Source organism: Ochotona princeps, chromosome 5, assembly GCF_030435755.1.
Source record: "Ochotona princeps isolate mOchPri1 chromosome 5, mOchPri1.hap1, whole genome shotgun sequence".
In the NCBI taxonomy this organism is placed as follows: domain Eukaryota; kingdom Metazoa; phylum Chordata; class Mammalia; order Lagomorpha; family Ochotonidae; genus Ochotona; species Ochotona princeps.
The window spans coordinates 101,992,963-102,134,500 of NC_080836.1; the positions used below are offsets into that span (position 1 = coordinate 101,992,963).

Here is a 141,538-nt window from a genome sequence, read left to right on the forward strand (position 1 = left end):
GCACACGTGGGTACAGGAAGCCAAGCACCTGGACCATCTGCTCTCCCAGGCAAAATGGAACAGCCAGGACTCGAACCTGTGCCCATATGGGATTCCGTCATCGCAGGCAGTGGCTTAATTCACCACACCACAACGCTGCCCCCATTGATAGAAATATTTTGACTGAAATTCTCTGGTAGTTCCTAGATCTGTGCTTAGAGAACAAGCCAGTTGGGTTGTGAGTCTGCCAACGCTTCCATCCTCGTTTGTCCTGCCAGATGAACTGAGTCTGGTCCACTAGGATGATGTAAAATGAGTCAAAGCTGATCTCAAGGCTTTGTGTCACGGTTTTAGTCTCCAAACGTGTAACAGAAGTCGGTTGCTTTCAAACATGGCTGTACTCTATGCTACCTTGATTCTTTTCACTTCTAAATTTAGAATGTAGCCTCTGTGTCTGGCAAACAAATATCCATGCAGATCAGCCCTAATACTTTCATTAACCACAGCCATGTTAGGCCCCGGTCTGAAGTTTGCAGATCTCAAAGGATGGCTCCACTCACTGGTTAATTTCATTGTACCTCCTCTCCACTGTAAATTCCTTGTTTCCTCAATATCAGATGATTCTGTAAAAGCGATTATCTCATTTCCTAGCCTCTCATTAGCTATGTCCTTCCTGTTCAAGCTCATAACACTCCCTGTATTTGAGATAGTTAATCTCTTACATTTCCCTTAGTAGATGAAATGTTTAAAACATAGATGTCTCAATGAAGTCAGTGCCCAAAACTGAGCAGGCCTGGGGGAGGGGGGGGTCTGTTCCCTGGCCATCTGCCAGATGGACTGCATCCGCTCCAAAATGAAAGGTGAACTTCAGGCTGTGGTCTGGTCAGTGCGTTAGGCGGTGCGGGTCAGCGGTCCAGTCAGTGCGCTAGGTGTTGCGGGTCAGCGGTCTGGTCAGTGTAGGTCAGCGGTCCAGTCAGTGCGCTAGGCAGTGCGGGTCAGCGGTCTGGCCAGTGCTTTAGGTGGTGCGGGTCAGAATTTTAATCCTGGGGAGCTCACAACCGCAAGCAGTGTGAGCTCAAAAGTCAGACACCTGCTTGATTCAGATCCTGGCCCCATTTCTTTTTCTTCCAGAAGATTTTCTAGAAATGAGCCTCATATTGAGAAGTAACCAAGGAGCAAGGACATCAGGACGGAACAGAAGAGCATGGTCCTGGGGCTGGCCCGGCAGGGCATGTCCCAGGGTGAAGGCAGGTGGCGTGCGCAGCAGGGAGGGCCCCGCTGGGTTCTAAGCTTGGGCCTGACTCCTAGGATCCAGATGCTGCTGCCAGCCTGCGCCTTCTGAGGCAGCCTCCATGACCTGTGTTAGCTTGCGTTCTGCCTTGGCCTCCCCTTCGTTGGACAAATTGAGTATGCGAGCTTCTCTTAGTGTGGAATCTGCTTTTTCTTTAGGTAATCTCATCTGTCCCATACCTGTGCTCACCAGCTTTGTGCTTAAAAATTCCAAATTCTAGGGCCCGGAGCTCAATGGCTAAATCCTCACCTTGCAAGCACTGGGATCCCATATGGATGCTGGTTTATGTCCCAGCTGCTCCACTTCCCATCCAGCTCCCTACTTGTGGCCTGGGAAAGCAGGAAAAGACAGCCCAAAACCTTGGGCCCCTGCACCCACCTGGGAGACCTGGAAGAAGCTCCTGGATCCTGGCTTTGGATCACCTTAGTTCTGACCATTGTGGCATTTGGGGAGTGAACCAGCAGATAAACAGTCTCTCTCCCTGTCTCTCCTTCTCTCCATAAATCTCATCTGCCTTTCCGATAATAAAATTAATAAATCTTTAAAAAAGAAAAAACAAACTCCAAATCTACGCCTTTCCTCTGAGCCCCTGGCACGTGCGCAGGCACTCAGTGCAGCCAGTCTGTGCTGGTTGCCCTTAGGGACGCTTCCTGCCCACCCCCACCGCCTCTGGTCTAAAGCAAGCCCAACCAGAGCAATGGTGATCTCACATTCTCTCCAGCTCACCCATTCTCCACCCCATTACCCTCCTTCCCCACCTCAAAGCGCTTAACCTATCTCTCTGCCCTCAAACGGCCCAGATGGATCATGGCATGAATCATGGCAGTCCCCTGCTTAAAAGTCTCCATGCTTCCTTGCTGAATAAACCCAACTCTCCAGTGTGTGTTCCTGACTGCCCAAGGCCTTCACTCTTCTCGCTTCACACTTGCAGCTGCCCTCACTGCCACAGACCTCCAGGTTCCCTGTTGTCTCTGCACAAAGTGCCCCCTCCGCCTCTCTCCCAGTCACAAGCCAGGAAATCTGCAGGTGCTTCTTGACTAACGATGAGGTTGCCTCCCAACAAACAGCACAAGATGAAACTCTTCATCGGCTCTCCTTCGCCCCCAAAATATCACGGGTTAGCAGTCCAGCATCTTGGAGGCCAGGCAACAACAGTACTGTAGCCGCCACTGCCCAGCCGCAAGCGAGAAAGAGGCCCCTAATTGCCCAGGTTTTCAACTCAGTGCGTGTCACTTTAAGCCCCTTGTAAACACAGAAAATAAAACAAACCCTAACATGACTGATTGATCATGTAAGTCAGGGACCCCTCGTAATGACTAAGAGCTCAGCTTTTCTTCCAAGAAATCCTACCTGGTTATTCCCACCATGCTGGACCAAGTTCTGTGCTTCCTCAGGACCCAATATCGCCCCCTACTGTCTTCTCCTGGGATTCTCTATCTCCTGGTGTACCTGCTCACCCTGGACACTGCCCAGCTGTGTGCCTGAGTGCAGATGGGGCGAGCACTGCACACTAATGAGGTGGTCTGCAGGGTGTCCCCGGTTGCTGTGGCAGGTAACCAATCCATCCTTACGGACACCACCTTCTCCTAGAGCCTACCTGCCACATCTCTTTCTGCCATCACTAAATGCTCCTCCAGAGAACTCTTCGACAATTTTTTTCTCATGAAGAACCTGACTATGCTTTGCATGCACTGGCTGGAGTCTTGTGGAATCTGTAACTGGCATGGGAAGTAAGCACCTTCTTGTATCTTGTACATGAAACTGAGAGACCTTCCATCCGCCGTTCCACTCCTCAGATGGCCACAACGCCCCAGGCCAGGCCAGATTGAAGTAGGGAGCTTCTTCCAGGCCATTAACGGAATGGATCGGAAGTGGAGCTGCAGGGACAGGAATGCGTGCCCTTACGAGATGAATTTTACCCACTAGGTCACACACTGGCCCCAACACTTCTATTTTCAAGAGAATTCCTTAACAAGTGCTTTCTGCTGGTTTTAGGTTCCTTCTCTATGCCTGTTCTTTCCAGTTAAAGCTACAGGGGCCCTTGCAGGGCAAAGCACGCAATGGGACAGTCATGGACTTGGACCTCAGCCTCACATCCTGATTCTGCCTTGTAGTGGTTTCTGGAATGCTGAGGGGATGAAAGAGTGACATGCTGTCCGCTGGTAGCCACAGGTGGTGTTCCTCCTGGGTCCCACTGCCCTAAGAGGCAGATGCTGTTCTGCAGAGGCCCTCAATGTGGAAGAAACTGGGGTGGAATAGAACAGGGTAGCCTAACCTCTCACAGGAGGCCACCCAGAGCCAGGGTCTTGCTGAGGGTCCAGTTCACCTGCGACCAGCCCAGCCCCTGGCCCAAAGTTCTCCAGCATCGCTATCTGACAGAGCCGGAAACAGACATGCTTGGACGCCCTTCTCGGCAATGACACGGTCCCCTGCCTGCTTCATCCCTGACAATAGGGCCCTCAGGAAATGAGCGCCCCCCCCATCAGCTGCGGGCAGGGACCTGTGCACACACATGGACACACACACTCAGCATTTTCCTAAGCCTTGGGTCACGGATCTGCAGTGTAGTTGCATCTGGGAACTAATCACCATGAAAGGCCTTGGGGATCAGTGAGCAGCCGGCCAGGGATCCGGCATTTGCCACGGCATCCTCCCAATGACCCGGTGCGAGCCAGCAGCCTCTGAGCCCTGTGTGCCAGTCCTGTATGCGGTAGCCATGAGACATTCTCCGGGATGGCCCAGGAATGACCTGGGCAACACCAGGGCAGGAGCTGCAAGCCACGGCCCAGGCAAGTGCCAAAGGGATTCCCTCCCGCCTCACCGTCCCCCTGGTGACCTCGTCTGGGCCATCTGGACATTGTCAGACATTTAACTGTCTTCCGATGGCTTCCCCACCAACCCATAAGTAAGCTCCTAACAGGAAGCACCCTGCAGTGTGTTCACACGACCTTCATAGAACCACCCCCCCACATGCCCAGGCGTGCAGCCCCTCGGTGAGCTCTATGTTTTGGGGCGTGAAGAACAAACCAATACGAGATTAAATCAAGCACGAGACAAGGTAATGTGATCAAGTCACAGCAAGAACAAGATGAGTGAGTCTGAGGCCAGCAGTGGGGCAGAGGGTTAAACCACTGCCTGCAGTGCCAGCATTCCACGAGAATGCTGATTGGAGTCCCGACTACTCCACTTCTGAGCCTGCTAATGCACCTGAGAAGTGGGAGGATGGCTCAAGTCCTTGGGCCCCTGCTACTCACTGGCAGACATGAATGAATGAAGCCTCTGACTTCTGGCTCCAGCCTGGCCTGGTCCTAACTGTGTAACTCTGCCTTTCCAATTAAAAAAACAAAAACAAAACAGAGAGAGAGGGAGAGAGAAAGGCTTAGGAATGTAGAAATGTTAGGGAGAGGGCCCGGTATGCTAGCCTAGTGGCTAAAGTCCTCACTTTGCACATGCTGGGATCCCATATGGGTGCCAGTTCTAATCCTGGCTGCCCTGCTTCCCATCCAGCTCCCTGCTTGTGGCCTGGGAAAGCAGTCAAGGATGGCCCAAAGCCTTGAGACCCTATACCCATGTGGGAGACCCGGAAGAGGCTCCTGGCTTTGGACTGGCTGAGCTCTGGTCATTGTAGTCACTTGGGGAGTGAATCAGTGTACTGAAGATCTTCTTTGTCTCTCCTCCTCTCTGTAAATCTGCCTTTTCAGTAAAAATAATATTAAGAATACATAGATGTTATGGGTTTGGACTTCAAACCCTACTCTTACCACAAAACCTGTTTCTTTGCTTTTAAAAGTTTATTGTTTTAAGATTTATTTATTTTATTTGAAAAGCAGTTACAGAGAAGTAAAGAGAATGAGATCTTCCATCTGCTGGTTCACTCCCCAAATGACTTCAACCACCAGAGAGGAGATGGTCCGAAGACAAGAGCCAAGAGCTTCTTCTGGCTCTCCAACCTGGGTAGAGGGTTCTAAGCACCTGGGCCATCCTCTACATTAGCAGGGAGCTGGATTGAAAGTGGAGCAGTCGGGACTCGAACTGATAACCTTATAGGATGCCAGCATTGTAGATGGAGGATTAGGGATCTACACTACCACCCCAGCCTCATAAGATTGACATTTATGTGACAGGTAGAGCAACAGAGGTGGGGGAAGGGTGGAGAGACACATCTATGCACTGGTTCACTCCTTCCCGAAAGGCCTAACATCCATCCTTGGACCGGGCTGAATCAGGAGCCAGGAATTTCGTCTTTGTCTCCTACGTGGGTGGCAAGGGCCCAAACACTTGGACCACCATCCTCTACCTTCCCAGCCCTCCATCAGGAAGCTGGACTGGAAGCCGACTAACCAGAACTACACCCTCCCCCAGGTTTGGAGAAGTTTCTGGATCTTCCTGGAGCTGGTGCACAGTGGAGCCAAGAGGTCACATGAACCAGCAGGGGCAGCCACAAGCATCCTTGGGAAGTACCCCAGTCTGTGGCTTGGTAGCTTGCAGAAAGGTCTGGGTGCATCAAAATTACCAAGGCAAATGGTGCCATGCGGTCAGCCCTGGGCATGGTGGCCTGGGCATGGCCCTTCAGCCCCTCCTCTCCTCAGTGTTCCAAGAGGAACGGTGCCCAGCGACACCTGGAAGTCTGCAGAGTCATGTTCTGGGCTCAGACCAGACTAGCTGGGCCAAGTCCCCACGAGCAGGCAAAGCACAGGCTGGAGCCGGTGCCAGAGACCCAGGCCAAAAAGACTTTCATTTTTCTTCAAATAATTTGATCAACATATATTTGCAATTGAAATCATCTTCTTGGGAAAAACAAGCTGTTAGACTTCCTGACAAGGACTGTGTGGCTTGGGGATGTTTGTATTTTTAACAGGGACAAGAAGCAGCTGAATGGAAGACGCCACAGTGTCTCTAGCACTTAGGAACTGGGATTATGACGCAACAGGTCAAACGACAACACGTTCCAGCTCCAACACTGGCATCCCGTATGCGAGTACCAGTTTGAGAGGAGAGACAGATCTTCCATCTGCTGGCTCACCCACATGCTTGCAGCAGATAGATCTGGGCCAGGGAGAAGCCAGGAGTCAGGAACTTAGCCTGTAACCCCCATGTGAGTGACAGGGTCCCAGATGCCTGTCCCGTCCCCCACCACCTGCTGCGTGCTGGCATCAACAGTGGACCAGGAATATGAACCCAGGTACTTGGGCTGCGGGACACGGGTACAGACAGACACACTGGTGCCAGATGCCTGTGCCCTAATGGTCATTTCTCAGTCTCGTGGGCAAATAGGTTTCACGAGCTGGGGAATGCATTTGGGGATAGGAAAAGGCATGTTCTTCAAGGGAGAGTTGGAGAAGGGATATTTTCCATGAGACCTGTGCTTTCCCAGCAGGCCTGGCCTCCTGGCCCCTCTCCCAGCCTGAGCCTTACAAGGCCACAGGAGTCCCTGCAGGCACAGAAGATGAATGGGTTCCCCTGGCCAGCAGCTCGCACAGCCTCCTGGAGTGGAGGGCTGCAGAGAACAGGGCCATGTCGTCTCCCCAGAGAGGACCCCTTCTGGGGCTAAGTCTCCATTGCACCCCACCTCACCCTGGCCTTGGAGCCCCCAGCCAGAAGCCAGCTGAGGTCTGGTCCAGGACAAACCAGACCTTGAGGCCATGACACCTGTGACTTCCATCCAGCCTGACACATTAACATTTCTATGGGGTAGATGGTTCTAGAAAAGTGAGTAAGTGAGTCAGGACACAACCTAGGGAGGGAAACCCCTCCCTTGTCTTGGCTGCTTCTCCAGTCCCATGTTTTGGGTGAAGAAAGGCCGGCCTGGGTTGGTGGCAGGCCTGATCTGAAGGGCTCTGGGACACAGTCCAAAGCTTGGAGGTAGAGAGAGAGGATGAGGCCGCCCTGGTGTGCCTTGGAATCTGGGGCCCCGAAGGCGGCAGTGGTCCAGGGCCTTGCAGGTACCCAGAGGACAGGGCCCCTCGATCCTTTGGCATGTCCTAACTAGCTCCAGGGGGCAGGATGGGCAGAGCTGGCTCCACCCCTCCCGCCCCAGTTGTTCTTGGAACCAACTATGTTTTTTTCCCCAACTTTTGAATGTTATACCAGGGAGGAACCATTGTAGGTAGGCCAAGGGCAGAGAGGGGCACAGGGCAAGGTGTGAATTCATCCAGGTCATCCTGTGCCACCACACCCTCTTGCTGGGAGTGGACTCCGGGTCCAGATCACATCAGGACAGGCCAAGCTGGGTCCCTGCAGGCAGCTGAGCTGTGTTCTTGCTCTGCCTCCTGCTGCCCCACTCACTACCTGAGTCTCTATCCCGAGTCTGGCCCTGTGGCCACGAGAATCAGGGCCATGCAGGTCACTGTTGGGCTACCCCCTGGCACCACCTGCTTTGACTTCTGGGACCTCAGCCTTCAACTTAATGAAGACCAACAGAACAGGTGGGCCCAGGCTGCCAGATCTGTCAGCTCAGCACCATGCTCTGGCACCTGCTGTGGGGACAGACAGTACAGTGGCCAGGCTGCATGGCCTGGAGAGCCACTATATCCTGGAGTGCCTGGAACAAGGACAGGACCTAAGCACAGCTCGGCCCTGTCCTCCCTCCAGGGACAGCATGGGGCCTATGCCCATGTTGCTGCCACTACTACCTGGCAAAACTGACCTGCCACTGCCTCCTCTCCTCCCAGCCCCAGCTACCATAAAAGACTTCATTTGCCGCTGGGCCCAGTAAGAAGTGGTGGGCATCCCACAATGGCCCTCAGCCAGCTCAAGGGCCACTCCCTATAGATGGGCCTTTACCTATACCCCCAGTCAGGGATTCATCTTCTATTTATTTGAAAGGCAGAGTTACAGAGAAAATCTATCTGCTGGTTTACTCCCAGGCTGGGGCTGGACCAGGCTGAAGCCAGTAGCCTGGGGACTCCATCTGGGTCTCTCACATGGGAGGCAGGGAGGGGACCAAGCATTTAGACCATCTTGCATTGCCCTGCCAGATTGTACTACCAGGTGGTTGGATCAGAAGCAGAGGGGAACAGCCAGGAGGGGAACTGGCACTGGCAGACAGGGTGTGGGCATCACGGGAAGAGGTTAAGCCACTGCCGCACAGCACCAGCCCCAATCAATTGATCTGGTCACTGCTCAAGCCCCTGACCACTGCCCACATCCTCAATGTCCCTTTGTAAATGGGTTTAGAAATGAGTGCGGCTGGGGACTGACGCTGTGGTCTGACAGGCCAAGGAGCTTCCTGTTTCCGTGCCAGCATCCCATATGGATGCCAGTTTGAGTCTCGGCTACTCCTCTTCCGAGCCACCTTAGACATAATCTGCTCTACAAGAATAGTGGAAATCCACGCAATGTTGCACGATATACATTTTCTATGAACATTTTGCACATCTTCCCATATGCATGAATTTTTTTTAAAGTACACCAAAATAAACTTATGTTTTATATCCATGGCTGTTGTGAAATATCCTTACATGTCTGCAGTAGTCACACTTCTTTGGGTTGCATATGACGGAAGCAAGCTCAGCTTGATCCAGTTGCAGTAAAATAGATGGCTGACTGAGAGGAGGCTGGGGGAAGCAGTGGTGCTCAGGATGGACAGAGTTGCCACAAGCGTGAGCGTGGCTCCAGGGGGGCTCAGAGCCCAGAGCCAGAGCGCCCCAGCACATTTCCTTTCGTGTCGTTTGCTCAGGATTGTCTGCTTGGTGATAGTATGGCTGCAGGCCACTTCAGGGTTTCCTCTCTATGATGAACATGTGGAAAGGTCCCAGGGGTTATCACTGAATAGCACAGCCATCCTGGACCAGCCACTGTGGCCAGGGAGATGGGGTCAGATGCATGCCCATCCCTGACTGGCAGGTGTTAGCATCAGCAAGAGGGGGGCTGGTGCTGAGCTGCCAGCCACAGTTCCACCACAGGGACCCCCAACCCCAGCAGCGAGCAAATGTACTTGAGGCAAAGCCAACCAAGAGGGGTTTTCCTTGCGGATCAGGTACACCATGGCTGGGTTTACTCCTGGGATCCCCAGCTGTGGGGACTTTGAGAACTTTCTTAACCTCTCTGTGCCTCGCGTTTGTTGTTGTTGTTGTTTTTAAAGATTTATTTATTTTATTACAAAGTCAGATATACAGAGAGGAGAGACAGAGAGGAAGATCTTCCGTCCGATGATTCACTCCCCAAGTGAGCCACAACGGCCGGTACTGCGCCGATCCGAAGCCGGGAACCTGGAACCTCCTCCGGGTCTCCCACGCGGGTGCAGTGTCCCAATGCATTGGGCCGTCCTCGACTGCTTTCCCTGGCCACAAGCAGGGAGCTGGATGGGAAGTGGAGCTGCCAGGATTAGAACCGGCGCCCATATGGGATCCCGGGGCGTTCAAGGCGAGGACTTTAGCCGGTAGGCCACGCCACTGGGCCCTGTTGTTGTTGTTTTAAGGTTTTATTTTATTGCCTTTTATTCGAAAAGCAAAGTGGGGCGGGCCAGGCATGCGAAGCAGAACCTCTGCTTCATCAGTCATGCCTGCTGACAAGCTCTGGGGAGTGGCGACTTACTGCCTAGAGACACCCATGGATAAGACTACTGCACGCATAGGTGAGGAATGACTCCTGAGGGACCCCCAACAACAGGGCCACTGTACTTGCAGGTAAGCGCGGGGACTGAGACCTGGTGTTTTGGAGTGGAGAGACTGGAAGATCTGTATGGGTCAGACCGATTCACCAGCCCACATGGAGTCCTGAGGTGGGCTTGTTCGCACAGAGCATCGCTGACCACCACATGCTGCGGGCCTGTCTAACACAGCTAGATCCCAGGACCTGACTGAATGTTGCAACAGTGGACAGGTCACATTAGGCAAGACCATGACACTAACCAGCATGTGAGAAAACCAGGTCTGGGGGTAGATTCCGTGGGGGATAAGTGGGCCCAACCTTGTGGAAATACAAGTCCTGGTGGTTAGCTCAAGAGTTGGAGTGGTGATGGGCTGAACTAGGTTTGAACACGGAACCCACCAATACTCACGGGTACTGAGGCCGATAATAGGCTGGGCAGGTCCAAGCTGCCGCATCTCCATGCGCATCCTAAAACACGGTATGGGGTGGGCCAACCCACAACGTCCTCCAGCTCATATAAATGCAAAAATGGAGGGGCAGGCTATGCCGGGCAAGGGCCTAGCACCTGCTAGAGTACGTGAGATCTGGGTCTGGGAGTAGGTTGAGTGGGGGAACATGAGAAACTCCCCTACGGGGCCATAGCTCTCACTGATCAGCACGTGGTCCAGATTTAGCCATCGGACAAGCTGGGCAAGGTATTCCCATCCCTTGGCAAGTGTGTGGGTTTGTTTTGTAAGTGGGCGGACTGGGCAGGGCCGAGCAAACCTTAGCTCACTGGCAAGTACAGAAACCAGGCTGGAACACAGGTCATTCCGGGTAAAGGTATCACACATACTGGCTTACATGTGAGTTAGGGACGGTCACTCCTGGACAAGGAGACCGCCAGCGCTGGGCCTACCGGCGACCACCAGCGTGTCAAGCCCCCACTTCCGCCCCCGACTCTCCTCCCAGGCTGCTCCGCGCCCCCCGCGCACAGCGCGATTGGCTGCGCCGCCCCACGTGATGCCGGCTGGCGGCAGCGGTTGCCCGGGTGACGGCGGGAGAGGTGGCAGCCGGGCTGGCTAGGCTGAGTGGCAACGGGGCCAGCGGCAGGTAAGCGTGTCCTCCGCCCTCGCCTCGGGCCTCCGAAGAGTCGCCCTTGTGCACGACTCCGCTGGCCCCTCGGTGGGCGGAGTTCTTGTCGTGGGCGGTCATGGGCAAGGGCCCAAGGCGACCGCCTGGACGTCCCGGGAAAAGGCCGCGCTGCTCCGCGTCGCATGCAGTTCCTGATCTTTGTCACAGATGGCCAGGCTTGCAGGGGGGACGCGGAGGTCGTCCAGCTGGGTGGGGGCCTCAAGCTTTGAGATCCACCCGCTCAGCTACCCGGGGTCCCAGGCCAAGCTTCTCTCTAGTCTGTCCACCAGCGGAATGCTTGCTATGCAAATCCCTCAGTCCTCCCCTCACCCGGCTAGCTGTAGGCCCTTAACTTATTTCCTAAAGAAATGGAAGCTCGGCCCTGTGCTGTGGTGTAGTAAACTAAGCCTCCATATGCGGCATTGACATCCCACATCATCGTTGGTTCAAGCCCTGGCTGCTTCACTTCCTATCCAACTCGCTGCTAATGTGCCTGGGAAAGCCATGGAGAAGAAGCTCCCGGCTCCTGACTTTGGACTTCCCCAGCTCTGGCAGTTGGAGGCATTTGGAGAGTGAACCAGTAGACCAAAGATCTTCTTTCTGGGTCTCCCACATGAGCCATTCTCCACTGCTTTCCCAGGCACATTGCAGGGAGCTGGAAGTGGAGCAGCTGGGACACAAACCTGCTCCCTGTATGGGATGCTGTCTCTATATACGGAGGCTTAGGTTGTTATGCCATCACACCAGCCTTGTTGTTGTTTTTAAATCTGTATTCCAGAGCCTTCGAAAGTTCTGTTTCCTCCATCTGGGGTTAATTTTATCACCTGTTCTACTCAGCAGACCCTCTGGTAGGTTCAGATGATACAAAACGGGAGCACATCGCTGTGCCTTTGTAAGCAGCCAGGGGAAGTAGGTGTGGGTACAGTTGGTCCTGGAGGAGGCAACCTTGCCCCAGTGGGGAAGAAGAGGGAAGAGAAGGGTTCATGGGAGACTTCCTGAGGGTGGTCAGGTCGGAGCCAAGGTTTGCTGGAGAGGTGGGCTGAGAGAGCCTGGGGTGGTGGTCAGCAGATCGTCCTTGGGAGGCCTGTTGGGAGGGTACAGGGGCTGGTCTGGGCTGTGATTGGTCCAGAGGAAGGCTGGCGAGGTGAGTGGTCCTTAAGCAGTGGCTGGCTGACCCCTGCTTGCTATGTCCATTATGTCTGAGATGTTCTGTCTGAGTGTGTTTGAGCATCTGCTGCGTGCCAGACCCCGGGTGGAGAGCTGACAGGCTCAGGGAACGTGGCTTCACGTGGCGGGCACATCCTAGGGTGGAGCAGACCCATGACCGAGGGCACCTTTACACCAGCTGGAGTAGGCAGCCCAGGACTGGAGGGATAGGACTGAGCCATTAGGAAGGGTGGCCTGGGCAAGTCTCCCCAGGTGGGGGACTTTAAGCAAGGGCCTGAGTGAGATGAGGTGATGGCAGAAAGGGCCAGGATGGGGGCAGCTCCTCCAGGCCAGGAGTGAGCTCTAGGGGTCCAGCAGTCTTGGTGGCGAGTGGGGCTCCTTATGCAGAGCACATAGCAGATGGAAGCGGTCCAGGTGTATTGGGCTCTGAGCATTGGGCTGCAGGTGCCTGGAAGCAGGTGGAGCCCCCACAGGAAGGGTTAGGGGTCCCAGAAACATGTATACAGGGTGTGGCAGTGGAGGTGGGAGAGGAGGATTGTCTGTTCTGTTTCATAAATGAGGACAAGCTGTCTGTGCCAGTGCCTTGGCTCAGGAGCGAGAGAACGGGGTGTTGAGTGTCAGAGGCCCCATGTCTCGGCCCCTCGGCAGCTGAGGCCAGCCACTCTGAAGGACTGCCCAGGGAGGTGGGAGCCCAGGGGAGCAGGAAGGTGCTGTTGGAACCAGTGGCATGGCCCCGGGGGCTGTGTGCCACAGTGCGGAGGGCGGGAGTCCGGTCTCCCTCCTATCCCTCTGGGATTAGCGGGACCCTGAGGATAATCCAGGCCAGTGCCCCCATGGATGGGTCAGCAGAGGAACAGCTGTGGTGCTCCCAGGTGCCAGGGTCAGGGCTTGGGCCTTGCCGGGGGTGTCATGCTGCCCAGCGTGGCCTGCCGCCTGGCTGTAACTCCCACGTGTTGGGAATTGCAGCTTTGCTCTTCTGCGTTTGCCTTGCAGAGTTTCTGCTGTGAGAGTTCCGGGCAGTGGTTCACCATGGGCGACATTCTGGCTCACGAGTCGGAGTTACTGGGAATAGTCAGAGAGGTGAGTACGGGTACGGCACAGGTCTCAGGAAGGAGACCAAGTGCAGCAGATTCCTGGGTGCCTTGTGGGGCGGCCCTTCTGTCGGCACATCAGTACTGTCATTCGGTTTTCCATGTGTTTATAGATTGATTTTCTGAGCTGGAATCTTATTTTTTTTAAGACTTACTTATTTTTATTTGAAAGGCAGATTTACAGAGAGGAGAGATAATAGAGAGGAGAGAAAGAGAGATCTTTGGTTCACCCTCCAAATGACCACAATGGCCAGTATTGGGCCAGTCCAAAGCCAGGAGCTTCTTCCAGGTCTCCCACATGGGTGCAAGGTCTTCAACTGCTTTCCCAGAAGCATTAGCAGGCATTTGGGTGCTGGGACCAAACAGGTGCCCTCATGGGATGCTGCAAGTGGCAACTTTATCTACTGTGCCATGGCCCCACTGAAAGCTTTTAGAGTCGGACACACAGCTGAAGCAGTCTCCATCTTACTGCAGGGTTGAGCTGTCTGGCCTCCAGAGACGAGGCACCAGAGCAGGAGGAGGCCCCCTGCTGTGGAAATGCTCGAGGCTGTCACAGCAGAGGGCTGTGGACCAGGCCTAGGCACATGACCCCAGAGCAGAGGGAGACCAAGGGGTGCAGCCGGGTCAACGTGAGCCGAGGGGGCGGGTGTATAGAGCATAGGGCGGAGGGCCTGTGAGGGCCCTGCTGCCAGATCACTGGTGACATGGACCCTGGTGTGTGTCTGGCTTTGTTTTTTTTTTTTTTAATCTTCATTTTAAAAAAAAGATATATTTATTTTTATTATTGGAAAGTCAGATTTACAAAGAGAAGGAGGGACAAAAAAATCTTTCATTTGCTGGTTAACTCCCCAAATGCCTCCTGAAGCCAGGAGCCAGGAACTTCTTCCAGGTCTGCCATGTTGTTGCAGGGTCCCAAGGCATTGGGCCATCCTCTGCTGCTTTCCCAGGCCACTAGCAGGGAGCAGGAAGGCAAGTGGAGCAGCCGGGACATGAACTGGCAGCCACCTGGGATCCCAGGCACATTTAAGGCAAGGATTTAGCCACTGAACCATCCCAGTGGGCTTTGATTAGTGAGTTCTTAGCAGGATTCTAAACTACTCCAAAGATAACAGGTTCTCCCAGATGAGTGGCAGGGTTCCAAGTAAGATCGTTACTTGCTGACACTATTCAGCTGGTATAGTCACAGCGGAGGCAGGATGTGTGGATGCCAAAGCAGAGAAGTATGTATGTATTTCTGCACTGCTTCTAGTTTTATTTAGGTATAATTGAGCAAAAATATATTTAAGATGTAGAACTTGATGTTTTGATATAGGTAGATGAAATGATCACCACAGTCATCTCCTCCATCCATCACCTCACTTAACTGGGCAAACGGATTTTCCATCTGCAGTTTCATTCCCCGAATACTTACAGCAGCTAACGCTAGGCCAGGCAGAAGTCCAGAGGTCAGACAGTCTGGTTCCCTCATGTGGGTGGCAGGGACGGAGTGCTTGGACCATTGTGTGCCAGTGTGCCATCTGCCAGGGTGCGTGCGACGGGAAGCTGGACTGGAAGCATGGGCTGGGACTCGGCCATGTGCACCAACCAGTGGCTCAACAGCCGCACCAAACACGCACCACAGAGCAACCTTTCGGCTCTACTCTCTGCAGATTTTTTGAAATACCTTCATACACACCAGGCACACACACACACACACTCTGTCTGCTGGCTTGCTTTGTTCTGTTGACAGGCTTTCAGAGGGATTCCATAGCTTGGAAATGTTGAACGTGAGGGTTCAGAGAGCCCCTTGGAACACTGACTTTGCTTTCTGTGTCTGGGCTGCAGTGGCGTTGTTGGGCTGTGCAGGAGCTTTCTGCATGGAGCTTTCCGTGTTGACTGCCGTTTGCACTCCCACCAGCAGGGGCTGAGGCTCCCCTTTCCTGCATCTTGGCTGACCTTGTCGGCCTTTTGGTAACAGCTGTCCCAGCAGGTGCTAGGTGATCTCCGTTGGCATGACTGGGTGATTAGTGGTGTTTAGTGGTGATTAGTGAGTGCCTTTTCACATCCCTGTCGCCTTTTGTGTGTCTTTGACAAAATGTCTTCTCGGGTCATTTGCCCGTTTTTCAGTTGGACTCTTTATTTTGTTGATGTGGAGTTGTTTGATTGTGTTCTCTCGCTTTTTTTTTTTCCTTCTTGTGTGTTCTCTTTTATAGTATTTAGATTTTGCTGAATTTGAAGAGACTCTGAAGACGTTTTCAAAGGAATGCAAAATCAAGGGAAAACCATGTAAATCAATGGGTGGATCTTTAAGAGACTCCAAATCATTGATAATTCAGGTAATAGTTTCCTTATTTTTCCTCTTTTTAAAGCATTTTTAAATTTATTTTTTATTTTATTTGAAAAGCAGAGAGGAAGAACTTCTATTTGCCAGTTTACTTCCCAAATACCCTTGGCAACCAGGGCTGGGCCAGGCCGAAACTGGGGGTCCAGGGCTCCTCCGCATCTCCCTCCCGAGGGGCCCAGGGTCTTTAAGCCGCCGCCCCTCACCTCTCTGGGCGTGAGGAGCAGGAAGCTGGATTAGAGGTGGCCTCCCCGGCTCTGCCTCAGCTGGAATGAAAAGTAGATAGTAGTAGTTGTTACTAGCATGCACACAGATGCATCTTAAAAAGAATAAAAGTGTAGGTATTTATTTGAAAGGTAGGGATGGGAGTGGCACCTGGAGAGGGAGAGAGGTTCCAGCTGCTGGGTCACTCCTCAAGTGCTCAAAACAGCCAGCACTGGGCCAGGCTGACGTCATAGTGGACCTGTGTGTGGCTGGCAAGGACCCTGGTACTTGAGCCATCACCTACTGGGTCCTATCCCCCAACCCTCCTGGGTTGTATCTCCTACCCCCCACCCCCCATAGCCTGCACACCAGCAGGGAGCCGAGCCAGGACAGGAATCCATGCTCTTGAGAGTGGGATGGGGACACCCCAGCCAGGAAGGCTCACTGTGTGCAGGCAGGGCCTTAGCTGGTGGGGCGTCCTTCAGGGAAGCAGCCTTGCTCCCCAGCCCCGGTGTCTCAAGTTGCTTCTGCGTAGAGCTGAGCCCCTCGGAGCTGCACACAGCTGCGTGGGGACTACAGCAAGTCCCTCTGCCCCATGGAACTTGTTATGGGATGGAATGAGGACACAGCCTGCCAGCCCAAGTCCTGAAGCGTGTCCCCGAGTCGGCTTCCTCCAGACAAAGCGGCTGGGCACTTTACCACTGGTTTTCTCTCACATTCCAGCCCAGCTGCATTTGAAATGCTTACATGTCTCCTTAGGTCATGTTTTTGTAGTTGTGATTTTGAAAATAAATAAATAAAATTTACCATCTTCACCATTTCATTTTTATTTATTTTTTAAAGATTTATTTTATGTCTATTGGAAAGTCAGATATACAGAGAGGAGGAGAGACAGAAGAAGATCTTCCATCTGCTGATTCACTCCCCAAGCAGCTGCAATGACTAGAGCTTCACCAATCCAAAGCCAGGAGCTTCTTCTGGGTCTCCCACATGGGTGCAGGGTCCCAAGGCTTTGGGTCATCCCTGACCACCTTCCCAGGCCACAAGCAGGGAGCCAGATGGGAAGCAGGGCTGTTGGGATTAGAACTGGTGCCCACATGGGATCCTGGCATGTGCAAGGAAAGGACTTTAGCTACTAGGCTACTGTGCTGGGCCCCATCTTCGCCGTTTTAAAAAAATAAAAGGATTTAATTCTTTGACAGGCAGCCTGCACCTTCCTTTGCTGCTAGCCAGTGCTTGTGGGGTGCTGCACCTGCTGCCATGTGGGTGTTGGCTGTGACTGCCATGCAGGCCAGACACGCTTCCAGCCACAGGGCAATAGCAGTGCCCACCTCCCTGACCCCGGCATGTTGACGGTCAGAGTTCTCATCCCAGAGCCTTGAATGGCCTGTCCCACTTGCCCTACATAGGAGGGGTCTTCTGGTGAGGCCTGCCCTGTGGCCTGCTGTGGAACAGCAAGTGCAAAGGCAGCTGTGGGTATTGATCTACTTGGCCGTGAACCCCCTGGCATCCAGCCTTGGTCCCGTTTCGAAGGCTGTCCATGCTTTCTGCCTGCCACACTGTCCAGCCCTGACCCTGCAGAGGGTGGGTAAGGAGCAGGTCAGCAGTCTGCCTGAGTAGCTTGAAGCCCTGAGTGGTCTCTGACCCCTAAACGACAAGACAAGGACCATCTCCAGTGTTGGGGGCACTGTGAGAATTTGGGGTGTCAGCAGGAACGCCTCTAACCCCACTGGGGCCCCGGCTGTTTTCCTCTCGGCAGAAGGATCTCCTGGCGGCCTTTGACAGCGGTCACCAGAAGGCGTTCTTCCACCTGTGGGAGGAGCATGTGCCCAGCGCAGTCCGAGACGGCGACTGCACGGCCCAGAAGCTGGAATTCTACCTGCACATCCATTTCGCCATCTTCCTTCTGAAACACCGTGCGGGCAGGCCGGTAGGTTTGCCGTTGATGGGTCCACAAGCAGGGGGAGGTGCGCAGGGGAAGTAGTGGACTTGGGAGACCGCTGGGTTTCCCAGGGGAGCCCTGGGCGAGTTTGTTGGTGTTTATAACCATGTTGCTTACAAGATGCAGGCACATGGTGTCCTGATGGGTGACTTCCTACCTCCTTGCCAGCAATTGGTTGTTTAGCTTACAGGAAGATTAAAGAATTTCTGCAATCAAAACTGCATTGTTTTCCTAAAGCTTTTAAAAGACTCACCTCACCAACATAAAGTTTATTTGGCTACTTAATATTTATACAAAAGGGCGTCAGAAGGTTCATGGGATGAATGAATGAGAAGATAATAGTCATTCGACATGGGCTTTTTTTTTTGGTTTTGTTTTCAATTTAAAGAGAGGAGAGAAGAGATGGACAGAGCTCCTGTGTGTGCAGGGACTCAAGCGTTTGGACTTTCCCTTCTGATTCCCCAGGCACATCAGCAGGGAACTGAATTGGAAGTGGAACAGCTGAACTCAAACCAGTGTCCACATGGGATGCTGATGCTGTGGATGACAGCTATATCCACTGTGTCCCAGCGCCAGCCCATTTGTATGCCCATTTAAAAATTTGGTTTTAATTTTAAAATAATTAATAAACATGTTTTTGGAATTTTTTTTTAAATTTATTTATTTTATTACAAAGTCAGATATACAGAGAGGAGGAGTGACAGAGAGGAAGGTCGTCCATCCGATGATTCACTCCCCAAGTGACCGCAACAGCCGGTGCTGTGCCGATCTGTAGCCGGGAACCAGGAACCTCTTCCAGGTCTCCCACGCAGGTGCACGCTTTGGGCCGTCCTCGACTGCTTTCCCAGGCCACAAGCAGGGAGATGGATGGGAAGTGGAGCAGCCAGGATTAGAACTGGCGCCCATATGGGATCCCGGCACATTCAAGGCAAGGACTTTAGCCACTAGGCCACACTGCCAGGCCTGGAATTTATTTTTTTTTAGAGATTTATTTTTATTGAAAAGGCTGATATACAGAGAGGAGGAGAGACAGAGAGGAAAATCTTCCTTCTGATGGTTGACTCCACAAGCAACCGCAATGGCTGGAGCTGAGCCAATCGGAAGCCAGAAGCAGAATCATCTTCTGGGTCTCCCACACAGGTACAGAGTCCCAAGGCTTTGGGCCGTCCTCGACTGCTTTCCCAGGCCACATGCAGGGAGCTGTATGGGAAGTGGAACAGCCGGGATTAGAACTTGTGCCCATATGGGATCCTGGCACGTTCAAGGCGAGGACTTTAGCTGCTATGCTATCATGCTGGGCCCTGGAATTTTAATTTTTTTTTAAAGATTTATTTTTATTTTTATTGTAAAGGCAGATATACAGAGAGGTTGAGAGACAGAGAGGAAGCTCTTTCGTCCCATGGCTCACTCCCCAAGTGACCGCAACGGCCAGAGCTGAGCCAGTCCGAAGCCAGGAGCAAGGAGCTCTTCCAGGTCTTCCACAGGGATGCAGGGTCCCAAGGCTTTGGGCCGTCCTCGAATGCTTTCCCAGGCCACAAGCAGGGAGCTGGATGGGAAGCAGGGCTGCCGGGATTAGAACCAGCGCCCATAAGGGATTCAGTGCATTCAAGGCGACGACTTTAAGCACATCATGCCAGGCCCTGGAATTTAATTTTGAAGTGCATTGTTCAGAAGAGGAACTCTAACTCAAAAAATGTGTGTTCTCTTTTTCATATTTTAAAGATTTACTTATTTATTTGAAAGGCAGAGAAAGAAAGAGGTTTATCATGCTTGTTCATTCCCCAAAATCACTGCAACACCCTGAGCTGGGCCAGGGCAGTGCCAGGAGCCTGGAACTTTATCTGGGTTTCCCACGCGCGTGTCAATGCTGGTTCACTGTCCAGATGGTCACAACTACGGGAGCTGGGCCCAAGCTGAAGCCAGCAGCTAGGAGCTCATTCCAGGTTTTCCACATGGCTGCAGGGACCCAAGGACTTGGACCACCTTCTGCTCTTTTTCCCAGGCCACAAGCAGGGAACTGGATTGAAGGTGGAGCAGCCAGGACTTGGACCAGTGCCCATAGGGGATGCTTGGCCCTGTGTAGTTGTTTAACAACACTTTGTTAAGGGGGTGGCAGGTGGGAATTTGAGATGATGTTTGTTGAGTAGAGAAAGCACACCTGCTGGGACAGGTAGGGTTGATGGCTGTGACCTGGCTAAGCCCCAGGTGCATGTCCCCCGACCCCCTCCCCAGGACAAGCAGGAGCTGGACGACAGGATGTCATTCTTCAAGACCTACCTGGAGACCCGAGGGGCCGCGCTGAGCCAGACCACTGAGTTCCTTCCTTTCTACGCCCTGCCGTTTGTGCCCAACCCCGTGGTCCACCCGTCGTTTAAGGAGCTCTTTCAAGTGAGTGCCAGCCTTGACTACTCCGAGTTTCTGACTGGTAACTTCCAAAGCTGCAATTTGCATAGGTGATTGCTTTAAAACCTGCAGTCATCCAGTGGGACTGGGGGTCCGTGTCTGCACCATTAGCCATCCTACGCTAGCTGTCGTATGTTTCTTGTGCATAGCTGTGGACCTGGGTAAGGCGCAGTAATGCCCACAGGGTGATACTGTTTATAACAGCAAAAAGGCAAAACCCAGAAGCAACCCAGTCACACGGCAACAGGGGTACACCTGCTGACTCTGTTCCTCTGTGTTGTATTCGTAGTCTCATGGTCCAGTGCTGGACTGCGACGCATCTGTGAGAATGTAAGAGCTTAGCCACATATTGACTGACTTTTTTTTTTTAAGATTTATTTATTTATTTGAAAGTCAGTTATGGAGAGACAGTTCAGTCTTCCATCCACTGGTGCACTCTCCAAGATGGCCATAATGTCTGAAGCCGGAAGCCAGGAGCTTCTTCCAGGTTTTCCACGGGGGTACAGAGGCCCAGACACTGGGCCATCCTTTGCTGCTGTTCCCTGCACATTAACAAGGAGGTGGTTGGAAAGTGGAGCGTCTAAGTCTTGAACCAGCACCCATATTGGATACTGCCACTTTAGCACCTCAGGTAGAGGTGTAATGTACTACACCAAGGCTCCACGTCCCACCTCCCTCCCTGACAGTATGAAGTAAGCCAGGTAGAAGTGAAGACAGGTCATAGGAGTGCCTAGGGTTAGAGATCCAAGCAAACAAATTAAAACAAAAGGAGAGGCCCCCTCCCCTCCTCCTGCAGACACTGAAGGGGAAAAAACAAACTGAAACACTATCCCACCCACCTTCCTGGTGGGAACCTCCCCACCCCCCCACCATAATCAGAGGCCCACATGGGCTCCTGTCCCTCTCAGTCATGGAAACAATGTCAGAAGAAAGTTGTATAGAAGGCAGCGATTCTTTACCTGCTTCTGGGGCAGTTATTTTCTGTTTCCATGGCAAAAAATGACTTTTGGGTCTGGGATTTTTGCCTTATGTGTTGATGTGTGTAAGCAGTGCCTGCCCCAGAGGGTACAGCACCTGGTTCACGCCCTGGTGGACTGCATGGAGTTAAGCCTGGCTGATGTTTTCAGATTATTAGCATTAGCAGATTTTCTCATGCCCTGCGATGCAATCCTGTGGGCTGTTCTGTGAACGCAGACTGCCGTGGGTATTTTAGCATCCTGTCCCCAGTAAGGCCCGCTGCTTGTCCTGTCTCGGTATTGAGAGAACACTGCAGGGCTGCTGGCTGAGGCTGCCTGTCTGCCCACCCCTGTGGGGCCTTTCCCTTCAGGCCTTGGCTTTGTTCTCTGGTTTCTCTACGTTGTGTCCTGGGGAGAGCTGTGTGATCTCGCCCGGGAGCTGCTGGACCAGCTGCAGGAGTTCACTGCATCTCTTCCTGTATCCCCTTGGCCCTGTTCTCTCTCACACCTTCTCCAGGCACCATTGCATCTTCCAGGACTGTTTTCTCCCCCGATTGTGTTTGTGACAAAAATGTGTTGAACATGATGAGGCTTTGCATTGGTGCCGCTCAGTACTGTGAAGTGTATTCCTACAGTTATACATGCTACGTGTTTTCTTTATTTTTAATCATATAAATTATATTTTTGATAATTTTTACATATTTGATTAGCGTGTGAAGGGTCAAGGGCTGGAGGAAAGTTGGATAAGACCATTGTTTTCACATTCTCTTTTTTCTGGGGAAAGGGGAGAGATGAGGGGAGAAGCCACACCCAGCCTCCCAACCATCCCAGGGTCCTTGTTGTGGGGCATGCGCCGAGGGCATGTGTTTTATTGAAGTAAACTTATTTATTTTAAAGGCAGTTTGATTGAGTGAGGGGAGGGAGGAAAGGCAGAAGAGAGATAGACATGTGTTCTGTTTGCTGGTTCACTCCCCAGATGCCCACGTCAGCTGGGACCAGGCAAAGCAGGGAGCGCCCGCCTGCCCCTGGCCTGGTGCTGTTTGGTGCCATGTCTCCTGTGTCTGGGATTCTGGCAGGCCGCATGCGGGGTGACTTACTCATATCTGTTTTCTGGTTCTTGATCCACCACTCTGCCATGTTTAGTTTATCCTGCAGCTGTCTTATAGAATTTGTAATTTTTTTTTTTTTAAAGATTTTATTATTATTGGAAAGCCGGATATACAGAGAGGAGGAGAGACAGAGAGGAAGATCTTCCATCCGATGTTTCACTCCCCAAGTGAGCCGCAACGGGCCGGTGCGCGCCAATCCGATGCTGGGAACCAGGAACCTCTTCCGGGTCTCCCACGCGGGTGCAGGGTCCCAAAGCCTTGGGCCGTCCTCGACTGCTTTCCCAGGCCACAAGCAGAGAGCTGGATGGGAAGTGGAGCTGCCGGGATTAGAACCGGCGCCCATATGGGATCCCGGGGTTTTGAAGGCGAGGACTTGTGTCTTTATTCAGGCCTGCTGGGTGGTTTCTGCAGTACCTGCACTCACCACCTTGGACTTCACCCAGCCTGGATTTCGTGGCCTGCTCATTGCAGGATTTTTTTTTTTTTTTTTTTTTGGCTAGATTTTTGGTCCTGCTGTGTTTGGTTTCTTTTTTTTTTTTTTTTTTTTTAATTTCTTTTTTGTTTTGTTTCTTTTATTTGTTTGTTTTGTTCTTTGCTTTGATAGATGAGTTTATTTTACTGGGAACTTTAGGGGAATTTTTGGTGACCCAAGTACAGTTTGTTTCTCCTTTTTGGGTGACCTATAAGGAGTTTTCTTCTTATCTGGTAGTATTTTTTTCCCCCAAAAAAGTTGGGTGACAGACTGGATGGAATGATTGGGAGATGGTGGAGGCCTGGGGTGGGGGCAAAGCTGGAGAGGAAGAGAGAGCTTGGGGAGATGGGAGGTATGTGGGTGTGGGGGCGTGGCAACCCAGGGAGACAGTGGGGTGGATGCTTGGTGTGGGCTGCTGGCTGTGGCTGAGTGGCTTGCTGCCCAGAAGGACTTGTGGACGGAGCCTGAGTCCTTGGTGTCCTTCCCTGTAGAGTGTGCACTTGCTCCCAGCTCCGGCTCCTGACTGCAGCACCCGGCTAACGCAGACCCGTAACTCAGTGCCTGCTGTGCACGTGGGAAAGCCCGGTGGGCTTCCTGGCTCTCAGCTTCCCAGGTCCTGGGCCAGTCCTGGCCAGTTTCTCTCTCTTTCTCCCTGTGTCTCTGCCTCTCAAAAATATTTTTTTTTAAGATTTATTTGGTTTTTATTGCAAAGTCAGATATACAGAGGGGAGAAGAGACAGAGAGGAAGATCTTCCATCCAATGATTCACTCCCCAAGTGGCCACAACGGCCAGCGCTGCGCTGATCCAAAGCCAGGAGCGAGGAACTTCTTCCAGGTCTTCCACGGGGGTGCAGGGTGCCAAGGCTTTGGGCCCTCCTTGACTGCTTTCCCAGGCCACATGCAGGGAGCTGGAAGGGGAAGTGGAGCTGCCGGGATTAGAACCGGCGCCCATATGGGATCCCGGCACACCTGAGGTGAGGACTTTAACCGCTAAGCCACGCCACCGGGTCCTCAAAAATAAATTTTTAAAAAGGTGTAAAGCAAATTCTCTTGACAAAGTTTGTGACTTGACTTTCCTACATAAAGATCATTAGATACTTGTATGTAAGTAATTTTTTTTCCTTCTTAATAAGCACTATTTGAGACAGTTTCTGTGTAAGAGACTGTTCTCAGTGTGCTGGGCCGTCTGTAGCGGGGCGGCTGCTGGCCTTTGTCTTCTCTAGCTGAGGCTTGTGGCACCAGTCCTTTCCTTTGGGAACCTTTGGGTAACATGGTACTAATTGTTTGTGTTACGTGCGGTGCCACGCATGCCTAACTGTGCTGCTTATTCTTTGGTATTCAGCTAATAAGGTTATTATGGGTGTGTTTAAAGCACGTGAAATATTCAAATCATGTCCGGGATTATTTTTCCCCTGCTTACAAACTCCTCTCTTCCTTCACAGGATGGATATTTGAATCTTCAAGCTTTTTTGTGTTGTTTTTTCTCAGTTTCACATTGCTGGTGAATTTAGTTTTTGGTTTCAGTAATTTCTGCAGGGATATTTAACCTGAGGGCAGCAACTTGACAATACTGTCATCACTCGGCTATCTGGTGTTCTTATTGTTGTCTCTCTGTCTCTCTTATTTTTTCTTTTTTCCCTTCAGGATTCCTGGACTCCAGAGTTGAAGGTAAAATTGGAGAAGTTTCTAGCATTGATTTTCAAAGCCAGCAGCACACCCAAGCTCGTGACCATCTACGTATCCTTTACGAGCAACTGGGGAGCCCTTGGGGCGTTGGGGCAGGTATCTTCTGGGGAGCCTGCCCTCCCCCATACAGGCGAAGGCAGCATTAGCAGGGGGTTTGCCAGGGCCTGTCCGGGGTCTGTGTCCAGGATGCTGCTAGTCCTCAGGCTCGGCCAGGGCCTCTCCGGGGCCTGTGTCCAGGGCGCTGAGTCCTCAGGCTCGGCCAGGGCCTGTCCGGGGTCTGTATCCAGGGCGCTGCTAGTCCTCAGGCTCGGCCAGGGCCTGTCCGGGGTCTGTGTCCAGGGCGCTGAGTCCTCAGGCTCGGCCAGGGCCTATCCGGGGTCTGTATCCAGGGCGCTGCTAGTCCTCAGGCTCGGCCAGGGCCTGTCCGGGGTCTGTGTCCAGGGCGCTGAGTCCTCAGGCTCGGCCAGGGCCTATCCGGGGTCTGTGTCCAGGGCGCTGAGCCCTCAGGCTCAGCCAGGGCCTTGCTGTGACGCTGCAGCCTGCATGCTGACAGGATGGCAGGAAGCAGTCTGGAAGAGAAGTGTGTCATCGTAGGGCGGTTGGCCCCTACTTTCAAGGCTGGGTGCCTTGGCAGCCATCTAACTGGGCATTTGTGTTGTGACTTATTTTGAAACCACTTTACCTGATTGGCACACCATAAGATTTTCCCATCATGGGTGTCTAATCCAACCAATTTTAGCAAATGTGCAGAGTTGTACAATCATTACCATAATCCAGTTCAAATTAGGGCAGGCTAGAAAACTGTATTGCCATCTATTTAAAAGGACCAGAGGGAGGAAGAGGAAGGAGATCCCAATCTGCTGCTTCTCTCCCTGGGTGCTCACAGTGGTGGGTGGGTCACCCACACACCAGGAGCTCGGAGCTCAGGCCAGGGTCCCGTGTGGATGCCGAGAACCCAGCCACTTCAGCCACCAGCGGTATGGGAGAGCAGGTAGCTGGACCCAGAAACAGCCTGGACTTGAGCCCCAGGATGCAAGCCTCAGGTGGGACATTTGTTAGTAAACAGGCACACTGACTAGCCGCCCATAGGGAGCCGGTCCAGACACCCACCGGAAGCTCGGTAGTCTTCCCATGATACTTGTCTCTTTTATCTGAAGCAAGGCTGTGTCCATGGTTATTTCGTAACAGTGATGTGACATTCGGAATCATGGCATTGGTGCCTGCTTCGTGCAATGAAACACGCAGGCTCCTCCTTCCGCTGCCTGTCTAACTCCACAGTCCAGGGCTCCCTGTTCCTAGCCCGGCTCTTGTCCCTGGGGTCCTATGACCTCTGACTCGCCTCCCTCTGCTAACCTAGCCTGTGGGGTCCTCTGTCAGCCCCCCTAGGCTGCTGAGGAACTGTCCAGGTCAGATCCGAGACAAATCTTCTGTGTGCTGTACCTGAAGCCTTTGGTCAGATCCATCCCAGTACCCAACATTTACAGCCTTTGTAGATTGGCCCTGTTTGTCCTTTGTGTGGTTTCTAGTGAAATTTGAACTTTCCAACTTGGTTTCATACTCTAATACGCTTAAAACTTATGGGTGTCCATGCACCTGGTGCAACGGCTTAATGGCTAAATCCTTACTTTATAAACTCTGGGATCCCATAAAGGCTCCAGTTCATGTCCCAGCTTCTCCACTTCCCATTCAGTTCCCTGCCTGTGGCCTGGGAAAGCAGTGGAAGACGGCCCGAAGCCTGGGGACCCCATACCCACATGGGAAGCCTGGAAGAAGCTCCTAACTCCTGGCTTCAGATTGCCTCAGCTTTGGCCGATGCGGCCACTTGGGGAGTGAACCAGCAGATGGAAGATTTCTCCCTCTGTCTCCTTCTGTCTGTAAGTCTGGTCTGCCTTTCCAATATAAACACATAAATCTTAAAAACAAAACAAAATAAAAAACTTGTAGCTGCTCATCTGTTAGGGTTGTATTAGTGAGTTGGTAATGTACTAGTGTGTTAATATAGAACCCACTCGGGGCAGGCATGAGCAGCAAGACGAACCTGCGACTCACTCCCACTGTTTGGTTACTGTGAGCTGCTAATGTTAAAAGTCCTCAGGTCTGTGGCTGCTTAGGTCACATGCGTCTTGCTTTGAGGCTGATCCTGAAATCTAGCTGGTGACTGAGAGTAAGCATTAAATGGCTTCCATTACATGGCAGTATTGCAGTTCAGTTCACCACACTAAGCTTTTCTGTGACTGCTGTGGTGGGGAACCAGGGTTGTCAAGCCAAGACCAGACAGGCCCCGTCTTGCCGGGTTGGGGATGCAGGAGGCAGGCGGCATGAGGGCTGGGAACTCCTGGTGGGTGGAGCCTGTGCAGGTTGCTGAGACAGCGCTGAGGGAAGCTGCGTGGGATCCGGGCTCACTGGAGCTGAGGGATCGGCCTGGAGCCAGCTGGAGCCGAGGCAGATTGCCAGGGTCAAGGTCCATGTGGTGACCCTGGAGAGCTGAGGAGCCTGGAGAGCATTTTAAGCAGAAGGACCTGGTTGTATTTATTTTCCCCTCTCCCCTCCCCAGCAAAGTCTTTTATTCTTGACTCTAAGTTGATGAAACTTCTGGAAAATTTGGAAAGCAAAGAAATGTCTGTTTATACACACTACCCCCAAAATGTGCAGTGAGATGAGCACACACATGTACACATAAATGTGTATTTTAAAATATTTATCAAGAGAACATTTTCATATATCCTTACGTAGTCTTCAAAGACAGGTTAGGTTGTCTCAGAAGGTCACTCACCTTGTGTCCTGGCGGTTCTGCTCTTTGCTGCCTGTCCAAGAGAAATGACACAGGCTCACACACGGAAGGGTACAGTCCTCTTCCTAGCCCGGGACGATGGAGGTGGCAGCTGTGATCTTTCTGTGCCGTAGAGGCTTCAGCCACGGAGACATGACGGGCCTATTCCTGCTCAGCAGACGTGGACCTCACGCACGCTGTGCTGCCGAGTCCCAGGCGACACGCTGTCCAGTGCCGTCTGGGTGAAAGGCCCCAAAGAGGCAGAGCTGCTAGGTTTGTCAAAGCAGAGACAGAACCAGGCTAGCAGCTGCAGGGAGGAAGGGCCAGTGAAGGTGGAGGAAGTGCTCGTAGGGAGGAGGAGGACGATGTTATGGGATGGATGAGAGTGACGCCGCACAGCTCTGTACGTTGAGCACCACTGGGATGTATGCTCGCCATAAGTCACGTGGCTGAAGCTGCTCCCGGGCTAGAGAAGCTCGAGAAGCTGAAGGGGTGAGCTCTGAACCCAGGCAGCCTGGCCCAGGGGTGTTGCCCCCGCTGCCACACCAGGCTGTTGTGATCCCGTCTGTTTGCTTAGGATAACGTCTTAGTCATGAGGAATCCCGAAGTGCATTGTTAGAGCCTTTTGCGTCTAGAAGGGGGTCAGCAGGCCACTTGGGGGTCAGCACCACCTGGCAGTGGTGCTGAGCCTGGGCTTAACTCTGAGAAGTGAGGCGGAGAGGGTCTGCTTGGGCACCTAAAGCAGGTGCTATCCGTGGAGAGCAGTCCTCGGAAGTGGCCTGCACTGCCTCCAAGCCTCCTCTCCGATGACAAGGCCCAAGTTGTACTTCTGCAGCCGGCCACACGAGGTCAGACCCTTCCTGAAGCCTGCGTGCCTGTTTTCCTGAACTTTCCTCCTCATCCCAGCAGGAGAATGGGCAGAGTAACAAAGGTATCAGCCCTGGGTCAGAGGTCTTGTAAGAACAGCTTTGCCAGCTTGAGTTTGGGGGATGGGGTGGGGAGAGCCATGGGTTTCAAAGGCAGCGTACTTACGCCATGCTGTGCACTATACCTTGACAGGGTGCTTCTACGTTCCTGGAAATGGGACTAAAAGATAAGCTTATTTTGTGTAAAAAAAATGAGTTTCGTGCATAGTTTTCTCCTAATACACATTTTTCCATGATGTTTTTGAAAAAAAAGTCCTTGTATGCACAGATTTTTAAAAAATATTGTATCTAAATATGCATATCTTCTAATTCCATCCCATGGGCTTGTGGCACACCCTGGTGCTGCTGTTAGGATCATCTTGCATATTAGATAGCTAATCCAGGTAAAGCCTGAGGCGGCCGCTGTATGCGTGCCGTGGGAGACACCTGCAGTAGCATGGTGTCTTTAACATCCACCTTGAACTTGTCAAATTGGGTTTTCCCACAGTGACGATAAGAGGTACCCCTCTGTCTTAGTGCACTTTCTGTGCCTGTATATGACTGCCACCAGCCAAGACGGGTCTGAAGACTAAAGGTTTATTGGCTTAAAGTGCTTGAGGTCCAAGGTCAAAAGGCCACATTTGGTGAGGGTCTGTGGGGTCCTGTGGCAACATGGGGTATCCATGGCAGGGTTGAGTTGGCTTTTAGCATGGGACCCCCTGTCACATTGAACCAGTAAGCCATGATGGGCAGCAGGACTGTCCTGCCTCGGCCCCATCATGGAGGCCCCACATGCTCTCATCCTGTAGCACCTTGCACTGGGAATTCAGGCTCGCAGTGGTACTTGTGGGGCAGGGACGGAAGGGGAAGGTACTCTGGCAGAAGGAGAGATAGCTTCCATTCACTGATTCGTTCCCCAAGTAGCTGCACTGCCTGGGCTGGGCCAGCCAGGAGCCTGGAACTCCTGCCAGGTCCTTGTGGGTGTCAGAGGCTTGGGCACCAGGGTCGTCATCTGAGGCTTTCCCAGGTGCATTAGCAGGGAGCTGGGTCAGAAACAGAGCTGCTGAGACTCGCACCAGTGCTTGGAAGGAATACTGGCATCACGCAGTTTCACCTCCTGTGCCACAGTGCCGGCCCTGCAGACAATTTTGCACTGGGAGCTGGTTAAGTGGGTCAGTTTACAGGTACAGTCAACCCGAGTTGGGGAGCGCAGGGAAGAGCCCATGTTTCTAAACGTTCTGGCTGGATCTTTACTTAGGGATTTCAGCATGGGGCCAGAGTTTGGGCACCTTCTTTTGGGCCTGTTTTCACTGTGTTTCCCTGGGGCAGGCCAGCAGAACAGCTGTGACTTAGGCTGTAGGTCTGGCACACCTGGCCATGTTCACCTGCTGTGTGCTTTTTTCTTTTTTTTTTGTTTGTTTGTTTGTTTTTGCGTTGTCATGGAAGTCAGAAATCAGTGGTAGCACCTGTCTGCCAGTTAGCTGATCAGGTGTCAGCAGCTGGCCCCCTCTCCCACAGCTGTAGTCGTCACAGACCAGCAGTACCTAACAAGGCACACACAACAATAAACAGAGTCGAGAAGTTAAAAAGTAAGGTTAGGGCTGACACTGGCACAGCCTCCCGCCTTGGAGTGCTGGGTCTAGCCCCGGTTGCTGCACTTCTGATCCAGCTCCCTCTTGATGCTCTTGGGAAGGCAGCAGATGGCCCAAGTCCTTGGCGCCTGCACCCATGTGGGAGACCGGGATGGAATTCTTGGCTCCTGGTCTCAGACTTGCCCGGACCTATCTGTTGTGGTCTTACAGAGTAGGATGGGGAAGGTGAACCAATGGATGGAAGAATTCTCTCTCTCTGTGTATGTGTGTCTGTCACTGTGTCTTTTAAATAGATAAATAAAATGTTAAAAAGTAAAGAGAAAAGAATCCTGTTTGTAGCTGCCCAGGATACCAGCAAGGTGAGGTCTTCAAAAGCTGACCATCTGTGTAAGTGGTGTCTTTGGAAATGACCGTGAAACATTTCAGCCCACTCGCCACCTTCTCTCACTCCCATAAGCTGTGAGCAGGTGGTGTCTTTGTCCTGTCACTGTGCCACATATCATAGATTCTAATTCTCCTTTCCCACAGCAGAATTAATACAAATTGAGTAATTATGTTTGCTAAATTGCAGAATGAACTGCATTAGCTTGTTACTATAATGAAACACCTGAGACAACTAAATTATACAGAGAAGAGATTCAGTCATGGTTTTAAAGGTTCAGCTCTCACCTGAGGAGGCCCCATTGGCTTGGTCCCTGTGGAGAATGCCAGCACAGGCCCTAAAGGTAGGGAGAGGGTGAGGGTAGCCAAGTTCAGACCTTGTCACAGCCCTCCTTGAAGAGTCCCCAACTCCCATCCTGAGGACCAAAGACAAGTTCACTCATTGCTTGATGAGACACAGCTCCCATCCATTGGTTCATGCCCCTTGTGCGCAGGGCCTGGGCCTGGTGCCAGGCTAATGCTGGGATCTAGGATTGCCATCAAGGCCTCCCCTACAGGCGGGCGGCAGGAACAAGACAACTGTGGCTATCCCTGTTGCCCCCTGGGTGTGCATTGGCAGGAGGCTGGGACCAAGCCTTTAGCACACGGGGCTTTAGGGGATCCCCAAGCCATAGCCACATCACCCAGCTTCTGCGGGAAGAGCTCCTCCCTGCAGCCCTTAGAGCCCCAGGGTGCCTGGGGCAGTCGCACCGATGCTGGGCGGTCATTTGACCCAAGGAGGGGGTTTTGTGTTAAATTCCTCATACTGAAAAGGTTAGGACAGATGTTCTTAGTATTTATAACCCAAAGTAGGATTATCTTTGGATACTTTGGTTTTTCTCGTTCTGAATTTAACACTCATAGCCAACTTTGGTAATAGTGCACATTTAATCTATGCTGATAGGGTTGAAGAAGGAGCTTGAGAAGTCATTTCTGGGGGCATCCTCTAGGGCCTGCAGTCCTGAGTGTAAATGTTTAAGATTTATTTTATTTCTCTTGGAAAGTCAGATATACAGAGAGGAGGAGAGACAGAGAGGAAGATCTTCCGTCCCATGATTCACTCCCCAAGCTGCCGCAATGGCCAGAGCTGAGCCGATCAGAAGCAGGAGCCTCTTCCTGGTGCAGGTCCCAAGGCTTTGGGCCGTCCTTGACTGCTTTCGCAGGCCGCAAGCAGGGAGCTGGATGGGAAGCAAGATCGCCAGGATTAGAACTGGTGCAAGGCGAGGACTTTGGCCGCTAGGCTATTGGGCCTGGCCTAAATTTTTTTTTTAAAGACTTATTTACGGGCCCGGCGGCATGGCCTAGCGGCTAAAGTCCTCGCCTTGAACACCCCGAGATCCCATATGGGCGCCAGTTCTAATCCCAGCAGCTCCACTTCCCATCCAGCTCCCTGCTTGTGGCCTGGGAAAGCAGTTGAGGACGGCCCAATGCTTTGGGACCCTGCACCCGTGTGGGAGACCCGGAAGAGGTTCCTGGTTCCCGGCATCAGATCGGTGCGCACCGGCCCGTTGTGGCTCACTTGGGGAGTGAATCATCGGACGGAAGATCTTCCTCTCTGTCTCTCCTCCTCTCTGTATATCCAGCTTTCCAATAATAAAAAATCTTAAAAAAAAAAAATAAATAAAAATAAAGATTTATTTAAAGAGTGAGGAGATACAGAGACGGAGTCTTTCTATCTACTGTCTCACTCACAAGTGGCCGTGATGGCCAGAGCTATGCCAGACTGAATCCGGGAGCTTTTTCAGGGTCTGCATTGTGAGTGCCAGGGCCCAGGGACTCCGGCCATCCTCTGCTGCTTTCCCAGGCACATTGGCAGGGAGCTAGGTCAGCAGTGGAGCAGCCCGGACTCGAACCAGTGCCCCAGGAGACAGCTTAGCACAGGGAGCTTGACAGCATGCTCACAACACCCACAGAGTGTGACTGGGCGAGCGAGGCCCAGGCATCTCTAGTGCTGGTGGAGTTCACAGGCCTCAGCTTTCAGAGCGCCCTGCCTGCCGCTTGTCCAAGTCTGCTTGCTCCGAAAGGGCTCCAGGAGGCCTTAGGCACAGCAGCCTGTCAAGGAGGCAGTTAGCATGGTCCCTGTTTGAAGTTCAGTACTGGGAACAAGAGAAGTTCAGGGTTTTGTCGGCAGGGCTCCAGGAAGGCAGTGGTGGAGTTTGGGGTTAGCGCGTATGCTTATTAAATCTCTCCTAGTATTTATGACATCTACTGTCTAAAATGAAGACTGCTGTTGTCAGTTAGTCTGGCCTTGGGGCAGTGTTGCCTCCCTCTAGAGCAGGCCCAGAAGCATTGGCCTCTTGTAGCTGTGACCGTGGTGGCCCAGTCCCAGCCTTAGGAGGACCACCTGTCGGGGAGCTGACAGAGGAGCCCAGAGGCCTCCATGCTGCTTGTTCAGACCTGGTGGGAGTGGACTTGGGCTTTATCAAACTGGCAGAATATTCTATTCTCCTATTTATCTGCCAGCATTAGTCACATAGCCCTGATTCCATTTCAAGTAAGAACTGCCCTGCAGACAAACTCAGTGCAGAAACAGAAAAAGACATGGGTGTGTGTGGCCCAGCTGTTTTGGGAGCTGAGATTAGAAACAAATGAGTGCTGGTGATGTGGTCTGCCTGTGGTGCCAGCATCCCATATGGGCACCAATTTGGATATTGTCTGCTCCACTTTCAATCCAGGTTGCTGCTAGGAAAGCAGCAAAAGACGGCCCACGTGCTTAGACCCCTGTGCCCACGTGGGGGACCAGGGTGGAGTTGCTGGCTCCTGGTGTTAGCCTGGCTGTCTGTTGCAGGCACCTGTGAAGTGAATCAGTGGATGGATGATTCTCTCTCCTCACCCCCATCTCCCCTCTCCGTGTAACTCTGCCTTTCAAGTAAAATCTTAAAAAAAAAGAAGAAAAAAATGTTCATTTTGGTTCCTAGACAGAGAGGAGAGCTGCAAGTGACAGCTTGGGCTTCAGTCTGGAATGCTTAAGAAGCAGCTGTTTTGCACAGTCACAAGCGCGTTGTTCACGAATGTGGCTGGGACGGAAGCAAAGTGTGCCCCCGGGTAACATCCGCTTCCCTGTGCCAGCAGCTGCTCAGGCCGAGATGTGGCGAGCCTTGGGGCAGAGTGCGGGTCTGGCTGCTGCGTTTGGGCTGCTTTTGGGCTGACTCTGTGTAAACTGTCACCCTAGAAATGCTGCAGCAGCTGCACCAGCAGCTGGTGGAGGCGGAACGCCGCTCAATGACTTACCTGAAGCGCTACAACAAGATGCAAGCCGACTACCACAACCTCATCGGTGTCACTGCAGAGCTGGTGGACTCCCTGGAGGCCACCGTCAGTGGCAAGATGGTAAGAAAAACCCCCGAGTTGTGTCCATGTCCACTCTGAGATAGAGCGGTGGGGGTTGACCGTGTTCACAGCTGATTCCTGGGCACTCCAGGCTCCTCTGGTTCTCTCTTAATACTAAGGCTTTTCTTTTCACTTTTATTTATTTTAAAGACACAGAGACAGATAGAGACCAAGACCTTCCACCTGCTGATTCATACCCCAAATGCTTGCAACAGCCAAAAGTGGGCGTGAAGCCCAGAACTCAATCCAAGGCTCCCATGTGAGTGGCAGGAGCCCAGCAACTTGATCATTTGCCGCCTCCCTGGTGAACACGAGCGGGGAACCCGAGTTAGAAGCAGAGCCGGGGCTGGACCTGAGATGGCGTAGGGGCATCTGGGTGGCACAGTGTCTGAGCCACTGTGCGAGACATCCCTCGTGTCAGCCAAGAATCTGAAAGGAAGAAAAAAGCACGCTGTGGGGGAGGAAGGGGGGAAGCCCTTGTGAAGCGTAGGAACGACATGCTTTCCACAAAGGCCCTTCTGCAGTGCAGGGACAACCCTGCTTTTCACATACTGATTTTGTGTCTAGCTGCTTTGCTGAAGCCTGTTAATAACCAAGGTTTAATTAATTCTCCCGTATTCTAGATTGGCAGCCATATTTCCCTTAAACAACACTGTTGGTAGTGATAATTTTTGTCCATTTACCATACGTGGTTTTTTTCTTCACAATCCATTAGCCTAGACCCAGGGACATTGCTGAACCTTGTGATCACAAGCGTCTCTGTCTTGTTCCTGACTTTTCATGTGACCTTCATGTTTCCCTTCAAAAAGAATTAGGAAGTCCCATGGCATCTCTGTGGAGATGGAAATCTTTTCAGGGCGGGTGCCCTGGTGCAGCGCGTAAAGCCACAGCTGGGACACGTGCACATGCGTCCCAGGTGTTTCAGAGCAGCAGTTCCAATCCAAGCTGCTTGGCTGCCATGCCTGGAAAGCAGTGGTACAGACGGCCCGAGTGCGTGAGAGACCCCGAGGGAGCTCCTGGCTCCCGGCTTCAGCCTGGCCCCATCCCAGCAGTTGCATCCATTTGGGAAGTGAACCAGCAGGTTGCCTTCTTGTTCTCTGTCACTATTGCCTTTCAAGCAAATAGAATCCTTGAAAAATAAACCTTTACATACATTTTTAAAACAAGTAGCTGTAGGTTCCCGCTGCGCCCATGAAGAATAACGCAGAGACCCGTTGTCAGGTTGCCTGGTTCCCCCAGTTGGTAGTATTTTTTGAACCTGTAGTGTAAGGAACAGTGTAGTGGTGAGTTAGACTAATCCCATATGGGTGCTGGTTCTAGTCCCAGCTGCCCCACTTTGGATCCAGCTCCCTGCAAAAGGCCTAAGAAAGCAGTGGAGGATGGCCCAAGTGCCTGGGCCCATGCATCCTTGTCGGAAACCTGGAATCAACTCCTGGCTTCTGGCTTTGGACCAGCTCAGCTCTGGCCATTGTGGCCATTTGGGGAATGAACCAGTGAATGGAAGAGCTCTCTTCGCTTCTCTCTCAGTACTTCTGACTTCCAAATAAAATGAAGAAACCTAAAAAAACAAATGAAAAGGTGGTATATAGTGTCAACCACCAGGGTCTGCCACTGATATAACTGGTATGATCTGATGCTGCTCAGATTCTGCAGTTTTGCTTACACTCATGTGTGTGTGTGTTAAGTGCTAAATACCTTTATCACTGCTGTAAGTTAGCATATTGGAATTTTTAGTAGCTCTTAAATCTGATTATAAAATAATACACATAGAAAAATTGAAAAATGCAGACCAATGTGAAAATTAAAATGTTAAAGTTTCCTGTAATTGTGTCAATTAGAAATAATACTAGTTAGCAGTGCGCACTCTGCAGTGCCTAGCTGGGTCCATGCTGATGTCACCTGCTGTCTTCTGACTGCCCTGAGCATCCACGAGGAGCAGCTACAGAGTCTGTCATCACTTGGCATTGCCATACTTACGTAGTGTCAGCTCCACGTTCTTGTACCTTTATGCTATTTCCACATTTTCATTATCTTGTGATTTATGTTTATCTTCCATTCATCCTGCATGGAATTGGACATTTCTTTTTTACGGATTTTTAAAAACTTGCTTTCATCTACTTGAAAGGCAGAGTGGCAGAGGAGAGGCGAAGAGAGGGGAGGAGGGGAAGGGGCAGGCTGGGTCTTCCCTCTGTTAATTCACTCACCGAATGCCTGCCAACAGCCAGAATTGGGCCAGGCTGAGTGTAATAGCCCCAAATTCCAGCTGAGTCTCCTCTGTGGATATCAGGGATCCAAGTACTTGAGCCATCATCCACTGCCTCCCAGAATGACTGAATGTGAATCTAGATTGGAAGTGGAATACCTGGAACTCAAACTGGCACCCTGATTAGGGATGTGGGCTCAACCCACTGCAGCACAGAGCCACTCATGGGCATCTCTTCTTATTTTTTCTTTTATTATCATTTTAAGATTTATTCATGAGAGAGAGAGAGATTTCACCTGCTGGCTCACTCCCCAGGAGGCTGCAGCCAGCACTGCTAGGCCAGTCTGGGTTTCCCCTGTGAGTGCAGGCAGTTGAGTGAGCATTTGCTCCATCCAGGCACAGTAACAGAGAGCTGGATGGGAAGTAGAGCAGCAGGGACTCTAACAGGTGCCAATATGGGATGACAGCGTTAGAGCCAGCAGCTCAACGCACTGCAGCACTGGGCATTTTTATGTGCTGCTTTCATTCATCTGGCTATTAGAATTTGTTTGGGTGTTCCCCACGTGCCAGGAGCTAGTCTGAGTGTTTGGGACACAGCCGCTGTTCAGAGCATAGCGACCAGTAGAGGGCGACATTTGCAAACAGTAACCAGAGGAGACCACAAATCCTGTGGTGTATGGAGTCCAACTGCAAAGTGAAGGCAGATGAAGGGGCCACAGTCTGGGATGCATGTGTGTCTGGACAGGGGGCAGCCGTGGGCAGGCCTGTCCCTGGGCCCTGAGGAGAAGTGGGCTTGCTGTTGTCAGAGAGAAGACGTAGCGCCTTCACAGAGCTCCACGTGGACGGGATCCCCCGTGTGAGGGATGCAAGGAGCAGTGCGGATGGGGTGAGGCCAAGTGTGCCTCCTTGGGGGCTGTGGGAGGCTGGAGCCTGTGCAGGGTGACCGCAGGGTGACACCGTCAAGTACAAGATCTGACAGCTGTGTCGTGGAAGCATCTGCCAGCTCTATCCGGGGCCGGTCCTGCCGACCTGCCCCCTGCAGAGAGCAGCTCAGGGGCAGACAGTTGGGCGTGGTAGGAGATCTGCTGGTGGCAGGGTAAGAGGGGGCAGGTGGAGCTTGCAGCCGCTCCTGCTGGTTGGAACCCAGGAGAGCAGGGTGGGAGGGGGAGGCTGACCCAGAGGTGCTGGACAGATGGTGTCCTCACACCTGAGGCTGAAAGGCCTTGATGAAGGATGCTCGGGAGAAATTGAAGAGTCCACTTTATTGCATCATCAAATAAACTTACTTAAAAGGTAGATCGATAGAGACAAGGAAGAGGGTGAAGACGACATTGATTTTCCATCTCTTGGTTCCCTGCCCACATGGCCCCAACATCCAGGGCTGGGTCAGGGCCAAGGCAGGGGCCAGAAAGCCCAGCCAGGCCTGGGTCAAGGACTGGCTGGCAGGGGTCAAGGACTTGAGCCCTCATCCATGCCGCCCAGGCGCGCTGGCCAGGATCTGGACGGGGTGGGGTCCATCCCCGGCACCCCGAACATTGGCTATACCTTGACATCAAGCCCTGTGTTGCTATGAGCTGGACTGGCTTGCTTTTTTTAAAGATTTATTTATTTTTATTGCAAAATCAGATAGAAGGAGTGGAGAAGAAACAGAGAGGAAGATCTTCTGTCCACTGGTTCACTCCCCAAATGACCACAACAGCTGGTGCTCTGCCGATCCAAAGCCAGGATCCAGGAGCTTCCTCCAGGTCTCCCACGCAGGTGCAGGGTCCCAAGGCTTTGGGTCGTCCTTGACTGCTTTCCCAGGCCACAGGCAGGGAGCTGGATGGGAAGTGGAGCACCTGGGACTTGAACGGCATCCCATGAGCTGCTACCACCCAAAGCAGAGGCTTAAAAACAGCCCGTTAAAAAAAATAGCTTATGTTACCTTTTGTTTAATATAGAGAAGTACCAGAAATAAACCAATAATAACTCGGAAAGGCATTGTTGACCAAAAGAAGAAGCTAACATGCATAAAGTCAAAGAGTTCCAACGGAGGAGAAAGTGGAGGGCGCACACTGTCTTCCTGCCTTCTCTCCTATTGAGAGATAGCTGCCCAGGCCGGTGCTGGGGGGGAAGTAGGTGAAGTCTCTGCCAGAGGTGCCAGCATCTCATATAGGCGCTGGTTCAAGTCCTGGCTGCTCCACTTCTAGTTCAGCTGCCTGCTTGTGACCTGGGAAAGCAGCAAAATATGGCCTAAGTCCTTGGGACCCTGTGCTGGCATTGGGGACCCAGAGGAAGTTCTGAGACTCTGGTTTCAGACCGACCCAGCTCTGGCCGTTGTGGGCACCAAGGGAGTAAATAAGCAGATGAAAGAATTTTCTCTCCATCTCTCCTCTCTGTGAAAGCAAAACAAAAAGGGCCCGGTGCAGTAGCCTAGCAGCTGAAGTCCTCTCCCTGCACGTGCCGAGATCTCATATGGGTGCTGGTTTGTGTCCCGGTGGCCCTGCTTCTCATCTAGCTTCCTGCTTGTGGCCGGGAAAGCAGGAGAGGACAACCCAAAGCCCTGGGACCCTGCACCTGCGTGGGAGACCCAGAAGTTCCGGGCTCCTGGCTTTTCTCCTTCTCTCTATATATCTGACTTTCCAATAAAAATAAATAAATCTAGGGCCTGCTGTGGTAGGCTAGCAGCTAAAATCCTTGCCTTGAATGCAGCGGGATCCCATATGGGTGCTGGTTCTAATCCCGACGACCCTGCTTCCCATCCAGCTCCCTGCTTGTGGCCTGGGAAAGCAGTTGAGGACGGCCCAAAGCCTTGGGACCCTGCACCCACATAGGAGACCCTGAAGAGGCTCCTGGCTCCTGGCTCCAGATCGGCTCAGCTCCAGCCATTGCAGCCACTTGGGGAGTGAATCAACAGATGAAAGATATTCCTCTTTCCTCTTCTCTGTGTATCTGACTTTTCAATAAAAATAAAATAAATCTTTAAAAATTAATAAATAAATAAATCTTAACAAAACAAAGCACAAAAGGTCCCTCCAGGCTGGGTGTACCTCTGAGAGCTTGGCTGGTGTGACCCGGTCAGTGTGGCAGGTGCACACAGAGGAGCCCAGCAGCTGCCCCATTGTTGGCCGGGGAGGTTTGCCGGTTGTAAGGCAGGGTTGTGAGCACCTCCCTCCAAGGTCCCCCCTGACAGCGCCCTGAGGCTGGGCTCGTTGGGTTGACTGCAGGGCCACAGAAGCACGTGTCCACGTTAAGGAGGTCCAGACTGGGTGCCCTTCTCGCCACGTGTGGCCGCTGCTGTCTGGATGGACGGAGACGGGGTGGGATTGCGTCATTTGAAATGTGGTGGCTGGACAGCCGTTTGTCTTGGCGGGTCAGTGGTGCAGTCCCCCCCAGAGCTGCCTTCCACAGCAGCAGCAGCCAGGGAGACCTGGGTCAGGTCATGGTGAGGTCAGCCATGGTCACTGCAGCCTCCCCGTCTTTCGTGCAGATCACCCCTGAGTACCTGCAGAGCGTCTGCGTCCGCCTCTTCAGTAACCAGATGCGGCAGAGCCTGGCTCACAGCATGGACTTCACGAGGCCCGGGACGGTGAGGGGGCAGTGAGGGCATGCAAGAAAGAACAGTCCAGAAGCTGCTCAAGTTCTTGGGCCGCCATCTGCTGCCTTCCCAGATGGGTCCTGGGTAATCTGGGTAATGGGCTGGACGTGGAACAGCCAAATCGAAGTGGTGCTCATGTGATGCTCATGGGATGCCAGCACTGTAGGCGTGGCCTAGCACGCTGCACCTGCAGCTCATGGGAGGCCTGGTTCTGGTCATCCCTGCCCAGGTGTCCTGCAGCAGGTGCCACCAGCTGGGGATCCGCAGGAATCGGGGAGACGTGGATCTGTCCTGGAGTGGCTGCCGCGGTGGAAGTCGTGTGGGCTAAGGCCCATGCTGCTGCGTCTCTTGAACTTGTACCTGAAGTCATTGCAGAAGTGGCCGGAGGACCGTATTTTGCCCCTTTCCTACCTTTTGTTTTGCTCACGCTCTCCACACTGTAGACACACCACACGTACATGCCATGCACCATGGAAGGGTCGGTCGAACACAGTGCAACCCTTTGTTCGTAGTACTTCAACGTGCAGTTCTTGGGATTCAGAATATTCTGTTATGCAGCTGAGCAGTTACTAACTTCAGGACTCTTGCTGTCACTGCAGCCGTCTCCTCTGCTCTCCGCCAACCCCTTTTCCACCTCTGCTCAGCCACAGGACCACCTGCCTCATTCAACACCCGGTAGCAGAGAGCATTGGAATTGGCTCCCTGCGCCCATCCCAGGTCCTTCCACTAGGTGGTGCCTTTCCTCTCCCCTGCTTCTTCTCCTCCTAAAGTTTGGTGTTCTTTGTAGTTGTTATTTTTTTAAGATTTATTTATTTTTATTGGAAAGGCAGATTTACAGAGAGGAGGAGAGACAGAAAGGAAGATTTTCTGTCTGGTGATTCACTCCCCAAGTGGCTGCAATGGCTGGAGCTGTGCCAATCCAAAGCCAGGAGCCAGGAGCTTCTTCCTGGGCTTTGGGCTGCCTTTCCAGGCCATAAGCAGGGAGCTGGATGGAAAGCGGGGCTGCTGGATTTGAATTTGCACCCATATGGGAGCCCGGCATGTACAAGGCAAGGAATTTAGCTGCTAGAGTACCGTGCTGGGCCCCCCTCCTAAAGTTCTTTAAAGCCAGCTCCAAACAGGTCGCTTCACCTGCATATAATTCTGTCGTCACAGCAGCACGTAAGGACCTTAATAAAGCAAAAAAACATGGGACCACACACCTCCCAAAACCCTTCACACTCATTCCTTCCTGTCCATCCTACCAGTCCAGTCTGCATTCAGATTTTCCTTTATTTCCTCAAACTCTCTTCTCATGGTCGGCTTGAGGCAGGCCGGACAAGCATCGTCTGGTTGCATTGTTTCTCGCGTGTGTTTCGGCAAACGTCCGATAGAGTTGAAGCACCCTGTGATGGCGATGTCTGAGGGCACCTCAGAAACTCTATGGAAACAGTATAATCTGACAGACCGACATGGATTATGATTTTCTTAAATATTTTTGCTTGTGAAATGTATCCGTTGCGTAGCACTTTCGCTTTGGCTTGGGCTCACTTTGCCATCGTGTGTGACTGGTCGGTGAACGCCAGTGGATTGGTAGCCACGTGCTGCCGGAGACGGGGGACGAACGGGCAGCCGCTGCTGTTAACGTTGTGTGTTTGCTTCTGTCCCATCCCCTCAGGCGTCCACCATGCTGCGGGCCTCCTTGGCACCCGTGTAAGTAGCCTCTCCCGAAGCTTTTATTAAGGGGACATGCCCTGGGTAAACGTGGACTCTGCAACGCATGCTCAGCAGAATGGTACCCCTTAGGCCAGCCTCTGTACCCCACGTCCATGGTACAGGAGGCTCCAGCAGTGAGAAGGAATGACCTTGTAAAGTTAATCCAATCTATTTTGATAAGGTGGCAGCAAATGGAGAAAATTGTTGTGTTCCCATGGTGATCCACCGAAATGAATGTGTTTGACCGTCACGGTGCAGCCAGCCTTGCCCGCATTTCCTGTCCCGTGCTGGCCTGCGCTGTGACCCAGGGCCACCCAACAGTTCCGGGTATGCCTGGGCATTTGTAGCCACGTCAATTAGGTTGCCACCCACGGCTGAGCTATGGGTCAGGTCACCCGTGGGGTGTAGCAACACACAAGTTGGCGACCTTGGACCTGCACAGGCAGCCAAGCCTTGACGGGATGAGGTGCTGTGAAGTTCCTCAGTTACACCAGTCCCCCTCCTGAGTCTGGACTTGTCCTCTCCAGCCCCTTGGACAGTGGTGTCACACGGTGCGGACAGCTGGGGAGCTGGAATCTCAACCCTGGGGTTGGGAACTGCCAGGGCTGCTCCTCTGTGCCTCAGTCTCCCCAGCTGTAAAACAAGAAGGGTAGTGGTGGTTGTGTTATAAGATTGTCTGGAAGCTGTGCCGGGGACCACAGTAACCTCTGGGTGTTTGAACAAGAAGCTAAGTGGACAGAGGTGGGGCCAGTGTGGTGGCAGAGTAGGCTAATCCTCCACTGTTTTGGCACTGGCATTCCATATCGGTGCCAGTACATGTCCTAGCTGCTCTGTTTCCGATGTCGCTCTCTGCTTATGGCCTGGAAAGCAGTGGAAAGTGGCTCAAGGCCTTGAGACCCTGCACCCACATGGGAGACCTGAAAGAAAGCTCCTGGCTTTGGATCAGCTCAGCTCTGGCCATTGCAGCCATAACCATTTTGGGGACTGAACCAGTGTTTGGAAGACTTCTGTAAAAGTTGCCTTTCAAAGAAAAAATAAATCTTAAGAAAAAAAGAAGAGGATAAGGCTGGACGTGAGATTCAGACTGTTTGATCACTTGTCCTCTAGCGTGGCCATCGCCGGCAAGCGTGCAGGGCCCAAACGTGAAGGCAGCTGGCTGCAGAATGGCACGACATGGACTTGCCATCATCACGGCTCTGTGTGGGGCAAGAGGTTGTCTGAGTTTGGCACAGTTCTTTGTGGTAAATAATTTCATAGCTGCACGAGTTGTACAGAATTGCCACATGCCCCTCACTTAGATCGCCCAGCATTAATGTTTTACACATGCCCAGTACAGTCAGGAGAATCAGCAAGTTGGGCCCGGCGGCGTGGCCTAGCAGCTAAAGTCCTCGCCTTGGGTGCGCCGGGATCCCATATGGGCGCCGGTTCTAATCCCGGCAGCTCCACTTCCCATCCAGCTCCCTGCTTGTGGCCTGGGAAAGCAGTCGAGGATGGCCCAAAGCTTTGGGACCCTGTGTCCATGTGGGAGACCCGTAAGAGGTTCCTGGTTCCCAGCTTCGGATCGGCGCAGCACCGGGGGGTGAATTCACTTGGGGAGTGAATCATTGGATGGAAGATCTTCCTCTCTGTCTCTCCTCTGTATATCTGACTTTGTAATAAAAATAAATAAATCTTTTTTAAAAAAAAAAAAAAGAATCAGCAAGTTAACACTGGTCCAGCATGAGCACAAGCTCCGAGCCCGCACCCCCATTGCACTGCTTGTCCCGTGTCCTGCTCTGGCCCAGGGCCAGTGCTGTCATCCTGTCCTGTTGATTGCTGTTGTTCGTGGCCAGACTGTCTATCACCTTGACACTGGCAAAGAACGCTGGCCAGTTATTTGCAAGTGAAATTGTCAAGGTAGAGTAGATTTTAAACCTCCAGGCCCGCAGGGAACAAGCGTGAGCCACGTGCTGAGCCTGTGGGCTCCGTGGGGTGTGGGAAACGACACAGCTTCCCAGGAGCGAGCCCGGACCTCACCTGCTGCACCCCTTCTGGGCCTTTCTCTGACCCTCTAAGAGAATCTCATTCTGTCTTTTAAAAAGTAAAACTAGGAAAAAAAAACTTTTTTTGCTTACTGTGTAATATGTGCTCATTATAGAAAATTTGCATGCTATAGAAACACACAAAAAAAGTTGAAATGAGCTGAAATGATCCCTCCCAGAGCTGCCCGCCATCCTTAACAAGTGAAACCTGTGCTCTAGTCTTTCACCCAGCTGTTCACAGCCTTGTGAGGTGCCCTTTCTCCTCCACTTTAAAAAAAAATGTATTTATGGAAGGCAGAGTTAGAGAGAGAGGAAGAGACCGAGAGATCTTTCCGCTGCTTCACTCCCCGAAAGGCCACACCTCCTCTGCTCTCCCCGTGGGCAGCAGGGGCCCAAGCACTGGGCATCCTCCGCTGCTTGCTTAGGTGCATAAGCAGGAGGTTGGACTAGAGCAGAGCAGCTGGCACTCCGACTGGCACCGCACGGAGTGGCAGTGTCACAGGCTGAGGCTTCGTGCACTGTGCCGGGATGCTTCCCTGCCTCGGGCGCTTCCTGCTCTCCTTTGTCCCGGAGAAGTCCTTTGCGTTTTAGTTTTCAGGTTTTGGGTTTTTTGTTTGCTAGTTTTACATGTAGGCCTGCAGGGCGTCAAGTCTCCCTGTCCCTGAATGTGACATCTGAACAGGAAACTGGCCTGGATAGAGTGCTACTGTGTGCACCACAGGCCTCATTCTGTTTTCATCAGCTTTTCCTTGTGCCTTCACCTCCTTTTATTTAAAAACAATTAGACAAACAGAAAAACAAAGCAAACCGCAAAGATACCCATTTCCTTGGAGGGTGCCTGGCAGCCAGAGGCCCCGCTGCGGCAACCAGGGCAGTCGGAACTGCCTGGGAAGGCAGGGGGCAGGTGTGCTCGTGTTTAGTCAAAGCCCATTTGCCCCAAAGTCTCTATCTGGGGTCTTCCGGGAGACCCATCCTATGGTCTGTGCCCCTGTGAGCGTCTGCTCCCACTCCAGCTCTGTTCCTCGCCCGCCCCAGTTCTGCCTCACTGGCTTGGCGGGGGACAGTGGCCTCAGGTTTCAGATCTGCCAGCAGGAACCACCTTTGGGTTTTGCTCAGAATTCTGAGGGCAGCATGGGTGTGGGGTGATGTCTGCCCTCCTGCCAGGGGGCCCTTGGGTCTAGGTCTGTTAGAGCAGAGGGAAAGGGGAATATGAAACGTAGGTCAGCAGAACCTGCCGGCCCAGCTGCTTGCGCAGCCTGGGTAGCACAGGGAAGTCCTCCGTTTCCTGCCAAGGAAACCTGGCCCTGTGCTCAAAGAGGGGCTGGGCACTGCTATGTGCCAGCTACCCCGGATCAGATGGCCCACTGCTCACGTGGGCCCCCTGCCCGCTTGCCCTTTTCTTTTTCTCTGAACTTGGGCTGCCGAGTAGAAAGTTGAAGGATGTCCCCTTGCTGCCCTCGCTGGATTATGAGAAGCTGAAGAAGGACTTGGTGTGGGGGAGTGACCGCTTGAAAGCCTTCTTGTTGCAGGCCCTGCGCTGGGTAGGTACATCGCCCTTCCGGTTGAAAGCGAGCACCCTGGGCCCGCTGTCTTGGCCGGCTGCCTTGCTTGTGCCTTTAAAATTCGCCTACTAGAATTCTTTCCTGCCTGCTGCCTACTGGCCCCAAGAACTCAAGTGCAAAGCACCTAAGAGCCTGATGCCTGAGACAGCCCGATGCTAGGTTCGATTCCTAGCCCCGGCTCATAGTTGGCTCCTGCCCCTCATAGGAGCGACCTTGCCTCAGATTTTGGCCCTAACTGCACACTAACCATTGCGGGCATTTAGAGAGTTGGATTGCCCTGGACAAACAAGGCTGCTTGCCCGTTTCCATCCTGTGGCAGGGCCAGAGCTCACGCATGCACCCATGGTCATGCTCACTGGCTAGTTTTGTGAATGAACTGAGTACCATCGGCTGGGCTGGGTTAAATGTGTAGTGGCTGCCAGGCGGAGCCCGCTGGACACAGGTGGTTTGTCTTCATGTCTCCATTCGGATCCTGTTACTTCCTGTGCTTCTCCTCCAGCGCCTGACCACATCCCACGCCGGGGAGCAGAGGGAGACAGTGCTTCAGGCCTACATCAGCAACGACCTGCTGGACTGCCACAGCCACAGCCAGGTCAGTATGACGTGGCCGGAGCCAGGGGCGCCACCTCGGCAGGTGCCCCTCCGCATGTGAGCCCTGAGCTGGTAGGCCAGCGAGTGCTCACCGGACGCTGCCCCGTCTCCACTTCACAGAGTTCAAGGTGTGTTAGACCTGTATCGTTCCTCTCTGCAGCCTGCTGCGCTCCCCAGGCCCCACACCACACCGTCCCTGCTCCCTACTGCCCGGCGTGACTCAGGGCGCCCCAAGGGACAGATTCAGCCTGCTTCCCCATACCCCCATCCTGGCCTGGATGTGTCTCCCATGTGATATTTTTATGTAGCTGTGGACCACAGAGGTGCAGGGACTCGGGGTGAGAAGGGAAGCCTCTGGGGTGAGGTGAGCTGGCTCCTTGCTTGCTTCCCAGCAGCCGGGTCCAGGAGCCACCCCAGCTGTCAGCTGACATTCCCTGGTCGGGGTGGAGGGCCTCCTTAGCCCCACAGGTCAGCCCCAGGAGTCACTGCAGGGCGATCTGCCTCGCCTTTCTTCACGACGAGGTCAGGGTCTTGAACTTGGCCCGTTAAAGACCCACTACGCCTCTGCGTTGCTGCGGGATACTCTAAACGACAGGCGTGCAGGGAGGCTGATGCCCTCCTACACTTGCAGACAGCACGTAGTGCACACTGCAGCATAGCAGGTGCCAGGTCGCGCTCTGAACACACTGTAGTCTTTGCTCCTGTGAAAGACCTGCGCTCGGGGGGACAACAGTTCAGTACTGAGTGTCCATCACGTTGCTCCCAGTCAAGGACATGCTTCTCCCCATTTTAACGTGGGTATGGTTGAGGTGTGTCTCTAGGTTCATTGGCAGTGGGGTTTTTCTGTTTTTCAATTATATCATATAAAAAAGATGTGTCCTGTAATGAAGTGTATCTTAGGGCTTGTTACATAATGTCACATGGTGACCCCTGCAGACCTTTAGAGCTGTGATTCCTCCTCGAGGTCCGGTGTTTAATGGCTGTGGTTGATTCTGGTAGAAGGGGAGAGCCAGAGCTCTCAGTCTGTTGGAGACGCTGCCGGGCAGCAGGAGGACTCCCTGTGCACCATGGGTGCTGGGCCACCACAGCGTCACCCACTGCCCCCTGTTCTTCACATGGCCAGCTACTTTGCAGGTGTCACAGGGCCAGCAACTAGCTCAGAGAAATCGCTGCTCTCCACGTGGAGACAGAAGTGGGACTGTGGGGAGCTGAGCTACAGGGAGCTGGCTCTGGTGGGGTCACCGTGACCCCAGTCGCAGCGTGTGCAGCAGGGTGGCATTCCCCCCCCCTTTTTTTTTTTTAAAGATTTATTATTCTTATTACAAAGTCAGATTTACAGAGAGGAGGAGAGACAGAAAGGAAGATCCGATGATTCATTCCCTAAGTGACCGCAACGTCCGGTGCTGCTCTGATCCAAAGCCAGGAGTCCACATCTTCTTCCAGGTCTCCCACGCAGGTGCAGGGTCCCAAGGCTTTGGGCCGTCCTCAACTGCTTTCCCAGGCCACAAGCAGGGAGCTGGATGGGAAGTGGAGCTGCCAGGATTAGAACCGGCACCCATATGGGATCCCAGGGCTTTCAAGGCGACGACTTAAGCCACTAGACCACGCTGCCGGGCCCGGCATTCCCTTTTCATGCTGAAGGGTTGCAGTGTTACGTGGCTGCATCTCACGCCACCCTAGGTGCTAATGTCAGGCTTTCCATGTCTGACAGTGTCGCCTGTCTAGCCTAATACCTGTGTCTCCACTGAAACCCAAGTCCTTAGAGCAGAGGCATTTGATCTTGCTCCCTAGGCTCATGTTTCCGATAGTAAGACATCACGCAAGTGTGGGAGTGTAGGAAGCAGTTTCAAGAAGCGGCTCGTCGCCTTGAAAGCCCCGGGATCCCATATGGGCGCCGGTTCTAATCCCGGCAGCTCCGCTTCCCATCCAGCTCCCTGCTTGTGGCCTGGGAAAGCAGTGGAGGACGGCCCAATGCGTTGGGACACTGCACCCACGTGGGAGACCCGTAAGAGGTTCCAGGTTCCCGGCTTCGGATCAGCGCGCATCGGCCCGTTGTGGCTCACTTGGGGAGTGAATCATCGGATGGAAGATCTTCCTCTCTGTCTCTCCTCCTCTGTGTATATCTGGCTGTAATAAAATGAGTAAATCTTTAAAAAAAAAAAAAAAGAATAATACAACAGGGCCCGGCAGCGTGACCTAATGGCTAAAGTCCTCACCTTGAATGTGCTGGAATCCCATATGGGCACCGGTTCTAATCCCAGCAGCTCCACTTCCCATCCAGCTCCCTGCTTGTGGCCTGGGAAGGTAGTCGAGGATGGCCCAAAGCTTTGGGACCCTGCACCCATGTGGGAGACCCGGAGGAGATTCCAGGTTCCCGGCACTGGCCGTTGTGCTCACTTTGGGAGTGAATCATCGGACGGAAGATCTTCCTGTCTGTCTCTCCTCCTCTCTGTGTATCTGACTTTGTAATAAAAATAAATTTAAAAAAAAGAGAGAATAATACAACAAATACTGGTTCTCCATCAACCAGATTAAAAGATAGGAATTTTGTGTTTTAGAAGCATTTAGATCACCCCCCCCCCACTTTTCCTTTCATCAAGAGGTAGCCATCATCCTTTAAATTGTGGTAAAGCAGGGGCAGGCACCTTGCTGTGCAGCCCCATGGCCCACTGCAGAGGGGCGGGGTTCAGCTTTGGCTGCTGCTCCGGACTGCCTTCCTGCTGGTGTAGACGCCAGAGGGCAGTGGTGATGGCTCCTCGGGCCCCCACCGCCCACCTGGGAGCCCTGGATTGATTCCTGTTTCTAGCCCTCTCAGGTCCCAGCCAGTGTAGGCACGTGGGGAGTGAGCCAGCAACGGAAGCTCTTGATCTGTCACTCTGCCTTGCAGATCCAGAAAGAAAACACACACACAGCAGAGCATCTGAGTGTGTGATTCACAGCCATACTTCCATCCCTCTCCATCAATGACTCGAATATGGAAGCTCTGCACCCATCAAACAGTAACTCCAGTTCCCCCACCCGGCCCTGGCAGGGCCAGCCACTTCCTGTCCCTGTGGCTGGGCCACCCTGTGCCTCACTGTGAGTGGATTCTCACAGTAACTGTTTGTACCACATAGCCCTTTGTTCTGCAAGTTTATTCATGGGTCAGAATTTCTTTTTTGAGACTAATATCCTAACATGTGGTTATACGTTGTTTTGCTTTTCTCTCTTTAAATTTTTTGTTTATTTGATTGATAGAATTAGAGGGAAAGTGAGGCAGTGGCGTCAGTCTTCCATCCACGAGTTCATTTCCCAAATACTATAGCAGCCAGTGCTGGGTCAGGCTGAAGCCAGGAGCCAGGAGCTTTGGCGGCGTCCCCCACGTGGGTGCAGCAACCCATGTGCGTGAGCCGTTGTGTACTGCTTTTTCCAGGCTGTTTGCAGGGAACTGGATCAAAATGGTATATCCAGGACTGGACCCAGCACCCGTATGGGACACTGGTGTCACAGGCAGTGGCTCGGTGTCACCACAGTGCCGGCCCCTTGCTTGTCTCTATCCCCGAGTGGACCTGTGGGTCACTTCCCCCTTTGGTGAATAGTGATGCTGTGGAATGGATGTGCAAGTCCTAACTTCTGTGTTCATTAGTTCCTTCCCTTTCCGGTTCCCCATGATGTTTGCAACCTCGTAATTCAGTGTTGGAGTTTGCATGCGCTGAGCAGCAAGCACAGGCCTTGCCCTGCAGGGAAGTGCTGTCCCCACAGGAGATGCAGCTTCCTGGGAGCAGGTGGCTTCAGCACAGTTCACGGTGGACCTAGAGTCAGGCCACAGCTTCCCTGGGCCCTTCGTGCTCTGCTCTGGGGACCCGGGTGGTCCTGAGGAGCGCAGAGTATCGGTCAGGGTGCAGGTGTCCGGCCGTGATGTAGATGGCCAGGGCAGTGGTGAGCTGCCTGCCAGGTTCTTAGTGCTGTGGCTACAGCGGTGCTGCCTGAGGCACTGCCTTGGAATCCTGGGGGCTTCACCAGTGCTAGACACCTGGGGTCCTGGCCAAACCACTCCCAGGTGTAAGCCTGATGGGGACATGTCCCTATGTTCCCCACATGCCAAAATGTACCATAATGTTCCCAGCAGCACTGCTTCTAAGAGCAAAAATGCTGGGGGCAGACATTGTGGTATAGTAAGCGGAGCCACTGCTTGGGGTGCCGGCATCCCCTACTGGAGTTCCTAGTTTGATTCCTGGTTGCTCTGCTTCCCAACCAGCCTCATGCCAGTGCACCCCAGAGGTAGCAGGTGGTGACTCAAGTGCGTGGGTCGTGCCACCCAGGTGGAGTTCTAGCTGCCTGGCTTCAGCCTGGCCCAGCCCTGGCTGCTGCAGGCATTTGGCGAGCAAACCCACAGGTGAAAGATATCTCTCTCTCTCTCTGCTTCTGTCTCTGGTGGTCTGCTTTTCAAGCAGCTAAATCTTAAAAAGAACAGAAACATTGGCTATACCTGAGATCCGCCCACAGCAGCATGAATTTATCAAATGGGACACACTGAGCAACGAGAAAGAACACACAGCATGGAACATGGATAACTTGCAAATATGGCATAAAAGACTGTTGGTTGAAAAAGGCATAAAAGAATATATAATGCATGCTGTCATTTATTTAAAAAAAATCTCCAAGCAGGCGAGGACTAATCTGTGGTGAGAGAAGCCAAGAGTGGGAGTTCCCTTCTGAAGGGGGGGCCTGAAGGGCCCTGGGCTGTGGAGCTGCCTTCTGTTTGCTGCCTACCCCCACATTAATTTTGTAAGCAGTCATCAAGCTTTGCACTTCTAATCTGTGTGATTTTTCACCACGGGGATGTTATACTTCAAACTTCACCTAAATACAAATGATGCTGTGGCAGGAGGAGTCTGGGAGACAGCAGCCTTGGACTGGTCACCTTCGTGAGCCCCCTCCACCTGGAGCCTGGCTGCTGTTGAGACTCTGCACCGGGCTTCCCTTGATCACTCTCAGCTCTCTCGTACATCAGGGTCTCTGTTGCTAGTATCCATGTTGTCTTCAGCTCTCAGCAGGCAGAGTACATCCTCCTGTTAATAGCTGCCCAGGGTGTACACTCTGCGAGGCTGCACAAGGCCTGAAAATGTCTTCATTCTTGGTGTAACATGCTGCGGTGCAGATGGCTATCTTTCCACTTGTAGAAGACATTGCTCCGTTGTTTTAAGGTTCTGCCTTTGCTGGTGAGCAGTCTGGAGCAGCTCTGGTCACTGATCTTTGGCTGTGGCCTGTTTGTCCTGCCAGCAGAGGCAGGCGGAGTCCTGCCTTGTTTTCTTTGATGTGAAACGAAAACTCTCACCTGCTAGTAAGATTTTTTTAGAGACAGATGCTGAGAAGCCGCTTTGAGTTCTGGGTGTAAAGTTAGATCTGTCCTCATGGAGCTCCACCAAGGGGGATTGGACAGAGCACATGCTGGGAGCTATGGGTTTCAGGGTCTCTAGTTCTGGTCACTTTCCACTAGGGGAATTCTTGGCTAGAAGGCAAGAGGTCTGGGGCTTCTGGTGTTCCGGGGGTAGGTGTGGAGGGGAGGCCCGGGTGGCTCTTCTTGCCGTTAGACATCAGCCTCCTCCCACGCTGGGGTACACCCCTGCTCACCTATGCCCCAGCCCAGGGACCCTCGGTGTGACAAGGGAACACACAGCCCCGTGCACGTGCGCAGGTGCAGGGAGAGGATGCAGGGTGTCCAACTGCTGCTCTCATGCCTTCTTCTTTCTCTGGAACCCTATGGGGGAACTGGGAGGGAACCTGGCCAGCCCCGCTCCACGCTGTCCTGCCTGGGCGCTTGACTGCCTTGGGCATTCGGACCCTGGACCGCATCAGCATTCTGCATTCTGGAATTGGTGCTGCTGTCCTGCTGTCCAGCCCTGGTTTCCAGTGGCGTTCTCAGTCCACGAGCATAGGTCTTCCTTAGAAATGCACTTGCTGTAGATTTGCCATGGGGTGGGGTGGACATGGGGCAGAAGTGTGTGTGTGTGTGTGTGTGGTATTTGCTCCCCTGGAACCCACAAACATACCTGGGACACTAATAGCAAACAGTGTTGCCTCTGTTGCCACCATGGTCCTCAGAGTTCTGCCTAATTAACTCCCTTAATTCAGGAGGAGTCTCATTCTGCATCAGCAGGAAATCGAGACCTCCAGATGAAATGTTCAACTTTCACCAGTTTGCAGAGGAAGAGATGAACAGAGCCTGGGCTGCGGGGCATCTGTTCCTCTTCAACTGTTCTTACCCTCATGCTCCCTTCCCCTCCCCCCTGCTCTCCTTTCCCCATGTCTCCCCATGTCCACCCCCCCAGAGGAGCGTGCTGCAGCTGCTCAACTCCAAGAGCGAGGCGGTGCGCCAGTACATGGCCAGGCTCATCAACGCCTTTGCGTCACTTGCCGAAGGTGAGACATCAGCCGGCCCCACCCGGGAGGCGTCAGCACAGGTGGCACCTGCCCAGAGATGGCTTGTGTTTCTTTCTGCCTGTCATTCACCCAAGGTCTTTCGTGGAAATGAATTGTGATCACAGTACTGACATTTGCATCTCCACCACACGGGGTGGTTTTAGGGGGAAGTGTTCCAGTTCTGTTCCGGAGGTGTCCCTAGTCTATTAGCACCTTACGGGTGGAGGATGGGTCAGGCATCGCCTGGAGTTTTCTGCCAGAGGTGAAGTAAGAGCGGTGAGCCAGTTAAAGCTCTACTGCTGGTCGACTGTATCTTCTTAAAGGATTGGAAGATTCCAAAAATAACAGACTTCCACCTTAAAGGGAAATCAGAATTATTTCACAAAATGTCACCAATCCATGCGTGGCCGGCGAGTGCCTGTTCTGTGCTCCTTATGGGGTTCCTGCTTGCTGTCCGGGCCCTAGCCATGTCCGGAGGGAGGAAGGGCTGTGGGCCTGAAGCATCTCTGGCCACCCCAGTGGTGGGGCCTGCCAGACACCCCAGTGGACCCTGCTTTCCTCCCTGTGGATCTTGCCGTCAGACTGAGGCACAGGAATGTGGCTATGAATTACGTTCAGCCCACAAGAGGAGTGACTTGCCATTCGGCAGATAGTTGATAGAGTAAGACCGACTCGGAGGAACGCTGTGCTTTGCTAAGTGTTGCGGAACGTGAGATGACCCCCGCTCTGAGCCATGCCCGGCAGTTTGTGCGGGACGCAGTCTTGGAGCCGAGGCGTCCTCATGTCCCTCGCTGTCTTGTGTCTGCCTTCAGGTCGCCTCTACTTGGCACAGAACACGAAGGTGCTGTGGCTGCTGGAGGGGCGGCTGAAGGAGGAGGACAAGGATGTCATCACTCGGGAGAATGTGCTCGGAGCCCTGCAAAAGTTCAGTCTCAGGTGATGGCCGGCACCCGGGGAACCTAGCAGGACTGGGGATAGCCGTTAAGGTTTAAATTTGTGTGTCAACCCAAGAGGCAGGGGCCCCTCTCGCCTAACCCTTTGGGAGAGGCATGGCTTTGCAGGATGGAGCTGGAAAGCTTGCCTGTGATCCACCGGCATCCTGCTAGGGGCTGCAGGCCAGGGGGAGCTAGTTTAGTCTCCTACTACCACATGTTGCCTAGTGCCGGCCAGGAGGACTGGTGTCTCCATCTACACACGAGGGCTAGAGGCACACACAGCAATAAGCCTGATCGAGCGCTACTCTCTGACCATTGCCCATGAGAGCTGGGCCCTGGGATGGGCAGTCACAGGAGGCTGAGCTGGCTGGTGCTGTGGCATCCTGGCTCTTTGTCCACCTAGCCAGCAACGCCAGAGCTAGCCTGAGCTCTCAGCCAGGTCACGGTGATGCCGCACAGCAGTGCCAGATCAGAAACTTAAAAGTTACATCATATCCAGAACTTTCTTTCTTAATCAGCAGTTTTATGTATCATCAAATTCACCCATGGCACCTTTCCACCACTACGGAGAGAAACCTTGTCCCCGCTTACAGTTGGCCCTCTCCCAGCTTGGCCCCCTGAGCGGCCGGTCTCGCTGCCACTGGTTGACTGCTACAGGATGTCCTGTGTAAGTGGCCTCCTGCACCACGTGTGCTTCTGAGACCAGCTGCTTCCGCTCAGGATCGTGCTTTCGGGGTTCCTCCATGTGGTGGTGTGTGGCGGTCCTTCGCACCTGCTCGTTGCTGGCCGTTCCCTGTTCTACGTGCACCCTATCTTGTTCATACAATCATCAGCTGATGGCCATTTGGGGTGTTTTTACTTTTTGTGTGTTACACTGCTATGAATACTTGCGTAAGTTTTTTTGTGTGGAGGCTGGCACCGTGATGTAGCACATTAATTCTCCACTGGCAATGCTGGCATCCTATAATGGGCACTGGTTCTAGTGCCGGCTACTTCCCTTCCAATCCAGCTCCCTGCTATGGGAAAGCAGCAGAAGATGGCCCAAGTGCTTGGGCCCCTGCGCCCACGTGGGAAACTTGCAAGAGGTTGCTGGCTTCGGATGAGCCCAGCTCTGGGGAGTGAAGCAATGCATGGAAGATCTTTCTTGCCTTCTGTATGTTTCCGGTAGAATAAATCTCTGTTATTTCTTTAATCATTCTATGGACATTCGAAATGTTCCTGGAAGATGGAATTAAAGGTAAATTTGGCCTAGGGTTAAGACACTGTATTTTTTTTTTAAGATATATTTTATTACAGAATGAAAGAGAAAGGGAGAGACAGAAAGATCTTCTCTGTGCTGATTCATTTCCCAAGTGGCCCCAAAGACCAGAGCTAGGCCAGTCCAGAGCCAGGAGCCAGGAGCTTCTGTCTTCCACACGGCTGCAGGAACCAAGCACTTGGACCATCCTCCGTATCACTTCCAGGCTTATCTGCAGGCAGTTGGATCAGAAGCAGAGCAGCCGTCTTGAGATAGCACTCATGTGGGATCCTGGCATTAAAGGCGGCCGATTTATCTGCCATACCATAGCATCAGCCTCGGGCACTGGCTAAGAGGCTTGTGTGGGGTGTCAGAGTGCTGCCAGATTCCAGCACAGACCCTGGGAGGCGGGCGGTTAGGTCCCGGCCCACGCATGTAGGAGCCATGACTGGCGGTGCTAGCTCCTGGCTGCAGCCTGACCCTGCCCTGGCTATCACAACCTTTTGGGGAGTGAGCCAGCAGATGAAAGCTTGGTCTGTGTGTGTCTCTCAAATATGTGGTTCCTTGTGCATGTTTTTTTTTTAAGATTTATTTATTTTTATTATAAAGTCAGATATACAGAGAGGAGAGACAGAGAGGAAGATCTTCCGTCCGATGATTCACTCCCCAAGTGATCACAACGGCTGGTGCTGCGCCGATCCGAAGCCAGGAACCTCTTCCGGGTCTCCCATGTGGGCACCGGTTCTAATCCTGGCAGCTCCACTTCCCATCCAGCTCCCTGCTTGTGGCCTGGGAAAGCAGCCGAGGACGGTTCCAAAGCCTTGGGATGCTGTATGCACGTGGGAGACCCAGAAGAGCTCCTGGTTCCCAGCTTTGGATTGGCACAGCACTGGCCGTTGTGGTCACTTGGGGAGTGAATCATTGGATGGAAGATCTTCCTCTCTGTCTCTCCTCCTCTCTGTATATCTGACTTTGTAATAAAAATAATAATAAAACAAATAAATGAAAAAGAAAAAATATTTAGAAATCCATGCAGCTTTTGTATGATACACATTTCCCACAAACGTATTGTCCCTTCCCCTGCAGGAAGCACTGTCTCTGCCTGTGTCTCTACTCGGTGACTTTCCTGGAGCTTCGTGCCCTCCTAGCCATCTCACTTACCCTGACCATATTAAGTATCCTAGGAGTGGACACAGCGGCTCAGCTGGTTAAGCCACCTGTCACAGGACTGGATTAAGTCCTTGCTATTCTTCACTTTTGCTTCAGCTCCCTGGCAGGGCTTCTGGGAGGCCCAAGTCCCCAGGTCCCCTCCACCCACATGGGAGACTGAGTGAAGCTCCTGACTACCTTGGCTCAGTCCTGGCTGTTGTTATTATCTAGGGACTGAACCAGCAAATGTAAGATCTCTGTCTTAGGCTCAGTGTAGTAGCCTAGTTACAAAAGTCCTAACCTTGCGTGCACCAGGATCCCATGTGGCCACCGGGGTATATCCCAGCTGCTCCACTTCCCAACCAGCTCCCTGTTTATGGCCTGGGAAAGCAGTCGAGGATGGTCCAAAGCCCTGGGACTCTGCACCAAAGTGGGAGACCTGAGAGAAACTCTGGGCTCCTGGCTTCAGATTGCCTCAGTTCCAGCCATTGCAGCCACTTGGGGAATGAATCGACGGACAAAAGATCTTTATCTCTCATGCTCTCTGTAAATCTGGCTTACCAACAAAAGTAAATAAATCTTTAAGATCTCTCTGTCTCTCCATCTCTCTATAATCCTGACTTCCAAATGAAGAAGTAGGTCATTTAAAGAAACAGTGAATTGTGATATCTTGAGCCTGCACCTTTTCCCACCAGTCCTCTTCTAAATACTATCCTCCCATCAGCTGTGGCCACCGTGTGACTCGCTCTCACCGCCAAGTGGAATGATCCTGGTGGGAGGCTGGGGAGAGGTAGAGGGAGGGATGGCGATGGGTATTGCTGCTGCTGTTGGCCAAGTTCCTGCCGCAGAGGAGCTGGATGGGAAGTGCAACAGCCAGGATGCAAAATGGTGCCTAAATGAGATGCCAGCACTGCAAGGTGGAGGATTAGCCATTTGAGTCAATGCGCCAGCCCCAAAAATATTTTGAAATCTAAGCAGCTTTTTCAGATCATGTATTATGTGATGAAGCTCACAGCAGTGAGCTGTTCAAAGCACTGGGCAGGGTCCTCAGGACGATGCTGTGCTCATCCATAGGCAGGGGTCTGCCAGGTGCCCTGTGCTCATGGGCCACACTAAACAATCAATCAGAAACATAACGTGCCCTACATGTATTGAATTTCGAATTCTGTTTGCCGTTGGGTGATTTCACAGCCTGTCCTGTGACTGGCCATTCCCCAGCCCTGGCGCATAGTGGTGAGTTAGCTTACGACTGGCCATCCGTGGGAAGTGTTCAGAAATCCAGTTAGCCGTCGTGGAGCAGCAGGTCTAAGCCACTCCTTCCTGGGAAGGCACACATCTGCTCTTCTACTCTCCCTCGGGGAGCCCATCGTCCATGCTGTGCTGCCTGTGGTGGTGGTTTCCCGGATGTCCATGGTTCAGCGGCTGAGAACAGCCCTAGCAGGCCCTCGCTCACATGCGCTACAGGCTCCTGGTGCGCACGCCTGCAGGTGGTCCCACTGGCCTCATCATGGGGCTGTGCCAGTGGACGCGGCCCTCGAGGCTGACCTGCACTGTGCACTTTGTAAGCCCTGCAAGTGGCACTGTGGGTCAGAAGTGAAAGATTTCTTACTGTGTGTGCGACCCAGAACCATCCTGCCCCAGCTTCCCCACTGTGGTGCCTGGGTTCTACTGTCTGCTTTGTTTTGTTTCCTCACACCTCAAAGTGCCAGGGACCTTTTTCTAAAGTTTAGTGCTGGCTGTCAAATATTTCTGTGGCCTCAGTATTTATATCTGAGGTGAAACTCTGCTTTTTTGTTTCTGTTTTCAAGATTGGTCTAATTATTTGAAATGCAGAGTCACTGAGAGGGAGGGCAGATCTTCCATCTGCTGGTTCACTCCCCACATGACTGCAATGTGGTGGCTGGACCAGGCCGAAGCCAGGAGCCTCGATGCCACCTAGGTCTCCCCTGGGCCGTCCTCTGCTGCCTTCCCAGGTGTATTAGCAGGAAGCTGGTGCAGAGGTGGAGCATCCAGGACTTGAAGCAGTGCCCATATAAGATGCCGTGTTGTATAGTGATGACTTAACTCACTACACCATGACATCAGCCCTGATTCTGCCGCTTACATACTAAAAAGGAAGCTTGCTAAGGAGGCCTCCTTTCTGGTTCTTGTTCAAACCCTCAAGAACATCCCCAAAAGACAGACTTTGTGTTGTTTTGGTTGTGTGAGTTTAACCATAACACATTTGCTGCAGCCTGGGGCCTCCACACGTGTGTGTGTGTGTGTGTGTGTGTGTGCGCGTGCGCACACGCACGCGCCGGATGGCAACTCCTGACTGCACTCCGAGCTGACTAGGGCCTTGTTGATTGTCACCCTGGCCTCTGGTGTCGCCCTAGGCGCCGGCTGCAGACGGCTATGATCCGCGACGGCCTCATCTTCTGGCTGATTGACATCCTGAAGGAGCCGGACGGCCTGTCTGACTACACACTCGAGTACTCGGTGGCTCTGCTCATGAACCTGTGCCTGCGCAGTGCAGGTCTCACACCCTGCCTGCCCCCGCCCGCCCGCTGGTTCTGGGGTTCCTGGGAGGCTCGGCTGGGTCAGGAGCCTTGCCCGAGGTCAGGCAGGTCTGTGGGGGAGCCCCGGTCTGTCCCAGTGGGCCCTGAGTTAGACATGTCACATCCTGCTTGTGTCCCTAGGGAAGAACATGTGTGCCAAGGTGGCAGGCGTCGTGCTGAAGGTGCTCGCGGATCTGCTTGGCCATGAAAATCACGAGGTACTCGAGTCTTTGGTTGTTCTTAAAATTGCAGAGCTCGCAAACAGAGAGCTGTTGCTTCGTCCCTCACTTACATTTGTTTGTAAAGATTTATTTTTTGTGCTCGCTTCGGCAGCACATATACAAAGATTTTTTTTTTTTTTACTGGACAGCAGAAAGGAGAAACAAAGATCATACATCCACTGGTTCACTCCCCAAATGCTGCAACAGCTGGAGCTGAGCCAGTCCAATGCCAGGAGCCCCCTCTTTGCTCCCCATGCGTGTGCAGGTCCCAAGGCTTTGGGCCGTCCTCGACTGCCTTCGCAAGCCACAAGCAGGGTGGTCACTTGGAAGAGTGAACTAGCAGATAGAAAATATTTCTCCTGTCTTTGTTGGCCTCTCTGTGGCTCTGCTTTTTCAGGTAAATAAACAAAGAAGCAAACAAACAGGATCTTTACGATGAAGTTTCTGGCTTCTGGTTTTGCCCTACCCTAACCCTGACTGTTATAGCATTTGGGGAACCAACGGTTGAGAGATCCATCTGTCCCTGTCCCTTCACCCACCCATTTCAAACAAAGAAGGAAGTTTATGAGCTAAATACAAAGGCACCGTGTCCAGTGCCGTGGAAGAGGGATGTGCAGGAAGCAGCAGTGAGCGTCTTTGCTGGAAGGGTCCAGAGGCTGAGGCCACTCTCCACGTGGGAAGAGTGATCTCAGTGAGCCTGGTGATCTCAGTGAGCCAGGGCCTGGTGGGGCAGGGGCCCTCAGTGCTGCAGGGGCTTCACGGGGGGGAGCGTGAAGGGTCCTGCACACTGCCGAGGCACTGGGGCTTTGCATCTATGCTTGGGAGGTGTGTATGTGTTGGGGGAGGATCTGGCCATGGTTGAGTCAAACATGGAAAGACCAACTTGGGAGGTTGGATATAGCCTGGGTTGCAGGCTCTGGCGTCTGAGCAAGGCCAGTAGTGATGAATAAAGAAAAATGGGAGGGAAGGGGAAGGGATACAGAGAAAGGGGAAGAGAGAGCACCATCACCTTCTCCCAGTGTCACCTCTTAGGGGACCTCAGGGGCTCCTGGCTGCGACAGGTGATTGGTGAGCAGTGGCCAGCCCTGCGGGAGACACCTGCATCCCATATCTGCTGCCCAGGGCTGTGTTCCAGCTTCCTCGGAATGCGCACCCCAGGAAGGAGCAGGAGATGGTTCTCAGAAATCCCGGGACTGGGAATCCGTGGGATGGAATTCTGGGCTGCTGTCTGGCATGGCCCAGCCCATAGAAGTTCTCCATTGTGGCCTTCCCATGCCTCTTTGCATCTCTGCCTTTCAGATAAATAAATACTTTAAAAACAGTGTGTGGGGGGGAGGTGGGGTGGTTCCTGTCAAGAGTAACAGTAAGCAGCAATGACATCAAAGTTGCTAGCCTGTGGGATTGGCTGGGGTTGGGTGCAGAGTGAGACGTGACATGGAAGGGAGAGCCGGGAGGTGTAACATGAGTGAGCTTGGAAGTGGCGTGGGTTCTCAGCTGCAAGTGTTATGAGAGCCTGTCCATGGGGACGTTCATCGGCTGGAACCCTGCAAGGCTCCAGTGCACGCTCTTGCTGGCCAGGTTGTCTCAAGTGCTGTGTCAACAGTCATTTGCTCTCCCCTTGCAGATCCAGCCCTACGTGAACGGAGCTCTGTACAGCATCCTGTCTGTTCCCTCCATCCGGGAGGAGGCGAGAGCAATGGTAAGGCGGTGTGCTCGGGGAATGGGTGTTTAGAAGTGTTAGGGCAGGGGCTGTCTTGGCTGGTCTCCATGGAAGGACCCAGAGTTAGGAACACCCTGAAATTATGCATAGTATAATGTGCTTGCAGTTTCTAGCTTGGTGAGAGCCTCTGCCTTCCATTTAGATTCATAAGGGGTACCCAACTCCTGAACGGGTAAGGACCCCAGTGTTCAAAAGTTCTTAGCAGGTTGATGTTTGCAAAGTTGTGGATACTCTGGTAGCTACAACATGGCTAAGGAAGATTTGTAAACCTGTGGTTCTTAATGTGGCTGGTGAGCAGCTTAATTTAATATGTTTACATTAACCTTCACTCTTGAAGAAGTAAAGGAAAACTCAGGTGTTTTGTATCTTATTTTGGCAGGACAAATATTTCTAGAACAAATCCACAAAGCTCCTAGAATTATAATCTTTTTCTTTACATCATGTGAAACCAGATTAACAGTGTGAGAATTAAATACCATGGTGAAAGGATTAAATGACACACCCCACCATCAAAACACAAGGCTAAGCCTGACACCCAGAGAACATTCTAATTGTTTTTTGCATACTTAGAAGAATTGCTAAGTCTACTAATTGGTCATCTGAAATTATTTTTTAATTGTATGAATTACATTTTTGATAATTTATACAAATTTGATTAGGGTACAAAGGGTCAAGGGCTAGAGGAAAGTGGGTAAAACCATTGTTTAGACATTCTCTACTTGTCATCCTGTCCTGTATCTGGGGGGGCGGGGGGGAGAGATAAGGGGAGAAGCCACACCCACCCACCCAACCATCCCAGGGTCCCCTATGTGGGGCATGCTCTGAGGGTCCTGCTCAAGTGGTTTTCATAGCTGGTGGGGTCTAGAGTGTAGCCAGCCCAGGCAGCTCCCAGTCCTAGCCCTCATGTGAACTGGTACTCACGAGTTCCATTGGGTACTGGAGTCTAGCCCGGTTTTGCACAGCCCAAAACCAAGTCCACATCCACGCCAAGGGAGACTGCATCCATGTTCAGACCAGATCACAGCCCCCACTCTGCCTCCCGTGCTCACCAGTGGGACCCCCAACCCAGCTTGGGTGTCCCCTTAGTTCCCCAAGCAGGCCTGATCCCAGCCACAGATCTTATGCGTGCCAATGGTGGCATAGCCCCTCCCCTATCTTGGCCTTTGCCTTCAGATGTTGCAGCCTGGCCTGACACAGCCAGCCCCTAGTCCCAACTCTCGCTGGCAGGTGCTGGTGGGTACTATAACCTGGCCCTCTTCAGTCTGTTCTTATCCCTGGCTCATGTAAACCAGTAGGTGTGGCAACCTAGCCCAGCATGACCTGCACTCCCTCCTGGTTTCTGCACTTGCCAGTGGGCTATGATTTTCTTGGCCCTACCTGGTCCACTCCCTTCCAAAATCAATTCACTCACTTGCCAATGGATGTAGCTAACCTGTCCAGCCTGCCTAACACCTAGGCCTGAACGATGTGCTCATCAGTGGGAGCTATGACCCACTAGGGGAGTTTGACAGATTCCCCCGCTTGGACCCCTCCTAGACCCGTATTTCATGCATGCCAAAGGGTGCTTGGCCCCCACCCAACATAGCGTGCTCCATCCATCCCAGCCTTTGTGTGAGCTAGTGCAGCCTGGCCTGTACCACACCCTGCTTTAGGGTGGTCATGCCTAGCTCAGCCCATCACCATCCCAACTCTCAAGCTAACCAGCGGGACTTGTGGTTTCATAGGGTTGGACCCACATATCCCCCACAGAATCCAACCCCGGACCTGGTTCTCTTGCATGCTGGTGTCATAGCCCAGTCTAATGTGACCCATGCCCTGATCTGACACTCACTGTCAGGTACTGGGATCTAGCCCTGCCAGACAGGCCCCCAGCCATAGCTTGTGTGTGTCCTGGCCTGTGGTAGTCAGCCATTTTCCATACTAACAAGCCCAACCTGCGACTTCCATGTGTGCTGGTACATCAGTCTGACCCATAAAGATCTTCAGGTCTCTCCCCTCCAAACCACCAGGTCTCAGTCCCCTCGCTTACCTGCAAGTACAGAGGTCCTGTCATTGGGGGTCCCTCAGGATTCATTCCTCACCTACATGTACAGTGGCCTTATCCATGGATGTCCCTAGGCAGTAATTCCACACCCCTAAGATCCCAGAGCTCACCCACAAGCCCAGGACCCTGCCCCCGCATAGCAGCAGTGGATGGGGAGCTAGGATCCCCAGCAGGAGTCCTGGGCTGGCCTTGTTGGTTGGTGAGTAGCTTAATTTAATATGCTTGTATTAGTCCTCCCTCCTGAATCCATTTGGCTGGGGGAATCCAGTCACCCGCACTGCTGCTCAGACTTACCTCAGTCATATAAAATTATGTCAGAAGGGTGGGCATTGTGGCGTGGCAGGTTAAGCTCCCACTTGGGATGTCAACACCCCAGATGAGTGCCTGGTTTGAGTTCTCACTGCCCTTCTTCCTGCTGAAGTACCTGGGAGCTCAAGTCCTTGACTCTGTGCCACAACATGGTGGGAGACTGCAGTGGAGATCCCAGCTCCATGCTTTGTCCTGGCTCAGCATTGGCTGGGACAGGTATTTGGGGGAATGAATCTGCAGGTGGAAGATTCTCTCTCTGCCCAGTACTTAATTTGGTTGGTGAGTAGCTTAATTTTTTTTGTTTTATTTTTATTTTCATTAGAAAGTCAGATATACAGAGAGGAGGAGAGACAGAGAGGAAGATCATCCATCCGATGAGCGCAAGTGAGCACAACGGCCAGTGCTGTGCCAATCCAAAGCTGGGAGCCAGGAGCTTTTCCAGGTCTCCCACGCAGGTGCAGGGTCCCAAAGCTTTGGGCCATCCTTGACTGCTTTCCCAGGCCACAAGCAGGGAGCTGGATGGGAAGTGGAGCTGCCGGGATTAGAACCGGTGACGATATGGAATCCCGGCTTGTTCAAAGCGAGGACTTTAGCTGCTAGGCCACTCGGCCCGGCCCAAGTAGCTTGATTTAATATGTTTACATTAATCCTCACTCCTGAAGAAGTAACAAAACTCAGGTGCTTAGTACCTTATTTTAGCAGGACAAATGTTTCCAGATCAGGATAAAATAAACGGGCTCACATTCTGCCCAGTGGTCATGTGGGTGAAGGAGGCAGCATGGAAGTGAGACCTCAGAACAAGAGGCTGGAGGCGTGGTGGGAGCAGGGAGACACAGACAACTGCAAGCTGAGACCAGGAAGGCCACCTAGATGACCTGGGCTGGGACAAGGGCATGTGGAAGGGGCAGGGCGCAGGAGGCCAGAGAGCCCCGTAAGAAGATGAAAGAGAGAATGGGGCCGAAAGGCTGAATACATCATGAAAACCAAGCAAAGCAGTGAAGTGTCTGGAAATCCTTGACACGTTTACAAATGAACAGCACAATTAGCCTGGTTATCTGTCCTGCCGGACAAGTTAGCCCCTATGCAGTAGCGGCTTACATATTTCTGAAAATTATTTCTCAGTGTATATAGAAGGCTGGGGGCCAGCACTCACAGATCGGGCCCTCCTGTGGGCTCGGGTGGAGATCGCAGTCAGGGATGCCTGGAGAGCCCCATCTGAGCTCACGCACACGCCTGAAGCCAAAAGCCCTGGCTGTTATGGCTGCCAGCTACGGCCCTCTTCTTGCTGTGTGGGCCCCTGTGCAGGAACTCCTTTGGCATGGCTGCAGGCTTCCCCCCCCCCCCCACTCCCAGCGCATGATTCTCGAAGGAGAGAGCCGGGGGGAGTGCAGTGAAGTAACTCCCTCACTTCCAGGCTGTTTCTGACAGGGTCAGCAGAGCCCCCTTGGGGCTGGTTCCCATACCCTTCAAGGTAACCTATGGGTATAAGAAGCAAAACAAAGAGGAACCTGGCTTAGAATAGCCCTGGGGTTAAAACCCCTGGGGATTTAGCAGCGATCAGAATCCTAAAGATCAGAATCCTAAACTGGGAGCCAGCGCTGTTTCACAGTGGGTTGGGCCACAACCTGCAACACTGGTATCCCATGTGGTTGCCAGTTCAAGTTCAGGTGGCTCAATTTCCCATCCAGTTCCCTACTTATGGCCTGATAAAGCAGCAGAGGATGGCCCCAATGTTCAGGCCGCTGCACCTGCTGGGGAGACCTGGGAAGAAGCTCCACCTGGTTTCAGAGGGCTGGTTGTGGCCACAGGGAGACTGGTCTAAACCTGTTAGGGAGCCTTGCAGGTGGACAGAGCTGTTGTGTTCTCTTTGCATTTGGGTCTCACTTAGCAGAATCTGGGTCACATGCTGCTACTTGGCAACAGAGCATTTTGGGGATGCGAGACAATAAGTGAGGCAACCTGGCTGCCTCATCCATCCTCGCCTCAGCACCGTAACATGTGCTCAGGAGCCAAGCCGGGGCACAGGAGCCAGGCCACATCCTCGGATGCTCCTGGCCTTGGTGCTGTGGGCAGCAGCTCCCAGATACTTGGAAAAAACATGACAGTACTGGTCTGGGACTCATTGTTTCTTTGTATGTTTTTTAAGATTTATTTATTTACTTATTTATATTGAGAGAGGAGGAGAGACAGAAAGACCTTCCATTCACTGACTCCCCAAATGGCCACAATAGCAGGAGCTGAGCTGATCTGAAGCCAGGAACCAGGAGCTTCTCTCAGGTCTCCCACGTGGGTGCAGGGTCCCAAGGCTTTGAGACAGTCCTCGACTGCTGTCCCAGGCCACAGGCAGGAAGCTGGATGGGAAGCGGGGCCGCTGGGATTAGAACCAGTAACCATATGGGATCCCAGCGTGTGCAAGGCAAGGACTTTAGCCACTAGGCTACTGTGCCATGTTCAACTCATTGGTTTTAATGTGGTTGTTGATGCAGGGAGGAGCGCTTAGCACTTTTATTATTATTGTTATTATTATTTTAAAGACAGAGTCACAGAAAGAGAGATAAAATCTTCATCTGCTGGTTCACTCCCCAAATAGCTATAGAGGCCACAGCTGAGCCAATCAAGCCAGGAGCCCAGAGCTTCTTCTAGGTCTCCCATGTGGGTGCAGGGTCCCAAGGCTTTGGATCATCCTCTACTGCTCTCCCAGGCCATGGGCAGGGAGCTGGATGGGAAGCGGAGCAGCAGGACATGAATTGATATCTATATGGAATGCCAGTACAGGTAGAGGCTTAGCCTACTATGCCACGTTACTGGCCCCACCCTTGTCATTTTTTTTTTAAGATTTACTTATTTTTTATTGGAAAAGCAGACTTACAAAGGGAAGGAAAGACAAAGATCTCCCATCCACTAGTTCCCTCCCTAAATAGCTGTGATGGTCAGAGCTGAGCCGACCAGGAGCCAGGAGCCTCCTCCAGGTCTGTCACATAGGAGCAGGGAGCTGGATGGGAAGTGGAGCAGTTGGGACATGAATCAGCACCCACCTGAGATCCTGGCACTTGCAAGATGAGGATTTAAGTAACTGAGCCTTTGAACCGGGCCCCCCTTGGCATTTTCACATGCAGCAAGGCACTGGAAGCATCAGACATAGATGGCCAGAAAGGGCTTGCTGATGACATTGTGGTTGTTCTGGTCAGAACAGTAATAGCCACTGAAGATGCTGCTTAGGAAAGACAGCGTGAGGGCAGTGTGGAAAATGTCAGTGTGTAATGAGGACTAAAAGCGGAATGTGGCATTGTGAGAATTGTTTGTGCAACTGTATGAGACGTTTGCATGCTTGGGGGACGGAATATACATTAAAATTGTGTTACAAAGTGCTGTTATTGTACTCTTACAGTGGGACCACCCTAAAAAAGAGGGAGGAAGCAGTGAGGTCCCTGGAGCCCATTTGAGCTTTAAGACACAACCAAGGTCAGAGGCTGGAGCAGCAGTGAGGTGAACAGGCTGTGCTGCTGCCCGTCACAGTCTCCTGTATCCAGGCCTGGAGACCCTGTCAGCCCTGGGTCCCTCGCCGGCTGACATCCTAACCCCAGTGAACCCCACATGATGGGCCAGGATGGCCTCCCGAATCTTTACTAGGGCAGGATCTGAACTTGGAAGCCATGCAGCCCCAAGGAGCGTCCCAGCACTGCCGGGGCCTGTCCCAGGACCACGGGGCCTGCCATTGTCCAGTCAGTGTGAATATATTTATCTCTTGAAGCATTTAACATTTTTTTATGGTTAAAAACATCCACAGTTCTGCCTCCTAGTCTCTTTTTCCTGGAGAAATACAGTGTGTCAGTATCATCTGTGGTTACCCTGCTGTTTGGTGGAACCCCACAACTGTGTGATGCTCTCAGCTGTGGCCCGGCCCCTGCTGATCACCCGTTGCCCCGCACTTCCCCTCCCCCCTGTGCAGTCCTCAACAACCACCATTATACGTCTAGCTTCAACACAGCGCCTCTTTTGCAGGCCCAGCCTATGAGTGAGAGTATGTGCCATGTGTCTTTCTGTGCTTGGCTTCTCTCATTCAGCATAATGACCCCCCAGTTCCACATTGTTGTTTCAGATAGGAAGATTCCATCCTTCTTCAGGGTTGAGGAGCATTCCACAGCGTGATTGTCCCATGCTGTTCTTAATCTCCTCAGTGGATGGGCATCGAGGCTGGCTCTGTGTCCTGGGTGCTTTGAGGAGTGCTACATTAAACACGCTGGGGTAGATGTCTCGTTGGCAGGTGGATTTCATTTCCCTTGGCTCTGTTTGCAGGAGTGGGCCTGATGCATCACGAGGTATGAGATTTGTATTTTGAGGAGCCCCCTGCTGTTTTCTGCAGCGGCTGTTCTGATCTACATTCCTGCCAGCGGCATGCCAGCAGCGTGCCAACGGCGTGCCAGCAGTCCCTTCTCTCCGCCTCCTCTCCAGCACCTGTCCTCTTGTCTGCCTGGCAGCAGTTATCAGCCCTGCTGGGGGGAGGTCATGTCCCAGTGTGGGGTTTTGATTCACGTTTTCCCGATGAGCAGTAATGCTGAGCCTTTGTTGCTGTATCCCTGGGCCGATTGTGTACCTTCCTTTTAGAAGTGTCCGTGTGCCTCTGCTGTCTGAGTTTAAGGACTGGGCTTGTTGCTGTTGGGTTTGAGTTCACAGAATCAGGGTGTTGACCCCTTGGGAGAGGTGCAGCTTGTAACTTTCTCCTCCCATTCTGTGTATTGTCTTGTTATTGTTTCCTTTTGCTCAGCACCCTCTCTCAAGATTGATTTATTTATTTGAATATCCAGGTTCCAAAGTGAAAGAGCAAGGAAGAGAGAGAGAGAATGCACTTGCATCTTGCATCTGCTGGTTCATTACCCAGGTGGCTGCAACAGCCACACTGTGCCAGGCTGCCATCAGAAGCCAAGAACTTCATCCTGGTCTCCCATGTGAATGACAGGAGCCTAGACACCTGGGCCATCTTCCCCCTGTCTTTCCTAGGTCCATAGCAGGGAGCTGGGTCGGAAGTGGAGGAGCAGGAACTTAAATCAGCTGCCATCCCAGACGGTGGCTTTACCCGCTAGGCCACAGCATGGGCCCTTCAGAGGCTCTTTAGTTTGCTGAAATCCCAACTGTCCATTTTTGCTTTTGCTTCCTGTGTTTTTGAGGCCAAGTCAGTAAACTGTGGGCCATTCCAGTGTCCTGAAGTGTCTTCTTTTTGTCATCTTTCAATGGTTGCAGTATTTCAGGCCTTACATTTAACTCCATAACCCATTTGGAGTTTTTTTCCTAGAGTGAAGGATGAGGGTCTGGTTTCATTCTCCTTGTGGATACACAGTTTTCCCAGAACCAGTGATCGAAAAGGTTGTCCCTTCTTCAGTGCACATTCTTTTTTTTTAAAGATTTATTTATTTGTATTACAAAGTCAGATATACAGAGAGGAGGAGAGACACGGAGAGGAAGAACTTCTGTCCAATGTTTCACTCCCCAAGTGAGCGCAACGGCCGGTGCTGTGCCGATCCGAAGCCGGGAACCTGGTGCAGGGTCCCAAAGCCTTGGGCCGTCCTCGACTGCTTTCCTAGACCACAAGCAGGGAGCTGGATGGGAAGTGGAGCTGCCGCGATTAGAACCGACGCTCATATGGGATCCCGGCGTGTTCAAGGCGAGGACTTTAGCCGCTAGGCCCCTGGGCCCAGTGCACATTCTTCACATCCTTGTAGATGTATAGATTCGAGGGTCTGTAATTCTGTTCCATTGGTCTGTGGCTCTGTCTTGTGCCAGTACTATGCTGTTTTAACTGGTGGAGCTTTGTAGTATGTTTCAAAGTCAGGCATCTCTTGCATTGTTCATTCTGCGGTCTTCTGAAGTCCAGGCGTTTTGTAGAAGGGACACTCAGCCCGTGTCTTTATGACAAATGTTTTATTGAAACTGCTGGTGGAAGTGTGTCAGTTCCTCATTTCCTTGATGTTTGCATACTCTCGGTTTCTCATTGTCACACTCTGAGCCGGTCCTGTCCTTTCCATTTGCCTGGGTGTTTTTAATTGTCCAAAAACACCGGAAGTGACAAATACTACTTTCAGAAAAAGACACTATTTCGGTTTTATGACTTGGTATATTGATCTGAGGTTTAGATTAGATATTACCAAAGATATGTGGCTTTAAAAAAATAAGTGGAGTTTCTCACCAGAGAATGTTCTGTTAAGAAAGTTTCTGCAGATAGTCCTCCTGCTTACCAAGAGGAAATTTTTGTACAAGTAACGGCTGGCTTAGAAACAGGTGAAAGTGTGTGAGAATGATAAGATGTGCGTATGTGAGCGGACACCTGCCTGCAAAGGCGACCTCTGGGCAGAGGATGAGGAGGGCCAGAGTGAGTCCCCCGTCATTCCACCAGTGAGCACGTGACACACAGCACCCCTGCCCAGCCTCTGCGGGGCTGCCCTACTCTGCCCGCAGGTGAACAACCTCAATCCCCAAGGTTCTGTACGAACCCTCTGCCCTTCTTGCCACTGTCCCTGGGAGCCTTGTTCACTCCCTTTGCTCCGGCCACCAAAGCGCCCAACCACAGGCTGCTGCCATATGTCACAAGCACAGCCTTGGCCTTGCATTGGGGTCTCTACCAACTTGTGGGCACTGGACCAGGTGCTGGTTTATTAAGTATCATTTGCAAACAGTGGCACGGATAGGTCTCACATGCCCAGTTCAATGTCCAGGCACATGCATCTGCAGAGCTAAAACCCAGTCACTCCCTTTGTCTTTTAAAAACCTCATAGTGACTCAGGCAGCCACCTGCCTGTTACAGGTGAACAAACAGGCTGCGAGAATTAGGCAACTTGGGGGAAGTGCCTAGTTCCAACACTAGTGACAGCATCTTACCCAAGATCTGCTTTGGGTGATGGGCACCCAGCGCATCTGCAGCTTCACTTGGCAGAAAAGGCCGGTCGGTTACAGCCATGCGAGCTCATTCAGATCGGGAGGCAGCCGGAGGGCTGGCAGACCCTGCACCTCCACCATGTCTCACCTCTCTGTTCCCCTGGAATTCCACCAGTCAGCATTCTGGCATCATGTATGAAAACGAAGGGCATAACGCAGGATGTAGTAACTTTATAATCCCTTTGGTAAAATTATAGAAGAGAGTCTATTTTGAGAGTGTTTCTATTTTATTCGTTTCTTTGCTTTTTAAACACATGGTTTCACGTTTCAAAGAGAACACTTGAAGCAGCACATGGAGGGCTCAGGCACTGTCAGTGTGATGCCAGATGCCAGATGCCAGAAAGCAGCGTATAAACTTAGGACAGAAAGCACCTCCCAGAACACAGCATGTTACCAAAACTACAGGTGATGACACAGTAAAATTCACAAGTGGGTTTTCGCTGTAATTACAATTAAGCCCATTGTTGCCGTTTTATTGTAAGCACTTCGATTGAAGAAACAGCTATTGGCCCAGAGCAGTGTTACTGTATAGATCTCCCTACCTTGAAAGAAAGACTTATTTTTATTGGAAAGGCAGATTTTACAGAGAAAAGGAAAGATAAAGGGAAAGATCTTCCATGCACTGGTTCACTGCCCAAGCAGCTGCGGTGACTAGGGCTGAGCTGATCCAAAGCCAGGAGCCTCCTCTGGGTCTCCCACGTGGTCTCAAGGCTTTGGGCCCTCCTTGACTGCTTTCCCAGGCCACAGACAGAGAGCTGGATGGGAACTGGGGCTGCCAAGACACAAACCAGCACCCATATGGGATGCCAGCGCCTGTAGGTAGAGGATTAGCCAATTGAAAATGATTTTTTAGGTCAGGTGAAAACTGCCCACTGAGAAGTGGTCTCTCTCCAACCCCGAGATGTTCACCTGTCGCTCTCCGTCACCCTCTAGGGCATGGAAGACATCCTTCACTGCTTCATCAAGGAAGGCCGCGCGGAGATGATCCGCCAGGTGCAGTTCATCCTCAAGCAGCTGAATTCCGGTCAGTTCCCTGCCAAAGCCTGGGCCTCGTCTCTGTGTCAGCCTCTGGCAAAGAGCCCTGGGCTTTTCCAGGGCGTGGCTCCCCCCATGCATACACCCTGCAAAAGCAGAGCTGATGTGAGGGGGCAGGTTTATTCAGGAGACCAGTGTGGGAGAGATTTGGATGGAGATTAGGTTAGGGAATAATGTCTGGGGCCCCTGCCTGGGGGAATCAAAGCCCCGTAAGAAGCTTGGCTGCTTTGGGCGTGTGATCATGAATTCCTGTCTGGGGTTAACCCCTGCAGTTCTCAGGCCATCATCTGTTGACGGAGCGAGTATTGGGATTGGTCACAAAGCAAGCGGTGAGCTTTGTTGCTGGTTAGTGTGGATGGCAAGGAGAATGTGCCATCTTCACAGTCTGGCAGTAGTCTCCAGGGGAGAAGGTGAAAGGAAGAGGAAGTCAGATGTCTGCCATGTAATTCCCACCTCTCAGAAGGTCACCTGGGAGGTTCCTTGGGAGGTGGGAAGCCGCAGGGGAACCTGCAAGGGAAGTCAGGCCAGAGGGCCAGAGGCTGGTCATTGCCTGTCCCATGGCAGGCACACGGTCATTTCTCCTAAAACCTGTCCCTCCCAATGGCCCCAGGACCAGATGCCAGTCTTTCTAGCACCCCTGTGGAAGAGACATCATCCTCCCACAAAATGCATGTTGCCAACTGGCGGCACAGGAAGAGACTGTGATCCTTTTCTGTCTCCCTCCTCCCAGTACCATAGCAACACACATCCCATACTAAGCAGGAGAGGAGGGCCAGGGAAGCCTCCAATGGAGTGAGGCTGGCAGGGAAGCTATGGCCACCTGCCTGAGACTCCCCTGAGTGGCCTGCTCTGATACCTGCAGTCCTCTCCCCAAGTCCCAGGGCGAACACCCTGTCCAGCACGTGAATGGAAGATCACAATGCTTGACCAAAGTCCAGCAACAGAGCAGGCTCAGAAGCCCATGGGATTCCATGGCTCCTGGCCTGGACAACTCCTCCAGGCAGTGCTCCCCCTCCACACACAAGTGAAACTAGAGTTTGAAAGAGGGGAGCTTTTAAAGCCCATGGCAATCACAGCCTGTAGCCAGGAGGAGCATCACAGGATGCACAAACCAGGCTGGCCAACGGCTCTTGGTCAGAGGCAGCCACTGAGCGGGCCATGGTTTGCTTGAGCATCTCGTGCACTGGTAGGCAGGGAAAAAACAAACAACCCTTTGTTCCATTTTTACAAAGCACATCCAGAGGGGGTGAAGAATGCAACTTTATTTTCTACAACAGCTTCATGCCTGGCTGCAAGCTTCACTCTGGTATCACAGGAAAATGAAACGAGCTTCCATGCTGGCTGGGGTTGCCCTACACCCTGTCTGCTTGGCCGCTCCCTCCTCCTTAGCCAAGCCCTTGCACCCAGACCAGGGCTCTTCCATGGCTTCAGGGTCACCTGGGTCCAGGCGCTGCCGCATTGGTGGCACACCACCAATTCTTTGATTTCTTTACAGAAGAGCTGGCAGATGGCGTTCTCGAATCTGACGATGACGAAGAAGAAGATGATGAAGTAAGTGGGAGGCTCTTGGCTCCTGGCCCTTTTTGGGACACTCCTGCCAGACTATGCCAAGAGGGATCAGGCGAGAAGGGGCAGGGAGTGGAGGTAGATTCCCTCTGTGTTTGCCCTTCAAGTTCTGGGGGCAGCCGTTGCTCCCCCAGGTGGGCGTTCAGCTGCTGTGCCGTGGGTTCTGCGGGCCTCCCCTCGTGTGCAGGCTGGCCTTCACTCTCCACTGGTCTCACTTGGACCACTGTCTGCATGGCCAGGCCTCAAAAGGGGAGGTACCAGGGCTTCCAGGAATCTCAGGAGCTCACGCTGAGCCATGGCCAGGGTGGCCCAGCGGCGTGGAGGGGCAAAGCCAGGTGCAGAGTGGGGCATGGATAGAAGCGGCTTCTCAGAGCTTCTTGTCTTCCCACAAGAAAGCCAAGCGGCAGGCGTGCTGCCAAGCATGTACCTGCTCGGCCAGGCAGGCATCTCAGGAAAGGGCTGAAATGTACTCCAGCTTCCGGCTGGGGTTCTCATAGACACAAGCCTGGCTCCGTGTCTTCTCCCCTCCTCCTTCTCTGGCAGGTTGTGATTGGGAGTATCTGGATGTGGGAACCTTATGTGGACAGCGTTACTGGACCTCGTAGCCTTTTTGGTGCCGGCAGGGGAGACCCTAGGGCAGGGCTGGGACTCAGCTGACAGCATCGCCTGGCAGGTGCTGTGGCTACAACAGTGACGGCTGCTCCGCTCTCAGGGCTGACTTCCCCATTCCACCACACAGAGATGCATTATCTGAACAAATTCTTGTTTTCCTCCACTGCCCTCATGCACACAGGCTAGTGCCTGCCCAGCCACCCTAACAGGAGGGCAGGCTGCCCACATCTCAGAGAGCCGGCACAGTGCTGTACATGCTGGAGAATAGGGGCAGTGTCCACCAGGAGTGTTGCTCCCAAGGGCAGGCATTCGGCTCCTCTCGCTCTGGGAGGGAATGCTGGTGATTCGGGCTCCTGGCCAAGGCCCAAGCTGGCCACTCCGCTGTGTGCGTTGTTAGAGTACATTCCCTCACTGCGAGAGCCCAGCTCACCTATGTGGCAGTCCGTGTGCAGGGGGCAGCTGCAAAGGAGGTGCATGGCAGAGGCTGAGGACTGACCATGACTTTTATGCTGTGAAAGCGCTTGCACGTTCTTCCTTGAGAGAACCGGAAGAACAGCCACTGGCCATCCTGTTCTGCCCAGCTCTGCCCTGCGCCATCTGGGCAGTGTCCGCCCCTGAAGGGGACACTGGAAGACAGGCTCTTGTTGAGTGAGGTAAAAGTCTGCATGCTGCTCAGTGATAGCATCAGGCAGGGGCACAGGTTTTCAGAGGCCCATGGAGGGAACACTCTGGGAAGGCCCAGGCTGTTCTTGCCTGGCCTCCTTGCCTGCCGTTTTCTTCTTTACCTGCAGGTGGCAGTAGCGGGCGCTCCCGCTCGCACCTCCTGCATGCGTCGCCGCTATGGTCTGCTGTGGTCTGTTGCGGTCGCATGTGGAGCCTGACCTGCAGGCATGGGTCCTTTAGGAAGAGCCAGCCTAAAGGCAGCCTTTGGTGGAAGGCAGCACAGCTCAATTTAGAACGGGGGTCGGCCGACTGTCCCCAGCAGGGCGGAGAAGGCGCACCCAGGCCTGCCTGCACGGGGTGGCTGTCCACGGCACCCAGACAGCTGGACGCGGCCACGTACCCGCAGAGCTATTTGTGGACACTCAGATTGTGAAGGACATGCAATTTTCATGTCACCAGGGCTGTGGGTTTTCCCCCCTCATATTTAAAGATATACAAATCCTTCTGAAGTCACAAGCCACGCAGAAACAGGCACTCGGCGGCAGCCCTTGTCCTCACACACACACAGCCCACGCCCTCCCCATCAGGGCAGGAGCCGCTTAGAGGCCACGGCCTGCCCTCAGGACACCAGTGGTCATTACTGAGACCAGTAACCTGCCACCGTGTCCACCGAGTTCCTCACAGGGACACGTCTTACCTCCTCAGGATCATCCTTTTGTGTTCTTTGGTTTGTCCCCTGCTTTGCTACTCCTCCTTTGAGATTGGGCTGGGAGAGGGTGGTGATGGGGTTCCACCGTGGGAAACTTCACCTTGGAAATGCTTCGCTCTGTGGTACACTTCTGTATTCTGGGCTTCTTGCTGCCCCGTGCACCTTGCTGGTTGGGAGGCCGATGGTCGAAAACTGTGCTGATAACCCATAGGCTCCCAAAGCAGAGTTGGCAGGCCGTTCTCTGAGCTGCCAGGCGACTCCCAGTAGGAGGTCAGCTGAGCAGGCAGTGGCGGGTGGCTCCCCAGCCCCTCCCAGGGATCCTCCAGGACCCTGCAGAGTGCCAGAATGACTGTCTTAAAACTGGAAGGGAAAAGGGCCAATGTTGTAGCCTAGCACATTAAGCCTCCATCTGCTACACCAGTATCCCATGTGGGTGCCAGTTCGAGTCCTGGCTGCTCCACTTCTGATCCAGCTCTCTGCTGATGTCCTGCTAGAGCAGCAGAGAATAGTCCAAGTCCCTCGGGTCCCTGGAAGAAGCTCCTGGCTCCCAGCTTCAGAGTGGCGCAGATCTGGCCATTGTGGCCATTTGGGAAGTGGACCAGCAAATGGAAAATCTCTCTTTTTCTCTCTCTTTCTCTCTTTCTCTCTGTGTATGTCCTCCTCTCCCTTTAGCTCTGCCTTTTGAATAAATAAAATATATTAAAAATCCTGATCCTGGTGTGATAGCATAGCACGTTAAGCTTCCACCTGCCATGCCAGCATCCCATGTGAGTACTAGTTCTAGTCGCAACTGCTCCACTTCCCATCCAACTCCCTGCTTATGCCTGGGAAGGCAGTCGAGGATGGCCCAAGTCCTTGGACCCCCACACCCACATGAGAGACCCAGAAGAAGCTGGCTTCAGATCAGCTCAGTTCCAGCCTTGCGGCCGTTTGGAGAATTAACTAGCAGATGGAAAATCTCTCTGTCTTCCCCTCTCAAGTAAGATAAATAATAAATCTTAAAAAGAAAAAAACTTGCAAATGTTGACTTTAAATAAAAGTCCTTTAAGAATTGGAAGGGCAAGGGAAGCAGCGGGGACTGTGGCTGCAGTGAGGCTGCAGGCCTGTGGGGCTGTCACCCCCAGGCGACGACCCCGAGGAGCCTCACTCACCTCCCTTAGCAGGTGGAAGTTTTCATTTAATATTTAGACCCAAAACACTGATGCTTACGCCACTGTTTGAGCTGCCAAGTATGCAGGGACACAGCAGCCTTGCAGGTGGGACTGGCGGCCAGGGGACAGGGACAGTGAGCTGCCTTGTCCCCTGCGGAGCTTGTCTCTGCTCTCCCCCACCCCCATACTAGGCCTGCCCCCTGGAAACACTCCCGGGACTCCCGGATGCAAAGTCTTTGCCCTTCTGTTTTTTTTGTAAAACTGTAAGGACTTCGCCCAACGCAGTAAAACTCGCTTTCGTCTGAACATAACATTCATATGTGAAAATAAAAACTGTTTAAGGAGAGAGTTAGCAGCATGGGATTGCATTTATAGGCCATCCAGAACCAGCTCACGCGGTGTCCGACGCACAGCAGGCACATAAACACACGTGCCCGTCAGTTATGGGCATGCCTGCGTGTCCAGAGAGCCGAGAGGTGTGGAGAGTTACGCCCTTTCTGTTAACAGCAGCACCTTAGCGGGAAATAGGAATGAGGAAGTGTGGGTGAGCCTTAGGGGGAGCTCCCAGGCTGCAGGCTCCCCCAGCGCAAGGGATGCAAACCCTGGAACTGAACACACCCGTATCCTTCCCCTCCAGCACCACCACTCAGGGGAGCTTGCATTACTGCAGTTGACTGTTCTGCGATGGGAGAGACCCAAGCCCCAAAATGGGGCCGTGGAGGCTCTCACCGAGGGGACCAAGGGACAATGGAGGAAGGGCCTTGTTGCCTTGTCCACAAGGCCCCCAGGTCCCTATGGAGCTCCAGAGAAATGAGACGGTCATCACGTGAGCGTGGGTGGGGGCAGCCAGCTCACACAGCACCTTGGAGATGGGCTTTCTAACACAGCCTCTGTTGATACCACACATATGAGAGTACTTGAAAAAGTTGGTAGAAAATCCAATTAAAGGTTTGTTCAAGTGCAATAAATAATTTATATATTTGAAAGAGTTACAGAGAAGGGAGAAATAGCGGAGACTCCCCACATGGGCATAGTAGCCCAGGAATGTATTTCCAGTCTCCCACGTGGGTGCAGGGGCCCAAACATTTGAGCCATGCTCCACTGCTTTCCCAGGCACATCAGCAGGAAGCTGGATGGGAATCAGAGCAGCCAGGACTTGGACCAGCATCCATAGGGGATGCTGACACTGCAGACGGTGGCTTAATGCACTGTGCCACAGCACCAAGGACGCTTCCAAAAAATTCATGAAAGACACATGTTAGAACAACATGTAGGTTGTGGTGTCCCTTCTTTCGTTTCTGATTTTAGTCATTTGAGTCTTTTGTCTTTCTTGGCAATCCATCTAAGGATTGGTCATTTTTATTGGTGTTTTCAAAGAACCAATTTTTAATTTCTTGGATTTCCTCTTTTGCTTTTCTAGCCTCTATTTCATTTATCTCTATCCTAACCCTTCTTTCTGCTTCCTTTAGATTTAGTATATTTCTCTTTCCCTGGTTTCTTAAGGTATTATATTGATTTAGAATCTTCTTTTTAAAGTAAGATTTATTGATTTGAAAGCAGAGTGGCAGAAAGAGAACTTCCGTGCACTGGTTCACTCTGCAAAGTGCCTGTAAGAGCTGAGCTAAGCTAAGGTCCAAAGCCTACAACTCCAGCTGGGTCTCACACGTGGGTGGCAGGGGCCCAGGCACTCGGCCACCCTCCACTAGCTCCTAGGATGCATCAGCATGGAGCTAGATTGGAAGTAGATTAAGGTGGGCCTCAAATCGGATCTCCAGTATGGGATATGGGCAGTCCAAGCAGCACTTCGCCCACTCCACCATTCTGCCAGCCCCCTCTCTTCTAATTCACACATTTGTGGTTGCTTTTTCCCAGCCTGCACATGTTGGTCGTGTGTGCTTTCATTTGTCTGAGAGTGTTTCTTAATTTTTTGGGGTGATTTCTCTAAAAATTTGTTTTCTGGGGTTGGTGTCATGGTGTAATATATAGGTTAAGCTCACACCCATAGCACCAGTATCCGGTGTTGGTGCCAGTTCAAATCCAGTGGCCCCACTTCCCATCCAGCTCCCTGCTGTGGCCTGGGAAAGCAGCAGAGGACGGCCCAAAGCCTTGGGACCCTGCACCAGAGGCTCCTGGCTTCAAATTGGCTCAGCTGCTGCCATTGCAGTCACTTGGGGAGTGAACCAGAGGGTGAAAGACCTCTGTCTGTCTCTCCTTCCCTCTGTATCTCTGCCTTTCAAATAAAAGTAAAAATAGATCTTTTAAAAATTATTTTAAAGGGAGATCTCCCTCCCAACCAGTTCACTGCCCAACTGCCTGTAACAGCCGAGGCTGAGCCAACCCGGAGCCTGGAACTCCATCCAGGTCTGCCATGTGGGTGCAGGGGCCTGAGTCACCCCTGCAGCCCCCCTGGGCCTGGGCTGCAAGCTGAAGTGCTGGGGCTTGCATCTGATGCTCCGGCTCTGACACCGGGCATGGCCTTCCAATAAGGAGTCTCAACCACCATGCCAAACCCCTGCCTGCCTGTGTCTCTGACCTATTAGCAAAGCCCCAGGGAAGCAGGCCGTTGACCCTGAGCAAGCTTCCCTGTCTCAAGACTCCAGCCCAGGGGTGGGGCTGGGGGTCCTGCAGCGGGTGACCAGACAGAGTGAGCCCCAACAGCTGCTCTTGGGGCGCTCCGAACCTGCTCTGTTCCCTTCAGCAGTTGCCCACATGCAGGTGCGTGCAGGAGGCAAAGGAAAAGGGCCGGTGTAAACGCTGCACCTCCTCTGTTCTTACAAGCCGTTTTCCTTGCATAAACACTCCTTGGCTTGTCGTGACCTTGGTTGATCCCCCAAGCAACTTGAAATTGCAAAACCAGTTGAGAGGGTGGACTTAACCAGTCCTCAGCAGCGTCCCTCCGGCTCTGGGAGAGGAGCAGGTCGCGGCCCCGGCCCCAGCCTTGCAGGCAGCCTGCCCCTGTGCGCTTCGGCGTGCCCTCTTAGCCAGACGTGATTTGCTGTGATTATGAGCTAAGACGTGAAGACACTGGCTTACCAAATTCTGCAGTTGTTCCAAGCAAGGCATGTTTCCTCCCTTAACCTCAGGAACAGCCGGCCTGGTTCACCCCAGAAGGGCCTGGCAAGCTCCCTGTGGCAAGCACATGTTTTCCCTCTTTTTTTTTTTTTTTTCTGAAAAGTTCAAGTTTATTGCTAATAAATGCTATCAGTTGTTTTCCTTGAAGGAGCAGGCCTACCTTGTTAACTTTTGAGAAAATGTTTGCTGCCATAAACCCAACTCTAAATAACCATTGTTTGTCAGTTGTTTTAAAAACACACACGCACGTACATGTAACAACTTTTATTTATTTGAAAAGCAGACTTTCAGAGAGAGAGAGAAAGAGGGGAAGATCTTTCATACATTGGTTTATTCCTCAAATGGCCACAGCAGCTGGGACTAGGGCCAGGCTGAAGCCAGGTGTCCATCCAGGTCTTGCACATGGGTGCAGGGGCCCCAGCACCTGGGCCACCTTCCGCTGCCTTCCCAGGTGCATTGGCAGAGAGCTGGATCACAAGTGGAGCAGCTGAGGTTTGAACAGGTGCTCCATGTGAGATGTCAGCCTGTCCATTGTCTTTTCATGCAGAAATAGTGTTCCTTTGAAATAGTGCAGGGGCTGGTTTGCACTCCAGCAGGTGGAGCTGCTGCTTAGGACCCCCGCATGCATGTCGGGGTCCAGTCCCACCTCTGCATCCGACCAGGACCTGGGTCCTTGCTGCCCCTGTGCAGACCAGGTAGAGTTCTGGGCTCCTGGCTTCATCTGGCCTGGCCCTGGTTATTGTAACCATTTGGGAAGGGAGCCAGTGGATGGAAGCTCTTTTATTTGTTTTTTTCTTTATATGCTGTCCTGCCTTTCAACTAAGCAAACTTTTTCCTAATAGAAAAAAAGAGTCACATGGTACATTGTGGCACAACAAGTTAAGCCACCACCTCCTATGGTGCCAGTATCCCCATGTGGGGGTGCTCCAGATCCCTACTAATGTGCCTGGGAAAGCAGCGGAGGATGGCCCAAGCTACCGGCATATGGGAGAGCTGGGTGGTGTTTCAGGCTTCTGGCGTCAGCCTGCCCTAGCCCTGGCCATTGCAGCCATTTAGAGTAAACCTGAGGATGAAATAGCTCTCTCTGTCTCTCTCTGTGTCTTCCTTCTCTATCTGTTAACACTGTCTTTCAAATAAATAATTTACGAAAGGATGAGCCACCAGTGGGAGATTTAAAAAAAAGATTCCTGCAGCTTCAGTGAGGACAGCCCAAGTTGCCACTCCGCCCCGTCCATCCGTGTGGGTCTCCACGTGTACATAAATGACAGCTGGAGGCTGTGACACAGCCCGGATTGGTGCTGGGGCAACATCGAGTTTACCCCTCAGTGCCTTCGTACTATCTGTGCAAATGTCAGCCGGCCTGGTTCTTCCAGGATGAGTCGCGAAGGTCAACACAGGTGGCTGGGTTGGTGCCCAAGTGCTGGGTGCCAGGTATTTGCAGAACAAATCATTGGTGATTAGGTACTGTTGGTTCTGGGACAATACTGGCAGAGAGTAAGCTGGGGCCGCAGGCCTCGTTCTGTGGGCAAGGCTCTGTTAGTGCTGCGTCCCCAGCTGCAGCTCGCCCTGTAGCTTGGCAAGGCTGTTGTTGCCTCACACTGGCGTTTGTTTTTGCCCACTGCCTGCATCAGCCCCGCCAGACTCCTGTGCAGGTTTCACTGGGAAAGGCCATATGCTCACACTGGGTTCTTTGGGGTGCCGGGGGCTGGAGGGAAGGGTGATGTGGAGGATCTCCATGTACCCCTATTACACAACACCAGTGGTTTCACAGCTTCCATTGTGGAAAGTTTACAGCCAACGAGTTTTTCAGGGTCTGGCTTTTAACTTTAGCTCATCACATCCTGTTTGGGTGTGCAAAGCCAGTGAATGATTGAGCTGAAAAACGACAGTACAGGATAATGGCCACTGTGCTAGTCAAATATAACATGTGCCATAAGTTACCAATAAGGTGGATTATTGGTATCTATAAAATGGAGGGGAACGGTAACTTTTGTCATATCAGCGATTTCTCTATTTACAATTCACCCAACTTCTGCAGTACCAGTTCTTCATTCCGTGAGGCGGGACACGTCCCCTCCCTCCCCTGGCCTGATCCGGGACGCTCTGGGATCTCAGGCGAGACTGCGTTAAGGCTAGAAGCCAGCAGGATCAGAGCTGGTTTCCAAATGGCCAAATATTCGGTTCCAGCAGCAAACGCGTGTCTGTTGTTTCAGAGTCGCTTCATGTACTGTTTTACGTCTGTTTTAAACGCCCCATGACATGTGACTCGAGACCCTGCCAGCTACTCCTATTCCATACCCAAAGCCATCTTGGAGCCCAACATGAGTCACTCGCAGAAACCGCTCAGCAGAGGGTTCAAAGTGTGCAACGGCAGAATTCACACCTTTTTTAGAATCTGAGACGGGAAGTAGCCACGGCTGCTGGTGGGTTTAGGCTGCCAGTGGGCTCGCAGTGCAACAGCGGAGCAGAGCTGAATGAGGTCAGGGTGAGCTAGACAGGAGGCTGGGAAACGGCCGAGCCTTGTGAGCCACAAGTTAAGCCCAGCCTGAGGCCTGGGTAAGGTGAGGCTGAGCAAGGCAAGGACTTCCAAGTGAGGGTGAAGATCTTGGGCCAAGGGACACCCAACCGTGACTGGGAGTAGTGCGTGCTTGACCTGGCCCAGCGGATGCAATGTCATACAGAGCCTGCACCCGAGTCTCCGCTTCCCTCCCGAGCCCAGCTTTCTGCTAGAGCAGGACCTTGGCGGGCAGGAGGGGAAATTGGGCAGCAGAGCCAATGGCTAGGGCCTTGTCACCTCTAGGGGAGACCTGGAGTGACCCAGATTTGACTTTCCAGGGTTAACTAAAAATCAATAAGGCCTCTAGCACCATAGAATATTCCACTTGGACTTTGTTACCAAGCATTTATGACAGAGATCATCCGTGAGATCCCCAGCCACGGTGGCCATTCGGGGAGTGAACCAGTGGATAGAACACCTCTGTCTCCTCTCTCTTTCTCTCTCAATCCATGTGTGAGTCTGTGCCTCTCTAATCTGTTTTCTCCAAGAACAGTGTTAGGGGAGCAGGCATTGTGGCATAGCAAGTTAAGCCTCCGCTTGAGGCACCCACATCCTGTATTGGTTGGAGTCCCAGCTATTTCCTTTCTGATCCCGTTCCCTGTTTTCCTTCCAGGCCAGAGCCAATGTGGAGCTTGGGGCACCTGGCCCAATGAGAGTGGTCAAGGGCTGGGGTACCAAGTCATGGTCTTGCTCTCCTTTGCCCTTGCCTGGGCACAGCCCTGTCCCTGGTCCTGCTCTGAGTCTTGTTCTTGTAGGCCCGATGCACCTGCTGTTCAAGTGTTGTCTGGCTCTCATTTCATCTATGTTGCCCAAGTACCTGGCCTACCTGAGCTTGGCAGAAGATTCAGTGGCCCGTGGGGCAGGCTTGGTGTAAGGACTACATTCCATCACTAGCTTAGCTGTCTCTAACCTACCCCACTGCATCCCGGGAGTCTGTGCAGCAGACCCAGCCATCAACTCTCCCGTACCTCCCTCCTGCAGCACACCTGCCTGGCTGTCTTTCTGTTTCCTCTCCTTACTTCTCCGAATGTCCTCCCACCTCCCCCCAGCCATTCATTGGGACCCACTGACCTGCTCAGTGAGTCTCCTGCAGAAATGGAGCTGAACCAGGACGAGAATGGGACTGGCACTGATCCCCAAGAAACTGTCTCAGGTGGTTGGCTCACACAGGCCAGACTCATTTTATTTTTTCAGATTTATTATTTATTTGAAAGGCAGGCTAACAGGGAGAGAAAGACATCTTTCACCCACTGACATTCCATAAATGTCTGCAACAGCCAGGGCTGGACAAGGTCAAAACCAGGAACTCTATCCAGGTCTTCCAGAAGAGTGGCAGGGGCTCGAGGATGTGGGCATCACCCACTGCCTTCCCAGGGGCACTGGCATGGCACTAGATCAGAAGCAGAGCTATCAGAACTCAACTGGCACTCTGATAGGGGATGCTGGATGAGAGATCTTTCTCGCTTTCTCTCTGTACATCTTTAAAAGAATATAATTTTTTAATATTTATATATTTTATTGGAAAGGCAGATTTACACAGAAAAAGATTTTCCATCCACTGGTCCAATCCCCAAATGACCACAACAGCTGGAGCTGAGCAAATCCAAAGCCAGGAGCCAGGAGCTTCATCTAGGCTTGCTGCATGGGTGCAGGGTCCAAGGCTTTGGACCATCCTTTGCTACTTTCCCAGGCCTTAAGCAGAGAGCTGTGTGGAAAGTGGAGCAACCTGGACATGAACTAGTACCCATATGGGATGTCAGCGCTTGCAGGTATAGGAGTAGATTTATTTTTATTTGACAGTCAGTTTATCCAGTTTATCAGCACATGGCCCCCTGAGCGTAAATGTTAGTGTCCCAGGAGAGACCAGGCTGAGGCAGCAGGAATGAGCCAGTGGCCTCTGTGCCACCTGCTGTGTCGTAGCCAAAGTCCCTGGCTCTGCACTGGGGGTATTTGCAGCTCCCTGAGAAACATGGGCCTAGTGTGCCCTGGTCACCCCCTCCCCACACAAAGGTGTCACCTCTGGACACTCAGGTTTATTATCTGCATCCTGCGTCCCATCCCATTCTGCTCCGGTGGGAGCTTGGGCACCGCAGAGGGGCCTCGCTGGGGAGCACACCTCCCTGCTGAAGAGGCGGAGGGTGTCCCTGGAGACGCTGAGGTACAGGAAGGTGAGTGCACGGGGCAATGCTGGGATTGGCTACAAGGCAACAGAGGAGGAGGAACTTGTCCAGGGTCTAGAGTGGTGGGACAGAGAGGGTTGCCCAGGCCAGTTGGGACTGATTCTGTGGCCGCTGCCAGCTTCAGGGGGCACAGCAATATCAGAACTGGCTGAAGGTGGGAGCTGAGAGGCCGCGATGCCGATCTTAGGCCTGGAATCTGAAATCCTGCCACTGGCTGGGCACATGGGGGCAAGCCCATGTGTGTGCTGAAACCAGTCATAAGGGGAGGCGCCTGGGAGGCCATAGCCACAGCTGACAGCGACAGGCTCCTGCATGGGCCTCCCTGGGCAGCCGTGGGTGCCACAAGCAGAGACATGTCACCTGCGAAACTCCTAGACCCCCTGAACCTGCCCAGGCTGCGTGTGTCCAGAGCGCCCACACCAGGCCCTCTCCATGTATCATGGCTGCAGGCCCCCTTCCCAGCCAGCCGGCCCTGCTCCCAGCCAACCGACCTACCTCCTGGCCAGCTGGCCCGCCTGGCAGGCCACTCTCCACGCCTCTTGCCCCAGCATCAGAGAGCCGTCTGTCTAATGTTCATATTACTGCAGGCTTTTCCGTTATTAAGCCAAGTCCATAAAGGAACAAGGAACCAGTGTCTACCAATTAGGGCTGTATTTTTTTTGTCCTGGTACTTCCTCAGCTTCTAAGTCCATGTGCTCCTGTAACCTGGTCACTGGGTGTCGGACCCAGCGTGGCTGACTCATGGCGGCTGCCCTGGTTTCCACTCTGGTTGCCATGGAAATAGACATCAGATGCCTCTAAACAAGGGGCGGCCCACAGACACCTCAGGCCTCCCAGGCATTCACAAACCCTGTGTGGCCAACCCCCGTCTCCCTGGCAACGGGTGCCCAGGTCAGCCCCAGCTGCACGGTAAACTCTCTTATCTGTGGGCCCTAACGTGGACCTGGGCAGTGCGTGGCTTTTGCCTGCCAACACAGCTGTTCCAAACAAGGTTCGTACCTATAGTGAGGCCTGCTTCTCGTTTGTGGTTCTTTCATGAATACTTCGAAGCACTGAAGTTGGTTGTGCCCTGTTGCATCTGATGACTTTTAGCGAGTGGAGAGGTTGGCTCTGTGTGTCCACTGAATTCCTATCACCGGGCGTCGGGACATGCAGCACTTCCCATCCGGGTCAGGGCCTGTGGCTGGGAGAACAAGCAGCATGCTGTCTCCTTCCCGCCACCGAGGTAGTGGCCCTGTGTTCCTCCTGCTGGCAGCCCTGTGTCTCAGGTGTTGGGGTTCAGTGGTGGCAGTGTTGGTCCCAAGAAGTCCCATCACCCACGCAACCCGTGGCACACACAAGCTGCTCCCTCCCAGCCTGCGGGTGGGGCGTATGTTCCTCTGTCTGCAGAGGCTTCCTGCACAGGGTGAGGCCAGATGCCCACCCAGAGCAAGCTCTGGGGAACCCCCACCAAGGAGCACACCTGCGTGGGGGAGCCTCCCTACCCAGGTACCTGACAGGCCTGCAGAGGGAACATCAATGTGATGGACTCAGCCCCGCGCATCAGCTCAGGTGACTATATCGGTTAGCCTTTGCTGGCCAACACACTCCCCCTCAGCTTAGGGCCCAGAGTGGGGTCTTTTGCAGAAAGATTAAGCCAGCTCTTAGTGCCTGGTTTGAGTTCTGGCTCGTCAGCTTCTAAGTCCAGCTTCCTGCTAATGCATACCCTGGGAGGCAGTGGAGGACGGCCCAAGTGAGTCCCTGCCACCATGTGGGAGACCCAGACTGAGTTCTAGGCTCCTGACTTTGGCCCGGCCCAGTCCTGGCTGTTGCACATCCTTAGGGAGTGAAACAATGCAGAATGATCTCTGTCGGTCCGTCTCCACCTCTCTGTCTCTTGTTTTTCAAATGAAAATAAAATTTCTGAAATGTGCAGTAGCTTCACCAGCAGCTGTACCTGCTCTCCCTTCTGTGTGTTGGTCAGTCTCCCTGCCAGCCTCCCTGGGACGGCGACCTCCAAGGTGGGCTGGCCACGGGCTTCTGTATCCTCCACGTGGCCTCTCCAGTTCCCATAGGGCAAAGAGGGAAGCTTCCAGGCCCCTGAAGGCCAAGGCTCCCAAGGGCCTCCTTTGGGCTACATACTGCTGGTCAAAGTGGCCACTGCAGACTCAAAGGAATCAGGACAGCACACATCACCTCCACACAGGCAGAGTGGGGGCCACACAAGGGTCACCTCGGCACAGCCGTGCCCACGCAGCCTTTTGTTTGGAAGACAGAGACAGACAGAACAGAGTTCCCATCCACTGGTCCACTCTGCAGTTGTTGTCAACAACCAGGGCTAGGATCAGGCCAGAGCCAGGAGCGAGGAGCTCCATCCAAGGCCAACAAGGCGACGGGAACCCAAGTCCTTGCACCATCGCCTGCTGACTCCCCAGGGTAAGCACCTGCAGGAGGCTGGCATTGGCGACAGAGCAGGAGTGGAAACACAGACACCACACTGTGCAATAAGACTCTTGATATCCTGATTCACTTTCCAAATATCCACAACAGCCAGGGCTAGGCCCAGGCAAATCTGACATCCAGGTCTCCCCCATGTGGCTGGCAGGGACCCAAGCACTTGGGCTGTCCTCTGCTGCCTTCTAGGGTGCACATTAGCCGGGAACTGTATTGGAACCCTACTGCATTCCCATGTGGGATGCCATCTTGGCCGATAGCAGCTTGAACCCACTGGCCCTAAAGTTGAAGACTTTTAACAATCAAAATGGGTGTTTATGCTAAAGCTTACCAACCGATGGAAAAGGCCAGCCAAGCCTTCTTGTCCATGCTAGCCTTACCGGGGTCTGTGCTGTTTCTAACTTCCAGAACGTTATCATCATCATCGTTGCTATAATTTTGCTAACAACCAAGCACGAGGGCACGTCAAAAAGTTCATAGGGAAATGAAGTTAAAAGATAGGATGATTTTGTTGGAATAAATTTTGAAATCCATGCCTACCAGAAGTCTTCACAACATTTGTGAGAGATGGATGTTTTAGTACAGTAGGATAAGCTGCCTCTCGGGACACTGCATCCCTATGGGAGGGGCTGGTTTGAATCCTGGCTCCTCCACTTCCTGTACAGCTTCCTGCTACCGCACATCTGGGAGATAGCAGGTGATGGCTCCAGTACTCCAGCCCTGCCAGTCACCCCACGGGAAACCTGGATGGAGTTCTTGGAAAGTGAAGGCAGGTGGAAGGGCTCCCGCAGTCATTCTCTTTCTCTCCCTCCCTGCCTTTCAAGTAGGTAATAATAGGCTCTCCTTTTTTCATTTTTTTAAAGCTTTATTTTATTTATTTATTTCTATTGCAAATTCAGATATACAGAGGAAGAGAGACAGAGAGGAAAATCTTTCATCCAATGATTCACTCCCCAAGTGACCATAACGGCCAGTGCTGTGCCGATCCAAAGCCAGGAGCCAGGAACTTCCTCCAGGTCTCTAAAGTGGTTGAAGTCCTTGCCTTGAATGTGTCAGGATCCCATGTGGGCACCCGTTCTAATCCTGGTGGCTCCACTTCTCATCCAGCTCCCTACTTGTGGCCTGGGAAAGCAGTAGAGAACAGTCCAAAGTCTTGGGACCCTGCACCCACGTGGAAGACCTGGAAGAACTCCTGGCTCCTGGTTTTGGATCAGTACAGCACCAGCCATTGTGACCTCTTAAGAGTGAACCGATAGATGGAAGGTCTTTCTCTGCCTCTCCTCCCTGTGTAACTCTGACTTTGTAATAATAATAAATAAATCTTTATAAATATGTGTTTTATTTACATGAAAAACATGTGCTGGTTCAGGGCTGGGCCAGGCAGAAGCCATGTGCCTGGAGCTTCCTCCAAATCTCCTGTGTGGATAACGGAACTCAAGGACTGAAGGCCATTGTCCACTGTCTTCTCAGGCACGTTAGCAAGGAGGCTAATGCCAGAGCTGGCACTAGCACCCATATGGGATGCCCACATCTCTGAGTACACAATTGAAACCTGCCGAGATGAGATGCTTTACGATCCTACACTGTGTCTGCCTCTGGCTGAAAACCAAACTATGTAGACTTTAGGCCACAGTGGTCCCAGCCTCTGCCTCTTTTCCCAAGGGCCACTGGTTCACTCCTGGCAGCAAGCAGCAGCCTGGTCTGACCTGCGCTGCACGGACAGACGCCTGCCCTGCAGGTACAGTCTCTGGCATCTCTGCAGGGTTAATGAAGGGACCTTGCTGCATCCCTTTGCCACAGGGCTGACCTTGAAGTGGGGCTGGACCGTTGTGCCTTCAGTAAGTGGGAGCTGCAGACAGGGAGGCCCGAAGCACCACGTGGCTCCCCAGTGCAGTGATGCGGGACTGGAGTTAGCCCCTCCCAGGCTGTTGCCCGCCAGTGTTCACCTCCCAGAGCCCTGGCCCTATGGTTTCCGATGAGCGCACCATGTCTCCCATTTGATTCCGGTAGAGGCCGGCAGCCTGCCCCACCTGTTATTATTCCCTGAAAGCCTCAGGCCCCAGGGCAGTAAGCAAATAGACATCCTATCGGGAGAAAGGCCCTACACATGTGAGCAAACAGCAGCGTGGCGCGGCAAACGGCGCCTGCTGCTCTGAAGGGCACAAGGGGCAAGGCTCGCGGTAGGAGCAAGAACGTGTGTCCGGGCCCTGAGGCAGACATGCAGATCAGGTCGCCTAGCACCTCAGGAATGACGTGAGCAAGGTGTGAAGCCATAAAGGGGTGATCAGGCAGGCGGTAACATCAAGTTGGCATGCATTTGCCTCTTGATGGGCAATGGAAAGTGAGACTGCCAGGTGTGGCCATTCCTGGGATGCCAGGAACTTGCAGGCCGAGGCAGCCACTGGGCACCTGACTGCCGTGTGCAGTCCTTGGTTGCCTTAGCATGCTGGTTGGTAACAACTGCGAAACAGCAGTGCCCAGTCCAGCAGCATTCCCCCTGCAGGGTGCAGTTCCAGCAGGTACATCTGAACCAGGTATGGGCTACAGCAAGACAGTGAGGTTTATCCATGGTCTGGCCATCCCTCTCAGGTGCCCCTGGGCCTTCTTGCATGACCTGTGACTGTTCTTCTGTCCCTCCAGGCAGCCATGACTCAGCATCTGAAAGTCCCACATGTTCTCGCTTCATTTCCTTGTCTAGCCCCTGTCCTGACATAAGCCTCATCTCCCTGCTCTGCCCTACTTTTGAGCCTTCAGGCTCTTCCCTTCTCAGCCTGTCTGGGCTATCAGGCTGTCTTCTATGATTGGTTGATTTGAAAAGCAGAGAGAGAGATTCTGTTATCTAGCTCAATCCCTCAAGTGGCTACGAAAGCAAGGTCTGGGCCAGACCAAAGCTCCATCCAGGTTTCCCACGTGGGTGACAGGGCCCCAGGCACTTGGGCCATCCCCTGCTGCATTCACAGACACATGGCAAGGCGCTGGGCAGGGAGTGGGGTGACTGGGCTTGAAAACAGCGAGGTGGCATAGGATGTTGGTGTTACAAGCAGTGGCTTAACCCTCCTCACCACAAAGACCATCTTGCTGAAGCAAGGCTCGCCTCATTCAGGCATATAGTCACTTAGACCGCCCTCCTCTCTGGCCCACGTTTCCCAGCGCCCCTGCCATCCTGGAGTTGGTATGTGAACCATCCCCAGGGCCTCCAAGCCACCACAGCCTCTGTGGCCTCATAAGCATTGACAAAAGCCATAGCTCATGGTCTGGCATCTTACCCTACAGCTTCGTGTCGTGCGAATCGCTCACCAGCCAGCCCCTCCCATTCAGCACGTTTGAGGTTTATTCATTCACACCAGGGCCTCCTGCCCTATTTGGCCTCTCCCCCTCCGCTCCAGTGTGGGACTGTGTGCCATGGGCTTCCCCTTCTCCGTGATTATCATGGTGCTGTGTCCTCAGTATGTAAGTGTGCATCACCCCCCTGTACCCCACACGTGGAGTTGTGGAGGGAAACCAGCATGACGTCATGCCATGTGGCCAGTGAGTGAGCTCATGGCCCATAAAGGGCACCACAAGTGACTGTTCCCTGCCCTTCCATACAGCGTCCCTGCATCCTTCCCAAGCCACCTGGAACGGGGCTGATCTAGAAAAGCCAGGAAGGTGAGGCCAGGCTGCCCTCTGTGTCTGCCCGACAGCTGTCACTGAGCTCGTGGGTCAAATTCTTGCCTCAAATCACATGTTCATCTGATGAGCATGCTGCCCGCGTGGCTTGTTCCCTGTGCAAGGTGACAGAGAACTGACCTCAGAAAGGGAGCTGTGGCTGGCCTGCACCTGTTGCGTGCATGTGCTGGCCCTGAGTGGCTGTCGCTAACCCCCAGGAAAGGGAGCAGCAGTCAGACCCCCAGGACAGAGTCCCACCTCCCCCTCACCACCTGTCCTGGCTTTAGGGTCCCCTTTATCCAATGAGGACCTTAGGGCCTTTGCCTCCTGGTGGGGGCGTCCCCCAGGTGAATTAGGTCAATGAGGTGAACCCCAGCACAGGTTCTGCTTTTCAGTATAGCCTGATGCCCCAGAGGCTGAGCAGGCTTCATGCAAACCACCTCTGCTCCTGGTGCTGGATCTGGTCAGAGTTGGGGCACCAGGGCGCAGCTGGGACAAGGACTGAGAGAGAAGTTGAGTCCCCTCCAGGGGGAAAAGGAGGGCCAGAATGCCAGGGCCAGATGTGAAGGGCCAAGCAGAACCGTGCACAGTCCCGGGGCTGTGTGAGGTTCCTCCAAGCTCACTTCAGGAGGCAGCCAAGCTGCTGATCAGGAGTGCGGCTTTTCCAGCTCCATGATGATGTCACTGCCCTGCAAGAAAGTTCCTGCTATGTTCCCAGTTCTTGGGGGAGAGGCAGCACCCCAGCTCAGTCTCTAGGTCTTCTGTCGCCTGAGCACTGTCACGTGGCCAGGCCTGCAGAGGCAGAGTGGAGGGGGAGGCCTCATACACTCCTGTAAGGACTGCTGTGTCCTCCTGCCCTCGCCCCAGGCCCAGCGCTTCTGCTTGCTCGTTTCCCATCCTCTCCCTGCATGTGTAGGAAACGCAGCCATCAGCCCTGCTTTTCCAAGGTGACTTCGTCACCACCCCACCCCCCATTTCTGCTTAGACTTCAGAAAAGGCAGAAGCCAGCAGAGTATGCAGCTGAGCAGTTGACAAGCCGAAGAAAGGTCTAGAGAAGTCATGGGTGCCAGGTCATAACTGGTTTCAGACACATGCCATTTCACAGACCAGGCTGGTTACCACCCTGACGCATGTTCTGGAAGAGGAAATCACCCCCTTCTCCCATCCCCCAAACCCTCAAGGAGTCAGAACTGCCCCCTGGGAAGCTGCGAGCCCCAGTCACTGTGGCCTACCAGGCTCTGCCACATGAAACCACTGTCCCCACTCACCTGCCACCTCACCTCCTCTCTGGCAGGACCCCTGTCCCCAGTGCCATCAGGGGTCCCCCTCCACATATGGCCCTGTTCTCAAGCCAGCTGCTCAACATCCAGCTTGTTTGGAGTATTAAGGATCTTGGGTCTCTGACAAGCGGTGTCCCCCCTCCCCGTTCCACCCCCACCCCAGTGCTGTGGATCAGGATGGCTCAATTCATGGCATCTGGGGTACTTTTTTTTCCTGGGGCTTTCTCGGAGCCTGGGAGTAATCTGCTAGCTATTGTGGAGCTCTAGGGCTGGTAATCTGATGCATGCCACCCTGATGTGTAAAGGCCAGTGTTGGGGGTAAAATCCCTCCCACAGTGGCACTTAAGACCCACCCTAAGGAGGCATTTCTTCTTGGCGAGTTTGCTTGTTCTTCACCCCCTCCCTCCCACCTTGCTACACAAACTAGATTCTAAGATACTGTGTCCTTGACGTGGAACCTGCTTGCGTGCCTCCAAGGGGGTGGCCAGGTGGCCACTGCTGTCCCCCAGTGGGGGCACCGGAGCCATCCACGCCCTGGAGTTGCTGCTGGCTCACCCCTGCAGGCTTGCACAGTTCATGCAGTTGGTGTCTGTCCTCAGAGCTGTTCTAACCCACTGGTCACTGACTAGAAACAGGGAGCGAGTCCCTCCCGTCAGCAGGCAGCATCTGCAGCGGGCTCTGCCTGCACCTCCTGCCTCACTCAGTGAGGAGTTGGTTTCTTCGTTTTCATTCATTCATTAGCAAAGCAGAGTTACAGAGAAACAGAGATCTTCCATGTATTGATTCGCTTTCCAAGCAGCTGCATTGGCTAAGGCTGAGGCCAGGAGCCAGGGGCTTCTTGTGGATCTTCCACGTGTGTGCAGAGGCCCAAGGACTTGACCCCAACCTCTGCTGCTTTCTCAGGCCATAAATAGGCAGCTGGGTAGGAAGTGGAGCAGCTGGGACTTGAACCGACGCCCATCTGGGATACCAGCACTGCAGGTAGAGACTTGACTTGCTCTGCCACAGCGCCAACCTCCATACTGGCTTCTCTGGCTCCCTACATCTCCCGACTCCTACCAGGCCCCTGCATCCTTGTCCCTGCAGCCAGTTGTGTCTTGGAAACCTTGACAGTGACTTCTGTGTGTCTGCCTTGTATGTGGGCTTTTCAAACTCGGAGAACATCAGAAGCTTCCTGCGCTGGTGAGGTGTGATTTTAAGGGAAGCAGCAGCCAGGGGGTCCCACTTACTAGAGGTGTGAACTGAGGCAGGAGTGAAAACTATCCCTTTCTGAATGAGAACCTCAGCCCAAGCACAAAACTTTCCTGAGCCAAGAGCTGTCCGCTCAGTCAGTGGTGCTCACAACACCTTTTTACACGTGTCCGTATCCGACATCCCGGAGCCTCCTGGAGAGCACTGTTAGCATCCAGGGCCTTCATAAAATTCGTGGAAATTGCATAATGATGAAAACCTAGGGATTTTCAGAGTTTGTGGGATTTTTGTTTGTTTGTTTTTGCGCCAATATGTGCTTGCGCTAACTCACTTTTCCATGCTGTACATGGAGGTGTGGGTCACACCTCCACCCTGATTGTCTAGTAAAGCACCACCCGCCATAGCTAGCGTTGGCTAAGGTCAGGTACCAACTGACCGCTTGTTCCTGGTCATGCTGGATTGTGACGATTTTGTTTCTTGGGATTTTATGTCCCCTCCCAACAAGGAAGTGACCGGTCACCCAGTTTCCCCCCAATTATGATTCACCTGCCCATTTCCAGCCAGGCCTCTCAGGTACCACTCCCTGTAGGAGAAATGAAACCAGAGCCTGCCCGCCTGCCCACATCCCTCGCCCTGCCTTGGGCTCCTCAGGAGTGGTCCCCTTCCTGAACCAATCCCACTGCGGACACACACTGCGTCATCCCCGAGACAGGGACATTCCGGGAAAGCTGACCCGAAGCTGGAGCAGCAGTTGAAGTCTCAGGCAGCCAGACAGAGTCGGCCTAGGGTCTGGCCTTGAAAAAATCCCTGGAATTCCAGGATGGTCAGTAGGTGTGGATGGGGTGGCCAGGGAAGAGATGCACCCTGGGCCTGCAGAGTGACAGTGACCGGAAGCCTGCGTTCTGGATGGGATCAGCCTGTAGTTTCTGTGAGCAGACAGCAAAGGGGGAGCCCCAGAAAAAAAAACATGAACCCTTTCCCAACTGAGCTCAGTTGCCCCTATGCACCAGGGACCCCGAGTCCTTGGAAGGCACTGTGTCCCTGCCGGCTCAGACACGGGCTTCACTGCACGAGCCTGTATCCCCCCTTCCCCCCCGGAACTTAAAAAGCCAGACTGCCTGCCTGACTCAAGGCTGGGCTCCCACTGTAGACAGTCACTTTTCTCAGCCTCAGTCTCCATGCCAGGGGAATGGGTGTGATTATTTTTTTTTAAAGATTTTTTTTTATTACAAAGCCAGATATACAGAGAGGAGGAGAGACAGAGAGGAAGATCTTCCGTCGGATGATTCACTCCCCAAGTGAGCACAACAGGCTGGTTCATGCCGATCTGAAGCCGGGAACCAGGAACCTCTTCCAGGTCTCCCACACGGGTGCAGGGTCCCAAGGCTTTGGGCCGTCCTCAACTGCTTTCCCAGGCCACAAGCAGGGAGCTGGATGGGAAGTGGAGCTGCTGGGATTAGAACTGGCGCCCATATGGGATCCCGGGGCGTTCAAGGCAAGGACTTTAGCCACTAGGCCACGCCGCTGGTCCCGAATGGGTGTAATTAAAGGAATCCATGCCAACTTGTGGTGAGAGTGAAGACTTGAAGTGCTGTGGAAGTAGAGATGACCTCTGTGGGTCAGCGTAAGGAGGAACTTCCGGAGTGTGGCAGGAACCTGCTTGCTCCCTCCCCTGCAGACCGTGCAGGACAGACCAATCCCCTCTTCACCATAGCCCCCACGGAGGTCACCGCCCTACCTTCTGGTGCTTTGCTCCCAGCTCCCATCCCGCAGCCCTGGAGCTGGAGTGGAAGCCAACGCCAGAGCCCGAGCTGGAGCCTTGGTATCCCCTAGAAATGGACTCTGCTAAATCCAGCTCACCAACATGCGGTACGCCCACAGTGATCTGAGATAGTTGGAAATGCAGCCGAGAAGCTCATGTGTATAGATTAGAGTCCTCGCTTCCTGTTGGCAAGTTCAGAGTGCCAAATGACGGTCATCAGTCTGTTGAGTGGGTATGAACCCAGGGGAGGGACAGGTAAACCAATCTCAGAGGGTGACCCGTGGCCTGGGGCTCCTCCCAGGAGGCTGCAGCAGCGCTTGACCACTGCCCCCTGCCCCCAGGCCCTCCCGCCTGCTCACCCCCGAAGCTTGACTTCTCTTCGTAGTCTAGGCTGCAGAGATGGAACTGGGTCCCAGCAGGTCCTGGCCGGAGGTCCAGGGGACAGGTGCGTGGCTCAGCTGTGTCTCCTTACACACCTTTGATGGAGAAGGTCCTCAGACCTGCCCACCCCATGGGTTTTTCTCGGTGAAAACTTCCAGAGACAACTTTTTGTGCATTCACACGTGATTATTAAAAATAAGGCAGAAAATCCCCTTGCAGCGGCAGTGTTGTGGTACGGCTGGTTAAGCTGTCACCTGACACTCGCATGGGAGACCCAGATCAACTTCCAGGCTTCTGACTTCAGACTGGCCCAACCCGAGTCATTGCAGCCACTGGGGAGTGGGGCTAGTGGATAGAAGATTTCTATGTCTCTCCTTCTGTCGCTCTGCCTTTCAAATAAAAATTTAAAAAAAAAATTTTAAGATTTATTTATTTGTATTGGAAAGGCAGATATAGAGAGGAGGAGACACAGAGAGGAAGATCTTCTGTCTGATGGTTCACTCCCCAAAAGCAGCCGCAACGCCTGGAGCTGACCCGATCCAAAGCCAGGAACCAGGAGCCTCTTCCAGGTGTGCCATTCGGGTGCAGGATGCCAAGGCTCGACTCGACTGCCTTCTCAGGCCACAGACAGGGAGCTGGATGGGAAGTGTGGCTGCCAGGATTAGAACTGGTGCCCATATGGGATCCTGGCACTTTCAAGGTGAGGACTTAAGCCACTACACTATCACACTGGGCCCGAAAAAAATCTTTTTAAAGAAAAAAATCCAATGTACCCTCTGCCCAGTTGCATCCTATGCCAACATCTTATAAAACCACAGTCTGGGTACCATCTCAGCCCACACATTAGCTTTGGAGCATCCTTGATCCAGAACCTTCTTTCTCATCACAGAGATCCCTCATGTCACACCCACTTCCCCTTTGCCCCCGGAAACCACTTATTTCAGCAGTTCTGTCATTTCAGGAATGGAGGTCATAGATGATGAGCCGTGAGGCCTGGCTCTGTTCACAGCATGATTCACTGTCTCCATTCGTGTGTATCAGTAACTTGTTCCTTTTCATTGTGGCATTGTGGAACAGTATTCAGTGGCACAGTTGCACCACAATTTATTTAGCCATTCTCAGTTTTTACTAGTTTTTTTTCCAAAGGAAAAGTTTAAGATTTAATTGTTTATTGGCAAGATAGAAGTTACAGAGAAGGAGAAACACAGATCTTGCATTGGCTGATTCACTCCCCAGATGGCTGCAGTGGCTGAGGGTGGGCCAGTTCTGATCCAGAAGCCAGGAACTTCATCTCAAGGAGCCCAAGTACTTAGACCCTCCTCTGCTGCCTTCTCCAGCATATTAGCAGGGAGCTGGATTGGAAGTGGATTAGTCAAGACATGAACCAGCACTCACTATGGGATGCCCGTGTTGTGGGTGGTGACTTAACCCCATGGGCCACCCTGCCAGCCCAGAGAGAGAAGCTACATCTCCACTGGTTCACTTCCCAAGCAGCTGCAACACCAGGGTTGGGGCCAGGCGACCAGCAGAAGCTGAGGTCCCAACCCGAGTCTCCCATATGGGAATTCAAGGATCCAGCTACATGAGCCATGCCCTTCTGCCTCCCAGGGTGCACATGAGCAGGAGGTTGGCATCTGTGGTGAAGCCAGGACTTTAATGCACGCACTCTGATACAGCCACCCCTAACACTCTCCTAAGGGACACCTGTTGTTTTCTGTTTGAGACCTTCATGAATAAAGCTGCTATAAATACCCGATGGGCGGCACGTCGTGTGCCAATAGGTTTTCATTTCCCTGGGACATTTGCCCTGGAGTGTAATTGCTGGGTTGCATGTGGCTGCCCATTTTGCTTTTTTAAAAACACAACCAAATTATCTTCCAAGAGAGCCTGCCTGCACGTGGGAAAAAATCAAAGTGAAAGCTGCATCTGGTTTTAGCGTGAAAAAGAAAAAAAAATAGGTTTGAAGTCCCTGTGCAGGTTTTTTTGTGTGTTTTGTTTTGTTTGTTTTTTTTAAAGATTTATTAATTTTATTACAAAGTCAGATAGACAGAGAGGAGGAGAGACAGAGAGGAAGATCTTCCATCCGATGTTTTCACTCCCCAAGTGAGCGCAACGGCCGGAGCTGCTCCGATCTGAAGCCAGGAGCCAGGCACCTCTTCCAGGTCTGCTACGCGGGTGCAGGGTCCCCAAGCTTTGGGCCATCCTCGACTGCTTTCCCAGGCCACAAGCAGGGAGCTGGATGGGAAGTGGAGCTGCCGGGATTAGAACCGACGCCCATATGGGATCCCGGGGCGTTCAAGGCAAGGACTTTAGCCGCTAGGCCACGCCGCCGGGCCCACAGGTTTTTCACAATCCATTTTCTGTGCAGTCTTTGGAGATCCTTTGCTGTGTCTCCAGTGGCTCTGAGCAGCATTGGGTGGGGTGTCTGGCTTTTCTTGCTGCCATTTGATAGGCGTGTGAGACGCAAGGCGGGAGCTAGCATCTCTCCCCCACCAACTTTGAGTGTTCATTTTAGGCACCGCTCCTTTGGCAGGTAGTATGGCTTCCAGGTATTTTCTCCCTGGATATGCACTGCTCTTGTCACCCCCTTCCCCCCACCCAGGTCGTTTCATGGATCATGCTGTGACGGCAGTTCCAAGGACTCCTCACCCAGGTGCTCTGGTGTAGGTCAGGCTGCCACCTGTAATGCTGGCATCCCACATGAGGGCTGGTGTGCTCCACCTCCAATCCTGCTCCCTGCTCACACACCTGAGAAAGCAGCAGAAGATGGCCCATGTACATAGGAGACCCTGATGGAGGTCCAGGTTCCCGGCTTGGGCTTGGCCCAACCCCCGCTTTGGCAGCCATGTGGGGAGTAGCCCAGAAGATGGGAGATGGATCTTTCTTTCCTTCTCTATGTCACTCTTTCCTTTCAGGTAAATGAACAAATCTATAGGAAACAAAACGAAATAATTTTTTGCCTAGCCATGGGTCCTAAAAATTTTCTTCTGTTAAAACTGAGTAGTCTTGGGGTCCGGCATAGTACCCTAGCAGCTAAAGTCTTCACCTTGAATGTGCCAAGATCCCATATGGGTGCCAGTTCTAATCCTGGCAGCCCCACTTCCCATCCATCTCCCTGCCTGTGGCCTGGGAAAGCAGCTGAAGATGGCCCAAAGCCTTGGGACCCTACACCCGCGTGGCAGACCTGGAAGAGGCTCCTGGCTTTGGATCAGCTCAACTCCAGGCATTGCGACTGCTTGGGAAGGGAACCATCAGACTAAAGATCTTTCTCTCTGTGTCTCCTCCTCTCTGTATATCTGCCTTACCAATACAAATAAATAAATCTTAAAAAAAAAAAAAAAAACAGAAAAGAAAAGAAACAGAGCACCCGAGACTCGAACCAGTGTTTCATATAGGGGATGCCAGTTCCGCAGGCAGAGGATTAGCCTGTTACACCACCACAACAGCCCCCAGAGTTCTTTATTCTGTTCCATTGACCTGTTTCTGCCCTTCAGCCAGTAGCATGGCAATCGAAGTTACGGCGGCTGCATAGTAAGTCTTGAAATCAGGTAGACTGACTCCTCCCACATTGTTCCTACAGATAATTTAGAACAATCCTTTGTGTGGCTTCAAAAAGAATTGGGATTTTGATAGGGATTGCATTAAATCTACATATCAGCTGAGGGAGACCTGCATCTTAGATCTTCCAGTCTGTGAACAAGATATGATTCTCCACTGATTTACATTTTAACGTTTCTCAGCATACAGATCTTGTATGTATTTTGTTAAATTTATGCCCAAGTATTTCTTTCCCCTATGCTGAGTGAGAGCACTCAGGGCAGGCCTGTGTGCACAGCACCGTGGTTAAGGCACCATTTGGCACAACCATGCCCATTGCAGAGGAAGGTCCTGGGCTCAGGACATGGCCCTGCACCTTGCTGCCAGTGTGTGTGCCCCGCAGGCAGCAGATGATGGCCTCAGTGCTTGTGTCCCTGCCACCCATGAGGAGACTTGAGCGGAGCTCTGGACTCCGGGCCTGGCCTGGCCCAGCCCTGGCTGTTGTGGGTACACAGTACCATATGTGGGTAGTGAGCCTATGGATAGGAGAAAAGAGTGTGTGTGTGTGTGTGTGTCCCTTCGCAAAGCAGCAGGAGTGGAGAGCCTTGCCTTAACCTGATCTGGTGCCCAGTGGGCAGTCTGTCCTTCCAAGTCGGTGCCCAGCTGTCCGGCTTTTGTGGGTGATCTCTATCAAGCAACCCTCTACTCCTGTCAGACTGATGAAGTTCCTCACCACACGTGTTAAATTTTGCCAAATGCTTTCTTTTTTATATACATTGACATATTGATGTGATTTTTTTCTTCATAAGCTTCATTTTTTTAAAGATTTATTTATTTTTATTACAAAGTCAGATATACAGAGAGGAGGAGAGACAGAGAGGAAGATCTTCTGTCCGATGATTCACTCCCCAAGTGAGCGCAACGGCCGGTGCTGCTCCGATCTGAAGCCAAGAACCAGGAACCTCTTCCGGGTCTCCACGTGGGTGCAGGGTCCAAAGGCTTTGGGCCGTCCTCTACTGCTTCCCCAGGCCACAAGCAGAGAGCTGGATGGGAAGTGGAGCCACCGCGATTAGAACCGGCGTCCATATGGGATCCTGGTGCGTTCAAGGCGAGGACTTTAGCTACTAGTCCACGCCGCCGGGCCCAAGCTTCATTTTTAAAAATGGATTTATTTATTTATTTAAAAGACAGTTACAGAAAAAGAGACGGGGAGAAGTAAATAGAGAGAGATCTTTCATCTACTGGTTCATACCCCAGCTGGTCTTAATGGCCGGAACTGACTGGTCCAAAGCCAGGAGCTCCCTTGGGGTCTTCCATGGGTTTGCAGGGGCCCAAGCTCTGCGGCTCTGTTGCATTGCAGCTGGCAGCGCATTTGTGCCCAGACCACCAACCCGCAGCCAGTGCCGTGCTGTGTCTTTAAGCGGTCCTCTGCTCCTGCTGCTGGACCACGATGAGCAACAGCCTCCTCTGATGCTGCTATGCACCCTGTGGAAATAAGTCAGCAGAGGTCACCTTGTTGCCCTACAGAGCACTGTGGGTGCGTCGGCCTCACCTCACTCTCCTGTGTGGTGTAACTTGAGGGGCCCTCTTAGCGCGCCGCAGACGTCATGGACCTAGGTCTGCGCTGAGAATCCAGCCAAGTTTTCCAGGAAGCTGCTAATCTCAGAGGTCTTCAGAACCTGCACAATTTTATAGGAAAAGGAATGTATTGGGGGTGGGGGGGAAACCAACACAACAGCACTTAAATATGGCGTCTGTCTTGTCTCACTGAAACAAGTCCTGCTTCCTCGGACATGTAATTCTTTTACTTTATCGCTGTGTTCTTTAAGGCTTCTGGCACCATGTTCCTGAGGAATGTTTCCAATTCTTGTTTTTCTGGAATTATCATCTGGTTTTGGCACCAGGGTGCTGCCAGCTTCCTAAAGAAAATCAGAAACCTTCCCTTCCTTTTTGGCTTTTCTGGATTGACGTACTTCTTGAAACGTTTGGGTGGCAGGTGAGAATGGTGAGCATTTGCCTAGTGGGTAAAGCTGGTGTATCCCACGTGCACAGGCCAGGTTCCAACAGCCACAGCCAGCCCTTGGCTCCAGCTCCCTGCTAACACAGAGGCTCGGAGGCAGCAGCACATGGGCCCCTGCTCCCAGTGCGGGAGACTCGGATGGAGCTCCTGGCTCCAGCCTCGGGCCCAGCCCAAGGATGGTGTGGACATCTGCGGGAAAGCAGCCCAGCAGGTGAGGACTGTCCTTCTCATGTCACTAAGTAAACCTCTTTAAACTTTGAACATTTAGGGCCTGGCGCGGTGGCCTAGCGGCTAAAGTCCTCGCCTTGCATGCACTGGGATCCCATGTGGGCACCGGTTCTAATCCTGGCAGCTCCACTTCCCATCCAGCTCCCTGCTTGTGGCCTGGGGAAGTAGTAGAGGGCGGCCCAAAGCCTTGGGCCCCTGCACCCGCCTGGGAGACCTAGAAGTTCCTGGGTCCTGACTTCAGATCGTAGCAGTACCGGCCATTGTGGTCACCTGGGGAGTAAATCATCGGAAGGAAGATCTTTCTCTCTGTCTTTCCTCCTCTCTGTATATCTGACTTTACGATAAAAATAAAATAAATCTTAAAAAAAAAAACAACTTTGGACATTTGTTTAATTTTTTTTTAAAGTTTTATGGAATTCTCCTGGGAAACTGTGTGGGCCTGGGCATGTCCTTCATGGGAGTGTTTGCAGGATGGAGTGAGTTTCCTCTTGATTTCCCAGGGAGAGGCCCGTGGCGGCTGGAGTTCTTCCTGTGAGGTGTGGGCTGTCTGCGGGGTCTGTAGGAGTGCCTCCTGTCTCGGCTCCACGCCTGGTTGGTCACTTGCAGCTTCTCTTTCTCTGTGGTTTTGTCCGAGGACCTGCCCGTGTCAGTCCTCTGGTTACAGAGAACCAGGTTTTGTTTAGTCACTCCTCTCTGTTGTTTTCCTTCCCATTCACTGTTTTCCTCCTTATTATTTCTGTGTTTGCACTGGGATCAGTTTGCCTTTTTTCTCTGTGCTTTCGACACCCTGTGTTTTCTCAGTTGCTGTCAAAGCATTGCTTTGTGATGACTGCCTTAACACCTGCGTCGGGTCACTGTGAGATCTCTCTCGTGTGAGCGTTGGCACCTGTTGGTTGTCTCTGACTGTCCGTCTCACCTCTCCCTGGTTCCTGTCATGATGACTGATTTCTGTTGAGGCCTGGATGTTTGGGGGTATTAGGAGATCCCATCTTGTCAAACCTGCTGTCTCAGCTGTCTCATCCGTTCTCACTGCTGCCAGGTGCGGGCGAACGTCCGGCCCCAGGCTGGACAGCGTTGAGACCAGACTGGCCAGGGTGACAGGGAAGGTCCTGTGGCTGCGGGGCAGGAGAGGGAATTCCGGGCCATGACCTGTGGGCCTCCTGTGACCTCTCCCACAGGGGGAAGGCGAGTGGGAGGATGGGGGTTTCATGTGAGTACTCCCTTCTTGGCCTCTTCTGAGGTCTCCAGCTGGGGGTGTTAGACTCCCCAGACCCTGGCTGGTGTGCTCCTGCATGGGGACACAGTGTCTTTTGTGGAGGTGGATGATTTTCCTAAGATTATTCCATGGTGCTCGGCTCCCCCTTCCCCGGCTCTTTGGCCAGGAGCACCAGCTTTGGGGGACAAGCTGAGGAGGGGAGCAACTTCGCATGCACCACTGACTTGCCCAGTCCCTTCAGCTCTAGGTGTAAGAGGAGGTGGAAAGAAAGTCCGGGAAGTTAGCACCTGCCGCTCCTTGGGTCCCGGGGCCCCCTGGCCCATCCACCTTGTGGTCAGTGCTTAGAGCCTTCTCAGGCTTGTTTCATGTGTGGCAGTCCATCCAGTGGGCATCTGCCTGGGGGGAAGGGGAAACAGGGACAGGCAGGGCCACTGCGTGTCGCAGGCAGTGTGGGATTCCCCAGGACTAGGCGAAGAAGGTGTGTAACAGTTATTGGCTGACTAAGAAGCTCGGCCAGCCGCATGGTCCCTGGACCCCAGAGGAAGCAGCTGGCCAAGCATGGTCGAGAGGGCTTTTCAGGCCTCTTCTCAGATCTGGCTGCACCTCATGGGGTTGGCACAGGAGAGCTGACTTCCTGAGACTCGGCTGGCCCTGCCAGGGTGAGCTGGGCAGACTGCCAGGCCCCAGGAAGTATGGCCACTCTGGGGAGAGCCGCCCAGGACTGGTGGTGGGTAGACCAGGCCCTTCATCCCTGTCTCCTTCGCAACAGGAGGACCACGACGCCATGGAAGCTGACCTGGACAAAGACGAGCTGATCCAGCCCCAGCTTGGAGAACTCTCAGGCGAGAAGCTGCTGACCACAGAGTACCTGGGGGTAGGTGCCATAGGCTGGGGTATGCTGCCATGGGGACCAGGAAGTGGGCACAGGGGACCTCCTGTAACAAGGGACTCATGTGGCACACAGCATGAGGACAGCCCCCATACCGTGTTTGAGAGAAGGTCTGGGGTCACTCCCTTGACCCTCAGTGGTTCCGGTGACTTGCCACAAGCAGAGCTGCTGGTGGAAAGGCAGGTGCCAGGGCCTCTTCCTGTCTCCCCAAGGGCGTAGGGCATCTCATCCTTCCAGCCCTTTCGTCTGCCAGCAGGAAGATGGCTGCCGGTGAGGAAGCCACACAGTAATGGCTAAAGCCACTGGAGCCGACGAGGGTAGCCACCAAAGCGGGTGGGGGCAGAGGATGGCAGGAGCTGGGGCAGGAAGCAGGGTTCCTGGGAAGGTGCTGTCAAACCCCAAGGCTAACAGGAACAAAGAGGCGCATCGCACAGGAAGGGTCGAGGCCCCCAGCCGCGAGCTGCCAGGGACTGCTGGTGTATGGAAGCAGCGCTGCTGTGTAAGGTTCTGGAGGGGAGCGGCCATGACCCTGGAGGAGGGCTGGGGCAGACTGCAGCCCCATGCGCCATTGAGCACACAGGGACACCGGCCACGGTCGTTCAGGGGGGCTCCTGGCACGTTGAAGCTGGGCACAGAATAGGTCAAGGATGGGGACTCTGATGCGCCCTCAGATGGAGCAGGAGGGAGGCCAGAGCAGCCTCAGCACCTGCAGCCAGAACTCAGGGAGGAAGTTTGGGATTTGATGAGGTATGTGGGAGCCAAGTCTAAACACAAAACTTGTGTATGTTTCATATGCACCTTGCACGCTAACCTGACTGAAGGTCTTTTGGGACAAGATTTTTTTAAACTACACCTGCATTCTGATTGTGGCCCAGAAGTTGACAGTGTTGGAGCAATTCTGTTCTTGAGGCTGGAGTGAGGGCTGCTCTACCTCTGAGCGCCGGGCGGTGCCAGTGGTTGAGGTGCAAGGAACCAAGGCTGAGGTCTGTCGGTGGCCCTGACTTGATGGCATCCTGCCGTTTCACCGTGATCCATAGTTCTGACTCCTTAATGTACACTAACGTGCCTGCTGTCAGTTCCCACAGGGCACGGATGTGAACACATACATGAATGTCCCCATGGCCACAATAGGATAAAGCCACCAATGGGGTGCCGTCTGCAATAGCAGACCCCATGCTGCCTGGGAGTCCTAGAGAGCAGAAGTCAAGACCAAGGTGTCCTGGGGCTGTACACCCTCACCGCACCGCTGGCTTCAGGGGAGACTTCCCCGGCCTCTCCTGTTAGGAAGTGAGAAATCCAGCTGTGTGTGCCAAGGGCCTCAGGAAAGCCCCTGCCAAAGGGGAAGGCCCGCAGCTGCCCAGGACTTCACACCACAGAGGTGGCCCCAGCCCTCCCCGCTCCCCAAGGAAAGCTTGTTTCTGCTCAGCCCCAAACTGGGTACTCTGATAAGATCGGAATATAAAACCTGCACAGCCCTCCCAGGGAAGACAGCCTGGGGGAAATGCCTCAGCAAGGAGCCTGGGAGGCGGCCCCATGTACTAGCACCAAGGACCAAAACCTTGGGAGGAATGATACCTAACTCCACCTCCATCCCAGAGAAGAGGGAGAAGGGGCAGGAGACATGGCTGAGATAAACTGGACCCTACCCCCTGCCCTCCTGTCCCCTTACAAGCCCCCATGTGAGCACAGGCTGTGCACTCAGCTCTTGGCTCTCCCTAAGCCGCCCTGCTGGCCTGCCAGCTGTGCTCTCTCCATTAAACTCTGCACCTTGCCTCCTCCAGTCTGAATCCCAGGAGGACACTCGCTCTCCAGTCCCATCTGCCCCATTTATTTTTATTGGAAAGGTGGATTTAGAGAGAGAAGGAAATCAGAGAGAAAGATCTTCCATCTGCTGGTTCATTCTCCAAGTGGCCACAACAACTGGAGCTGAGCTGAACCGAAGCCAGGAGCTTCTTCCAAGCCTCCCATGTGGGTACAGGGTCCCAAGGCTTTGGGCCGGTCTACACTACCTTCCCAGGCCACAAGCAGGGAGCTAGAGGCAAAGTGGAATAGCCAAGGCACAAACCAGCACCCATATGGGATGCTGGCGCTTGCAGGTAGGACATGCTGTGAGGGGCCGGCGCAGTGGCTCAACAGGCTAATGCCCTCCCTGCATGTTGATGACAAGAACCTTCCAGCTCCTAATGACTCTGCCTATGTTATCCTGTGGGCCCCTTTGTCCATCTCTGGTAAAGACGCATGTCCCACCTGGGTTATCTGGGCTGGTCTCATCTCTGCCTGGTCCTGGGACGTCCATAGGACTATTAGGGAGCAGTGCAGGGCTCAAGTGGTTCGTTGTCTTCCTGGCCTGCCCTCTGCCACATACCCTGGTCCCACCTTGTGGCATGCCACACCCTCAGGGTGCCCAGAGAAAGTGTGAGGCCACATGTCTGTGAGGGAGCCCGACCAAAACAGGACGGGAACAGCCACAGTCACAGGGAATGCATGCCTGAAACCTCGATGGGATTCTCATGCCCAAGGACCAGACCCTGCCGGGTTGTCAAGTGAAGTCTACAGATTTGGGCTTTCTGGAAGATTCTGCCCCAACAGCCATATTCAGAAAGTTCCTCTTAAACCTGTGTTGTTGGCCTAACACAGCAGAGACCTGAGAGAGCTTAAGGCGAAGAGCCCAGGACCTGTCCCTCACTGACTGGCCGGCCATCCCACTGATGGTTCTCCATGCCAGTGACACAGAGAGCCACGAGTAACTCGGGGTGGGGGAACAGGTGCAGCTGTGGTGCCTGTCAGGGTATGTGAGACTGGGAGGAAGCTGTCCTGGGCCCTCCCCATGCCGGAGCCCAGACCCTGCGAATCAGCGCATGTCTGAACACCACAGAAAGCTGGGGAAGCTGCGGACAGAGTGGAAGGCAGCAGCAGTGGTCGTGCCCAGTGTGTCACCCACACCCGTGACACACTCTGAGCCCATGGTCACCTCCCTCCATGTTCACCCATGTGTGCCAGACTTGTGGCTGGGTCTCGTAGCTCTTCCAAGGTGATGCCCTGAGTTGCACAGCTCCTTCCCAGTGCTGAAGGGCCAGATCCTCGAGGTACAACCAGGGAATCCCAGCATCGTGTCTGGGTTGCAGTTACCTGTAACTGCCAAGTCATCAACAGTAAGTTGCTGTATATCTCAAGTCAGAGCGCCAACTCAGGTGCCAGTACCTCCACTCTAATCCAGCTTCCTGCTAATGCATCCGGGAGGCAGTGGGTGATGGTTCCAGTGCAAAGATCCTTACCACCCGTGTGGGAGACCCGGGTAGAAATCCTCCCCCGCACAGCCAGCAGATCCTCTGGCTATGTGCCGCGTGACCAATGACTCAGGTTAAACTTTGCCACTGGGCCCGGCGCGATGGCATAGTGGTTAGGATCCTTGCCTTAAACGTGCTGGGATCCCATATGGGCACCAGTTCTAGTCCCAGCGGCCCCGCTTCCCATCCAGCTCCCTCTCTGTGTCCTGGGAAAGCAGTCAAGGACGGCCCAAAGCCTTGGGACCCTACACTCACATGGGAGACCCAGAAAAAGCTCCTGGCTCCTGGCTTCGGATTGGCTCAGCTCTGGCCGTTGCAGCTGTTTGGGGAATGAATCAGCGGATGGAAGATCCTCTCTGTCTCCTCTCCTCTCTGTATCTACCTTTCCAATAAAAATAAATAAATCTTAAAAAAAAAAAAAAAAAACTTTGCCACTAAGCCTGGGAGTGCCTTCACTGCCTGGTATCCTTGCAGTGTTGTGGAGTGCGAGGAAGATCACACTGGGCCCAAATGTAGGATATTAGGAGTCCTTACTGCCAAACTTGGTGGCAGCAGCTTCCACTACACTCCAGGAGCCGCTGCCCCAAGCCGCCAACGGCAAGGGTTTTTAAGCTCTCCTTCTCCAATCAGATTGAGAGCCACACAGTACAAAATTTCCCTGTACAGGAGGCAGGAAGGGAGTTACAAGAGCCCGAAGTTTTTCTGTAGTTAATTAACCTAACCTATTACAATAGGAGTCAGGAGGGACCAGGTGCACTACACCGAGCCTCTAGCCGCCAAAGCTGGTTTCCCGCCCTCAATTAACTTGAATGGTGCAAGAGGAGACAGTAAGGGCCAGGTGCTGAAACTCCATTTCTGTGCTGTCTGGTGTCAACCTGTCAAGCGGGTACTAGCCATCAACCACTGCACCCCATCACAGCAGCACTGAGCGACCCAAGGCAGAGGGTCACAAGGGAAGTTCCAGGCGAACACAGAAGCAGGAAGTGACTGCAGTTAAAAGCACCAGGCTGTGCAGCCTTCAGCAGAACATAGGGCCACGCAGACACATGGCTGGCGCCCTCCCCGGCCTCGCGGCTTCAGTCTAAGCCCTTGGGCAAGGCTGCAAGTGCTTCCCACGCTTTTTGACTCTCAGCTGTAAGATGACAGGTGCAGGGGCCAGCATCCGGCACGGTGACCATGACGAAGCACCAGTTGGGGTGCCTGCGTCCCCTTTGGGGGTGCCTTCAGCCGAGTCCCAAGGCATGTTTCCCATTTTTGTTAATGTGCACCCTGGGAGCCAGCACATGATGGCCCAAACACCTGCGTCCATGCCACCCATTGGGAGAACCCGACCGAGCTCCAGGCTCCTGGCTTGGATCTGGCTCAGGAGTAGCCGCCGCTGGCATTTGGGAAATAAGCCAGTAGATGGAGGATGTCTGTCTGCCTTTCAAACTGAAGAAGATGATTACATGATGATGATGATGGATGTGATGAAAGCAGGAAGAAGTCCTAATGTGTGGGTAGGCAAACCTGACCCCTACAGTGCTGTCCTTGGCTTTCCCTCATGGCCTGGCGCGTCAGAGCCGAGTCACCCAGCCCCACCCTGCCAGAGGGTTTGGGAGGGTGACTGCATTTCAGCCACCTCACTGCTGCGCCAACAAAATCAGTTCTTCTGCTCAGAGGGTAGAGGGGATGGAGGACAGAGCCTCCCATGGCTGCTGCCTCCTCCAGCTCATGGCCCCTGTGTCCAGAGAGGGACAGTTGAGTCGACTGCACCCCTGTTAGAAAAATCCATGCCACCTCATAGCATGTCACAGTTTCTTGGTGATTCACATATTCTCAAAACTCAAACGGGAGACAGAGTTTCTTTTTTTTTTCTTTTTTTTTTTTTTTAGCTTAAATTGACAAGTTGTATACAGAGTTGTGTGCTGCAGTATCTGCATATGTGTGTGTGTGTCTGTGTGTGTTTGTGTGTGTGTAGGTCAACATGCCATGTGCTCCGGTAGCAGAGCCTTCCTTCGAGCCCGGTCCCCGTCACTAGCCCAGCTGGAAGCTGCGTTCCCCTGGATAAGCAGCAGTGGCTGCCGGTATCCTGTCTGTCCACACCCCCAGAAGCATTGCCCACCTGTCTGCCTTTAGATGACAGGCTCAGCCTCCTGGTCCCGCCCACCCCATCCACATCTACTGGCGAGGGGAAAGGCCCCGTCTCCTTCAGGTCCCAGGCCACTGAGGTTTCGGGGATTGGGGAGCACATGGGCAAGCAGGGCTGACCATTTTCCAGGGTCTGAGGGGTTCTGATGGATGTGATGTGTTCACTATTCCTCAGGAAGGCATGGGAGAGCACAGCTGGGTCCCTTTGTCCGTGCCTCAAGCTCAGCCCTGCAGAAGGCATGGGGTCCTGTCCAGTGGGAGGGGCAGGGAGGATGGGGAGGTGGGAGTGGCCCTGGGGAGCCATGGACAGTGGACTTGCAGCACCTGTGGTGAGCAGGGCAGGCAGGAAGCTGAGGCGCCAGGCACTGGGCCTGGGCAGCATGACACAGGGAACTGGATGCTGGGAGCCAGCTGTCTAGGGAGGCAGCTGGGTTAAGGGCCCACATGGCAGGTCACTCAGTAGACGGGGCTGTCGAGCAGCCCACAGGCTCCCCCCCCAGGAGCCCCACCCTGTGACTCCTTCCTCAAGCGGGGTTATTTTTTCCCCTTGATTGATTAACTTAATTAAATAGTGTTATAGAAAGCTTGGGAAATAGCTGGATTATTCTTAGTTCTGCAAGTTAAGCCACCAAAAGCATTTTAGCATTCATTTCCTTTCTGGTTCTCAATGAAGATTTAGCATCGTTCAAAGCATTGTTCATAGTGTCATCGCCTGATTTACGGTTAAGGTTTTCAGGAAAGTTCTCTTCATAGCCTATTTGTAAGTGGCCACGTGTTACATGAAATGCGTATGCTGCGTTTTACTTCATGGTTCGTCTGTTCCTAGACGAGTTTTGCTCCACTTTGACTCTGTGATGATTTTTTTTTAAAGATTTATTCATTTTATTACAGCCAGATATACACAGAGGAGGAGAGACAGAGAGGAAGATCTTCCGTCCGATGTTTCACTCCCCAAGTGAGCCACAACGGGCCGGTGCACGCCGATCCGAAGCCAGGAACCAGGAACCTCTTCCGGGTCTCCCACGTGGTGCAGTGTCCCAATGCATTGGGCCGTCCTCAACTGCTTTCCCAGGCCACAGGCAGGGAGCTGGATGGGAAGTGGAGCCACCGGGATTAGAACCGGCGCCCATATGGGATCCCGGGGCTTTCAAGGCGAGGACTTTAGCCGCTAGGCCACGCTGGCGGGCCCCTCTGTAATGATTTTGTAAGCAACAATATTGAGTGTTGAAACTTTTCTGGATTTTGCCTTCTTTGAGATTTGCTTGCAAGGATGTCAACATTTTTTTAATTTTAATTTTTATTTTTATTTCAGTCAGAGTTACAGAAAAAGTAGGAGGGAGGGAGGGAGGGAGGGAGAGAGAGAGAGAGAGAGAGAGAGAGAGAGAGAGAGAGAAAGATCTTCCATCCACTTGTTTACTCCCCAAATGGCCGCAACGGCCAGAGCTAAGCCGATCTGAAGCTAGAAGCCCAGAGCTTCCTCCACATCTCCTACATGGGTGTAGGGTCCCAAAGACTTGGACCATCTTCTGTTGCTTTCCCAGGCCATAAGCAGGAAGCTGGATCAGAAGTGGAGCAGCCAGGACATGAACCGGCACCCATATGGCATGCCAATGCAGCAGGCAGAGGCTCAGCCTACATGCCACACCACTAACTCCATGAACATCTTTATGACTCTTGATAGAAAATGCCCAAATTGCCTTCCAAAAGAGTTATCTTCACCAAAGGGCCTCGGTTTACTACCCAGCTGCAGCCTCCTGCCAGCACAGACCCAGGAAAGCAACAGGTGATGGCGGCTCCTGCCACCCACATGGGAGACCTGGAGAGGTCACCTGGCTCCCTATACTGCCATGGACCAGTTCCAGCCGTTCATGGGCCTTTGAGGAGCAAACCGGTGGATGGGCACTCACTTGCTCGCTCTCTGTCCCTTTCTTTTTGTGTCTCTGCCTCTCAAATTAATTCTTTAGAGATGTATTTTTAATTTGCTTTCAAAAATAAGCAGTCTCCCGGCAGCGTGATCTGGCTGTAATGAAGTGAATAAATCTTTAAAAAAAAAAATAATAAGCAGTCTCGGGCCCAGCGGCGTGGCCTAGCAGCTGAAGTCCTCGCCTTGAACGTGCCAGGATCCCATATGGGTGCCAGTTCTAGTCCTGGCAGCTCCACTTCCCATCCAGCTCCCTGCCTGTGACCTGGGAAAGCAGTAGAGGACGGCCCAAAGCCTTGGGACCCTGCACCCATGTGGGAGACCTGGAGGAAGTTCCTGGCTTCTGGCTTCGGATCGGCATAGCATTGGCCATTGCTCTCACTTGGGGAGTGAATCATCGGACAGAAGATCTTCCTCTCTGTCTCTCCTCCTCTGTGTGTATCTGACTTTCCAATTAAAAAAAATAAATAAATCTTTAAAAAAATGAGCGGTCTCACCCAGCAGTAGACAGGGCAGTTTCTTGGTCACTCAGAGTAGTTGAAGAACAGCCCCTGGTTCCTGATCACCAGTGAAGCGAAGGCGGCGTTACATGTTCCTTCTGTTAATCAGGAGTCCTGCTTTACAGCCTGAGTGTTTGCAGTCTTTGCCCAGCTCCCTGTTTGTTTTTGCTTAACTGATGTGGAAATGTTCCATATCTCATGAACATCTCTCCCTCTCTCTGTTACATGGGCCGCAGCTGCTTTTTCCTCCCTTGGTGGTGGCTGCCTGTCAATCCGGCTGGTGTTCAATACACCAGACAAGGAAATGATCCAGGATTTTGGTTTTTGGTTTTTTTGTTTTTTGGGTTTTGTTTGTTTTTTTGCTTGTTTGTTTGTTTGTTTTTGATGAAAATAGGCTCTTTCTCTTCTTAACTTCAAAAGCCCAGGTCTTTCTAGGGATGTAACAGGTCACTGTAGTCAATTCTTTCTTCCTTTTCTCATGACTTGGTTTTTTTTTTAGTTCATACTGCTGAGTGGTACAACTTGCCAACCCACAAACGTTCTACCCTCACCCCCCACCCCAGATTCCCGTCTGCCTAGATGATCGATGACTCGAGCCGGCCTCCTGTGTTTGTAAATTCTCTTATCACCATAGATCGGTTGACCAATGCAGTACATTCCTCTGTCTGGCTGCCAGATACCGCAATTCTGTCCCTCAGCCCCTCTTCTCTCTCCCTCCCTCCACCAGATCATGACCCACACCGGCAAGGTGCGGCGGAAGGGGCCGGCCAGCGGGCAGTGGGGCAGCGCCGAGCCCCTGCGCAGGCCCGTCACCCCCAGCGGCCACAGGAGCGGCTGCCCCACCTGAGTCCACGCCCTCAGGCCTCGTGTCCATGAACTGCCTGGTAGGATATACAGATTAAAAACTGTACAATAAAGTGCTGCTGTTTAAAGTGAATGGCTCTATAGTATGTCTCCATGGCGGGGGTGGAGGGGTGGTTCTGGAGGGTAAGAGGGTCTCTTCTTCCACCTCCTGCCCTCAGGGAAATGTGTTGGGGTCCCAGGGCCTGTCAGGAGGCAGCTACTGACCCGTGTGATGGCAGGAAAAGGTCTGGAAGGGGCAGGGAGCCTGCCCAGAAAGGGCTGTCACTGGAGCACCAGGCCCTTGTTCACAACTGGCACCTCATGACCTCAGAGTCCTTATTGGATGCCTTCAGGTGACTCTTAAAGCAGCCGTACAGGGGCCAGCATTGTAACATAGGTTAAGCTGCTGCCTGCATCCCACATGGGCACCAGTTCAAGTCTCTGCTGCTCTGCTTCTGATCCAGCTCCCTGCTAATGCACCTGGGAAAGTAGTAGAAAATGGCCCAAGTGTTTGGGACCCTGCACTCATGTGGGAGACCTGGAAGAAGCCGAAGTACAAGAGGCAGGTGAGAGAGAGAGAGAGAGAGATAGCTTCCATCTGCTGATTTACTCCCCAAATAGCTTCAACAACTGGAGCTGGACCAGTTCAAAGCCAGTTCCAGGTATCCCATGTAGGTGCGGGAGCCCAAGCACCTGGGTTTTCCTCCATTGCTTCCCATGCACATTAGCAGGAAGCTGGATTAGAAACAGAGCAGCCAGGACTCAAACCAGCGCCCATATGGGTTGCCAGCATGGCAGATGCTCAGCGGCACCATTTCCCAAGCCCTTTTCTCTGAAGCCCATGACCAATATTTGATCTACAGAGAAGCAGACCCCGTGTTACAGTAAAGAGCCCTCGCCTCTCCTGCCAGCTCTCCCCAGAGCTGGGTCATCCATGTGAGGTCCATGACTGGGGTAAACCTTTACTGCCCTGAGCCACTGGCCCTTCCCTGCACAACGAAGCACCTGCCTTCACCAGCCCCCTCCGTGGGACTTAAACCACCTCTGCACCGGACACTGTGCTAACCACAGGGCGGTAAGAAGTTCCCGAGATGAAATGGCACTGAGAAGGAGAAGGATAGCCGGGCCGACCAGCCCACAAGACTGAACCTCAGCTTGTGGTTCTACGCCCAGCCCCTGAATTGGCCTCCAGAAAGTTTGCATGCTCTGTTCCCTAACTCCTGTCCTTGCCAACACATCCTACTCACACCGTGTTGTAGGCTGTAGATGAATCTAGAAGCTCAGGGCTCTTTGGGGGAGGCTGACCCTGTGCACTGCAGGTATATTGGTACAGGCAATAGAGTACAACATTTGGAGTCCACTCAGGGATTTGACTCAGAATTCATCAGATGCCCACAGACTCAAGTACACACTGTATATGGCAATGTTAGTTACAGAACTGAAACTAGGCTGCAGTAGGATGCTGGCCACCCAGATCCTAATAGACCCACACAAAATGGCATCAGGAAGATTTTTGAAGGAGCCTTACCACGTACAGAAATTCCAAGGGGAAATGGCAAATTCTAAAAGGGCAAGAGTGAAGCTGGGCTGGCCATTTGCAGTGATCTGGTTTGTAAGTGTGTGTTTGGCTTTTATGTATGGTTGCAAAGATTCCAGATGCCCCATGGCTGTGTCTGGCATTGGGGGAGGGGCAGGTCACTCTGGACCTTCCACAGGTTGGCCTCATTGGCCAATGCTGCTAACGTCATCAGACGCCGGGCTCAGCCCTCGCCCAGCCCTGCATGGGCACTAGGTCCCCTCCACTACCATCACTGTCCACTACATGCCTCCACCTCCCCTTCTGCCTTTCCATCCCAGCAACGCTGGCACCTGTGGCTTCCGCCACCCCTCCCACCCCTCCCCTACCCCTTGTTCCTGTCTACTCACTGCTCTACCTGGGCTGACAGTGTTTTCCAGAAGGTCCCGCTGCCAGGGTCACAAATGTCCTTGCAACTTGTGACCCCCGAGGAGACTTGGCCTCATCCTGTTCCTCTGACAGTTGCTACCAGCAGCCCCCTTCCTGTCCCTCCTGAAGTGCCCAGCTCTGGAAGCTCATGGGGGTGGGGCAATGGGAATCTGCCCCTACTTGTCCTCTGGTACCCCCTGCGCTCGTGGCACCCAGGTCCAGTCCAGCCTTGCCAGCTGTGGCTCTGCAGCAACCCCATGGCTGCATCCTGAGCCCCCTGCCTCAGACACAGTGTGGACAGCCCCAAGGGCGATTCTGTCCCACCTCCTCCCCCTGCCAACACCTGTGCCCCCACCTTCTGCATGGATGGCGTCTCTTCACCTCTACATCTCCCTTGGGCATGACAACTGAGGTCCTGCCTTCACCTGCAGCGACTCTTGGGGATCTCCAGGACACCTCCTCCCCTCAACCCTGTCGCAGGGGGTGTGCGTGTCCAGCTTGGGACCTCTTTCACCTTTTCTTTCTCCCGCCTTGCTCAGGGTCCCCACCACTGAGAGCTCCGACTCCCTGGACGCTGCGAGCCCCGGGACCTGGCATCACCCCCTCAGGGTGGTCCAGGGGCTGCTCCTTGTCCTTGTCATGGCATTGACATGACTTTCATAAATTGCCTTATTTTTAGTAATAAATTTATTTTATTTTTTATGATGTTTACATAGTTGAGAAGGATGCATGCCCATGTGGATCACTAATTACGGTGGACAGAGTTGAGGAAGTAGGGAAAGCGGATGAGACAACTGTTTCCAAACTCCTTTTTTCTTGCTGTATCTGGGAAAAGTGGGGAGAGGAGCGGGGAGGGCCGCTCACAGAAGCCCAATTGCTTCAGTACCTGGGGATAGGGTACGGCCACTTGATGTCATCTCAGGGTCCCTGGTGTGGAGCATGTTCAAAGGGTCCTGCTCAAGTGGTTTTATTTCATTATGTTATTTTGTTATTTTATCTTTGTTTCCAAGGCATTGGAACATCCTGACTTCCCAGGCCATAAGCAGAGACCTGAATGGGAAGTGGAGTAGCCAGGACATGAACCGGCACCCATATGAGATCCTGGCAGATGCAAGGCGAGGATTCAGCCACTAGGCTATCACACCAGGCCCTGCTTAAGTAGTTTTGATATTCTGAGATGCTATTGATTTCATTGCTCCAACGTCCATTGGCTGATACAGTCCACCTAAGTCTGTACTCTGTCAAAGCTTGGCTGGGAGAACTGTCCAATTTGTTCTGCCCTCCGTCCTCTGCTATAGTACTAGATGTCCTCCGTAGGCCTCAATGTTCTGTCATGTCCCCCATGTACATCTGGGCATGCCATCTGCTGCACAGGCTTCAGCAGCCGGTGAGGCCCAGTTCTGACACATGCACTCCACGGTCAGACCACAGATCCTGCGGTTTTCACTGTGGTTGGAGTTCTGAATGCAGCAGTTCAGTTTGGGAGTCCCCAGAGAAACCTCACCAGGGGTGACCCCAGACCTGACTCCTTGTGTGCCAGCCAGTGTGGGGTGCAGCTCAGGCCATCACCCACATCAGCCTACACTCACACTGGTGGTTGCAGTTGTTGGGTCAGTTCTGTCTCCAGCCCCATTATTATGCATACCAGTGGGTGCTGCAGCCCAGTCCAATCCTGCCCACCTCACACTCAGCCCTTAGGCACACCAGTGGGAACTGCAGCCCAGTCAGAGCAACCCCCAGTAATCCTAGTGCCTGGGCATGCCGATATGTGTAGCACACTAATCCAGCCTGTCCCACAACCCATTCGGCTTTTGTACGCACCAGTGGGTGCTACAACCTAGCTAAGCCCAGCTGACCCACTACCCAGCCCACACTTAATGCTGGCAGATGCTCCTGCCTGTCCAGCTAGGTCCACTCCCAGCTCTGGTTCTCATGCTTACCGGTGGGAACTGTAGTTCATCAGAGGGGTGCCCACCACATACCTACTAGGCCTACTCCCAGCCCCGGCTCTTGCACTTTCCAGGTGTTTCTGCAGTCTAGCTAGGCAGGACTTGCCCCCAGTTGCAGCACTTGCCAGCTGATGCTGCAGCAAAGCCTGACCAGCCTGCACTTACTCTGGCTCGTGCATGCACCATTGGATACAGCCGCTTAGCCCAGCCTGACTGAAAAGTTCCCAAAGCTCCTCTGTCAGGTCACTTCCCACTTGCAGATCTCATGCACAGCAGTGGGTCCCTTGGCCCACATCCTGTCCTGCCAGGAACAGTGACCTTGTCCAACTGACCCACACCCATTCCAGCTCTTACTGTTGGGTGCTGCAGCCCAGCCAGGCCTGGTCCACCCCCAGACCCAGCTCTCGTGTGGGCTAGGTGCAGAGACCTAGCCCAGCCTGTCCTACATCCACCCTGGTTCTTGTGAGCACCAGTGGGTACTAGCCCAGTCTTGCACAACCCAGACCCAGTACACACCCATGCCAAGGGACACTGCAGTAATATTCAAACCAGTTCACTTCCCGCATTCTGGCTCCCGTGCTCATCAGTGGGAACCACAACCCAGCTGAGGAGTCTCCTTAGCTCCCCAACCAGGCCACTCCCAGTCAGAAATCTTGTGTATGCCATTGGCTACTCTGACTCAGCCCAGAGTAGCCCATCCATTTTTTAAATTGTATAGATTTTATTTTTGATAATTTTTACATATTAGGGTGCAAAGGGTCAAGGGTCAGAGGAAGGTGGGTGAGATCATTGTTTTTCACATTCCCTTCTTTCCTTCCTGTATCTGGGGGGAGGGCAGAGATAAAGGGAGAAGCCAAACGCAGCTTCCCAACCATCCCAGGCTCCCCGATGTGGGGCATGCTCCAAGGGTCCTGCTCAAGTGGTTTTCATAGTTCAACAGTTCTGTATTGCTGCCGATCTTGCCACTCCAATCACAATGAAATCTCTTCAGACTCCACTGGCTGACACAGTTCACCTTAGAGTCTCCGTATACCCAGGTATTCACTGCCAACTCTTTGCTGGGGAAGTTGATCAGTTTGTTATGTACTCCATCCTCTGCTATGGTACGAAGTGTCTTCTGCAGGCTCCAGTATACTGCCATATCCTCCATGTGCATCTGGATATGCTGTCCACTGCTCCGTCTAAGCCACTGAGGAGGCCCAGCTCTGACACATGCAATCCACAGTCAGATTATGGAACGTGCACTTCTCTCCATGATTGGAGCTCTGAGTCCAGCAGTTCAGTTGGAGGGATTCCCAAAGAAACTTTGTCCAAGGTGATCCCAGACCCCATTCTTGTATGCATGCCAGTACAGGGTCAGGTGTAGTTCGTCGCCCAAATCAGCCTACACTCACACTGTTAGTTGAAATTGCTGGGTCAGTTGTCTCCAGCCCTATCTTCTATGCAAACTAATGGGTGTTGCAGTCCAGCCCAATCCTGCCCGCTGCACACTCAGGCCCCACACAAACCAGTGGGAGCTGAAGCCTAGTCTGAGCGACCTGCAATAACCCCCACCATGCCTGCCTGCTGTTCCGGTTCCCATGCTTGCCAGTACATACAGCAGACTGGATATGTCTGTTCCACATCCCATTCAGCTTTTATTCCATATCAATGGGCATTGAAGCCTAGATCAACCCAGCCTGCCCTATTATCCAGCCTACACATATGCTGGCAGGTGTCACTCTCTGTCTAGCCACGCCTGTCCCAGTCGTAGTTCTCATGCTCACTAGTCAGAGTGGTAATCCAAGAGGGAGATTCCCACTGTTTCCCTCCTGGGCTCACTCCTACTCCTGGATCTTGCACTCTCCAAGTGGTACTGCAGTTTACTCAACAGAGATTTCTCCGGTGCCAGCATCTGTTAGCTAATGCTGTGGCAAAGACCAACCAACTCTCACCCCCTCTGGCTTATGCATGTACCAACAGGTACAGTCCACCCAGCCTGGCTTGTCCTGATCCAGCTTACATATATGCCAATAGGCATTGTAGCCATGTCCGGCCTGGTCTGCCCCCAATCCCAGCTTTCACTCTCACCAGTGGGAATGGTGAACCACCAGGACAGCGCCCTGTAGCCCTCTACTGATTTCACCTGCTCTTGCCTTGGTCTCACATGTGCTGGTTGGGCGCTGTGGCATAGACTGGTATGGCCCGCCTCATCTCAGCATTTGCCAGTGGATGCTGCAGCCCTGACCAGCCAGACTACCCCCAGTTTCAGCTCATGCTGGTAGGGACTACAGCCTAGCCAGCCCAGCCAGCTCCCAGTCCTGGCCCTCATGTGAACTGGCTGGTATTGCAATCTGACCTGGCATGACCCACACACCTTTCTGGTTCTCAGATTTGCCAGCAAGTGGTATGAACTGGCACAGCCTGGCTTGCCCCAGATCTGAGCCGAAGATAAGCCCGTGGGTACCATAACCTGACCTGGGCTGGGCTGCTCCCTTTCTTGGTTCTCACACTCACCTGCAGGGACTGTGACCTGACAGAGGAATGGACAAGCTCCTCCATCAGAACCTCTCCCAGTGCCAGATCTTGTGCACACTGGGGAGTCCATGGGCCAGACCTACCAATCTACCTACTGTCCTGGCAGTGGCCTTTCCTGACATGCCCTCACCCATTCCGGTTCTTACTGTTCGGTGCTGCAGCCCAGCCAAGCCTGATCCATACCCAGACACAGCTCACACATAGCTAGCAGAGACAGAGACCTAACCCAGCCCATCCTACACCCATTCTCACGAACTCCATTGGGTACTGGAGTCTAGCCCAGTCTTGCACAGCCCAAAACCAAGTCCACATCCATGCCAAGGGAGACTACATCCATGTCCAGACCAGGTCACAGCCCCCACTCTGGCCCCCGTGCTCACCAGTGGGACCCCCCAACCCAGCTTGGGTGTCCCCTTAGCTCCTCAAGCAGGCCTGATCCCAGCCACAGATCTTATGTGTGCCAGTGGTTGCTCTGACCCAGCTTGGCATAGTCCCTCCCCTATCTTGGCCTTTGCCTTCAGATGTTGCAGCCTGGCCTGACACAGCCAGCCCCTAGTCCCAACTCTCGCTGGTAGGTGCTGGAACCTGGCCCTCTTCAGTTTGTTCTTATCCCTGGCTCATGTAAACCAGTAGGTATGGCAACCTAGCCCAGCATGACCTGCACTCCCTCCTGGTTTCTGCACTTGCCAGTGGGCTATGGTTTTCTTGGCCCTGCCTGGCCCACCCCCTTCCAAAACCAACTCACATACTTGCCAACACCTAGGCCTGGACCATGTGCTCATCAGCGGGAGCTATGACCCACTAGGGGAGTTTCCTAGGTTCCCCTGCTCGGGCCACTCCTAGACCCTGATTCCACACATGCCAACGGGTGCTTGGCCCCTCCACCCAACATAGCCTGCCCCATCCGTCCCAGCCTATGTATGAGCTAGTGCAGCCTGGCCTGTACCACACCCTGTTTTAGGGTGCTCATGCGGGTGCTACAACCTGGACTTGCCCTGCTTGTTCACAGCCTCAGTAATGGTGAGCATTTATGAGTTCGTGGTCATGCCTAGCTCAGCCCATCACCATCCCAACTCTCAAGCTAACCAGCGGGACTTGTGGTTTCATAGGGTTGGACCCACATATCCCCCACAGAATCCAACCCCGGACTTGGTTCTCTTGCATGCTGGTGTCATAGCCCAGTCTAATGTGACCCATGCCCTGATCTGACACTCACTGTCAGGTACTGGGATCTAGCCCTGCCAGACAGGCCCCCAGCCATAGCTTGTGTGTGTCCTGGCCTGTGGTAGTCAGCCATGTTCCATGCTAACAAGCCCAACCTGTGACTTCCATGTGTGCTGGTACATCAGTCTGACCCATAAAGATCTTCAGGTCTCTCCCCTCCAAACCACCAGATCTCAGTCCCCTCGCTTACTTGCAGGTACAGTTGCCCTGTCTTTAGGGGATCCCTCAGGATTCATTCCTCATCTACACCAGGACCTTATCCATGGATGTCCCTAGGCAGTAATTCCATACCCTCAAGACGCCAGAGCTCGCCACCGGGTGACCAGCGGGTGAAGCCTGGTGCAGGTTGGTGCTCTGGCTACCCACAAGCCCAGGACCCTCCCCCTGCCTAGCAGCAGTGGGTTGAGAGTGAGTATCCCCAGCAGGTAGCTTGGGCCAGCACTGGTACCCTCAGCCACAGCTGCTGCTCAGACTTACCTGAACCCCACCCCCTTAGCCCATCCTTTGCCATCAGATGCTCCAACCTGACCTGGTGCCACCTGCCCCCAGTCCTAACTTTTGTTGGTGGGTGCAGTAGCCTAGCCTTGCACAAACTGCCCCCTTCCCTGGCTTTCATGCAAAGCAGTAGGTGTGATAGTCCTGCCAGGCATAGCCCGCACTCTCTCCTGGCCTCTGCACACGGCGGTTTGCTAAGGTTTGGCCTGGTCCTGCCTGGTCCACCCCTCCCAGAACCAACACACAAACTTGCTCTCAAGTGAAGCTGCCTTGCCCAGCCTGACAACACCAGGCCTGAATCACGTGCTCACCAGTAGGAGCTACAGCCTGCCAGGGGAGTTTCCCAAGTTCCCCTACCAGGCCCACTCCCAGACACAGATCTCACGTGTGCCAGTTTGTGCTAGGCCCTTGCCCAGAATAGTCTGCCCCCTCCGTCTCAGCCTGTGTATGATGATCGATGTTGTGGCGTGCCTATGAATGCTGCAAGCTGGACCAGTCTGCCCTGTCCCCCAACTCCAGTACCCATGAGTGTTAGAGGGTTCCATGGTCATGCTTAGCTCAGCCCTTCACTGCCCTCGCCTCTTGAGCAAATGAGCAGATATTACAGTTCCTCAGGGGTAAGCCAACATATTCCCCACAGAGGTCTGTCCTCAGATCTGGTACTCTCATGTGCTGGTTAGTGTCATGGCTCAGCCTAACATTGTCTATCCCCTGTTCCAACACTCAGTGCAGGTACTTGTGGTCTAGCCCTGCCAAGTGGGCCCCAGCCCTACTCTAGTATGCGCCAGTGGGTGATAGGTGGTGGTAGTCATTGCTAACTAGTCCAGCTCAGGTTTTACACATAAGTGGGTCTGACCCAGAAAGGTCCTCCAACTTCCCTCTTCTAAACTGCTTGGTCTCAGCTCCTGGCTTACTTACAAGTACAGTGGCCTTGTCCATGAGGAAGTCCCCTAGAAGTCCTTGCTCAACTCAACATACTCCTTCAGCGGTCCTCATCCCAAGTATTCCCATAATCCCTTCCCTGAACAATCCATAGTCCCTGCACCTGGAAATGCATGGGTTCCAAGCCAAGTCTTCCAGCGGGGCAGCGCCTGGGCTGAAACTCTGCTTGCCCACTAGGAACCCAAGTTCTTAAATGGGTCCCCAGACCTAGTCCTCTGGCACACATGCTGGCCTGGGACCCTACTCCTCTGCCCACCCAAGATCCAAGCATGTTCATAGCTCCCCAAGCCTGGCCCACCAGCACACCACGCCAGCATGCTAACCTAGGGCTCTCCCACCCCGCCTGGATTCAAGCATGTGCAAAAATCCCTGGCTCATTCCGCCTACCTGGGCTCGAACCCCCAGGTTCTGCACATCCCAACCAGCTCCATTCCGCAGGCCTCCTGCAAGCCCGCACCCTCAGGCCCCCACAAGCCCACCTGTGCAGGCAGAAGCCAGGAGCTTGTGCCAGTGACTTGCCTTCTGAGGGGGAAGGGGTTGTTCTCAGGAACTAGGACCCCGACTGGTACACCCACATCCCAGGCTGAAGTCCTGGCTCCTCCTCCGGCTCCAGCTGCCTGCCTCTGCTAGAAGGCAGAGGTGATGGCTCAAGTGTTCAGGTTCCACATGGGAGAACTGGATGGAATTCCAGACTCCTGGCTTTGGCCTGGCCCAGCCCCAGCTGTGTGGGCATTTGGGGAGTGAGCAGAGGATGACAGTTGCGCACGTGTGTGTTTGTGTCTGTCACACAAATGACGATTATAAAACAAGAGCCTGGGCCCGGCGGCGTGGCCTAGCGGTTAAAGTCCTCGCCTTGAACGCCCCGGGATCCCATATGGGTGCCGGTTCTAATCCCGGCAGCTCCACTTCCCATCCAGCTCCCTGCTTGTGGCCTGGGAAGGCAGTCGAGGACAACCCAATGCATTGGGACCCTGCACCCATGCACCCGCATGGGAGACCTGGAAGAGGTTCCTGGTTCCCAGCTTCGGATCGGCGCACCGGCGCGTTGAGGCTCACTTGGGGAGTGAATCATCGGATGGAAGATCTTCCTCTCTGTCTCTCCTCCTCTCTCTGTATATCTGACTTTGTAATAAAAATAATAAATCTAAAAAAAAAAAAAAAAACCAAGAGCCTGCTGCGAGGCAAGTTCCTGGTTGGCACTGCATAAGTGGCCACTGTCCCCTTGTTGGAGGGCTTTGTACTCCTTGCTTGAAGCCCGCTGCCCAGGCTGACCCCAGGAACCTGCACCTCTCCCACCCTGCCCACATGGCTCTCTCCCAGCTAACCCTGGTCTGGCACAGTGAGACTCGCCATGCATGTCTGCTGGATCAATGCATCTGGCAACTTGGCAGCCAGCATCGCCAACACCAAGGAATCTTCTGTGTGCACCATTAGGTAGTATCTTGTTCTTGCCCAAGCTCTGGTGTTGGCACCACAACACATCGCATCGGATCCATCTCTCTACTCACTTGCTCCATTCTCGAAGAGAAGCCAGAAGAAGTGTGCCTGCACCTGTCTGGTTGGCATGCTGCAGGTCCTGGTTACCCCACCAGCACCAGACACAGCCAGGGGGCTATTGACGCACAGAACCCTGGCTGGCCACCGCTCCCCCAGGCTGGCAGGGTCAGCTCCCATTTCCACCAGTCCCCACCACCCACAGAGCCAGAGGAGTCCAGGCCCAGCTTCCCACTGCCTGCCGGTGATGCCATATGGGAGCTGGCTGTCTGCCAGCCCCTGGCTGGCTACCTGTGGTTGGCTGCTGTCTGTGTTGTGCCCCCAGGAGGAAGGGGCTATCTGCAGGCCCTGTGGGCTGCTGACAAGGAGGGCCACGCCTCCTCTTCAGGACAAATGCTGCAGCGTGCAGTGCAGTCCCTGAACCCGAGAGCAGGAATGGCAGGAGTTCCAACCAGCAGCAGCCCCAGCGCCAGGCCAAAGAGGATCATAGCCTGAGCTACACGCCTACCCTGCGCTGGCTTGTCCTCCAGGTCCTCCACTCAGAAGGCAAGCCGCTGAGGACTCAGATGAAGACCCACTCTCTTGCCACCATAACACATCCCCTGAGGCTGGAGACCATGCCGCAGAAGACGGACAGTTGGCTCAGGCTGGAAGACTGAAAGCCCCCAGCCCAGCAGCTGGCCTGGTGGTATAAGTGGGTGCAAGGATGGATCACCTGACAAGACTGGACACCTCATGCTGAGGGGGGCAGAGCGCACTGTCATGATAACCATTCTCCACACCCCTAGACTAATCGGGTTCTGTGAGAACTGCATGAATCAATTCCAAAGACTGTGCCACCTGGTGACCAAGTAACAGTGCCCAAGGCCTGTCCAGTGACCCCACTGGGATCAAGCTTCTGGCAGATGACCCCCTCATGGGGACACACACAAAGCCCATGGCCAAGATTGGGCCCCTCACATCCCTAGCCGCCAGGAGCCAGCAGGTGCGCAGCCAGGACCATAGCAAACTCCGCTCCAAATACACTGGGAGGGAAGCATCCAACCGAGCTCAGCGGCATCCAAAGGAGGGCACTGGGATGGAGCAGAAGTAATTTTTGGATGCCCCCAAAAAACAGATACATTCTTTGGATCTGAAATGTGCAAAGGATTTCTTTTTTAATTTTCAAAAGGAAATGAAAAAAGTTAGGAGAAGGCCGGATAAGACTCTCATTTCCATTCCAGGAGGAAAAACAACAGGAATCGAGTCAGAGTCCAGGATGAGAAACATCTGTGTGTCCGTAGCATCTGCCGGCCGCTGCGGTCAGATGCCGCCCAGCCCGGGTTCAGAACAGGGCCGCCAGTGCAGCAGCCAGGACCTGGGGGGCAGCCACTTTGGTTAAAAGCACTTCCAGGTGTTTTGCCCACCTTGACCCACCGCCTGTGGCACTTGTGTTGTCTGAGAGCTGGGAACGCACGTGTGTATGTGTTGGCTGTGGGATCAACGCGGAGATTTTCTCCCGCGATTTCTACTGAAGGTCTAGGTTGGTTCTAACAGAGCTCCCTGACTTGACCACAGGCTGCCGAGTTACAATTGCCATCCAGTGCTTTGGGCCTGGACCCCTGCTGTGCCTTCCAGACACCTCCATGCCTCCACAGCACCCTTCCTTTAGCGACTCAGCTGCCAGGATGGCCCTCCATTCTGGGGATACGGCTTTTGGAAGGATTTACAGTGCTGAATCGCCTATGGAGCCAAGGCCCTTGAGGTTGTCTCAGTTGGACATGTCTCAGCTGGTGCCAGAACGATGGCTCAACTGGCTGAACCTCTACCTGTAAGTGCCTGGATCCCATATCAGCATTGATTCATGTCCTGGTTGCTCAACTTGCAGTTGGCCTGGGAAAGCAATAGAAAATGGCCCATGGGCTCAGCGGTGTGGCCTAACAGCTGAAGTCCTCGCCTTGAACGCCCCGGGACCCCATATGGGCGCCGGTTCTAATCCTGGCAGCTCCACTTCCCATCCAGCTCCCTGCTTGTGGCCTGGAAAAGCAGGAGAGGACGGCCCAACACATTGGGACACTGCACCCGTGTGGGAGACCCGGAAGAGGTTCCTGGTTCCCGGCATCGGATCAGCGCAGCACCAGCCCGTTGCGGCTCACTTGGGGAGTGAATCATTAGACAGAAGATCTTCCTCTCTGTCTCTCCTCCTCTGCGTATATCTGGCTGTAATAAAATGAATAAATCTTTAAAAAAAAAATGGCCCAAAACCATGAGACCCTGTATGCAGAGGGGAGACCCAGAAGAAACTCCTGGCTTTTGCCTTTAATCGGCTCAGCTCTGGCCTTTGCAGCCATTTGGGGAGTGAACCAGCGGATGAAGGATCTTTCTTTCTGTCTTTCCTTGTCTCTGTAAATTTGCCTTTCCAATAAAAATAAATAAATGTTTAAAATAAAACTTTTTTTTAAGATTTTTTTTTTATTTTTATTACAAAGTCAGATATACAGAGAGGAGGAGAGACAGAGAGGAAGATCTTCCATCCGATGATTCACTCCCCAAGTGAGCCACAACGGGCCGGTGCGCCGATCCGAAGCTGGGAACCAGGAACCTCTTCCAGGTCTCCAACGCGGGTGCAGTGTCCCAATGTGTTGGGCCGTCCTCAACTGCTTTCCCAGGCCACAAGCAGAGAGCTGGATGGGAAGTGGAGCTGCCGGGATTAGAACCGGCGCCCATATGGGATCCCGGGGCGTTCAAGGCGAGGACTTTAGCTGCTAGGCCATGCCGCCGGGCCCAAACTTTTTTAAAAAGAGAAAATGTCAGGCCCAGTGTGATACCATAGCAGTTAAGGTCCTCGCCTTGAACGCGCCAGGATACCATATGGGCACTGGGTCTAATCCCGGCAGCTCCACTTCCCATCCAGCTCCCTTCCTATGGCCTGGAATGCAGTCGAGGATGGCCCAAAATTTTGGGACCCTGCACCCACGTGGGAGACCTGGAAGAGCTCCTGGCTTCAGATTGGCTCAGTTCCAGCAGCCGTTGCGGCTGCTTGGGGAGTGAACTAGCGGATGGAAGATCTTCCTCTTTGTCTCTCCTCTCTGTATGTCTGCCTTTCCAATAAAAATAAATAAATCTTTAAAAGAGAGAGAGAGAGAAAATGTCTCAGTGGCACTGGTTACTGCTGTTGCTGGCAGTATTGATATTATTGTCATTTTGCACGACAGCTGAAAGCAGCAGACAGCCACCAGGGCACACAGCCTCAGTGGTCCCACAGTCACAGGGCCCATCAGCACTTCCTGCACCTGCTCCTCCCTGCACAGCCTGCTGGGACCCACACTCTGCCTCCCAACAGCACCTCCTGGGCTCCCATTGCAAACCCTCTCGCTTTGCTGGGTCTCTCTTTGGAGAAGCCCTGGCCAGGTTGCCTTCAATGCTGAGCGATCCTCCTTGTGCCCTCTTCCAGACTGGCCAAGGCCTTTAGACAGGCTATCGCCTCGCAGCTCTGCACCCTTGCCCAGCCACAGACCCAGGACGCCCCCATGTCATCAAGAAGCAGTGGTGGGCACGGGTGGCCAACCCTGGCTTTCACTGTCCTGCTCCCAGGAGCCAAGCTGCCATCCTCTGGGCCATCCCTCCAGCAGCCTCGCTTCTCCAGACCTGGGCCTGCCCCCGACCCCGCATCCACCTCCCCTGCTGCCCCCACAGGTCTTCTCTCCCATCACTCAGGCTGGCCTCATGCTGGGAACCACATCCCAACAGAGGTGTCCTCAGAGCCCCACACCATGGACCTGTACACACCCGTTCACCAAGGCCCCTCCTCCTTAGCCAGCCCTCATGGAATACCCATGGACAGGTACCCATGGGAGCCAGGGACTACTCGAGCCGTCCAGTACAAGGCCAGCAGGACCTTTGCTTTTCCCCACGTGGCCAGGGAGAACCAATTCCCAAGGGAAAATACCAAGAATGTGACTCAGCGTGTTGCCAAGATCTTGGCTTGAGGAAATTTCTTTTCATTTCTCCCATCAAACAAGACTGTCTTGCATATCAAAGTCACAGGCCTGGCCAGCAGGCCCGGGAGCTAAAGAGCCCAGCCCTATCTGAAGCAGACCAACAGGTAAGAGGTAACCCCATGCCCTAGGAGGCGGCAGGTGCACATAAGTGCACACACCTCACCGCCTGTCTCCTCCCAGCTCCTGCTCAAAGAAAGCTGGCGGGAAGTTCCGAGGCTTCAGTGTAGCCTGAGGAGTGGAAATGGGAAGGAGAAGGACAGCCCACAACAACTCCCAGGGCCAAGGGGGCTCAGTGCAGTTCCTGTGCCCCGACCTACCTTAGAGACTCGGGGGCTGTCCCCTGGGCACATGCTAACCCAGGCCAGGCACTATAATGGGATGACTCCCTGTGTGCCAAGAGCTTTCCACAAGTTCACAGAAAATATCCAGCATGGAAAAGCAAAAACTTTGTTGCTCCAAATCAAACTTACCTTTTCATCCTACTTTTCCGCAAACAGTTTGGCATCCCATCATCTGTCGCAGCACTGGTGTGCATTTGCACATCAATGCCATTCCATACACCTGCGTGTTACCCCGGAGCTGGCTCTTAGTTCCTGAGCAGAGAGCAGGACGGGGCCAGGGGACCCAACTCCCCGCTAATGGGAATGTGGCCCAAGTGTTTGGGCCCTGCACCACGTGAGAGATCTGGTGGAGTTCTAGGCTCTTAGCTTCATTGCAGTTATTTGGAGAGGAAATCAGTGACAAAGCAGATAGATTAGCCCTGCTTTATAACTCTGCCTTTCAAATAAATAAAAGGAAGACATCTCCTGTTACTTCTGAACACCTGGCTTCATTGTGAAAGACAGATGAAGACTCGGGGGTCTATGGAAGATAAACCTCACCCCCCGCTCCACTTCCAGCAATCAGCAGCATGACCTTGCCCAATTGGACATAATTTCAATTGCTGCCTCCCTGGTTGGTTGTTCACCCATCCCTTTGTAGACCAATCAAAAGTGTGTGTTTCTGCCCCGCTGATGGGACACGATTTCTATCTTCAATGCTAGCCAATCGGAGAACAAAACAATCTTTGCATGTGATCAAAGAACCAGGTAGGCAGCCTGGGTATCTCCCACCTGCTGCCACAAGGGGAGGCTCCCCTGGCTGTGCTGCTGAAAATTGCTGAGTTTTCTCTCACCGTGCGGGTGGACAAGAACAGGCACATATTGCTCACCCCAGTCCCCCAGCCCAGCAGTAGGAGAGGCCCCTCCCCGGACCACCCATAAACCAGAAGGACTTCTGTATGCTCATGGAAAGTGGCATTAAGGATGTCTGCTCACGGGCCCGGCAGTGTGGCCTAGCAGCTGAAGTCCTCACCTTGAACACCTCGGGATCCCATATGGGTGCCGGTTCTAATCCTGGCAGCTCCACTTCCCATCCAGCTCCCTGCTTGTGGCCTGGGAAAGCAGTGGAGGACGGCCCAAGGCTTTGGGACCCTGCACCGGCATGGGAGACCTGGAAGAGGTTCTGGGTTCCCGGCTTTGGATCGGCGCAGCACCGGCCATTGCAGCTCACTTGGGGAGTGAATCATCGGATGGAAGATATTCCTCTCTGTCTCTCCTCCTCTCTGTTTATCTGACTTTGTAATAAATATAAATAAATCTTAAAAAAAAAAAAAAGGATGTCTGCTCTAGTATCACCAATTCCACAACCTTACACAGTGTTCATGCACTTTGTGTTCATGGTGCACTATTTTGAAGATTTATTTACTCCCCAAGTGACCACAACGACCAGTGCTGCGCCAATCCAAAGCCAGGAGACAGGAACCTCCTCCAGGTCTCCCACACGGGTACAGGGTCCCAAGGCTTTGGGCCGTCCTTGACTGCTTTCCCAGGTCACAAGCAGGGAGCTGGATGGGAAGTGGAGCTGCCGGGATTAGAACCGGCGCCCATATGGGGTCCCGGGTCGTTCAAGGCGAGGACTTTAACCGCTAGACCACCGCGCTGGACCCCATGTTGCCCTTTTTTTTTTAAGATTTATTTACTTTTATTGGAAAGGTGGATATACAGAGAGGAGGAGAGACAGAGAGGAAGATCTTCCATCTGCTGGTTCACTCCCTAAGCGGCTGCAATGGTCAGAGCTGAGCCAATCCGAAGGCAGGAGCCAGGAGCTCTTCCAGGTTTCCCATGCAGGTGCAGGATCCCAAGGCTTTGGGCCATCCTCCACTGCTTTCCCAGGCCACAAGCAGGGAGCTGGATGGGAAGCGGGGTCGCTGGGATTAGAACCGGCTACCATATGAGATCCTGAGGCATGCAAGGCGAGGACTTTAACCACTACGTTATTGCACCAGGCCCACCATGGTGCACTTTTAAAGATTTATTTATTTGAATTGCAGAACACACTTAGACAAGGAGAGAGAGATATCTTTCATCTACTGGTAAACTTCCCAGATGGTAGTAATGGCTGGGACTGGGCAAGGTGAATTCCAGGAACTTTTCCCAATCGCCCACGTGGGTGCAGGGGCTCCACAACTTGGGCCATCCTCTGTTGCTCTTCCAGGCACATTAGCAGGGAGCCGGATGGGAAGCGGAAGAGCCTGGACTTGAATTGGTGCTCATACAGGATGCTGCCACTGCAGGCAGAGGCTTAGAGTGCTACCCCACGGTGTGGCCCCAGTACTGCACTTTCAAAACATAGCTGAGATCTGTGCAGCATGACCTTGGTAATACCTTATAAAGGAACCTTCTCTGCAGGTGTCCTGAAACCCACAGCCACAGGCTTTGACTTCTAGATAATTTCGAATCAAATAAGAAAGCGACTTCTGATGTGGAGCCTAAGAGATGAGCTATGTCTATATGACATTTTTCTCTCTGTTTTTAAATGAAAAATAATCATTCATATACCCAAGAGGCAGAGAAAAACAAACAGTGGGAGACAAAGATCTTAGCTCTGCTGATTCACTCTGCGAGTGTCTGTGACAGCCAGGGCTGAGCGGTCACGTCTAAGGTATGAGCACAGGGCCTGGTACGGTAGCCTAGTGGCTAAAGTCCTCGCCTTGAACGCGCCGTGATACCATATGGGCGCCCGTTCTAATCTCGGTGGCCCTGCTTCCCATCCGCTCCCTCTTGTGGCCTGGGAAAGCAGTTGAAGATGGCCCAAAGCCTTGGGACCCTGCACCCGTGTAGGTTCCAGTCTCCTGGCTTTGGATTGGCGCAGCTCCAGCCGTTGTGGCCGCTTGGGGAGTAAATCAACAGACGAAAGATCTTCCTCTCTGTATATCTGACTGGCCAATAAAATCTTTGAAAAAAAAAAAAAAAGGTATGAGCACCGAAATCCACGGGGGTCTCCCAAGGGGTGACAGGGCCTCCAGCACTTGAGCCCCGCTGTTGTCGTCTGGGCTGCACTGGCAGGAGGGTGGAGGCAGTGCAGTAACTATTTTATTTTGATAATCTTTACATAGTTGATTAGGACACAAAGGGTCAAGGTTTACAGGAAAGTGGGTAAAACCATTGTTTCCACATTATTATTATTTTTAAGATTTTTATTTATTTTTATTGAAAAGGGAGATATACAGAGAGGAGAAGAGACAGAGAGGAAGATCTTCCGTCAGCTGACTCACTCCCCAAGCAGCCGCAATGGCTGAGTTGATCCGAAGCCAGGAGCCAGGAGCCTCTTCCAGGTCTCCCATGCGGGAACAGGGTCTCAAAGTTTTGGGCTGTGCTCTACTGCTTTCCCAGGCCACAAGCAGGGAGCTGGATGAGAAGCAGGGCCGCCAGGATTAGAACCAGTGCCCATACGGTATCCTGGCACGTTCAAGGCAAGGATTTTAACCACTATGCTATCATGCCAGTTCCTCCACGGGGTTTTTTTTTTTTTTCTGTATCTGGAGTAAGGGGAGAGACAAGGAGAGAAGCCCCACCCAGTCTCCCACCCAACCCAGGCCCCTGATGTGGGGTACGCTCCAAGGGTCCTGCTCAAGTGGTTTTCATAGTTCAACAGGTCTGAATTGCTCCCAGTACTGCCATTCAAAGCGCAATGAAATCTCTCCAGAATCCACTGGCTGGCATAGTTCACCTTAGAGTCTCCGTTTGTCCAGTTTTTCACTACCAACACATGGCTGGGGTAGATGATCGATTTGTTTTGTTCTACATCCTCCGTTGTGGTACCAGGTGTCCTCTTCAGGTTCCGATGGTCTCATATCCTCCATGTGCACTTGGATATGCTGTCCACTGCTCCGTCTGAGCCTCTAAGGAGGCCCAGCTTTGACACATGCACTCCACGGTCAGACATGGAACCTGCACATCTCTTCATGATTGAGGTTCTGAGATCAGCAGTTCAGTTGGAGGGATCTCCAAAGAAACTTTGTCTGAGGTGATCCCAGACATGATTCTTGTGTGTGCATGCCAGTACATGGTCTGGCACAATCTGTCGCCCCAATCAGCCTAGGCACATGCTGTTGGTTGCAATTGCTGGGTCAGTAGTGTTTCCAGCCCTGTCTTCCACACGAACCAATGAGTGTTGCAGTCCAGCCTGATTCTGCCCAACACACATTCAGCCCAGCACACATTCAGCCCTCACACAAACTGGTCAGAACTGCAGCCTAGTTGGAGCAATTCACAATAATCCCCACCATGCCTACCCCCTGCCCTGGTTCCCGTGCTTGCCAGTATGCACAGCAGACTGGTACAGTCTGTCCCACATCCCATTCAGCTCTCATACATGTCACTGGGCATTGAAGCCTAGTTCAACCCAACCAGCCCTGCAATGCAGCCCACACACATGCTGGCGAGTGCTGGTGCCATTCTGTCTAGCTACCGCTGCCCCAGTCCTGGTTTTCATGCTCTCCAATGGAAGTGCAACCCAATGGAGGTGCCCACTATTTTCCTCCTGGGCCCACTCCAACTCCCAGATCTTGCACTCTCCAGGTGGTTCTGCAGTTTATTATTTTATTTATTTATTTTTATGGAATTATTTTTAATCGCAAAGTCAGATATACAGAGAGGAGGAGAGTGAGAGGAAGAACTTCCATCCGATGATTCACTCCCCAAGTGAGCGCAACGGCTGGTGGTGCACCATTCTGAAGCCAGGAGCCAGGAATTTCTTCAAGGTCTCCCACATGGCTGCAGAGTCCCAAAGCTTTGGGCTGTCCTCAACTGTTTTCCCAGGTCACAAGCAGGGAGCTGGATGGGAAGTAAGGCTGTTGGAATTACAACTGGCACCCATATGGTATCACGGTGTGTTCAAGGCGAGGACTTTAGCTGCTAGGCCACCATGCTGGGCCCAGTTCTGCAGTTTAACAGAATTAGCTTCCTGTGCCAACATCTGCCAACTGATGCTGCGGCAAACCCCAACCAACCGTTACCCACTCTGACTTATGTTTGCACCAGTAGGAACGATCAGCCCAGCCTGGCTAGCTCACCTTGATCTAGCTCACATGAAGCCCACAGGTGTTGTAGCCCTGCCTGGTCTGATCTGTCCCCATCCTGACTCACACTCTCCAGTGGGAGTGGCTGTCCAGCAGTGGAGCCCTCCACATTCCCACTACCAACTTTGCCCCCTCCCTCCCTGGTTCTCACGCGTACTGGTTGGGCATTGCAGCCCAGTCTGGCATGGCCCCCCTCACCTTGGCATTTGCCGGTGGGTGCTGTAGCCCACCCCCAATTCCAGCTAGCACTAGCCCACCCCATCAGGCACCCACCCAGCTGTAATGTGTACTGGTATGTATTGCGTCCAAACCTGGCATGACCCACACTCTGTTCTGGTGCTTGGATTTGCCAGGACCAGATGTGAACTGGTTCAGCCTGGTCCGCCCCCAACCCATGCCAAATATATACCAGTGGGTACATTTCCTTGGCCTGTTCTGGGCTACTCTCTATCGTGGTTCTTGTGCTCACCTGCAGGGACTGTGTCCTGCCAGAGGAGTTTCCCAAGCTCCTCCATTAGAGCCTCTCCCACTGCCAGATCTTGCACATACCGGTGGGTCCATGAGGCAGCCCTACTTAGTCCACCTCCTATCCTGGCAGGAACAGTGTTCTTTCCTAACTAGCCTTCAACCCAATCTGGTTCTTACTGTTGGATGTTTCAGCCCAGCCAAGGCTTGTCCATACCCAGACACAGCTCCCACATAGCTCAGTAGGGTCAGAGACCTAGCATAGTCCGTCTCACATCTATCCTGGTCCTCCAGAGCACCAGATGGTGCTGGAGTCTAGCCTAGCTCAGTGTGCCCAGTCCCAGTCCACACTTGTGCCACGGGAGACTGCAGCCAATTCCAGACCAGAATGCAGCCCCAACTCCGGCCCCCTCACTCACCAGTGGGGATCCCAACTCAGCCAGGGTGTCCTCTTAGCTCGCCAGCCAGGCTTGTTTTTAGCCATAGATCGCATGCATGCCAGTGGTTACTCTGACCCAGCTTGGCATAGCCCCTCACCTGTCTTGGCCTTTGCCTTAGATGCTGTGGCCTAGCATCCCTGGCTCATGCAGACTAGTAGGTATAAGAGCCTAGCTAGGCATGACCTGTGCTCCAGCCTGATTTCTATTTTTGGTTGTGAACAAAGGTTTGCTCAGCCCCTCCCAGTCTGCCTCCTTCCATAACCAACCCACACATTATCCAGCCATTGGAGCTGCTTTGCCCAGCTTGCCCAACCACCATGCCTGGGCCATGTGATCATCAGTGAGAGTTGTAACCCACTAGGGGAGTTTCCCAAGTTCCCCCACTTGACCCACTCCCAGACCCAGATCACCTACATGCTAATCAGTGTTAGGGCAGTGCCCGGCATAGTCTTTCCTTCCATTTTGGCCTTGTATTAGCTGGTGAATGTTGCAGCCCAGCCCACCCCACACCCTGTTTTAGGATGTACATTCGGGTGCTGCTGCCTTGACCTGCCCATATTGTTGTCAGTTCCTTTAACCGTGAGTGATGGCAGGTTCCATGGTCACACCTAGTTCAGCCCATCAGCACCCCAACTTTTGAGCTAACCAGCAGGACTAGTGTTTCCACAGGATTTGGTCCACACATCCCCCACAGTATCCACCCCTGACATAGTTCTCTCGTGTGCTGATTAGTGTTGTGGCCCTGTCTAATGTGACCTGTCCCCTGATCCAACATTCTGCCAGGTACTAGGATCTGGGCCTGCTAGACAAGTCTCCAGCTTTAGCTTTCGCATGGACTCGTGCGTGGTGGTCAGCATTGTTCAGTGATAACAAGTTATGCACAGGACTCAGGACTCACAAATGGGCTGGTGTACCAATCTGACCCATACAGATCAGTCGGTCTCTCTCCTCCAAACCACCAGGTCACAGTACCCTCACTTACCTTCAAGGAAGTTATCCTGTTGTTGGGAGTACCTCAGGATTGATTCCTCATCCACATGCACATTGGCCTCAACATGGATGTACCTAGGCAACAGTTCCACACCCCCAAGACCCAAGAGCTCGCCACTGGGCTGCCAGCAGGCAGAGCCTGGTGCCAAATCGTGCACTGGCCGCCTGGACCCAGCTCACCACATGGTCGCATGGCTGCTGCTATGGCCCCTAGCATGGAGTATGACCTGGTCTGGGTGCTCCCAGCAACCAGTGGCCACTGAAAGTTCTGTGTACCCAAACCCCAAGGTCACACTCCCTTGGTCCCACCCACTGCACGATGTTGGTGGCAGTGGAGCCTAGGCCTGCCTTGTTCCCAAGAGATCCCCTCCCAGCGTACTCAACAGGAAGGCAGAAGCGTCTTGAGCCTGGCTGGGTCCAGGCCCAGCTCACTGCATGGTCACACAGTGGCTGTAGCCATGGCCCCAAGCATGGAGTCCGACCTGCCCTGGGTCCCGAAGCAGCAACTTAACCCTTCTTGCACAAAGACACCGCTCCCAGAGTCCCTGCCTTGGATCAGGCTTCTTTGGCCTGGGATGTCAACACTGCAGGGATGGGATGCTGACACTGCTGACAGCAGCTTTACCTACACCACCACAACGCCAGTATCAGGTGTTTCCCAGACTTGCAGGGACCTTACCTGACTGCCTGTTGACCCACCCAACTCCTCCTGCCACCTGCTTCCTCATAGCGGTGCCCTGTGTGGTCTGGGTGACCATGTCCTTGGCTGGAGACATCAGCTAGAATGCCACTCCTGGATGGCCCATTGTGGGAGTTCCCACCTCTGTAGCTACTGGACTGATTTAGCCACTGAACTCCAAGTCACTCCGTTACTGTTTGTGTGTCAGAGAAAACCAGCACCTCCACGTTCCAGTGCAAAGGCACCAAGTGCTGATCCAGGGAGACGATGCTGTGTTCTGTCTGCTTTTCCCAAGAGGCATATGGGAGCCAAGGAGGTAGACCAGGGAGGGTGGCCTGTGGCCCTCTGTGCTGTGCTCCCCTGCAGCCACAGAGGCCTCCAGGCCTAGGGACAGCTGCTCACAGGACATCGGCAACAGCCGCACCTGCCTCGCAGGATTCCCCTGCCAGCCAAGGGAAGCGCCCCAAGACCGAGGATGGAGGCTGTCATGGCGCCTTCCATCCAGCTCTGTGTGGCGACGGCCTCCCACACAGGACCCAGCCAACCATGGACACATCCCTGCAGCTGCTGGCCTGCTGCGGTTGTCCCGTCACCACCACATTGGAAGGCCATTCAGCCACAAACACGCCTCGGGACCTTGGTTCAGGAAAAGCTGAGTGAACACATCCTGGGGTCTGTGTGATGGGGACTGAGTGGGGACCATGTCCTTGAGGGCTGGAGGAGATTGGAGCCCCCACATGGGGTCGAGGGGTTCTTGGAGGGCTTGAGCCCTGGAGGATTTTCATAGAACCTTCCCAGACATCCCGTGTGAGGAAACCCTCTCAGGGTAAAAGGCTGGCTCTGGTTCTGGCCTCCGTTACCTAACAGCTGTCACCCCAGACGTCCACTCCTCAGGGTGGCTGTGGGGCCACGTGTCTGCAGCTCAGGGGCTCACTGACTCTCAGTCCCTTCCCCAAACTGGGTGCTCCTAAGGAGAGACGTCAAGGGTGGGGACTCCCTCCCCCGTGGGACTGGTCAGGGGTCCTCTCCCATGGCTTGGCCAGGCCAAGTGCCCCCACCTCGTCGCTGAACTCATTCCTTATACTCCCCCCGAGAAACAACTTGGGCCCAGCACAATGGCTCAGTAGCTAAATCCTCACCGTGTACATGCTGAGATCCTGTCTCAGTGCTAGTTCATATCCCAGCTGCTCCACTTCCCCTCCAGCTCCCTGCCGTGGCCTAGGAAAGCAATGGAGGACAGCCCAAAGCCTTGGGACCTTGCACCCATGAGGGAGACCTTGAAGAAGCTCCCGACTCTGGCTCAGCTTATCTCTGGACATTGTGACCACTTGGGGAGCAAACCAGTAGATGGAAGATCTTTCTGTCAACCCTCTCTGAAAATCTGATCTATCTTTTCACTAAAAATACATAAATCTTAAGAGACAGAGAAAAGAAAGACCCCAAGCCTCTCCTGTCAGAAACAGCCCCTCACTGTGCCCTAAAGCCTTCCAGCACTGGCTCACCCCGGAGCTGGCTGCTGCATTTGCCTCTTGTTTTCAGGGTCGAGGGTCGTGGGTGAGGAGGAAATTGGAAAGAAATAGAGGGTATGACTGGCTCCACACTCCTGCCCTCCTCCCCAGGCTGCCTGGAACTTTCTCTGCCCAGCCCTCCCACCTTTTTCTCCAGCCTGACCTCATCCCCCGTCCACAACTCAGCCAAGACCCCTTCCTGCGGCCTGAGCCCCAAGTTCAGGCCATGCTCCCCAGACACAGGGTGTCCGTCCGCGTGCACGGCAGCTGTCACCCTGCCCCCTGACCCGGTCCACGGTAGATGCGTGGAGGCATGAGCAGCTCTGGGTAGGGCTGCAGCGGGGAACATTTGTCCCTCCACTTCTTTTTTATTTTGAAACTTACTTATACATTTGACAGGCAGAGTTAGAGAGAGAGAGAGAGATCTTCAATCTGCTGATTCAATTTCTATCTAGTTTCAGTGACTGGGACTGGGCCAGTCTGAAGCCAGGAGCCAGAAGCTTCTTCCAGGTCTCCCATGTGGGTGCGGGGTGGGAGGGGAGGCGTGCTTGGGCTGTCCTCTGCTGCTTTTCCTTGCATAAGCAGAGAGCTGGATCAGAAGCAGAGCAGTCAGGTCTCAAACTAGTGCTCGTATGGGATGCCAGTGTCAGACAGAAACTTAACTTGCTATGCCACAATGCTAGCCCCATGCAAAAAACTGTTCAAGAAAAAAATCTTCTTTTCAGCTACATGCATCAGGTGTACGAGAAGCATAGACAAATCAATGTTTACATTGAGGTTCCATCCCCGAAATATCACATTCTGGCATCCGAGACGTGGCTGATCCCGGCGATGCAGAGAAGAGATGTACAGGTAGACTCAGACATCTTAGAGGTTTCACCTACGTCCTCACATCTGCTGCTCTCTCACAGGTGTTGGCCAAGGCTACAGGGCGGCTCACTGGGAGGTATCCTGCTCCAAGAAACCACCTACTCAGGGCCAAGCTGCCTGGGGAGCAAGGGCGACTCAGGTGCCCAACCCGCAGCCCCGCTCTGCTGCCCGCACTGGGGAGTCGTACATCAGGTGTTTTCTATGCCTGCGTCCCTCTCCCCAGAGAAAATGACCACAGCATGGGACCAGTGTCATGGCTCAATAGACTAATCCTCTACCCCGTGGCACCAGCAGCCCATATGGGCAGTGGTTTGTATCCTGGCAGCTCCACTTCCCATCAGCTCCCTGCTTGTGGCCTGGGAAAGCAGTGGAAGATGGCCCAAAGTTTTGAGATCCTGTACCGCGCATGGGAGATCAGGCAGAAGCTGCTGGCTCCTGGCTTCTGATCAGCTCATCTCCAGTTGTTGTGGCCACTTGGGGAGTGAACCAGCAGATGGAAGATCTCTGCCGAGCTCTCCTTCTCTGTAAATCTGCATTTCCAATTTAAAAGGAAATGACCACAGCAGTAGCTGATGAGTCCTTGGCTTGCTCTGGCGCCGTCCTGGGACACAGGAGCCCCTGTGGGGACATGTGGGCAGCCAGATTATGACTCAGCGACATTCCAGACACAAGGGGAGCTCTCCCTGCCTGCACAAAGCCAGGACTGTGAGCGAGCAGGGCCGCACCCACCATCGAGGGCTCCTCTCTGCTGCACACAGGCTGCAGCACCCAGAGTCCCTGCCGCGAAGGGCAGCCCCTAAGCTACGCCACTTAGGGTAGAAGTTAACCACAGTGACAACACAGCCGCCCCCTGCCACAGACACAGTAACCTGGGGAGTTGGCTCTGTTAAGCCAAACATTAGCTCCCTGGTGCTTCGCCAGGGAGTGCAGGGACAGCTGCCCCATCACCAGCAGAGAACTCAGTCCCCATGAGCCCATCACAAGATGTCTTTCCGGCTGCGGGTCCCTGCTGCAGTGTCACCCCGGGAGCCCAGCCCTGCCTTCTGGTGGCCAGCGGCTGGTCAGGGTACCTCCTGGCCAGAGGAGCGCAGGGGCCGTGGGGCAGGCCAGGATGGAGGGACCACCCTTGGCTCCATCCCCTCCAGTTGCCACCAGCCGGCCCCACCCCTGTCCCCCATCCCTCGCTGAGCTGGACATTTCTAACCTCCGGGCAAACAAAAGGTCGGATGAAAGAATGTCAGGCAGCACAAAAGAGGTCAGCAGTCCGCCCCCCAACATCCACGCCCTTCCTGACGGGGGCGTTGTCCAGCGCAGGCTGGTGGGGGCCCTCCTCCCCCAACTCTTCCCGTAGGTAACACAAGGTGAGGCCGTGCTGTTCAACGGTCAAGCCACTCCCTCCATAAGATAGTAACTCTCCCCATGAGCAAAGGTCTGCCGAGCTGCGGGCCAGCAGGTCAGGTGTTGCCCTCCTGGGTGACAGCCGGATCAGCAGGCAGCAGCCTTGTGCCAGGCACACACTTGGAGAGACCTGGCCAAGCCAGCCAGGTAAGGCTATGAATGCTGACCAACTGCCCCACAGCAGGACAACCAGCCCTGGCACTGGAGTTGTGTGTGCATGTGTGTGTGCCAGTGTGCGTCTGCCCAAATGTACATGCATGTGAGTGTGTGCATGTGTGTGTGTGCACACATGCATATGTAGAAGAAATATAAAAAAACGAAAATCCTCTACCACATCCTGACTCCATCTTCCCAGCAGTCAGTGGACACGACCTTATGTTGTGCGGGTCAGCCCTCTGCCTCCTCAGAGAAGTGGGCACCAGGTTGGGCCCCCAGGAGGTCAGGAGGTGACTGAACCTAGGTTCCAGCCACATCTCCATCTGCAGGAAACATGACAGCTCTTCCTTATTCTTGAGGACAAAAGTGGCCATCTGGGACTGCCAACCTCCAGACCCCCTTTTGGGCCCACAGCCTGGCCTGATCCTCACGTGCCACCTGTTGGCATGGCCTCCCCATGCCCTGGCATGGGAGCATGCTTGCTATGCAGAGGGTGGGGCAGCTGTCACGATTGGAGTAGGAGTGCCCAGCTCGGGGTCAGAGGGCTCTGAGGTCACCAGGGGAGGCCTGGGTGGTTCCTGGGGGGTATGGGGGGAGGGAAGAGGAGAGGAAACAAACACTGCTGGCCTGCCTAGGGCCTGGGCACCACACCCCCGGGAGGTTCCCCACCCAGGCCCAGCCTCTTCACACGTTCACCAGAGCTGGCTGAGGATGGATGCAGATCTACAGGGGAGAAAACCTCAGCAAGGCAAATCAGTCGGGACACAGAGATTCGAGTCCCAGCTGTTCCACTTCTAATCCACTCCTTGTTAACATATGTGGGAAAGCAACGGAAGGTGGCCTGAAGTGCTTGGGCACCTGAACTCACGTGAGAGACCCTGATGAAACCCCAGACTCCTGGCTTCAGCTTGGTCGAGCCTAGGGAATGAATTAACAGATACAAGTAGGTTGTCTTTGTCCCCCTCTCTCTCTCTGGAACTCTGCTTTTGAAATAAATCTTTTTTAAAAAATCAAAAAAGCTGACCTGGCATGACAGCCTAGTGGCTAAAGTTCTTGCCTTCCATGCATTGGGATCCCATATGGGATCTGGTTTGTGTCCTAGCAGCCCTGCTTCCCATCCAGCTCCCTGCTTGTGGCCTGGGAAAGCAGTCGAGGACAGCCCAAAGCCTTGGGGCCCTGCACCTGTGTGGGAGATCCAGAAGAAGCTCCAGGCTTCTGGCTTTGGATCAGCTCAGCTCCAGCCGTTGCAGTCACTTGGGGAGTGAATCATCGGACAGAAGATCTTCCTCTCTGCTTCTCCTCCTCTCTCTATATTTGACATTGCAATTAAAATAAATAAATATTTAATAATAATAATAAAGTTCATGTAAAAGAAAAATGAGATGCCAACATCTGGGTTCCATCATGCTGTGTGATCAAGCAACCTGTGCGAGGCCTCTGGGCCTTGGCCCAGGAGAGCACCTCCCTGGCTGGTCAGCAGGACCATCTTCATGCAGAGGCAGAGAACCACCAGCAGCACCCAGCTCACACCAGCACTCGCTCAGCCTGAGCAGCTGTGCCTTTAAAAAATGCAGCACAAAATAACTTTTTTTTTAAAGAAAAGTTTCAGAGACAGCTCCTGTGCCTCTGATCTACTCCCACGACAGCTGGGGCTGGGCCAGGCCAAAGCAGGAAGCCAGCCACATGGCTGTCCTCACTACTTCCCCAGGTCTACGCCGGCTGGGTGACCGAACCTGCTTGTCCATCCCTTCTACCCAGATACTGTTTGCAGTGAGATATACAAAGGAGTGATCCACTCAGCTCTGATACATAACAAATCATGGAGCTTAGAGCCATTCACTAGTGTGCCAGCAAGGATTAGCCGCCAGTTGAGATTCAAACCCAGCTCTCCAGTGTGGGATTCAGGTGTCTGTAAATGCCAGGCTAAAAGCCCACTTCCATATCAGACATTTCAGGCCTGGTGTGATGGTTCAACTGACTAATTCTCCCCTTTCAAGTCTCAGCATCCCATATGGGCAGTGGCTTGTGTCTCAGTGGCTCCACGTCCCATCCAGGTCCCTGCTTGTGGCCTGGGAAGCAGTTGAGGACAGTCCAAAGCCTTGAGACCCTGCACCCATGTGAGAGACCCCAAAGAAGCCCCTGGCTCGTGGTCTTCAATCAGCTCAGCTCCAGCTGTTGCACCACTTGGGGAGTGAACCAGTACATGGAAGATCTTTCTCTCTGTGTCTCCTTCTCTCTGAAAATCTGCCTTGCCAATAAAAATGAATAAATCTTTTTACTTAAATGCTTTAATTTAAAAAACAAACAAAAAATGTACTTGCAGGCTCCTAGCTGGTTTGCCTAACTGTAATCTGCCTTTGTTCCAGTAACGCGTTGTCTACTGCAACAGCCTGCACTCGGGCCCTACTCCGCCAGTTTGAACTTGTGCCTTTAGATTTATTTTGTAAACTTTATTTTATTTATTTGAAAGGCAGAGTTACAGGGAGGGGGATGTGTTAGAGAGAGACACAGAGAATCTTCCATCTACGGGTTCACTCCCCAAATGGCCACAAAGGCTGGTGACTGGGCCAGGTGGAAGCCAGGAGCCAGGAACTTCAGCCAGGTCTCCCATGTAGGTGCAGGAACCCAAGCACTCGGCCATATTACACTGCTTTTCCAGGCACATTAGCAGAGAGCCAGATCCGAAATGGAGTGGACCTATGTAGGTGCCCATATGTGATGCTGACACTGTAGACAGCAGTTTAACTCACTATACCACAGCATTAACCTCTGTCCTTTACATATTGCATAAACATAGGACTTGACTTGATTACTGAGTTCTAAGGTGTCCCTTTGAATCTGGGGGTGGGAGGTCACAGTAAATGCTTTTCCCTCTCACCTTAATCCTGGCCCAGGACCTGGGACATCTTCCTAGTTCCTCCCAGTATCTTCAACAGCACAGGCTTGTGGCAGTGAGTTGTACAAAGGAGTGATCTGGTTAGCTTTGACACACAGCACATCGTGTAGCTTTAAACCATTCATTAGTGTGCCAGCAGAGAACAGCAGCTGGAGCTGGGCTCAGCTGGGTGCCTGCTGGGCTTCGCTGGGCTCAGGGATGTACCTGTGGTCCAAGGGCATGCCACAGCCTCAGCCCTGTCTGAGAGGGCTATCAGCTTGGGCCTTGGGTCTGTTACGTCCTCCCACAGGCCCGGGTGGGCTGTTCACATGCAAAGCAACTTGGTCCAGGAGACCAGGCCCAAAGGCTATTGGCGTCTCCAGCTGTCATCTGTAACATCAGGCTCGTGATTGTGTCTGGCCACAGCAGGATCACGGGGTCACAGCCAGGCCTGTTGGAAGTGCAGGAACAAACAGAAGCTGGGCGCACCCCAGTTCCCTCACTTTACAGAACAAAATTGCTCAGGGCTTCCCACTGGGGCAGCCCCTCCCTGTTGGGATCTGGATCAGCAACTGTGTGCTTTGGGGCCGCTGCAGGGTGGGATGGAGGGTGATGTGCCACTTCTGCGGGAGAATTCCTGACCTCTGCCATTGACCGTGGTCCAGGCCAGAGCACCAGCCCCGAGCATGAAGGGATGGGCAGATTCCTGACAGGTGAGTGTGAGTGTGGGAGAAATTCTTGTTTGGAGAAAGCCATCTAGAGTCAGCTCCCTAACAGTGCCCAGAAAACGCTGGGAGCAGGTGCATCTCAGAGGGCCTGGGGCAGGGCTCTTCAAGGAGGACCACTCTTCAGGCAGAGAAGATGGAGAGCCGGGTAGCTCCTGAGGCTTCCCTGGAGGGCAGCTTTCTCAGCACGTAAGCAACAGGTCAGTGTGGCCCACCGCAGGCCAAGACCAAGGGTTAGACACTGAGCACATTGAGGTCAGAGTTTGGGAGAAGGAAGTAGGCAAGCTAAAGGCACGAACTCGGGCCAGAGACTGGGGAACTGTGCCTTTGCAGGGAGCTGGGAGGGAACCAGTTTACAGCACCAGCCAGCAGCCGACGGCTACATTGTTTGGTAATTCTACAAGCTGATTTTAAACCTGGAACTTAAATCTCATAGAGCCCAAGTCAGTAACACCTACCGTACACACACACACACCAGGCTGTCCCCTTTCTAGCTCTGCACTTCCTTAGCCGCGTGTCAGCGCTGGAAGCTCTTCGCACCTGTCACATCCGGATGGATGGTGGCAATGCTGGCTTCCGCCCCAACTCCGTGATCAGTGACACTGTTTGGTTGCTTGCAACTCGTCACGGCACTGACACCCAAGAACCTAGCAAACATTACAGACCAGAATGTTCTCCCTACACAGTGGTTAGGGATTGCCAGCATGCCTCTGGCCAAAGTAGGGCAGGGAGGGAGGGCCAGGGACCCTACACTAGTGGGGAGCTGTCAGGAACAGGGCAGTGTATGTCCTCAAGGATGGCATGGCCAGGAAAGGGTGGGGCTTGCCACCTGCCTGTGTTTCTTCCCTGGCACCTCTGGTGGCCCAGCACCAGTCCACTTCCAGAACCTCATCTTCGGGACTAGCCTTGGGCTTTGCTCCCTGGATTATGTGATTAGTTGATCTGGGTGTTCCCCTGACACCTTCCTGCTGGCACAGAGCCACTGCTCACATGCCCACTGTCCCCTGTGCCTGCCCAATCGCTCCAGGGTGTGGGCTGCTGCTTGTTGCCAATCAGTACTGATGAATCACCACTTCCTGGGAAACAAGAGGGTTCACTGTGGAGCTCCGGGGCCCGGATGGTCTGGATCTACAGTGGCGGGGTGAAGTGGAGGATGGGGTCCACGTGGGGCAGCACTCCTGAAGCGGCACCTTGAACACAGGCAGCAACATCCTCAGGGACAAGGCAGGGGAGAGTCCACAGACCCAGGGGCGGGTCCACAGACCCAGGGGGTGTATGAGGAGACCTGGGCTTTATCAGTGGAAGACTGGGGACAGAGCAAGAGAAAGCGCCTGGGCCACAGGGGAGAAGCGTGGAGGTTTGGGTGAGGGCTGGCCAGGACAAAGGGCAGACCCCTTGCCCAGTCGTGTCCTCCCAGGGCAGGACACGGTGGCTGGGGGCCCAGCATGTGCACACAGGAGGAAAGCCAGGTTCCAGCATGGAGCAGCCCAAACCCTGTAGATGGAGCAAGATGGGGACAGAGAGAACTTCAAGCAGGGGCTCCAGCAGGAAGTTGACCCAAGGCCCTGCGATGCTGGGGGGCTACAGGGACTTCCAGCAGTGGCCAGACAACATGTCCACACAGGTCATGGTGTGGTCAGCTGCCAGATTCCGATCAAACCAGGGATTCTGAGATTCTGGGACTCCTCAGAAGGAACATGCATGTGCAGGGTAGGGGACAGAACTGGCTGGCTGAGCCGTACTGTCCCTCCCCACGGCAGTGGCCCAGGGCAGGGAGGGTAGAGCGTCTCGGCCAGTGGCTCCACACAGTAGAGCCCGGAAGGAGCAGAGCACCCCCTGGCAGGGTGGTGAAGCTGCAGCCAGACCACTGGAAAACAGAGAGGCAGGGTGGAAACTTGCGGGGCTGTGACCACAAGGGGAACCAGCAACCAAGCAAGGAGGCCAGGACAGAAGGGGTGGAGTGGAGCGCGCCTGGGAACTAGGTTGTCCCGCATCCTGGAGCTCAGCCAGCCCCAACTAAGGGGCTCCTCTGATGTGTACCTAGGGTTCCTGGGCAGCCAGAAATGGGGGCTGGTGCTAGAGGGTAGCACCATGACAGTAGGCTCATCCTCCAACTGCTGTGCCAGCATCCCTGGTTCCTGTGCTGGATGCTCCACTTCCCATCCAGCTCCCTGTTCATGTGCTGGAAAGCAGCAGAAGGGC

General features: G+C 53.3%; 1 protein-coding gene across 1 annotated transcript; it reads left to right on the plus strand.

Moving 5' to 3' along the window:
• The first annotated feature begins 10,910 nt into the window (after positions 1–10,910).
• Positions 10,911–109,377, plus strand: ARMC9 (armadillo repeat containing 9). Its single transcript, XM_004577203.4, has 21 exons — positions 10,911–10,954; positions 13,136–13,222; positions 15,426–15,548; positions 17,517–17,687; positions 19,932–20,087; positions 24,284–24,376; positions 28,002–28,026; positions 33,185–33,342; positions 39,015–39,113; positions 40,780–40,814; positions 44,268–44,379; positions 44,900–44,992; positions 51,303–51,393; positions 52,206–52,329; positions 57,090–57,229; positions 57,393–57,469; positions 59,097–59,171; positions 69,406–69,496; positions 71,003–71,058; positions 100,483–100,587; positions 109,168–109,377. Exons 2-21 carry the CDS (start codon positions 13,172–13,174, stop codon positions 109,285–109,287), a joined length of 1,995 nt encoding a protein of 664 aa, XP_004577260.2. The 5' UTR covers positions 10,911–10,954; positions 13,136–13,171; the 3' UTR covers positions 109,288–109,377.
• Positions 109,378–141,538: the final 32,161 nt, after the last annotated feature.

Bases quoted from the DNA above. Each gene is read 5' to 3' on its own strand.
- ARMC9 (XM_004577203.4), top strand. From the start codon at position 13,172: ATGGGCGACATTCTGGCTCACGAGTCGGAGTTACTGGGAATAGTCAGA. The intron at 17,688-19,931 runs GTAGGTTTGCCG...CCCCCTCCCCAG, and splicing joins AACACCGTGCGGGCAGGCCG to GACAAGCAGGAGCTGGACGA. The intron at 39,114-40,779 runs GTGAGGGGGCAG...CCATCCCCTCAG, and splicing joins ACTTCACGAGGCCCGGGACG to GCGTCCACCATGCTGCGGGC.